This window comes from Myotis daubentonii, chromosome 16, assembly GCF_963259705.1.
Source record: "Myotis daubentonii chromosome 16, mMyoDau2.1, whole genome shotgun sequence".
In the NCBI taxonomy this organism is placed as follows: domain Eukaryota; kingdom Metazoa; phylum Chordata; class Mammalia; order Chiroptera; family Vespertilionidae; genus Myotis; species Myotis daubentonii.
The window spans coordinates 25,419,222-25,536,407 of NC_081855.1; the positions used below are offsets into that span (position 1 = coordinate 25,419,222).

General features: G+C 50.5%; 9 protein-coding genes and 3 pseudogenes across 16 annotated transcripts; 8 read left to right on the top strand and 4 right to left on the bottom strand.

Moving 5' to 3' along the window:
* Window positions 1-5,057: 5,057 nt before the first annotated feature.
* Window positions 5,058-6,168, top strand: LOC132217810 (NADH dehydrogenase [ubiquinone] 1 beta subcomplex subunit 7-like; annotated as a pseudogene).
* A 13,676-nt stretch (window positions 6,169-19,844) lies between these two features.
* On the top strand, window positions 19,845-20,378 carry LOC132217812 (protein FAM241B-like; annotated as a pseudogene).
* Window positions 20,379-27,343: 6,965 nt separating this feature from the next.
* On the top strand, window positions 27,344-31,694 carry LOC132219289 (profilin-1-like; annotated as a pseudogene).
* A 4,388-nt stretch (window positions 31,695-36,082) lies between these two features.
* On the top strand, window positions 36,083-43,932 carry SLC46A1 (solute carrier family 46 member 1). 2 transcript variants are annotated; one of them, XM_059669397.1, is made up of 5 exons: window positions 36,083-36,354; window positions 36,756-37,608; window positions 39,976-40,059; window positions 41,630-41,786; window positions 42,329-43,932. In XM_059669397.1, exons 1-5 carry the CDS (start codon window positions 36,118-36,120, stop codon window positions 42,384-42,386), a joined length of 1,389 nt encoding a protein of 462 aa, XP_059525380.1. In that variant the 5' UTR covers window positions 36,083-36,117; the 3' UTR covers window positions 42,387-43,932. The 2 variants fall into 2 exon arrangements, with proteins under 2 accessions (XP_059525380.1, XP_059525381.1); XM_059669398.1 differs by lacking the exon at window positions 39,976-40,059.
* Window positions 43,933-44,418: 486 nt separating this feature from the next.
* Window positions 44,419-62,531, bottom strand: SARM1 (sterile alpha and TIR motif containing 1). The gene is made up of 9 exons (XM_059669396.1): window positions 61,679-62,531; window positions 54,920-55,538; window positions 52,805-53,017; window positions 52,405-52,496; window positions 52,057-52,292; window positions 49,749-49,851; window positions 49,483-49,672; window positions 46,373-46,494; window positions 44,419-46,286 (listed from the first exon to the last, which is right to left on the bottom strand). Exons 1-9 carry the CDS (start codon window positions 62,146-62,148, stop codon window positions 46,157-46,159), a joined length of 2,175 nt encoding a protein of 724 aa, XP_059525379.1. The 5' UTR covers window positions 62,149-62,531; the 3' UTR covers window positions 44,419-46,156.
* Window positions 62,532-63,852: 1,321 nt separating this feature from the next.
* On the top strand, window positions 63,853-66,816 carry VTN (vitronectin). Its single transcript, XM_059669400.1, has 8 exons — window positions 63,853-64,023; window positions 64,117-64,236; window positions 64,312-64,650; window positions 64,730-64,869; window positions 65,133-65,289; window positions 65,455-65,607; window positions 66,053-66,394; window positions 66,619-66,816. Exons 1-8 carry the CDS (start codon window positions 63,960-63,962, stop codon window positions 66,729-66,731), a joined length of 1,428 nt encoding a protein of 475 aa, XP_059525383.1. The 5' UTR covers window positions 63,853-63,959; the 3' UTR covers window positions 66,732-66,816.
* A 490-nt stretch (window positions 66,817-67,306) lies between these two features.
* Window positions 67,307-69,343, top strand: SEBOX (SEBOX homeobox). The gene is made up of 3 exons (XM_059671661.1): window positions 67,307-68,450; window positions 68,612-68,772; window positions 68,936-69,343. The coding sequence occupies exons 1-3, from the start codon at window positions 68,120-68,122 to the stop codon at window positions 69,341-69,343; spliced, it is 900 nt and encodes a 299-aa protein (XP_059527644.1). The 5' UTR covers window positions 67,307-68,119.
* Window positions 69,344-71,092: 1,749 nt separating this feature from the next.
* TMEM199 (transmembrane protein 199) lies at window positions 71,093-75,986 on the bottom strand. 2 transcript variants are annotated; one of them, XM_059669401.1, is made up of 6 exons: window positions 75,734-75,984; window positions 74,402-74,475; window positions 74,006-74,095; window positions 73,451-73,493; window positions 73,126-73,238; window positions 71,093-72,270 (listed from the first exon to the last, which is right to left on the bottom strand). In XM_059669401.1, the coding sequence occupies exons 1-6, from the start codon at window positions 75,942-75,944 to the stop codon at window positions 72,175-72,177; spliced, it is 627 nt and encodes a 208-aa protein (XP_059525384.1). In that variant the 5' UTR covers window positions 75,945-75,984; the 3' UTR covers window positions 71,093-72,174. The 2 variants fall into 2 exon arrangements, with proteins under 2 accessions (XP_059525384.1, XP_059525385.1); XM_059669402.1 differs by having other exon boundaries at window positions 72,248-72,337; window positions 75,734-75,986.
* Window positions 75,987-76,058: 72 nt separating this feature from the next.
* POLDIP2 (DNA polymerase delta interacting protein 2) lies at window positions 76,059-87,668 on the top strand. Its single transcript, XM_059669403.1, has 11 exons — window positions 76,059-76,305; window positions 77,655-77,736; window positions 79,045-79,142; window positions 80,345-80,441; window positions 80,609-80,684; window positions 80,918-81,025; window positions 83,642-83,778; window positions 84,794-84,820; window positions 85,019-85,144; window positions 86,376-86,455; window positions 87,219-87,668. Exons 1-11 carry the CDS (start codon window positions 76,148-76,150, stop codon window positions 87,331-87,333), a joined length of 1,104 nt encoding a protein of 367 aa, XP_059525386.1. The 5' UTR covers window positions 76,059-76,147; the 3' UTR covers window positions 87,334-87,668.
* A 759-nt stretch (window positions 87,669-88,427) lies between these two features.
* On the bottom strand, window positions 88,428-98,806 carry TNFAIP1 (TNF alpha induced protein 1). Of its 2 annotated transcripts, XM_059669405.1 has the most exons (8): window positions 98,620-98,806; window positions 98,039-98,261; window positions 95,130-95,446; window positions 94,356-94,525; window positions 93,606-93,695; window positions 93,471-93,523; window positions 92,462-92,657; window positions 88,428-91,014 (listed from the first exon to the last, which is right to left on the bottom strand). In XM_059669405.1, exons 3-8 carry the CDS (start codon window positions 95,332-95,334, stop codon window positions 90,778-90,780), a joined length of 951 nt encoding a protein of 316 aa, XP_059525388.1. In that variant the 5' UTR covers window positions 95,335-95,446; window positions 98,039-98,261; window positions 98,620-98,806; the 3' UTR covers window positions 88,428-90,777. The 2 variants fall into 2 exon arrangements, with proteins under 2 accessions (XP_059525388.1, XP_059525387.1); XM_059669404.1 differs by lacking the exon at window positions 98,039-98,261 and having other exon boundaries at window positions 98,620-98,802.
* Window positions 98,807-99,166: 360 nt separating this feature from the next.
* Window positions 99,167-105,729, top strand: IFT20 (intraflagellar transport 20). Of its 5 annotated transcripts, none has more exons than XM_059669407.1 (6): window positions 99,168-99,329; window positions 102,446-102,681; window positions 102,840-102,968; window positions 104,157-104,242; window positions 104,807-104,910; window positions 105,323-105,729. In XM_059669407.1, exons 2-6 carry the CDS (start codon window positions 102,606-102,608, stop codon window positions 105,402-105,404), a joined length of 477 nt encoding a protein of 158 aa, XP_059525390.1. In that variant the 5' UTR covers window positions 99,168-99,329; window positions 102,446-102,605; the 3' UTR covers window positions 105,405-105,729. The 5 variants fall into 5 exon arrangements, with proteins under 5 accessions (XP_059525394.1, XP_059525390.1, XP_059525391.1 ...); XM_059669408.1 differs by having other exon boundaries at window positions 99,177-99,329; window positions 102,502-102,681; XM_059669410.1 differs by having other exon boundaries at window positions 99,180-99,329; window positions 102,646-102,681.
* On the bottom strand, window positions 105,655-114,169 carry TMEM97 (transmembrane protein 97). Its single transcript, XM_059669406.1, has 3 exons — window positions 113,929-114,169; window positions 107,880-108,024; window positions 105,655-107,045 (listed from the first exon to the last, which is right to left on the bottom strand). The coding sequence occupies exons 1-3, from the start codon at window positions 114,055-114,057 to the stop codon at window positions 106,786-106,788; spliced, it is 534 nt and encodes a 177-aa protein (XP_059525389.1). The 5' UTR covers window positions 114,058-114,169; the 3' UTR covers window positions 105,655-106,785.
* Window positions 114,170-117,186: the final 3,017 nt, after the last annotated feature.

The window sequence follows — 117,186 nt, forward strand, 5'->3', positions numbered from 1 at the left end:
CTGTGCGTGCTGGCTGGGAAGGGCTGCTGGGAGGAGCTGGGGAAGGAAGGGTGCCTGGGAGGTTGCTGAGCTGGCCTCCAGAGGGCAAGTCCCCGAGCCGCCTCCCCAGCCCAACCTTTCCTTCCTCCTTCTATTCCTCAAAGCCAGGTTCTCTGAGAACTGTGTGTATCCAGGGCCAAGGGTAGGGCAGCATTCCTCTAGAGCGGCCCTGCCCTCTAGGAGTTTCCAGTCTAAGACTGTGGGACACCCAGGCCCGCAGCAAGCCTTCCTCTTCCTTCCAGGTGTCTAGGAAACCACGGGCCCTGACTGTCGCTTACTCACTTTGTGATGTTGAGCCACTGACTTAACTTCTCAGAATAGCCACTTCCTTGTTCTACTGTAATATCTTCCTATTCTGAGGTTCAAATTAGACAAGTTATGGTGTGTTGAGCCTTGATATGTGGTAGGTATACAACAAAGGTTAGGGTTGTGTTGTTGTTTTTAAGGGTTTTCCCTAAATTGCCATGGAAGACCAGCAAAGATTGTCTCATATTTTGGAAATAATCTCACCATTTATTCATCATCCACCCATCCATCCACCAAACAAGTAGTTGGTGCTGATTATATATTTAGCCCCTGTGGACGAAAGGGGCCACATGCTGACCTGACAAGCTCAGGGGAGGCCTGCATGGTGGTCTTGCAAACTCAGAAACCTAAAGTAACCACAAAGGATGGTCTGAAATTAAACTTTAACTAAAAGTAGTTATGGCGGGCAGTTACGTCCTAGGCCAGTATCTTCACTGACAAGATCAACCTTTACCTTAACTGAGCCTATCTGTCTATCTTTTTGCATCTATGATAACAGACCCTTGAAATGTCCGGGTAACTTGTAACTTCCCTTTTTCTGGAGCCCCTGGGTCACAACCAAATGTGCTGGGCGCCAGGACAGAGACCACAAATTCCTTCATTATCATGTTCATTGATCCTGCACCCACCTAAGTGTGTGTCAATCATTTTACTTTTAGTCCAATCCCAGGGGTTTCCCTGTTTTGCTTTATCCCTCCTCCTTAGTCGGTCACCAATGAATTTCATGTAACCCACCTACGTCCCTCCTTTGATTGCAAATGTATAAATACAGATGTAACCCCGCCATTCTCAGAGCGTTATCTCAATTCGTTGAGGTTCTGCTTCCCGGCATATGTCGACAGTTTGGTTCAAATAAACTCACAAAAGTTCTTTACAGGTTTCAATGGTTTTTACGTTAACACCCCATTCAGTGCTAAAATGCTGCTGATAGAGTTAACATTTGTTCAGCATTTAGTACACAGTGGTTAGTGTGCCGTTGGCATTTACTCGGTAAAACCACACCATGAGTTCAGTGTTACTATTCCATTTTATGGGTTGGGAAACTGAGGCCCCGGGACGCAGAGACAGCCAGAATTCAAGCACAGCGATGCGTCGTTTAACATCGGGGATGCGTTCTGAGAAGCGTGTTGTTAGGCGATTTTGTCGTTGTGTGAACGTCATGGAGGTACTTACACAAACCTGGATGGTCTAGTACAAGCTATAGCTCCTCGGCTACACACCTATACAGCATGTTACCGTACTGAATACCACAGGCAATTGCAATGCCTTGTGCTGTGATGTTACAATGGCTACGGCATCACTAGGAGATAGGAAATTTTCCGCTCCATTATAATCTATAATCTATGGGACCACTGTTATATGTGTGGTCTGTTGTTGATGGAAACATCTTTTTTGCTGGTGTTATTAATCCTCACCTGAGAATATTTTTCCCATTGATTTTTAGAGAGAGTGAAAGGAAGGGAGAGAGGGAAGGGAAGAGAGTGGGGTGGGGGGGGAGAGAAACATCAATCTGAGAGAGACACATTGATTGGTTTACTCCTGCACACACTGGGGCCAGGGCCAGGGATTGAACTTGCAACCCAGGTATATGACCTTGACTGGAATCAAACCCATGACCCTTTGGTATATGGGCCGTTGCTCTAACCACCTAGCAACACCAGCCAGGGCTTGATGGAAACCTCTTTAAGCAGCGCATGACTGTGCTTTATGAGTGCCCTGGGAGGTCCAAACCAGTGCCTGAACTCCAGGCGGAAGGAGAGTACTGGGAATTCAGAGCAAGGGCTCCTGGAGAAGGTGGCATCTAAGCTAAAACTTGAAAGTTGAGCCTAATTTGGCCACAAGGTGATGGAGGAAGGATCCCAAGCAGGCGGAGGAGTGAAACAGGCCTGGAGGATAGGGTGTGTGTGTGTGTGTGTGTGTGTGTGTTGGAAGTGACGGTTGGGGGTTGGAAGGAATTGCCGGTTGTCTTTCAAGCCAGAGCCTCTGCCTCTTGGTACCTTCACCCCTCCCCACCCCCAATACTGCACTCAGTAGAAGCTCAATCCATGTTTCTGTGGATTAGCAGAGTGGGATGATGTGTGTGCCAGGACAAGAAGGCAGAGTGCCAGAGCAAACGCTCCAGGAAGTAAACAAAGCGTGGAAGCCTGGTGACGTTCAGGGAACAGGAGCTTCGGTGTGGCTGAAAGGTGCGTTTGTGGGGGACAGGACTGAGAGCTGATCACCACATCTCCAGGTTACGCAATGACCTGGGCTGTGATGCCAGTGAGATCTGGAGCCACCCAGGTCTGTGTGAGACACGCAATGCCTTCTGCAGGGTGGGCAGAGAGCTATGGGGAGATCCAGGTGGCAGGACTCCTGGCACCAGGCTGTGGCCTCTCCACTCCCATGCCACCTACCAGCCACCCGCTAGGGGCAAAGGTGAGGAGGAGTCAGGAGGCACAGGGATAGACAGTGGGTTTCAGAAACCCAAGACAATACCCAGTTCTGTTTCAACCTGGACAAGGCCTCGCCCATGGCCTGAGGCTTTGGAGAAGCACTAAAGGGAGCATGGCTGGGCCTCCCCAGAGGAACAACATCCACTCTATGTGTAATCTGCATCCCAGTTCTCCCAACTCTACACCAACCTGTGGTGCAGGCTCCCAGCAATGCAGTTACTTGCCCAGGGTCACACAGCTTGTGAGTAACGGGGAAAACCCACATTCACCTCCAAGACTGTCCATGCTCTTTGCCTAGCCTTCCCTGGGCTCCTGTGATGGCAAAACTTGGTGTTTCCACATTAGATGGCTGCTCTTTTTTTTTTTTAATTGATTTCTTTACAGAGAGGAAGGGAGAGAGTTAGAAACATCGACAAGAGAGAAACATCCATCAGCTGCCTCCTGCACACCCCCTACTAGGGAGGTACATGCCCTTGACCAGAATCGAACCTGGGATTCTTCAGTCCGCAGGCCGATGCTCTATCCACTGAGCCAAACCGGTTAGGGCTGGATGGCTACTCTTTTACTGAGACACCATCCCTGCCCCCAGCTTTGCTTCTACAGCCCCCTTCTCGGTCATAGGCCCTTGGGACCCTGGCTGATCCTCTTTTGAGGACCGATGTTGGGGCGCTATCACATCCCCAGCAGCAGGTGCAGTCGATGATGACTTCCTAGCAGAAGCCGTGTCCTGAGGCCGGTGGGAGGTCGCCAGCCGTCACAGAGCTTTCCCCTTGCCAGTCACAGCCAGGGCCCCACTCTGCCAGACCTTGTTCAGTGCTCCTGTCGGCCTCACCCGCTTTTCTTTCAATTAACCCTGCAAATAACCGTTCCTTCTGTCATGGCTCCTAATGGACTGTGAGCAACACGTGGCAGGTGCTGAGATCGTCCTTCTCCAGCCTTGCTTGGGGTCTTTCCTGTGCCAGGTCTCTGCACTATCTCAGGGAGGAGTCATAACCAGGAAACGCCTACTGTGCACTTTGACCATTGACCCTCCTGGAGAGGGCCACCGAGAGCAGCCGAGAAAGTACTAGGGAGAGAGATGTTCCCAGCTTACAAGAACCGGCTTGTCCTCAGAAGCAGGTGGTAGATAAACTAGAGATAGAGCCGGGGCTGAGGCCCAAAGGTAGCTTTTAGGAAGTTCAGACCTGGACACATGAGACAGGCATCAGAGAGAGGCTCCTGAGGCAACCGGTGGAGCAGGCTTGGCCTGGAGCCCACAGGGGCACAGCCCAAGTGGTCCTGGAAAGACGAGAGGATTGGCTATAGCAGGGAGCAGGAATGAATTGTGAGACCGGGGATTGAACAGCCCAGCCTAGAGGAGAGAAGACGGGGTGTAGGGATGGCTGTGAAATCTTGATTGAAGAAGAGGGCAGGAATGTTCTCATGCACAGAGGGCCACAGGTAGCAGGGCGAGGGAGGCACCCTGAGGCTGTTTACCAGGACACCTCCCCCCCTCTCCAGGGTGAACGGTGACGGTGAAAGGTGATGCATTCCCCAGCACCCGAAGCGCCCTTCTTGGGTGGCTAGCTTGCCCTGAGACCGTAGGGAGAGGTGGAAAGGGGTCCCACACGGAGCAGGAGGGCGGGCATCTTGCTCACAGCTCTGAGGATGCTGGACCCAGAATCTGACGGCAGGGTTCCTGACTGCTCCCCGCGTCTGACACTGCCTCTCCAGTTGGGCCCACCCATTTTGTCTCATACCCCCCTCAGCACCTTGGAAGGTGCTCCGTAGGTGCTTAAATGACCCCTTCAAGACCTTCTCCTTGCCTTCCTCTTTTGCCTCAGCTCTCACCATTCCTGCCTCGATTCAACCGTGTTCAGATCCTCACCTGGCCCTGCATTGTCTAAAATCTCTAGGAGGTGGCCATGCTCCTGCTTCCTCTTGACATGCTTTCCCTGCCTCCCTTTCCCCACTTGATTGGTTAAGTCTTGCTTATCTTTCAAGTCAGCTTAAGACTGAACTTCCTTCCTGAACTCTCATCACAGACTAACTCAGGTTGCCTGCTAAGTGTCCTATACAGCCACAGCACATATCACAGTGCATTTCTCTCTCCTGATAACCTGCCCATACCCCCACCAGACTATCAGTTCTATTGGGACACAGTCTGTCTATATGACTGTCTGTATGCACCTCTTCAGCCTCGAGTTGATACCCAACAAAAATGTGTTGAAAGGATGGATGGATGGATGGATGGATGGATGGATGGATGGATGAGTGGATGGGATGCCCATATGAAAATTTATAAAGTCCACATCAGAGAGTCTCCTTCCAGCATGTTCTGGAGCTGGTCCCTGGTTCTTCAGCTAGGACAGATGAGGGCCATCAATCAGGTAACAAGGTAAATAAGTGAATAGGGAGGGGGGAGTGCTTCTGGAGAGGAATGAGGTGACCTGACTGCCACAGGAATCTGTGGCGACAGCAGCCATGGGGGCGCACCTGGCCAGGCGCTACCTGGGTGATTCCTCAGGGGAGCCAGACCCCCTGCGGATGCCCGCCTTCCCACCCATGGCTCCCCTGGGTGCAAGGAGTGCGAGATGGTGGCCACGCAGCAGCAGATGCACGATGCACAGCTGGTGGTTCAGCAGCGAGACTACTGCGCCCACTACCTCATCCTGCTGCTCAAATGCAAGCACGGCAGCTTCTCCAACTTCCTGGCCTGCAGCACGACTGGGGCTTCTGCGAGCACCTCGACTAGGTGATGCTCAAGTGGAAGAAGCAGCGGGAGCAGAGGGAGGTGGATCTGGCCAGAAACCAGGGGTCCAGCCTGGTGGCCATGTTGTGGGGTCCGCCCGCCACCCTTGAACGAGTGGAGAAATAGAAGCCTCCTGCCCTTAGGCCCCTCCCCCAAAGAAGAGAAGTGAATAGGTTTTCCCCACCATCAAGACTGTGAAGAGGAGATAGGGAGTAACCCTTCCCGAGGTGGCCCTGCCCATCTGCCTTGGCTGCTGGGGCTCTGCAGGGATCCAGCCAATGCTCTGATGCTGGCCATGAAGACTTGGAGGAACTGGGGACACACTTGCTGCTGGTAATGCAGGGAGGAGGTTCTCGGGCTGACTGTATCTACATCAAGTGGCTGCTTCCCACGCTGGCCCGACCAGGGCCAGGGATCAAACCTGCAAATCAGGTACATACTCTTGACTGGGAATCAAACCTGAGACCCTTCAGGGGGCGGGCTGACGCTCTAACCACTGAGTCACACGGGCCAGGGTGATAAACCTTCCATTTTGTATAACTGTTTGGAGCACAGATGAGATGCTGCCTAATTCATGAATTACTTAATAAAGCCAATTAGATCTTCAAATTCACTCCATTGAATTTTGTTCTTTAACAGATGTGGTGGCAGCATTGAGACCAAAGTAAACTTCTGATGGTTTTGGGGGACAAGAAACATAAGCATGGCCCCCCACAAGCCCCACTATCTTTCTCTCCGTTTCCTAGGGCTGCCGATAAGCCCCTCTAGGTTTGAGCTCCATCCTGTCTTGTGTTCAAGCTCCCGATTTGAATGACTTGCCTTTCCAGGGCAGGTAGGCTTGAGCTGGCAGGTGGTTCTGCCCAGAGCAACCCCCTAGACAGGCAGGTTAGTAAGAAGCTAGAAAAATTCCTTGGCAAGTGGAACTGGGAAACAGACAGATAGTTAAACAAGGCCAAGCAATTTACAGCCAGCTTATAAATCACAGTCTTATCTTCCCTAACCAAGGACACTTAGAAGCAAATGGTTTACACATTCCAGACCGTGCCAGGGGCAGACCCGCCTTGGTCCCGGGTCTTTTCTGGTGACAAGACCACAATTTCCCAGTGGAAAACCCCAGGCCTGAGCTCTGTCCTTGGATTCCACGATGGGAACTGCTGACGATTCAGTCCGCAATTCCCAAATGTTTGGAATCGGCCCCCAGATTCCACGCTGAGAACTGTTGGTGGCTGCTGCAGTTCTCCATTTATTTTGAAATCAGTCCACAATCCTCATTCCTTGGGATTTTTTGGTTCAATCCTTTTCCCCATTCAAGTTTCCATGGGAATTGGTGGTGGTTCCCAGCCGGAGTAGACTGGGTCCAACTTAAGAACTGAACTGGCTTCAATTTAAGAACCATCCGAAGTCGGTTTGGCTCAGTGGATAGAGCGTCGGCCTGCGGACTGAAGGGTCCCAGGTTCGATTCCGGTCAAGGGCATGTACCTGGGTTGCGGGCACATCCCCAGTGGGAGATGTGCAGGAGTCAGCTGATCGATGTTTCTCTCCCATCGATGTTTCTAACTGTCTATCTCTCTCCCTTCCTCTCTGTGAAAAATGAATAAAATATAAAAATAAAAAAAAAAAAGAACCAGACTGGGTCCAGGATTGGACTAGGTCTGATTTGAGCTGTACTGGGTCCAGCAGGAGGTCTCAGGTGAATATTAAGAAACAGGATCCGCCCAGCCGGTGTAGCTCAGTGGTTGAGCGTTGACCTATGAACCAGGAGGTTGCCAGTCGATTCCCTGTCAGGGCACATTCTTGTGTTGTGGGGCTCGATCCCCAGTGGGAGTCATGCAGGAGGCAGCCAATCAATGATTCTCTCTCATCATTGATGTTTCTCTCTCTTTCCCTCTCCCTTCCTCTCTGAAATCAATAAATCAAAGGAAGGAAGGAAGAGAGAGAGAGAGAGAGAGAGAGAGAGAGAGAGAGAGAGAGAGAGGAAGGAAGGAAGGAAGGAAGGAAGGAAGGAAGGAAGGAAGGAAGGAAGGAAGGAAAGAAGGAAGAAAGAAAAGTCTTTTTTTTTTTTTTTTAAGAAAGGTCTTTTATATCTAAAGAACCAAGTGTACCACCTTCTAGCGTACTTGTTTATTTTATGTTTAAGAACCACAGTCCTAGAAGCTGCGGATATTTGCAAAGGAGGCAAATCTTGCTGGACACAGCATAGAGTTGGCAATGTCCACTGCGAGGAGTATTCCAGTTAATCAAAATCATTTAAAAACTGCACTTAGCCCTAACCAGTTGCTCAGTGGTTAGAGTGTCAGCCCTTCGACTGAAGGGTCTCAGGTTCGATTCTGGTCAAGGGCATGTTGCAGGTTCCATCCCTAGTCCTGGTCAGGGTGCATGCGGGAGGCAACCAGTCAATGTTTCTCTCTCACACATCAATGTTTCTCTCTCTCTCTGTCTCCCCCCTCCCTTCCACTCTCCCTAAAACGAATGGGGGAAAAATATCCTCGGGTGAAGAGTAACAAAAAAAATAAAATAAAAACTGCATTTGAATGTAACAGTTTCCAGACGGAGCAAACAGAATGATATACTTATTTTTTAATTCACATGCAGAAGCTTACAAAAGCCTTTAGTATTCCAAAAGAGCTTTACTAAGAGTCATTACAAAAGGCTAATGAAAAATTAAAGAGGTATCTAAGATAAATAATAGGATAGATGTGATTCCTACTGCTCCCTATCCCTTACTTTCTTTAAAAAAAAAAAAAAAGATTTTTTAAAATTGATTTTTAGAGAGAGAGAAAGAGAGGGATAGAGAGAAACATGGATGTGAGAGTGAAACATCCATCGGCCCCCTCCCAGGGATAGACCCCTGACCGGGAATCAAACCAGGAACCTTTCGGTGCACAGGAGGCCGCCCAACCAACTAAGCCACACGAGCCAGGGCTACCCCTTACTTTTCTCCTGAGGACTCACATTTCACTAATTCTGCTTTTCCACTCTGAAGAGACTACTAGACAGTTACTGTTTAAAATAAAACTCCCTGAAGTTGAGGATGAACCCCTTCAGGTATCTTTTATCCCTGAGTCAAACACTAAGGTCAATAGTTAAAGAATTTCCTAAACCTAGGGAGAAACCCCAAAAGTTTTTTGAAGACTTTATTAAATGTCTAGATCATTTCCAAATAAGGAAGAAAAAAATTGGAATGTTCATTATAAAACTCACGGTTATCTACTTTTGGTTTCTTAGTGCAGAATTGGGTCTACTAGCAAACATGGTTTATGCCACACTGAGAAATTTTCTATGATAAAGCACGTTTCTATGCATGATAGAAAGTATGTATATGTTTGCAAAAGCACAGATTGCTAATATAAAAGACAGTTCATAATTGTTTATTTCTTAGTTTTCATTAAAATCGAGGTTTTTAAGGGTTAAAAATTACACTGTATGGAATTAAAACTACTAGAATAACAAGGAAACAACTTTGAATGTAAGGAAGTGTTTTCAGTAAAAGAAGATATAAGAAATGGAAATACATATTTTTTTTTTTAGGAAAAAGGAAATAAATGTGTCCTAGACAGAGGCAAAATAGAAGAGGAAAAACAGGACAAGATCTAAATGTAAGAGAGATATTAAATTAATTGGGCTCGTTTGGTGTGATAACCACCCTTGCCACTGCCTTCCCTCCATCCTGGCCTAAAAGCAATCCTTCCTTTTCTTTTGTTAATATTCTGTTGACCCATCTTTCTTCCTGTAAAAATCTTCCATTTTGTATGACCTCTTGGAGCACCCTTCTAGGTGCTGCCCAATTCATGAATCGCTTAATAAAGTAGATCTTCAAATATACTCATTTGAATTTTGTTGTTTTTTTAAGTTTCATTTGTTTATTTTATTGGGAAACCAATGTAGCAAACCTAGGCTTATTGAAAATGAAATCAGTAACTAAGGCTGCAGTAAATTTGGTTCTTTAACAGAATCAAACAGATCTGGGTGTGAACGCTAACTTTGTAAGCTTGGTGCCTACATGACCTTGGACAGAGCACCTCTCTGAACTTCAGCTCTGTAAAGTAGAGAAGAAACGGAAAATGGAGCCAAAAGGGAGGACTCGAACGCACCTTACAGAATTGTTGGAAGAACTAGAAACAGCGCAAAGGGCCCACCCTGGGTGGCACTCAATAAAAGGGAGCCATTGTTATTTCTTGTTGGCCAGCGCTGGGTGGGTACAGCCCTCCTTCAGGTTTCCTTGAGTCTCAGAATCAATAAACCAGTGTGCCCTCTGGGGATTCAGCTTCAGTTTATTTGCCCAAGGGATCATTAGTTGTGACAAATGTGGGCAGGACTCTGCCTGACCAAGCAACGTTTCCCTCTTGTCACGTGGACTGACCTTGAAGGCTGGGAGGTGGGGAGTGGGCCCTGCCTGGGAGGGAGCAAGGAGGCACGTGTTTGGAGCGCGCAGAGCCTTTTGCAGAAGAGCTTTCACTGATGACAGCAAGATTTAATCAGACTGTCTTGGGTGTGGGCGTGGTGATAAGGCTAGTAGAGTGGCCCCAGTGCTTGTTTGGATTATGGAACTCTCTGACTAGGAGAGCAGCTGGAAGGCTGCCCAGAAGAGGGACGCCCTCCCAGTCCTTCTCGGGACAAAGGGTCCTCCCCTCCTGCCACTCCTTGAAGCCGAGGAGCAGCTTCCAAGAGGTTTGAGGAGGGAGGAGGGGCTGGGGTTCTGGCCTCAGCTTCCCATCTGAGCTCTGCCCTTCACCAGCTGTGCCACCAGATCTGGGTCTTTCTGCATCTCAGAAATAGAATGAGCGTGAGAAAAACCCATGAGGAAGGATTGGGGTGAGGGTTGTGTCAGAGGATATAGGGTACACAGGAGGTCCTGGGGCAAAGGTTGGTTTCCTCCTTCTCCCTTTCCTCATAAACTGCTGGTTCCTACTCAGCTCTTAACCCTCCACACGTGGCTGCAGGTGTGCACCCCTCCTGGCTAAACCTCCTCAGGGCACCACACGCCCCCACTCCCACAAGGCCGAACGGAGACTTGACTTCTGTAATAGGCTGCCCGCCTCCGTTTCCACTCCACAGACACTCTTCCCCATCGCTCACGACCAGATTATGCCCGCCACCCTTGCCTGACATTATGGCCCGTCTTGACCAGAATACTTTCAGGACATACCGGTTACTCTGTTTTTTTAGTACAAACTGTACTTCTGGTGGTAACATTTGTCCCGGCCGGTTCTCACTGGACTGTGAGAGCCTGAGGAGCAGAGTGGGGATCTGATTGGCCCATCTTGGTTGGTAGCTCAGTGTGTAACCAGTGCTCTTCTCTCTTCTTCGAGCAGAGGTCTGAAAGCGATGGCTGACAGACAATATATGACTGACAGATGGACCCACTGGATTCCCTTATCCAGCACCCAGCACTCCCCCCATATACTCACCCATTTCCTTCAACAAGATGCCAAAGTGTTGTAGGCAGCGGGAAAGGCACTGAGTGGTAGACCCGCGGGGTCAGACTGGACTGGGCTCAGCAACCTCGGTACTTGGGTTCTGGCTAGGGAAGAATTCAGAGCCGATGGAGCTGAGTCCTTCGTCCTAAGGGTTTTAAGAGTGGGAATGTTAGGGGAGGTCCCAAGGGAAGATCTCAATAGAATATTCATCAGTTTTCCAGGTGTGTCCTTGCAAGGTTGTGGTCTCCACGGATTGATTGGCTGGCAACCTCGGCACTTGGCACCAGTTACACACTGAACTACCAACCACCCACACTGATTGACTGGCTGGGTCCCACAGCCTCAACCCAGGTCTGCACGCTTCCTACATTGCCATTTTCATCCACACTCTGTTTATTCAATAGAGCTGGTCCTGAGGGCAAGCACGGGATTGCTGGTCTGGTTTTACTGCTTTTCTGGTTCTGGAGCTGAAATTCAATTAAGGCATAGATATTATCTCTAGGGAGGAAAGGTCAGGGGGTGCATATGCTAGGGGAGGAAAGGTCCCCCTGGGGGGCGAGGTCCCACCCTACAATTGTTCGTTGCTAGGCACCTGGGGCCTTCCACCGTGGTGACCTTCCTACCTGGCCCATAGTCTTTGCTCTTCTCATGCCTGTCTAACTGCCTACCACAAAAGCAGCGCCCCTTACCATTTAACTTGCAAAGCATACAGGTCTCTAGGGTGGGTGGGGACGTCCTCCCTCTGTGTATCCCCAACTTGGACACTCTTCACACTCTAGATCAGCGGTTCTCAGCCTTCCTAATGCCGCGACCCTTTAATACAGTTCCTCATGTTGTGGTGACCCCCAATTTCACTGTTACAAATTGAACATAATTAAAGCATAGTGAGTAATCACAAAAACAATATGTAATGATATATGTGTTTTCCGATGGTCGTAGGCGACCCCTGCGAAAGGGTCGTTCGACCCCCAAAGGGGTCGCGACCCACAGGTTGAGAACCGCTGCTCTAGATGGATGTGTGCCCTTCAGGGATCAGAGGAAGATATCCTGACAGTTCAGATCCCAGGTTTCTGGAATAACAGAGCTGGAAGGGAGGCTGGGGATTATCCAGGTCAATTTTCTCATTTCATGCTGAGGAAACCGAGGCTCCTCAGAGAAATTAAGAGACTTTCCAAAAGTCATACACATTTGGCGCTTCCTGGACTAGACCACAGGCGTTTTTTTTTTTCTCTCCAAGTGTTCAGCAACATTAACCCCTAGAGTGCCAGGGATCGCGATCGCGCTCCTCCTGTCTTTCACCAAAAGTGCTGGGAGCGCTATCAAAGCTTCGAAATGGCGTCCAGTTCTAAGTCTGCTTTTATTAGTGATGATGATATTGCTAAATGTGTCAATGTAGTAAAGGTTTCCTTAAGTTTTTGAATATGTAACTTCATTTACTTGCGATTCATAATTTTTTTCCCTAAACTGCTGGAAAATCAGCAAAAATGCCTTGGCAATTTTAGCATAGTTCCTAGGATATTGGTTGGCACTCAAAGGGTTAACGAGTCCCCACTGTGGGCCAAGCCCTAGCTAAGCATTTTCCCATTCATTCTTACATTTAATCCTTACTACACTGCTTGAGGTGGCCATTATCATAATTGAACGGAGGGGCAAACTTGGGGGTCAGAAAAGGGAAATGACTGGTCCAAGACCTCACAGTTAGTAAGTGGCTGAGATAGAACTTGAACCTAGAACCTAGATCCTTCAACTGTCAACTCAGCTTTTCACCAAGCCTGTAGTCCCTTCTCGGCACAGATGATGGGAAGGGGCCAGAACAATGAACTTCTGGAAGAATATGGCCCTCCTTGGCATACTATGCAAACCAGGCCTCGCAGTCCTCAGGAATGCTGCAGAGCAGCTGGCTATAGTTGAGAGGAGGCCGAGTTCCTGACAGGCAGGGTTTCCTGCTAGCAGCTGGGTCCCACAGCCTCAGCCCAGGTCTGCACACTTCCTCCAATGCAAATATCATCCACACTCAGTCCTGGGTGAATACTTTTACCTCTTGTGGGCCTTGATTTCCTGGTCTCAAATGGGATGCTGATGATAATGATCTACATGAAGGTTATTTTCCTGAAACATCACTTCGTGGAGGCCAAGGCTCCATTTATATACCTTTAGTTCCCACATACCTCATAATAACAACAGTTTTTTGTTGTTTTTTTAAAAAATATATTTTATCGATTTTTTTACAGAGAAGGGAGAGGGATAGAGAGAAACATCGATGAGAGAGAAACATCGATCAGCTGCCTCCTGCACACCCCCTACTGGGGATGTGCCTGCAACCAAGGTACATGCCCTTGACTGGAATCGAACCTGGGGCCCTTCAGTCCACAGGCCGGCGCTCTATCCACGGAGCCAAACCGGTTAGGGCAACAACAACAGTTTTGAGTTGTTATTAAGCACCTAGAACATTCTGGAACTTACTCACATCTTTACAGCATCTCATCTTATAGAAAAGGAAAGGGAAGCACAGAGAAGAGGAGCCGCCTGGTAAAGGGCAGAGCTGTGATTTAATCTCAGGATGATCCAATTTCAAACCCAGGGCTCTCTCCATGACACCATGCCATTCTTGTTGTTTACTATTCAAAGTCCTTCCTCCATTACCTGCCTGAACTTCCCTTTCCAATCCCAGCTTCATCCACATAGGCCTACTCACTAGTCCCATTAATGTTTCCCCATATCTCCAATGGCCTAGATCAGTGGTCGGCAAACTGCGGCTCACAGGCCACATGCGGCTCTTTGGCCCCTTGAGTGTGGCTCTTCCACAAAATACCGACTTCTGCTCATGGGCCACAAAGTTTCAATCGCACTGTACGTGCGCGCCCGTATGTGGTATTTGGTCAGTCGCAGGCAAACTGGGATGGCTGGTCACCCTACTGGCCTGGCCACCAACAGGCTGTGTTCCATGCTGAACATAAACAATTTCACGGAAGATCAGTATTAGATGATGTTGTGCCGCGCCAACACAGCCAGGTTCGCTGAGCCTGAGAGGGGGCGGTGAAGGATTAAGAAAAGACAGACAAGAGAAGAAAGCTGGGGCTGGGTGGGATGCTGCCCTCTCTGATGGAGAGGCAGTGCCACGGCCTGCAAGTCAGGTCTTTATTTTATAGCCAGATTCCACGAGGCAAAGTAAGGGCGTGGTTACAACGTTCTCGTGGGTTTCCAATCTACTCAATTACATGCCCCTGACCAAGCTTTGTTTACTTGCTGCACCTCCCGCAGCCCGTGTCACTCAGCCACGTGGGAACACAGGTTCGGACCATCAGGTCAAGCTTACAACTGTAGCCTTTGGCTATAACTGCGCTGGGACTTGCACGTGGCTTTGCCACGAGAGGATCGTGCCCTCTCACTAGTCCCAGGCTTGAACCTGTCCCAACGCTGTAGCCGCTCTCCACATGACGTCGCTCTGTGACCATGATAGAATAAGTCAAAAATAAGGACAGCCACGCTCCCCTCACCGCATCATTGATCGGCTGCCTCCTGCACGCCCCACACTGGGGATCGAGCCCGTAACCCAGGCAGGTGCTCTGACCGGGAATCGCACCATGACCTCCTGTTTCATAGGTTGACGCTCAGCCACCGAGCCAAGCCAGCCAGGCTTCCCTGGCTTCTTGATGTTCAGCCCCAAACAAAACTGCCCTTAAGCACTCTCCAGAACTGCCCAGCACAGTCTCAAATCCTGCAACAAGCCCAGCCTGTCTCTTACTGAGATGTCCCCCCCTGTTCCCCATGGTGAGCGTGGCCCTGCTGCAGTGAGTAAATAAACCCAGCGTTGATGTCAGGTGTGCCCCTGGTGCTATTTAGGTCCTGAGCTTTTTCACTGAGAGTCTAGCAAAATCTCAAGTGGGGAGAATGTAAAAAATTCAACTTTTCGTTGCCCAACAAATACCTGCTGAGCACTTACAATGTGTCAGGCGCTTACAATGTGCCAGGCACTGTGCTGGGGCGTGGGAGCAAACCCATCCCTTGTCCTCATGGAGTTTACAGTGGGTGAGTGAGATAGACTATTTAACAAAGACAAAAATAACTACACCATTAAAGACCATGCCGAGAGAGAACCAAGATGGCGACATAGGTTAACGCCGGAGTTTGCTGCTTTGAACAACTACTTCAAAAGTGAAACCAAAAAACGGAAGGGACATCACCCAGAACCACAGGAACGCTGGCTGAGTGGAAGTCCTACAACTAGGAGGAAAGAGAAACGCATACGGACACTCAGAGGAGGCGCAGTGCTGAAGTCAAATTCTGAGGTGCGGAGTGCGCGGAGCCGGCTGGCGGCGGAGGGCGCGGTTGTTGTTTTCAATCGGGAGGGAGTCGCAGACTCTGAGCTCCAGATCCGGGCGAGTCTTTAGGGACCCAGACTCAGGCAGGAGAAGCGGGACTGTCTGGCTTCGGTCAGAGCGAGTGCAGCTTTCTCTCCGAGCTTTGCAGCGGGTGCTGGGACTCAGAGAGGCAGAGCCCCTGGGGACAGGACTGAGAGCCGCCATAACTGCTCTCTCCGGCCCACGCTGTTGATCCTGTTCGACCTGCCCTGCCCAAGCCCTGCACAGAGGCCTTTGCCGGATAGCCTCAGGCAAAGGCTAGATTAGCACCTCCCTAGAGGACAGAAGTTCTCTCACCACTGACACAGCTGAATCTCATAGCCACTTGGCCTGGAGGTCAAACCCTCCCTGGAATTAGCTACAGCAATCAAGATTTATCTACAAGACTGCGAACAAAGACCACTAGGGGGTGCACCAAGGAAGCATAACAAAATGAGGAGACAAAGAAACAGGACAAAATTGTCAATGGAAGAAATAGAGTTCAGAACCACACTTTTAAGGTCTCTCAAGAACTGTTTAGAAGCTGCCGATAAACTTAATGAGATCTACACGAAAACTAATAAGACCCTCGATCTTATATTGGGGAACCAACTAGAAATTAAGCACACACGGACTGAAATAACGAATATTATACAGACGCCCGACAGCAGACCAGAGGAGCGCAAGAATCAAGTCAATGATTTGAAATGCGAGGAAGCAAAAAACATCCAACCGGAAAAGCAAAATGAAAAAAGAATCCAAAAATGCGAGGATAGTGTAAGGAGCCTCTGGGACAGCTTCAAGCGTACCAACATCAGAATTATAGGGGTGCCAGAAGATGAGAGAGAGCAAGATATTGAAAACCTATTTGAAGAAATAATGACAGAAAACTTCCCCCACCTGGTGAAAGAAATGGACTTACAGGTCCAAGAAGCGCGGAGAACCCCAAACAAAAGGAATCCAAAGAGGACCACACCAAGACACATCATAATTAAAATGCCAAGAGCAAAAGATAAAGAGAGAATCTTAAAAACAGCAAGAGAAAGAAACTCAGTTACCTACAAGGGAATACCCATACGACTGTCAGCTGATTTCTCAACAGAAACTTTGCAGGCCAGAAGGGAGTGGCAAGAAATATTCAAAGTGATGAATACCAAGAACCTACAACCAAGATTACTTTATCCAGCAAAGCTATCATTCAGAATTGAAGGTCAGATAAAGAGCTTCACAGATAAGGAAAAGCTAAAGGAGTTCATCACCACCAAACCAGGATTATATGAAATGCTGAAAGGTATCCTTTAAGAAGAGGAAGAGGAAGAAAAAGGTAAAGATACAAATTATGAACAACAAATATGCATCTATCAACAAGTGAATCTAAGAATCAAGTGAATAAATAATCTGATGAACAGAATGAACTGTTGATTATAATAGAATCAGGGACATAGAAAGGGAATGGACTGACTATTCTTGGGGGGGAAAGGGGTGTGGGAGATGTGGGAAGAGACTGGACAAAAATCGTGCACCTATGGATGAGGACAGTGGGTGGGGAGTGAGGGCGGAGGGTGGGGCGGGAACTGGGAGGAGGGGAGTTATGGGGGGGAAAAAAAGGAACAAATGTAATAATCTGAACAATAAAGATTTAATTAAAAAAAAAAAAAAAAGACCATGCCAAATGCTAGGATCCACCTTTAGTGGGTCAGGGGATATTTAACAGCACCTAACCAGCCCTGCCAATCAAAGAAGTACCCCATTCAAATCTGGATTCTCCAGGCCTGGCCTTGCAGCCTCCCAAAGGGCCTCAGGTTGTTAAAGTTCTACCTGCAACCCCAGATTTGTTTGGGGTTGGAGGCATAATGAGTTAGAAATTTCCTTTCTCTTCTCAAGTTTCCCCCCTAAAATTAGTTTATCGGAGCCCAGTTGGTAATTCCCATCCGAGGAGGAGTTCCAGGTCCTTGTAGCACCTGGAGATTGGGAAGCGAGTCTCTGGTGAGGTGAACCCTGCTGGGTGTGTGTGTTGCGGGGAGGGGCGGGAGGGGTTACCACAGGGCTGAGGACCCAAGCACTTTTCAACAGTCTATGAAAACGCTTGAGATCTGAAAATAAACTCACAGTGACACCAACATAAAAAATCAAAATTACAAAATAAAATCAACAACTTAAATGTTTTCTCAAAAAGTGAATGGTCACCCTGGCCGGTGTGGCTCAGATGGTTGTAGCGATATCCCATACACAGAAAGGTGGAGGGTTTGATTTCGGTCAGGGCACATAACCAGGTTGTGGGTTTGATCCCTGTCAGGGTGCGAAGGGAAGATAGATGGCTGATTGATGTTTCTCTCTCACATCGATGTTTTTCTATCTCCCTTTCTCTCTCTCTCTCTCTCAAAAAAAAAAATCTATTAAAAAAAAGTGAACTGTATGGCAACTCAATTCAATGTGCAAACTTTATTTATGGGGGCTGGATGTCTGTAAGCTGCCTGAGCTGGGCTGGGCAGGACTCCATGGATCACTTCTTCCAGGTGTTGTGTTCCCCTCCAAGAGGAGACTTGCTTGAGCTCCAGGAGCCGCTGCAGGTTGGAAGGGTGGATCCTGGTATAAGATAAGATCCCTGGGACATGCTGTCACCCCATAAATCTCTGAGTCACTTCGAAGAGGCAGTGGCCTTCATAGGATTTCCGCCTAGGGCCGCTCAGGGTGTGGTGGGGTGTGGTGGGGCATGGTGGAGAGGCCAGGGCAGCCTCCCCACCTGACACGTGAGAGAAGTGCCTGAGGGGAGGAGACTTGCCCGCCCTCCATGCCCGCCCCAACCAGGACTTTCCTGAGCAAAGGCATGAGCTCTCTCCTGATTATGAATGGACTTGTGCTGCCCCGACTATAGGCATCTGTGGCTACGAAGTTGTCTTGGGGTTCCTTCTTTATATCCCACCACTAGTCTGTCTTGTCCTGGTCTTATTCTTCATTTAGCCTATGACATATTCTTATAAGCCCTCTAGGTTCTTTTTAAACAATAAAGAAACTCGGGATTTAATCTGTACTTACTAACAAATATTTAAAATTCTTTAAGGCTAAAGACTATAAACAAAGCTGACATATTGACTGGCTAGGAGAAAAATACATGGGACATCTATAACAAACACAAGTTTTACATAGAAAATACTTAAAACTACAAATCACTAAGAAAAAGGCCAAGCCCTAGCTGGTTTGGCTCAGTGGATAGAGTGTCAGCCTGTGGACTGAAGGGTCCCAGGGTCTATTCCCGGTCAGGGCACATGCCTGGGTTGCGGGCTCGATCCCTAGTGTGGGGCGTGCAGGAGGCAGCCAATCAATGATTCTCTCTCATCATTGATGTTTCTATCTCTCTCTCTCCCTCTCCCTTCCTCTCTGAAGTCAATAAATATATATATATATATTTTAAAAGGCCAAAATGTCCAATAGGAAAAGGATTTGGCCCAGCCGGTATGGCTCAGTGGTTGAGCATGGACCTATGAACCAGGAGGTGTGGGGTTGATTCCTGGTCAGGGCACTTGCCCCTGTTGTGGGCTCGATCCCCAGTAGGGGGCATGCAAGAGGTAGCCAATCAATGATTCTCTCTCATCATGATTTTCTCTCCCTCTCCCTTCCTCTCTGAAATCAATAAAAATATATTTAAAAGGAATAAAAGAAAAAAGGATTTGAATAAGTAATTTGCAGAAGAAAGCAAATGACCAACAAACATGAGAAACTACTGAATTCCAGCATCAGTCAAATAGTCAAGTAAAGCATTCTTTACCCAACAGATTACAAATTTTTTTTTTTTAAAGAATTAGTGTGACACCTTGGCCAGGTAGCTCAGTTGGTTAGAGCATCGTCCCCTTAGGCCAGTGATGGCGAACCTATGACACCCATGTCAGAGGTGACACGCAAACTCATTTTTTTGGTCGATTTTTCTTTGTTAAATGGCATTTAAATATGTAAAATAAATATCAAAAATATAAGCCTTTGTTTTCCTATGGTTGCAAATATCAAAAAATTTCTATATGTGACACGGCACCAGAGTTAAGTTAGGGTTTTTCAAAACGCTGACACGCCGAGCTCAAAAGGTTCGCCATCACTGCCTTAGGCCAAAGTAGTGGGTTTGATCTTCAGTCAGGGCACATCCAAGAAGCAACCAATTAATGCATAAATAAGTGGAACAACAAATCAATGTTCCTCTCTCTCTTTCTCTCCTTCCCTCTCTTTCTCTAAAATCAGTAATAGTAATAAAAATAAAAAAAGAATTAGTGAGTTGCCTGTAGGTAGGTGTTGGGACGTGGGGGTGTGGGGGATGCATCCTTTCCCTATCGCAAGGGCCTGGTTTCAGAGCTGGGCTCCACTGCCCGGGAGCACCCCACTTCCCCCATCGGTAGGGTCAGGTGCACCGAGGGCAGGGGATGGGGATGACCAAGCACAGAGGGACTTTGGGGGCCAGGACCCACTTGGCCTTCTGCGGGGGCCAGCAGGTTCCAGGCCACGGGCAAGAGATGGGGGCTAGTAACCGTTTTGGCCCTTTTGAGGTCTGAGGAAAGGTGCAGCCCAGCAGGGACCCAGCACTGCTGGGAGGATGGTGCGCATCTTGGCCAGTGGGGAAATCATGCAGGATGACGGTCCCCCTGCCCCACCGCGCAGTGGCACCCCTCGGCAGAGCTTGCTCAATAGGGGCCATGGTGCCCCCTCGGGGGTCCTGGTCTCCGGAAGCAGCAGCAGCAGCAGCAGCAGCAGCAGCAGCAGCAGCAGCAGCAGCGGGGAGCCAGGCTAGGTGCTGCTCAGTCCCCCTTCAATGACCTCAACCCGCAGCTGGTGAACATGGGCTTCCCCCAGTGGCATCGCGGACACCAGGCCTGGAGCTGGTGACCTCCATCCTGCTCCTCTTCCTGCTCATGATGCTCGGTGTGCGGCGTGCGTGGGCTCCTGCTGGCGGGCCTCCTCTACCTGGTGTCCCACCTGAGTCAGTGGTGACCTCTGCTGGGGGGCAGGCGCGGGGAGAGGGAGTTGCCAGGCCTTGGTGTGAGAGCAGGCACATGGGGAGGGGAACCTCGTGGTGGTCTGAAGGTGTGCTCAGAGAGCGCTGTTTCCACGCTGTGTTAAGCTTGATGCAGAGGGAGCCTCTAGTCCAGTAGTCCCAGAGTATCGGGTGGATACCCTCACTCCCTTGAGATGTTTTTTGGGCAGTATCGGGCCTGCATTAAGCACAACAAGCAAGAAAAGGATTCCCTCCCATCCTCTGGCAGTCCTTTTATGCCAGAAGACAGGCTCAGCTTGGCGCCCGAGATGTTCTCATGCCTCTGGAACCCGTGCTGATTTCCCCCGTAACCAGGGAACAGGCCGTGGGGTTAGGGCAGGTGGGAAAAGTTTCCAGACTTCTATAGCCCTGTTTTTATTGGCTACCTTTTATTTATGACAGGTGGTATTGGCATTCTATTTATTGTGGTGGTGTTTTCAATGCATAAATTTAGAAAACATGGACAAAATAATGTTTGGGAACATCTTATTTTATCTGTTTCAAATTTAGTGAGAGTGGGGGGAGATGGACTAATTTTAAAGTGTGAATATAAATTTGTACAACTTTTCTGGAAACCGTTTGTTGCCGATGAGTTTGGGTTCTTGACTCCTAATGGAAAATAATTTAGCTCAGATGGTGTGGGCCAGTGGTTGAGCATCGACCCGTGCACCAAGAGGTCTCTAATTCAAGTCCATTCAGGGGTCAGGGCACATGGTCGATTCATAGCAAGGGGATGCAGGAGGCAGCCTAGATGCTGATGTTTCTCTCTCATCGACGTTTCTACCTCTCTCTCCCTCCTTCTTCATCTCTCTCTAAAATCAGTAAAAACATATTTTTAAAAAAGAATTTAGACCAGGGACACTGACAAAAGCAAAGGTAGATTGATTGAGGCCCTGCAGAGGGTGAGAACACTGAGGTAGCTTCCCAGTTCTGCACTCAGAATGAGGACTTAGGGGTTTGTATTCCCAGGGAATACAGCAGTTGCTGGGGTTAAGCAATCGGGGTGTAGGTTGGCTGGCTTTTTCCTTTTTTAGAACACAGTATACGGAAACTGATACCCAACATATGTCAGCAGAACCAAGTGTCCTGGGATTGTACAGCACTTATTATGGGGTGCAGGACTTTCCAAACTAGATTTGAGTTTGTCTTTGGGGTTTGTGGCTTGGCTTTCTTTTTTTTCTTTCTTCTTTTTTTTTAAAAAATTTCTTTATTGATTAAAGTATTATATCTGTGTCCTTATCCCCCCATTACCCTCACCCCCCCCCCACTTTAGATCTGAAAAACAAACTTAAAGGAAGTCAGGGTAGCCCTAGCTGGTTTGGCTCAGTGATAGAGCATTGGCCCGCGGACTGAAGGGTCCCAGGTTCAGTTCCGGTCAAGGGCAAGTATGTTGGTTGCAGGCTCGATTCCTGGCCCTGGTCAGGATGTGGGGAAGGCAACCAATCGATGTGTCTCTCTCACATCGGTGTTTTTTTCTTTCTGTCTCTTCCCCTCCCTTCCACTTTCTCTAAAAATAAATTAATGGAAAAATATCCTCTGGTGAGGATTAACAACAATAAAAAATAAATAAAAAGAAGAAGTCAGGGTAGTTACTGGACCATTGTTTTATAGCTACCTACTAATAACTGCCTTAGTCCCAGCAGGGCATAATTCAATGGAGCAATTTGTTCCGGTAGGACTTGACTCAATTGAGCAATTTTGGGGAACATATTATTTTGTCTGTTTCAAATTTAGCAGCAACCATCCTAATTTTCAATGCAAATCCCTTTGACTCAGCAATCTTCCTTCTACGAAATTTATTCAAATGTCTAAACACTTTTATACAGGACATTCATAGTGATGACATATATAGGTTATGAAATATCCATATAATGAAATATTATGCAGCCATTACAAAGAATTACCTATATGCCCCGGCTGGTGTGGTTCAGTAGTTTGGCATCAACCTATGAACCAGGAGGTCACAGGTTGATTCCTGGTCGTTTTGTCCAATGTTGTCCCATTGTAATGATAAGGAGGAAAAAATATATATATATATACATATACACACACACACACACACACACACACATATATATATATATATATATATACTAGAGGCCTGGTGCACGAAATTCGAGCACTTGGGGGGTGGGTCCCTCAGCCTGGCCTGTGTCCCCTCGCAGTCCAGGACCTCTCAGGGGATGTCTGACTGCCAGCGGTTGGACATCCCTCTCGCAGTCCGCGACCCCTCGCTTCGTGAGCCCGGCTTCTGGCTGAGTGGCACTCTTGCTGTGGGAGCGCACTGACCACCAGGGGGCAGCTCCTGCATTGATCATCTGCCCCCTGGTGGTCAGTGCGTGTCATAGTGACTGGTCGTTCTGGTTGTTCCTCCATAATGGTTGCTGGGCTTATATATATATAGATTTTAAAATCATCTTTAATATTTAAATTACAGTTGACATACATTATTATATCAGTTTCAGGTGTATATCCTGGTGATTTGACACTATATCACTAAGTGATCATCCTGATAGATCTCATACCCATCTGGCACCATGCATAGTTACTAGAATACTAGAGGCCCAGTGTTTGAAATTCGTGCACGGGTAGGGTCCCTAGGCCTGGCTGGTGATCAGGGCCAATCGGGGCCTTCTGGCTGCCAGCTGGGGCCTTCCTTCATTCTGCGCCGCCCCCTTGTGGTCAGCGCACGTCATAGCAAGCGATAGAACTCCTGGTCTCCCAGTCAAACTCCTGTGGGGACACTGTGCATGTTAGCCTTTATATATATAGATTATTGACTATATTCTCTATGCTGTATTTTACATCCCCATGACTACTCTGTAACAAGCAATTTGTACTTCTTAACCCCTTCACTTTTTTCATGCATTCCCCTAAACGCCCCCTCCCATCTGGCAAACATCAAAACGTTCACTGCATCTATGAGTTTGTTCCTGTTCTGCTTATTTGTTGTTTTTTTAGGTTCAATTGTTGATAGATATGTATTTATTGCCATTTTATTCATATTTTTATCTTTTTCTTCTTCTTAAAGAAGACTCTTTAACATTTCATATAATACTTGTTTGGTGGTGATGAACTCCTTTAGCTTTTTCTTGTCTGAGAAGCACTTTATATATGTCCTTTGATTCTAAATGATAGCTTTGCTGGGTAATTTTGGTTGTAGGTCCTTGCTTTTCATCACTTCAAATATTTCTTGCCACTCTCTTCTGGCCCACAAAGTTTCTGTTGAGAAATCAGCTGATGGTCTTTAAAAATAATTTTTAATCCTCATCCAAGATGTTTTTTCCATTTTTCGAGAGAGGGAATGGGAGAGAGAGAAAAAATATTCATGTGAGAGAAACACATTGATTGGTTGTCTCCTGCATGAGCCTGGAGCAGGGCCAGGGATCAAACCTGCAACCCAAGATTGTGCCCTTGACTGGGAATAGAACCCGAGACCCTTCAGTCCAAGCCCTGACACTCTAACCACTGAGCAACTGGCCAGGGCTCAGCTGACAGTCTTTATGTTGAGTCTGGTGTGGGGCCTCTGGGTTCATCTTGTTTGGGACTTTCTGCGCTCCCTGGACTTGTATGGCGATTTCCTTCCCAAAGAGCCAGGCCACTTCCCCACATTGTGGCTCCTTTTGTTTTAGAGATCTCAGGTTGATTTCAATAACTGACCATCTAGGCCACTTGTTTTCTTCTATTTTCTCTACTCTCACTTTAAATTCCTGCGTTTACTTTTAAATTCACCAATAAAGAGTGAGCCTGCAAAAACCCCAGACCCCTTGCCCGAGCTGGTTTGGTTCAGTGGATAGAGCGTTGGCCTGCGAACTGGAAGGTCCTGGGTAAGATTGTGGTCAAGGGCACATGCCCGGCTTGCGAGCTCAATCCCCAGTAGGGGGCGTGCAGGAGGCACCCAATCTATGTTTTTCTCTCATCATTGATGTTTCTTTCGCTCTCTCCCTTTCCCTTCCTCTCTGAAATAAAAAAATATATATTAAAAACAAAACAAACAAAAATCCAGACCTCCACTTTTGACCCTAATAAAAGCAGAAACCCAGGCCTGTGCACTTTCTCTTTACCTGTGACCTTGCTGCATGGCTCCAGGTGTGCTGTGTAATTTCCAGGTCCTGTAAGTAATAAACCTTGATTTTTTTTCAAAGTTTCTTTATGGTTATTGCTGAGGTGCATCTTGCAATCATAATAAGAATCACAAGGGCTGGTCCAGTCAATAACATGGGTTATTAATAGGCTGAGACCAGCACAAAACACTTTGGCATAGTCGCAGGATTGCATGATTGCCCTTGCAATTAACTGAGGGGAATGCCCTTTACCTGCAACTTGCTTACTAACCACCTAACTCGGGTGTATAGCACCGTCCGGGAAAGGAGCCCAGCTTGCTGGCGGGGTCTGTTTCACTTTCATATATCGCCTCTGTCTGTATTGCCTATAGTATCCAGCCCTAAAGCCATGGTTTCACCCTAGCTGGTTTGGCTCAGTGGATAGAGCGTCGGCCTGCAGACTAAAGGGTCCCGGGTTCAATTCCAGTCAAGGGCACATGCCTGGGTTTTGGGCTCGAGCCCAGTAGGGGGTGTGCAGAAGGCAGCTGATCAATGATTCTCTCTCATCATGGATGTGTCTATCTCCCTCTTCCTCTCCCTTCCTTTCTGGAATCAATAGAATATATTTTTTAAAAATTAAAAATAAAGTCATGGTTTCCATAGTAATCCAACGACCTCCCCAGAGCAGCGTAATCAAGGCCATGTGTCCTAATGAGAAGAATAGACCCCTAGTTATATGACTATTCATGAGGGTAAATGTCATTCACACCTCAAGGCTAAGGAGAGCTAAGGACCTGGAATGCATGGCCAGGCTAGTGTCACCGCCCAAGTAGAGGCTCTGGGCTAAAGACACAAGGGAAAGCTTGCAGTAGGCGAGGAGAATGGTGACCGCTGTACTCATCAGGAAGAGTGTCCTAATCAGGAAGAGTGAAATAGCCTTGCAACTAGAAACCAATGGCACCACCCTCTGGCACAAACTGGTTCAGTGGGTGCAGCCATTTTCCCAGGAAGCCTCCCCCAGCCCTGCCCCCCACTCATTGTTCATGGGGTCCCTGCCTCTTGTAGCTGTGGGGTGTCTGGGCCTGCCCCATAGGATGGGGGTGTCCACAGGTCTGAGTTAACGTTGTTAAGTGTTTAATACAGTAACTACCCTCCTCCTCCTCCTCCTCTTCTCTTTGCAAATGACATCTAGCCTGTCTTCTGGGAATGCCTACTCCATGGGGGCTGCAAAAGGCAGGTGGTGGATCAAAGGTTGCTGGTGTCTGGAGAAGAAATGCTGGCAGACATGTCTGAAGGCAGTGAGAGGTCTTGCGTGGTCAAGGAAGCCCAGGAAATGGGGTGCGCGTGCTGATACGGAAGTTGCTGGTAGAAGGGCATGTGATGTGTTGACAGGCTGACATTTCAGCAGTGTATGCCTTTCTCCCAGTGTACGGCCCACGGAGCCAGGAGGGCCAGCCTCGGAGGTCCCTGCCGCTATGGTCTGACATTTGCCGCGTCCCAGGAGCGTCCTTGTGTCCATGCACTTCTCCTCTTTTCAGTGTAACTGACATGGAACGTAGCTCGCAGGATATAATCGTTCATGCTTTCGTAGGACTTGTAGTTACATCACTTCAATCAATCCATTGGGGGGAAAACTTCTGTCGACAATTCTTTGTTTGGAAAAAATGCTTGCTTAATCTACTGGGCCATTTTCAGGATGCAGAGCTAAATCCCTCTCTGCAGGTTGGGGACTTTTTAAAAAAAATATGTTTCTCATTTATTTATTTTTAAAAATTTTTTTTTATTGATTTCAGAGAGGAATGGAGAGAGTGAGAGAGATAGAAACATCAATGATGAGAGAGAATCATTGATCGGCTGCTCCTGCATGCCCCCTACTGGGGATCAAGCCCTCAACCCAGGCATGTGCCCTTGACTGGAATTGAACCCTTCAGTCAGTCCACAGGCTGATGCTCTATCCACTGAGCCAAACTGGCTAGGGCTTTAAAATATATATATATATATATATTATTTCAAAGAGGAAGGGAAAGTGAGAAATATAGAAACATCAATGATGAGAGAGAATCATTGATAGGCTGCTCCTGCACGCCCTCTACTGGGGATCAAACCCGCAACCTGGGCATTTGCCCTTGACCAGAATCAAACCCAGGATCCTTCAGTCCACAGTCCAACGCTCTGTCCACTGAGCCAAGCCAGCTAGGACCGGGACTTTTTCTTTGAGACGAGAGAGCACTGTCACACCAGGCATGGCCACTAGGGAGCAAACAAGAGCAGCAACTAGGGAAGGGCCTCAGAATTTTCATTAGGAGCAGGACCCAAGGAGAGAAGGAAGAAGGAGGCAGCTAAGGCTCCTAGTCACCAGAAAGCCGGAAAACTGTCCCTGGGTGTTAACTGCAGGGTGGTGAGCACTGAGCCCACAAACACTCCTGAAGTCCTAGCCTGCCCCTTGGTGGGGTCGGCTCTGGACCGACTGATGCCATAGTGCCCCAGGCCTGCCCGGTTACCCTCAGGATCACCTGCCACGTGCTCTGCTGGAGCCTGACCCCAGGTTACCCTTTGCATGCCGCACCGACTCTTCCCCGTCCTGGCTTCCTTTATCTCTAGAATCTGTGCAAGTTATAACAAAAGGACAGCAGAATGGAATCCAGTGTTTTCCCCTGACTAGCAACCAACTCAGCATCTGATGACAACATCTAGCTCTGCCTTCCCCACTGGGTGCAGCCTTGGAAGAATCCAGGTGCCTCCCTCCTTGCCAAGGGGTGGGCATGTGGCCCGGCCAGGCCAGCCAGCCTCTGCTTCCTGGGAACCAGAATCTTGAGAGTGACAGAACAGGGTTACAGCTGATTTCTCCCGACAGCAACGTCCTGTAAAGTGTGTCTGATGGTTCCTGCTACCTGGATTTCCGAAGTGTCTTGCTTCTTTGCCCTAATCGTGACCCAGCTGTTCAGCACTATTTTGTTAATTACACTTCCAGGGCCTCCAAACAAATTATTTTTAAAAAGAGGAAGAGGCAGTGTGAGGGCTGCTGCACAGTTAGCAGAGCCACGATCCAGGCGGCAGCGCACATTCCAAGCTCTCTGCCACAGCCCCCCCCCCCCACCCCCGCCTGCCAGCCAGAGGCGGCCTGAGCCCAGCCCATCGCCCCAACAGTAGTGCCATGACCCGGTGGAACGCCTACCTCAACAACCTCACAGCAGATGGGACCTCTCAGGATGCGGCCATGTGGGCCATCAGGACTTGCCCTCTGTCTGGGCTGCCATCTCCTGGAAAACCTTCATCAACATCACGCCAGCTGAGGTTGTGGTTCTAGTTGGCAAAGATCGGGTCAAGTGTTTTTTTCTGAATGGGCTGACAGTTGGGGATCAGAAATGACCTGTGATCTGGGACTCACTGCTGCAGGATGGGGAATGTATCATGTATATTCTTCATACCAAGAGCATCTGTGGACCCCCACCCCCCCCACCTTCACCATCATTATTACCATGACTGCCAAGATGCTAGTCCTGCTGATGGGCAAAAAAGGTGTCCATGGTGGTATGATCAACAAGAAATGTTATGCAATAATCTCCCACCTTCAGTTCCCAGTACTGACCTTGCCTTTCCCTTCCCAACCCCCCCGCCCCTCCACACACACACTGCTTCTGAACTCCTCTCCTTTCCATATACATACATACACCATGTTTATTTGGGGGGGGCGTTACCCCACACCCCTTATTACTTCCCAAAGCACACGGGCTGAGGGCCAGGGCTGGATAGGCAGACACCTTTTCCAACCCCACCTGTGTGTGGTTGGAAAACTTTTTTTTTTTTCTGAATAAAAAAGTTTCCACTAAAAAAAGACAGCCAGAATTTGTTTCTTTTCCTTGCAAACAGAGATTGCTAAGTGACATAGATGGGCTGAATCTAACAAGGTGACATTATATAGAGGGGATAGTTGAATGGGCCTAAAAGTGGGTCCACAACCACCTGTACGTGGGCCAGATGGTGGAAATGGAGCCAGGCAGGAGCAGAATGTGAGGTGAGAACGTGGGGCTCTCAGGAACAAGACAACAGGAGCCAGCAAGGCAGTGAAAGTGCCCTTTCTAGCCCAGTTATGGCTTCATTCATGGGGCCTGTGCCCCATTTGGGCAAGCCAGGTTATACTCACGTGGTGTCCCGTGGAATGCTCAGGAAGGCCACCACGGGGAGAATCTGGAAATCCCACCAATGGGGAGGAAATTGGAGGAGCAGAGTTGTTCAACCTTTAGTGGAGAAGGCTTGCTGCCTTAAAATGTTGCTTTCTCAGTCATCTGACAGTTATTCCTGGCACTTAAGTCACTGCTAGGTAAGGCAAGGCATATTCTCCTTCAGAGAACTAGCAGTCTGATCCCCCAATGGGGGAAGGACAGGGCTCTGTGATAGTGTGTGCTCCAGGTGGGGAATGGGCTGCCTGGAGGAGGGGGTACCTAAGGGGAGTCAAAAGGATGTATAGGCCCTAACTGGTTTGGCTCAGTGGATAGAGTATCGGCCTGTGGTCTGAAGGGTCCCAGGTTTGATTCCGGTCAAGGGCATGTACCCAGTAGGGGTTGTGTAGGAGGCAGCTGATCGATGTTTCTCTCTCATTGATGTTTCTAACTCTCTATCCCTCTCCCTTCCTCTCTGTAAAAAATCAATAAAATATAAATTTTTTAAAAAGGATGTATAGGAAGGAATTACTCTAGCACATTGGTAGGTTAGGTAGGCATGGGATTGGGGCCTTCTAGGCAAGGACAGTAGCAGGTGCCAGGGCTCTATGGGGGAGGGGGGGGCATACTGTCTTGGATGGAATGGGGAATGAGTGTGAGGGAGCTGGCACCAGATCACAAACACAGATGTTATGCCAAGGGAACCTTTGGAGGTTTTTAAGTAGAAAAGTGACAAAATGAGATTTGCATTTTTAAAAGATCACTATGGGTAAAGATTTGGTAGCAGAAGGAGACTAGAACATATAAGACAAGTTAGTTAGTTGGAATAGTCTGAGAAGGAAAGGGGTCTGGGCTGGTGGGTGACAGTGGGGACAGGGAAGGAGTTGAGGGGAGGGTAACTGGGGTGGTAGAATAAGGAGGAGAGGAAAAGAAGAGGTTACAGAGAACGTCATTCACCAGGGAAGACATTTAGTGGTGAAAGTGGCAGCTGGTCTTCCAAAGAGCCATCCTGGCCGTGGCAACAGAACCTTGGGCTGCCAAATGCCACTTCCTCAGGACAGCCAGACTGTGTCTGGTTTTCAGAGACTGGTGCACAGTAACCAAACCCATAAGGGACTGCCTCAAAGTTCCAAATACCACTGTGTTAACTCCCAGTAGAGAATCAAACTTGAAAAAAATCAAAACAGATCTTTCCAGAGGGACCAGACTACATGTGCCAGTCAACAGGCGCCTCTACCCAGGCATCAAGGGCCCTGAGGCTGGAAGGGTCATCAGAAGTTGCCACAGGAGACGGAACGAAGGTGTGTGGGTGGGTGTGTGGGGAGACGTAAGGCCATTCATGACGACCATGAGCTAATTTCGGGCAAGGACTATTGCCCACTGATGTATCCACCTTGCCTGAGTGAATGTTTTCTGTGGCACCTAGAAAACCCAGGTGTCCAGACCAACCATCACTGCAGCCTAGCACTGGAGGGGGGCCCGACTAAAAGACACTGCCTGATGCTACTCTCATTGTCACCCCTGAGCCGTGTCAGCCACAGGGAGCTCCCGCAGGGCCCCCCTCCCTTATTTGATCTAGAGAAATTAAAAATGAATACTTGCCAAGACAGGCTTTTGTAGTATAATTTAAACATTTACATGTAACAAATTAACACATTTTATTTGTGCTATTTCACTGTGCTATTCACAGGATAATTACATGGGCCTGCCTTTCCCATGGTTCAGAAAGACCTTATCCATTTCTCCTCTGTTCTGGTAACTCCTTTCATCATCTCATGCTTCAAAATTCAGTTCCTTGTGCTGGCTGGTGTGACTCAGTTGGTTGAACATTGTCCCATGCACGGAACGATTACTGGTTTGATTCCTGGTCAGGGCACATACCTGGGTTGTTGGTTTGATCTCCAGTCATAGTGTGTACAGTGAGCAACTGATTGATGTTCCTCTCTCAAGTCAATGTTTCTCTCTCTCTCTCTCTCTCTCTCTCTCTCTCTCATTAATAAAAACATATTTAAAAAAAGTTCAGCTCCTCTGCTGTGAATTTTTCTTTGATTTCCTCTCGCGGATACTCTGAACTGATGGAAGCGACTGTATACTTTTATTATTGTAAGTTTGGGTTTGTGGTGCTGTTTCCCACTGGCCTGGGAACTCCTTGAGGAAGGGATTGTGTAAACCGTTGTCTGTAACCCCAGCTCCTGGTAAGCAGTAGATGCTAAATGAATGGATGGAGGGACCGAGAGATGAGAAGGCCCTATCAAAAGCAGTGTTTAAACTGAGAGCAAGGGTAGGAGCCCCAAGACAGACAGTGGTTGGGAGAATCTCCCCTTTGGGGTATGTGGTTGGGGAGCTGCATCTCCTTGTGCTGGCTGGTGTGACTCAGTTGGCTGAACATTGTCCCACGCACGGAAAGGTTACTGGTTTGATTCCTGGTCAGGGCACATATCTGGGTTGCTGGTTTGATCTCCAGTCATAGTGTGTACAGTGAGCAACTGGCTTCTTTGGATTCTGGACAGCATTTTTCTCTAAGGCTCCCCTGGCCCTCTCTAAGGCTCTGTCTGACCCTCACTTTAGACAGCATTGCTTCTTTGTTTTTTATTGATGCCGCGTTTTTTGTGGTTTTGGGGTTTTTTTTGGTTAATCCTCGCCTGAGGATATTTTTTCCATTGATTTTTAGGAAGAGTGGAAGACAGAGGGAAAGACAGGGAGAAACATCCATGTAAGAGAAACACATCGATTGGTTGCCTCCTGCATGAGCCCTGACCAGGGCCCAGGCCAGGGAGGAGCCTGCAAACGAGGTTATCTGCCCTTGACTGGAATCAAACCCGGGATCCTTTGGTCTGCAGCCCAATGCTCTATCCACTGAGCCAAACCAGCTAGGGCCAGCATCCCTTCTTTGTAGTGAAATTTCTCTCCACCTTCAAGCTCAGCTCAACCGCAACCTGGACACGCCACAAAAAGCTCAAAACCACTTACATTTTCTCACTTGATGCTACCAGCACCTTTTGGGTAGATATTATTACTTCATTTTTCACAGACAAGGAAACAGAAGCCAGAAATGATTTCATAGCTGAGAAAACTGAGGCCAGAAAGGGACTTGGCTAAAGTCTCGCAGTGAGATGGATATAATCACAGCTTCTACTTTGGCACTATGAACCCCTTTAGTTGTGACATGAATGCTGCTTTGACTTTCAGAGTTGGCCTGTGAGAAGTGACAACGCAAGACAGAAAGTGGCTTTCCCTCCTGCTCTCTCCTCCCTTCCTCTTCATGTCGCTAAACACCATCAGCAGTTTAGAAGACGTAATTGGCCACTTGTGGGGAGGAAGCACAGGCTTTGGGTGTAAGCTGTTGCCAGATTGCCGTTTCAATGAGGAAGCCACGTGCAATCACGTCTCTCACAGAGGTTGTGCAGAAACTGGGGAGTGAAGAAACCACTACAGCTTCCGGGCACTTCCCAAAGCTTCTCAAGAAAACTTACTGAGCACATATCCCAGGTAGGACAGCACTGTCATTACTGCCAATACTTTTCATTCCTGAGCCCATGGCTGACATAACCAAGGGATCCAGGACTCCTTTCTACCAGGCCAGAGAAATAGCCCATCTCAATGCAGCAATCCAGGCAACTGCAATCAATTAACTGGAGTTGGTGCATGCCATCAAACCTATTTAATATTTCATGTTATTGCATGCCAGCCCTGCTGCTAGGAGATGCAGAGGTGAATAAAATATCATCTCTGCCCTCAAATCCGGAGGTAGAATATGGACATGGGTTGGGAGGAGACAAACCTGTAAACACATATTTATAACCAGGTTAAGTACAAATGTATGGGGTTAAATGTATGAACACAGTATGGTGAAACACATATGATGCAATAACTAATTCTGCCTAGAAGTATGACACAGAGGTGGGTCTTGAAGAATGAATAGGAACTGAATAGGCCAAGCAAGGTGGGAAGGGTATTCCTGGCAAAGGGACTAATATATACTAATCTTGGGATCCAGGAAACTGGGACAGGTATGAGGAGATAGCCTATACTCAGAGTGGGAAGGACCATTTTCCTGCATCTCTCTAAAACCATAGATACATCATCATAAGGTATGGTGAGGATTGAATAAGATAATGTGTGGAATGACCTTATATAGTGCCTGGTAATAAAGTCAGCTCTTACTGATATCTCCAGAATACTAAGGGGCATGAAATTGATCTTCAGTTGAGTCAGAATAGGTGTGAACTAGAGGAACATCATCTGACTTAAAACATTTTTATATGCTCCATGATAAAAAGACAAGTTTATATTAGAAGAGTTGGAAATATATATATACCAGAGGTGCACTCGGGGTGGAGGGGGGGTCCCCTCAGCCCGGCCTGCGCCCTCTCGCAGTCTGGGAGCCCATCAGTCAGATATCCTTAGCACTGCCACGGAGGCAGGAGAAGCTCCTGACACTGCCACTGCACTGGCCAGCCATGAGCCCGGCTTCTGGTTGAGTGGTGCTCCCCCTGTAGGAGCACACTGATCACCAGAGGGCAGCTCCTGCACTGAGCGTCTGCCCCCTGGTGGTCAGTGCATGTCATAGCAACCAGTCGTTCCTCTGTTCAGCCAATTTGCATATTAGCCTTTTATTATATAAGACTAGAGGCCCGGTGCACAAAAATTTGTGCACTCGGGGGGGGGGGTGAGGAGGGGTCCCTCAGCCTGGCCTGTGCCCTCTCGCAGTCTGGGACCCCTCGGGAGATAACGACCTGCTGGCTTAGGCCTGCTCCCGGGTGGCAGAGGGCAGGCCCAATCCCTAGGTGCAGCCCCTGGTCGGGCTCAGAGCAGGGCCGATTGGGGAGTTGGGGCGCCGCCCCCTGTCATGCACAGAGCAGGGTGGATTGGGAGGTTGCGATGCCACCCTCAGTCATGCTCAGGGTAGGGCCAATTGGGGGGTTGGTGCACCGCCCTCTGTCACACTCAAGGCAGGGTTGATAGGGAGGTTGTGGTGCCACCCCCTGTCACGCACAGAGCAGGGCTGATCAGGGGGTTGGGGAGCTCCCCCTTGTCACGCACAGAGCAGGGCCGATGGGGAGGTTATGGCTCTACCCCATCACACACAGAGCAGGGCCTGGGGTGTGGGGGGTGGGGCGCTGCCTTCTATCACCCACAGAGCAGGGCCGATCAGGGGGTTGGGGCGCCTCCACTGTCACACTCAGGGCAGGGCCGATGGGGAGGTTATGGCTCTACCCCATCACACACAGAGCAGGGCCGATCAGGGGGTTGGGGCGCTGCCCCCTGTCACACACAGAGCAGGGCCGATCAGGGGGTTGGGGCACCACACCCTGTCACACACAGAGCCGCAGAACGATCAGGGGGTTGGGGAGCTCCCCCTATCAGGCACAGAGCAGGGCTGATCAGGGGGTTGGGGCGCCTTCCCCTCTCACAAACAGAGCAGGGCGGATAGGGAGGTTGTGGCTCCGCCCCCTGTCACACACAGAGCCGCAGGGCAATCAGGGGGTTTGGGCGCTGCCCCCTGTCACACTGATCTGGGTGCCGGGAGGCCTCTCGGCTCCGCTGATCCCGGTGCTGGGAGGCATATTACCCTTTTACTATATAGGATAGAGGCCTGGTGCATGGGTGGGGGCTGGCTGGTTTGCCCTGAAGGGTGTCCTGGATCAGGGTGGGGGTCCCCACTGGGGTGCCTGGCCAGTCTGGGTGAGGGGCTGAGGGCTGTTTTCAGGCTGGCGAGTGACTGAAGCTCCCAACCGCTCCTTTTTTTCTTTTTTTTTTATTCTGGGCATGCTTTAGCTCTCAGGCTTGGCTCCAGCTCTTAGGCCTCCGCTGCTGAAAGCAGGTTTCAAACAATGTTGTGATCCTGCTGGCTGAAGCCCGACGGACTAAAGCAGGTTTCTGGGGTTTTGTTTAGCTTCTATATTTGTAACATAGTTGCTTAGAGTTGCAGCTCAGAGGCCGGCAGCGGCAGGCGGGGAACGTTGGAGTCCTCCGTCACTGAAGCAAGCAAGCCTCATGTTTGCTTTAAGCTGCCTGGCTGCCTGCGGCCATCTTGGCTGGCAGTTAATTTGCATATCTCCCTGATTAGCCAATGGGAAGGGTAGCAGTCGTATGCTAATTACCACGTTTCTCTTTTATTAGATAGGATAATTCTAAGATTTCAGCTGGGTACTCCTCCCTCACTGTAGCTGACCTAACTGGGCCAAACTTTTGTGTAGGTGGTGGAGAGGGGAGGGAGCCAACCCATGGTTCCTCATGTTTCATGTAGAATTTCCTATCTTTAGGAAGACCACAAGGTGGCAAGGGTCCTATGAGGAGCAGGCCACCATTCAGTGCACAGTAAATAGCGAACATCTACTCATTCTGAGCGTGGGACTCTTCCTGGCTCCCGGGAAGTGGAGGATTGTCAAAAAGCCAGCAACAAGGCCACTGGCAGTTGTGGTGGCCAGAAATGGAGCCCCGCCCCCCCGCCCCCAACAATCAGGGCCTGCCTCCAGAAATCCAATCAGCTGCCACGTTGCCACCATCATTCCTGGCTCTGCTCCCCTCAGACCAGGCCCAGCCTCCTGAATTAGCACCCTTGGAGCCCCACAATTCCTTTCCTTACAGCACTTGCCACAGTTGAAATCATACCTGCACTAGTAGGATTCTTTGACGTCTCTCCCTCGCCATTCTAGAAACTACGGGGCCTGTTTCCTTCACTGCTGTGATTCCAGAGGTTCCCCAGCATGGTCCCTGACCCAGACAGGGTACTCAGTAAATGCACTGAATGAGTGAAGAAGGGAGGAAGGCAGATAATACTGTTCTCTTTTACAGGCCATAAAACAGGCCTTCCGGCCCAATTCCTATCACATACAGAGCCACACCCCATAGCCTCCAAGGCCCTCCACCATCTCCTCCTCTTCCACTGTCTCTCCAACGACACCTCAGAACCAGCTTCCGGCCCCCAAACAAGACTAATTTCCCAGGAAAAGATGCTAGGGCAGGAGTGGAGCAAGTGACAGCCTACTAGTAACAACAATAGCACCTACAATGTACCAGACACCGTTCTCCCACAGCAACACTTTGAGGCAGGCTCTTCACCATTTTAAAGGTGAAGAAACTGGGGCACAGGGAGGTACTGGTTTTGTCCAAGATAGTAGCGGAGCCTATGTAACAGAACGGAGTCAGTAAATAGAGCTCCAGGCTGCACCCTAACCCACTCGGAGTTACAGCGCACATCTGCATAGGCAGCAGAAATCCTGTGTTTCACCACTTGGGCCTCGAGGGCCCCACGTCCTCGTTCCCTCTTCTGCGGATGAGGGTCTTTCATAGTGGCTAGTCTATATGGTTATTGGGAGGCGAAAGCACACAGTTTAGTGCAGTGCCCGGCACCCAGTGAACGATCAATAAATGTTAAATGCTGATGTTTTCCTTATTGTTCACCGGGGACTGGAGAGGAGGGCTGCAGGGCAGTATCCTTGTACAGTTTGCAGGTGAGGTCACCTGGGAGCTGGGCGCCCGCCCTCGTCAGCCCAGACAGGGCGGGGCGTGAGTGAGTGGATCTCAGGTCTTGCACACCCGCCCCCTCACCAGACTTTGAGCTGGAGACGCCCGCGCAGGCGCAGAAAGCCGCGTCATCTGCCTCGCGCCAGCTCGAATTGCACGCGCATGGAGCGCCCCGAGCGGAGCGCGAGCTCCGCGGGCGCACCCCGCAGCCGCCCCGCGGCGAAGGTGCTGTTCCGCGGCCCCGTGGGGCCCATCCTCTTCCTTGCCAACTTCGCCTTGGTCCTGCAGGGCCCGCTCACCACGCAGTACCTGTGGCACCGCTTCAGTGCCGACCTCGGCTACAATGGCACCCACGATAGAGGCGGCTGCAGCAACCACAGCGCGAACCCCATCATGCAGGTAGAAGCGGGGAGGTGGCACCGAGCGGGCCCTGAGCTAGCGAGAGGGGACAGACGAGGGGGCGGGGCGGGCGGGAAGGTGGGGCCTCCCAGGCGGTCATGGATATTGGGTGGTCGGCCTGCCCGATTACTGCAGTATGGAGGATGCGTAAAGTTCCTCTAGCTTTAAGAGTTAACAAAAGAGGGCCCAAAAGAAGGAAGGGGAAAGGACGTAGGCCCGTTTTCTATAACCCTCCTTCTAGGGCCAATTTTTGAGAGCTGCACTGAAATTCTCTGGAGTGTAGGGCTCCAAAGAAAGCCCGCATCCCCGCCTCTCCCAGGATGGTGGTAGTTTCAGGGAAGTGGGGGTGGAGGGAGCTCAGAGTGAGGAAGAACGCCCTGGTGAGACTCATGCCCCCACAGGAAGTGGAGACCCTCACCTCTCACTGGACCCTCTACATGAACCTGGGCGGCTTCCTGGTGGGGCTCTTCTCGTCCACCTTGCTGGGCGCTTGGAGTGACTGTGTGGGCCGCCGTCCCCTGCTGGTGCTGGCGTCGCTGGGCCTGCTGCTCCAGGCGCTGGTATCCATCCTTGTGGTGCAGCTGCAGCTCCACGTCGGCTACTTCGTGCTGGGCCGCATCCTTTGTGCCTTCCTGGGCGACTTCAGTGGCCTCCTGGCTGCTGGCTTCGCCTCCGTGGCAGATGTCAGCTCTCACCGCAATCGAACCATCCGCATGGCCCTGCTGGAAGCATGCATCGGGGTGGCGGGGATGGTGGCGAGCCTCATTGGGGGCCACTGGCTCCAGGCCCAGGGTTACGCCAACCCCTTCTGGCTGGCCTTGGCCTTGCTGATATTCATGACTTTCTATGCCGCTTTCTGCTTTGGCGAGACTGTGATGGAGCCAACACCTGCCCGGCTCTTCACGTTCCGTCACCACCGATCCATTGTCCGGCTCTACACGGCTCCGGCCCCGGACAAGTCCAGGAAGCACTTGGCCCTGTACTCACTGGTCATCTTTGTGGTGATCACTGTGCACTTTGGCGCCCAGGACATCCTGACCATCTATGAGCTGAGCAGACCCCTCTGCTGGGACTCCAAGCTGATTGGCTACGGCTCTGCAGCCAGACACCTCCCGTATTTCACCAGCCTGCTGGGCCTGTGGCTTATGCGATTCTGCCTGACGGACACCTGGGTGGCTGAGATTGGCTTGGCCTTTAACATCCTGGGGATGGTGGTCTTTGCGTTCGCTACCATCACACCCCTGATGTTCGCAGGTAATGTGTGTGGGCTCAGGGACAGTTTATCCCAGAGGTGCTGGGTGAAGATTGGGGGACAGCCACTTGCTGGTTTATGCCTTTGGAAACATCGTTATGTTCCTAGCTTGCACTGGAAGACAGACAACTAAGAAACCTCATAAAAATGGCATCTTTTTAAAAATATATATATTTTTATTGATTTCAGAGAGGAAGGGAGAGAGAGAAAGAGAGAGAGAAACATCAATGATGAGAGAGAATCATTGATCAGCTGTCTCCTACACCCCACGCCCCCTCCCCCCCCGCCCTACTAGGGATCAAGCCCACAACTTGGGCATATGCCCTGACTGGGAATCGAACTGTGACCTCCTGGTTCATTGGTCGTTGCTCAACCACTGAGCCGTGCCATCTGGGCTGGCATTTTTGTTATACGTAAAATCTTGAACTTCATTAGCCAAAGTAATTAATCCACATTATCAATCATAAATATTGTTAGTAAGACAGAGCAACGGACAAAAGTATGGCTCATGCACTAATTGCTTCATTCCTTGGCCTCCCATAGCCAATATTCATGATATTCTTAGACAAAGTCCATGCTATTACTGTCTTAATACTCACTTCTCTGATAATCACGGGACCTACCTCAAATATCCTTAGTCAGCTTCTTTGGGTGTTTTTAAAAGAGCCAGCCTTTCATACCACAGTTATCAAGTTCTTGCTTGCGTTAGTTCTTATGTTGGTGGGAGAGGGGCAGCTGGGAATGAGGAAGTTAACTTTCTTAAAGGGACAGATTTATTTTGATAAAGCTCTAAAGTTTAGAGTCTAAACTATGTAGTGTACAAAGTGAGCCATTCAGTAATCACAGATGTATTAACTTGGCTGCTTGCCTGGACAGTGAGGCTGAAGGGGACCCGGCACCTTTCTCTCCTGCCCACAGCATCTCCCATCGATTCGGTGCTGGGCTCAGTGATGATGAAGACGCTGTCATTGCTCTGGGGAGCCTCAGCAGAGTGGGATTTGGGAGCCTGACACCCAAAGGGGCCCTGTGGTGCCTCATCGTATACCCACTCTGAAGGATCTACTATCCAATCGGGCAGCCATTTTCAACCCTTTTCATCTCATGGCACACATAAGCTAATTACTAAAATTCTGCGGCACACCAAAAAATGTATTCTATTTTTTGCCGATCTGACCAAAAAAAAAAAAAGGTATAATTTTGATTCATTCATACTGGATGGCTGTTGTCATTTTTTAATTTGACAGTCTAAGGGAAAATAGGTCATGCCCCTGACTACATAGTCAGGTATTGCATGTTTTAAAAATTCTTGTGGCATCATACCAGTGTGTCGTGGCACACTGGTTGAAAATTGCTGCTCTAGGGGCTTGCAGTTTTACTGAGGAGGCAATAGTCACACAAGGGAAAGAATGGTTGTAAAGGAAATAGCGTACGCCTGTGAGTAACAGAACGCAAAGTGCAAAGGGACTTCCGCTCACTATGTGCTTCCTATGCCACGCTCTTCATGGATATTTTCTGATGTATCCATTTTCTAGGGCTGCTGTAACGAATTACCACAAATTTGGAGGCTTAAAACACAGAAATCTATTCTCTCACAGTTCTGGAGGCAAGAATCCATATCACTGGACCAAAATCAGAGTGTCAGGAGAGCCACATTCCTTTCATAGGTTCTAGGAGGGAATCCGTCCCTCATCCCTTCTGACTGCTGGGGGCTGCCAGCATTCCTTGGCTCCTGGCTGCATCACGGTGGTCTCTGCCTCTGTGATTACATTGCCTCCTCATTTGTGTGCCTTTTTCATTCTGTCCATGTCAGATTATTTAGGGCCCAACTTATCAGGTTGTCATCATCCAGAATCATCTCCTCATCTCAAGATTATTAACTTTATCTCGTTTTCTAAATAAGGCAACGTTTATAGATTCCAGGGATTAGGACCTCATATCTCGAGCCATTTTTCAGCCTCCTAACACTCCAGAATCATCCTGTGGGGAAGGCCTTGTTATCCTTTTACAGATGGGAGTCAGGCCCGGGCCACACAGTGATAACATCAGGTTTTGAACTCAGGACTGCCTCCAAAGTCTGGGCTTGTTTTATGTGCTCTGCCATCTCCCTACTATGTGGGACCACAAGAGGTGTTCTGACAAAAATGCCATTGGGTGGGAATCAGCGTTTATTCATAAAAGAGGTAGCAGGTAGGCCAAAGCTTGAGAAGGGTAGTCTCCATTCCTCCGTAGTCATTGTGTCCTTCTCTATCAAGGAATTTCTTCCTGTGTCTAACCTGAGTCCCATCTGGGGTGGTCTAGGAGCTCTGCTTACATCTTGCTTGGGCACCCCCCTCCCTAACCCCATCTTCCTGGTGTTTGTTTCTCCACAGGGTACGGGCTCCTCTTCCTGTCTTTAGTCATTACACCCATTGTCCGGGCCAAGCTCTCCAAGCTGGTGAGCAAGTCAGAGCAGGGTAAGTGTCATGGTCAACCAGCATCTGGTTCCTTGTGCCCAATGTTCTCAGAACAAATTGCCCAGAGCTGGCAGAGGACCACAGTGCCTTGGGTTTTCAGACCACAGAGTTGGAGTTTACAGTCAGCAGAGCACCATTTTGGTCTTTGGGTGACCCAAACAGGGGATTTGCCCTCTCCAGACCTCAGCTTTTCCATCTGTAAAATGGATGCGGTGATGCCAGCATGCCTGCTTCACTGGGGTCAGAGCGTACAAGCTCAGAGGGCGTGAGCAACTTTGTGGTGTAGGTTTCATTGTCCCTAAGATAAGGAAGCAGAGGCCCAGAGGGTTAAATTGACTTACTCAGGGCCACTCAGTAAGTGGTGGCGCTAGGATGCAAACCCAGGTCTGTTTTTAAGAGCAGCAGGTCTTGGGATCTGGGTTTTAGTCCTGGCTCTGTTACCCACCGGCTATGTGATTTTAGGCAGGTCCCTTTTCCCTCTCTGGGACTGTTTCCTCATTTATGTAAGAGTGTTGTTGTTTTTTTAATGTTTTTATTGATTTTAGAGAGGAAGGGAGAGGGAGAGGGAGAAACAATGATGAGAGAATCTGATCAGGCTGCCTCCTACACGCGTCCTACTGCGGACCAAGCCTGAAAGCTGGGCATGTGCCCTGACCGGTGCACAGGATGATGCTCAGCCAACTGAGCACACTGGCCTGGGCAAGAGAGGTTTGTTCTTGATGACATCTACGGGCCCTTCCAGCTCCGATGGTCTGACAGTTTAATCTCAACTTCCGTTGGATTATTGCTCATTTCACAAAATTTGGGTTCTGCTGGCATAACTATAAAGAAGAGCTTTTCTCTGGCCTCTGGGTCTTCAGACCCCAATCTAGAAACATCTGGCTCATCCACTTCTCCCCATCTGCCCTGGAAGGAGGACGTGGAGCCGTAGATAGCCCACTATCAGTTCTATTGTCCCAGGACCCAGGTGCTTTCACTCATTCACTCAATAAGCTTTTTATCCAGCACTTTCACTCTGCCCAGAGGTGCCAGGGGAACCAGAAAAAAGAACAGCCCTTACTAACTGGCTCCCTCCAGGGGCCAGGCCCTGTGATAGGAGCTTTACATGGGAATTCAGTGTTGCCACCAATCTATGAAGTAGGTAGTATCCTTATGTAACAAAAAGGGTGCAAGAACCCAGAAGGTTAAGCACTTGTTCAGTGACCACACAGCTAATTAGCGTTGGAACTGGGAATTAACCCCACGAGGAACCTCAAGCAGGATATGACTCTGAAGGGGTTAAACCAACAACCATTTTCCTCAGGCTTTTGCTCGAAGATAATCACATGTACTTTGGCTGCATGGATTTAACAACAGCCATTAGTTTCATAGCCCCTGTGTGCCAGGTGCTTTCCATGAATGGCCTCACTGAAACCTTATCACAACACATGACGTAGGCTTTACAGGTGAGGAGGGTGAGACTCCGAGAGATTCAGTGACGAGCCCCAGTTCGCACAGCTGCGAGGCAGTGGTGCCAGGATTTGAACCTACGTCTTCCAGACTCCACAGTGTGATGTTTCTTTCTTCGCAGGTGCTCTCTTTTCTGCTGTGGCCTGTGTGAATGGCCTGGCCATGCTGATGGCCTCCAGCATCTTCAACTCGCTCTACCCAGCCACCCTGAACTTCATGAAGGGGTTTCCCTTCCTCCTGGGAGCTGGCCTCCTCTTCATCCCTGCCATTCTGATTGGGTAACTTAGGACTCTGTCCCAGGCTCCTGGGCTCTTTATCCCAAAGGTTCCCTCTTCCTCCTCCTGCCGACCAGAAATGGCTGCCTGGACCACTTCCTGTGGGTGTTTCAGGCCCAGCCTGACTCTCCCTCTGCAGATGGCTGCCTAATCCTCTGGAGCCACTTCCCGAGGGCAGGACAGGGGGGCAGTAGGGGAAGGGTCAGGCCAACATTGCTTCTTGGCAAGGTTGGTCTCTCCCCTTCGTCCCCCTCCATCCGCATTTTACGGATGGAACTATGGCGACAAATCTGCCAAAGGGAAGCCGGAGAGCCTCCTTGGCTGGTTGTGGCTGGGCCACAGGCTAGCCTGCCCACTGACTTCTGCCCCCATAGCCTTCCGACTCCCTTACCAGAGCCCTCTTCTCAGGACATTGCCTTTCACCTCTCTGTTGGGAGGGGGGATACCTGTACCGGCCCACCCAACAAAGCCTGTGTCGCTTCTTCAGGAGTTGAAGAGGGTTCCCCCATATGTCAAACCTGAACCCTCTCTCTGGTCTCTCGTAGGATTCTTGGAAAGACTGAGCCTCGCTCTGAATTCCAGCAGTTTCCCCAGAGCCCCTGATCTGCCCAGACGTGAGAACAGAGGGCAAGAGGGGCGAACTGAGCACTAACCAGCTGGAAGTATGCCCCTGGGACCCCACCCACAGCAGCAGCAGCAGCTCCCCTCAAAGGCAGTGTTCACCCTGGATAAGGTGGTCAGGCTAGACCAGGGCCCCCACTTCATCCAAAGCTTGCCAGCCTATGACTCGAGGATCTGGAATTGGAACCCAGGCAGTCTGACTCCAGGGCAGGCAGTGGCGGGAGGGACATTTGGAACAGGGGTCTCTGTTCATCCTTTATGCAATTACATAAAACCCTCCAGGGGAGAGAGGAGGTCCTGATGGAGGTGGTGCCTCAGGGACCAGTTGAAGCACAAGGGGTGGCATCTCTGCTTCCAACCCAGACTACACAGCTCACAGTTCATCGTGAGCAGCCACCAGCCACGCCTTAATGATGAATATTTCGAGGGGAGGAAGGGTTGTGGGGATGGAGAGAGCGTGCTACGGACTCAGTGGAATCAAGCCCCTGGCTTAGCAGTGCCAACCATCATAATAAATCAGCACAAACACACTGACATGAATCGTCTGGTACCCAAGGCATTGGGCTGTGGGCCCTTTATTTTCTGTCCCGTCTGCCCCCATGAGTCACACAGCAGCTGCTGGGCTGGGCAGAAGCCCTTGAGCTGCCATGGGATTGGTCCTGGGCGTGGCCAGCCCAGACCTCATCTGACTGCCCATTCTGTTCTCCTGAGCTGCTGGGAGATGAAGGGCTGCCAGACTTGCATCAAGCCAAGCAGGGAGGCTTGGAGCAGAGCCCTGGCCGCTCATTCTGAGGGTTAGATCCGCTCCCTGAAGGCGCCAGTACTGGTCCCCCTGGCAACAACAGCCCAAGCAGAATTAGTTTTTATCACTCAGCCCTGCCAACACCTCCCATCGCCAGGGATTTCAGCCGGACCTTGTGCTGAGACCGTCCCTCAGCCTGGATCTGAGGTTGCAAAGGCAGAATTGGATTTGATATTAAGGTACCACAAGCCCCCAAGCACCCAGATCAGGTGGTACTTGTCTCTTCAAACCAGACTTGGCCACAGGGTCCAGCCCCCTAATGCCATTTCTACCCCATTCTCTCTTACCAGCCCTGCCAGTCAGTTTTCTGGCTGGAAATCACTCAAGTAAAATGGGTGCGTCCTAGGGCAAACCCAGGTCAATGTGGCCTTTACAGCCCAGGCCTGTCTCTAGATTCCCACCTCACTGTCCCCTCTGTCACTGGAAGACTGGAACAAGAAGAGGACAATCCACTGATTGTCCCAGCATGAGGCAGGAGGGGGACGGGGGAGGAAGGCGCTGGGCTGGGCTCAGGCCTGGGCTCTACTCCAGCCACTGCCTGGTTCACGGGTGACCTTGAGCAAGCCCATCTACGAAAGGCTAGATCTGATCATGGTTGGACAGGTTAGGAAACACTGGGTTAGAGGTAATATTCTGAGATCCTTTCTGCCTCATACGTTCTAGGATGAGATGCCTCTCTCCGTGGACCTGGGGGGAAGGATAAATGAGTTGGAGCTGGACTTTTGATCTTTGAGTGTCCCTGAGCAGTTCTCAGTCCCTGGGGAGGCGTGGGATGAGGTGGGGTAGGGACCTAGTTGACTTAGCTCCAACGTGGGGACAGCAGCTACAGTCCAGCCAAGCAGAAAACCCTGGCGCTGCAGACCTGCTTCAGAGCAGGCTTTGGGTGAAAGGCTAATTCTCAGCTCTCTGCTTCAGGGCCAGCCCTGTGAGGCCAGGCCTAGGTGGAAGGTGGGGGCCAAGGTGCCTGCCCTGTCACGGCAGGGAGGCAGTCCCGAGAACACACAGGCCTGGCTGGGGGGAGGGTCATCACTTCAGCTGCTGGCGGGTTTGGGGGGTGGGGAGGCTTGAGCTCTGATTCCCCAGAGAGACAGGAGGGGCAGCACTGGAGGGTGTGCCAAACAGAAAAAACAGGGCTGGAAACCTCTCTGAGCACTGTCCATGGGGGACCTCAGGAGGGAGTGGGATTGGGGACAAAAAGACAGAAAGCTCCTGGAGGGTCTTCGCCACACTGTATTGTTACTGTCTCTGCTCTGTGAGCGCAATGTCTAGTCTGCCTTAGTCACCATCAGAGCCAGGGCCCGGCAGCGGTGGGCCCCCTGTTGGCATGAACGAGGAAGTGCAGTCAAAGCCAGAGTTGGGGCTAGGGCCAGCTAAACAGTGTCTTTGGCAGGGAGGGGAGTGGGAGAAGTACCGAGGGTGGAGTGAGACCTTTGACTTCCTGACCATGTGGCTCAAGAGCTAAGAGTGACCTGGCCAGCACCTGCAGGAGGCACTCTGGGAGCTGAGCCAGCCTTGAGGTGCGAACACGCTACTCAAGAGGGAAGAGGCAGGCCTGGTTAGCTGGAGCCTTCCTACCCTCCTGGAGGAAGGGGCAGAGGGGTATTCCTGCTCATTTATTTCCGTAGAGCCCCTCGGTCAAAAACCTATCCCCACTTCTAGATTCTTTGGGGCGAGGAAGAAGCCAGCTGTCTGTGGAGCGGCAGCCCAGCCGGGTCTCAGCCTCCAGCATGATTCTCCGGAGGGCAGTGCCACCAGCAGTGGGCTGAGCACCAGGAGGCCAGGTCTGCATCCTGGGCTGCCACTCATGGCTTAGAAAATGGCACATCATCTGACTCCTCTGTAAAACGGAGATAACACCGGGTAACGTAAAATGGCTCTGATGATTGCGGAGACCATGGAGCGGGGTGCCGGGGAGCTGGTAAAGGGGGGTGAGGGGTTTGTATTTCAGAGCCTGGCTACTTAAAGTGTCATTTCTTGACCACCATCATGGGCTCAGCTGGGAATCAAAAAATGCAGAAGTCCAGGCCCCACCCCAGGTCGCCTGAATGGAATTGTAACAAAATTCCCAGGTGGTTTGAATGTACCGCCTGCCCTTCCTCAGGACACTGCCTCCTCCCAAGGAGCTGCAGGCTCTGCCCAGGCTACTGCTGGGAGGGGCTGGGGAGGCCAGCTGAGCCAGGGGGGGCAAGAGCCTGAGGCACAGCACCAAGGCATGGGAGGGTGGCTGGCAGCCCTTTGAGACATGGCCGCCCCTGCCCAGGCCCGAGCAGGGAGTGCCATGACCTGTGAGTGCTTCAAACCCAGCCGTAGCCGCAAAGCAGCCAGAGGAGGGGCTGGCTCAGCCCAATCCCGACCCAGGATGTGGCGAGAGAGGCTGTGCCTCAGGGAGGCTAGGAGGGGACTTGGGACCAGACCAGGTCAGCTAAGGACACTGAGTGATTTCAGGGCAAGGCCACAGGGCGGCAGGAAGTGGTGAGCCTGAGGACCAGCGCAGTGTAGGTGGAGAGCCACCAGTGGACTTTTATCCCTGCTGGTTCCCAGGCCCAGGCCGCTGGGCTGGGAGGGCTGGGCATTGCCTTAATTCCTGTCGGAGGCTGCCTGACGTCCCCTACTCAAGCTGGCTGATGTCAGGGCAGGAGAGGGGGTTGTGTGCAGCGAACCCTCGCTCTTCAGTGTCTCCAGAACTGATCTGTGACCCTCCCACACCTGAGACAGAGAACCTGGTGGCAGGGCTTAAGGGTGGTCTAACCCTTACCCAATGCCTCGCTTCCCCTTCTGGATACTGAGGAAGCTGGGTTAGAGGTGGCCCATGGGGGTCTGGGAGAGGGAGAGCCATTTCCTGAGAAGGGCCCAGGCTGTCTCAGCCCAGGGAGGCCGGTGTGCGGAGCTGCTCCTTCCAGGGAGACCATGGAAATGGGGGTCACAGCAGGACGTGGGGACTAGGGACTGGTTAAGTCGGGCCCATGGGTGTAACACCCTCCAAACTGGTGTCAGAGCCTGCAGACGAGTCCCGGGAGGAGCGGCCCTGCAGGAAGCGGATGATCTTCTCAATGGTGGCCTCCTGGTACTCGTGGGACCACCTGTGGGCACAGAGGCCGGCGGGTCAGAGGGCCAGGAAGAGGGAACTGCTGGCTGGGGGCCTGTGTACCCATCACCCCCTCCTCACTTGATGCCGTTGAAGCTGAGCACGGCCTGCATGTCCTCGGGCAGGGCCTGCGGTTCTGGCCACTCGAAGCCATCGATGACGGGCACAATGTTCTTGCCACAGCTCAAAGCAGTCACGATCTCCTGGAGAAAGGAGGGAGGAGGAAGAGATCCCTGACTTCTCGCTCGCCCTTTGTGGTAGAATAAACAATATTTGGTCTTTGTCCTCGGTTCTCAGCACAGAGCTCTTCTAACCTCCAGATATCTGGGTGAAGGTGCCTAGATAGCTTCAGGATGGGGACTGGTGGGAGGGGGGGAGATCAAGGTCTGATTAGAGGGTTGGAACTTACAGCTCCCTCGCCCCAACACACCCCCAGGGAGGGGAGGGGGGATGGAGATTGAGTTCATTCACCAACAGCCAATGACTTAATCATAGCCACATAATAAAACCTCCATCGGAGCCCCTAAACATGGGTTGAGCACATCTAGGTGCCGGGAGAGCGTCCTGGAGAGGACACGGGAGCTCTGGGCCTCGCCTGCCTGCGTCCTCACCCCCTACCTTGCCCTCATATCCTTTATAAAAATCCAGTAGGTAAAGTGCTTTCCTGAGCTCTTCACATCATTTTAGTAAATTATTGAACCTGGTGTGGAGTCATGGGAACCCCTGAATTTGTAGCCAAGTCAGAAGTGTGGGTAGCCTGGGAACCTGGGCCTTTCGACTGGCATCTGAAGTGAGGGCAGACTTGTGGGACAGAGCCCTCCTACCTGCAGAGTCTGACACTCACTGTGGGTGGTTAGTATCAGAATTGAATTGAATTGTGGGACACCCAATGGGTGGTGAGTTGGAGAACTGGTTATTGGTGTGGGAATAAACCCACACAATTTGGTGTCAGGAGAAAAACATCACAGCCCCCTGCATCCAAATCGATCCATCACAAGCCCTGCAAAGCGTATTCATTTTTCTTTCTTACTTTTCAAATCCACCCGTTTTTCTCTCCCTGTACCCCACCACTCTCCTGCTCCATCCTCCTCGCTTATCTTCATCCTCCTCCAGGTCTGTTCGCATCCATTTCTTGCTCTTTTCTGATTTGTTCTCTATGTTGCCCCGTCACCCAGCTACTCTGCAAAATGCAAATTTGAGCATGTCACTCCTTACTTAAAACTCCCCAGGACTTTACATGGCTCAGAAGAGAAGTTCAAACTTCTTAATGTCTGAAGGTCGTGCGTGGCTGGCCACAGCTCACTTCTCAAACTCCATGTCTGCACTGTCCTCCTGGCTACACAGACCTTGCAGTCCCTTAGATTTGCCCTCCTCCCTCCCTGCACAGGGCCTTTGCACATGCTGTTTCCTCTGTCTGGAATGCTCTTCCCTGCCTCAGCCAATCAACACTTTCCCAGGGAAGTCTTCCCTCACTTTCCTGACCAGGTCAGATTCCCCTATTATAGGCTCTCATAGCTTCTGCAGCACATGCTAGAGTTGCAAATTTAAGTTAATTAATGAGTAATTTACTTAATATCTGTCTTCCCTAGCAGATAAAAGGGCAGGGATGAGGTTATATCTCAGTATCTCCCGCAAAGCCATGCCCATAGTCAACCCTTGCTTAATACTTAATGGATGGCTGGATGAATAAATGAATGATACAACATAGCATAGCAGTTAGGGAGCGTACTCTAGAATTATCAGATGTGGGTTCACACTGAGTCTACCACACAGACTTTGTGACCTGAGGCAAAAACAGCTGGCTCTCAAAGCCTCTGCTTTCTCATATATAAAATAGGGTTGCCCTGACCAGTGTGCTCAGTGGTTAGAGCAGGGGGTGGGCAAACTTTTTGACTCGAGGGCCACAGTGGGTTCTTAAACTGGACCGGAGGGCCGGAACAAAAGCATGGATGGAGTGTTTGTGGGAACTAATATAAATTCAAAGTAAACACCATTACATAAAAGGGTATGGTCTTTTTTTTTTTTTTTTTTAGTTTTATTCATTTCAAGCGGGCCATAGTTTGCCCACAGCTGGGTTAGAGTGTCAGCCCACACACCAAAGGATTGCGGGTTCAATTCCTGGTCAAGGATAGTACCTGGGTTGCAGGATCCCTAGTTCCACACATGGAGCTTGTGCAGAAGGCAACCCATTGGTGTGTTTCTCTCACATCGATGTCTCTCTCTCACTCCCCCTCTCTAAAAATCAATGGAAAAATATCCTCAGGTGAGGATTAACAACAACAAAAGAGGGTTAATGACAGTCCCTATCTTGTAGGATCACTGGAAGGAATAACTACCATATCCCATGGCAAGTGGTTAGAACAGCTCCCAGCATGTAGTGCACTTAATAAATAATAAGTGCTATTATTTCCTCCTCGGTAAAGGGGATAATAAGCCTACTTCACAAGGTTGCTCTGAGAATATTACTATTAATGGGTGCTCTGGTAAGTGTTTATTGGATGGGTTTTTTCCCTTTGAAAAGGGAACCACAGGGATTGGATTTCCCTGAGTGCAGTTCACTTGTGGTTTTCCATATTGATTACCCACCAAATGCGGCTTCGGGGAAAGGAGTTTTAAAACCAAAGGCAATTAAGCTCTAAAAACTACCAAGGAGCGATGATGGAGCCTGTGTTACTGGTCCAAGGCAAAGGCTCCCACCACCGGCCTGCTGCCTCCCGCCTCCCTCCTCCCTCCTCCCTCCTCCCGCCTCCCTCCTTGCAGTCTGCTGGGTGCCAAGACCCTTGAGCACAGCCTTCCTGGGAAAGTCCCTGCATAACTTCAACCCTGACCGACTCCTAGGGAACCTCTCCATTGCACAAATGAGAAGGTTTGTGTTCTTAATTCCTTTGTGCCTCTCACTCTGCTCCCCTGCCCTCTTCCCTCTTGGAGGTTATATTTCAAAGAGTTTTCATCTCTCTCTGACCCTCGCAACAATCCTACCAAGTGAATAGGACAGGTAAGTTAGCCCCATTTTGTAGATGAGAGACATGGGTCCAGAGAGCCTAAGTGACTTGCTGGAGTCCTATTACAGTCAGAGCTGTGACTCCTGACTTCCAGCTGGGCCATGGAGGTTGCTGGGGTGTGCAGATGAGAAGGAACAGGAGACCCTTGTCCCTGGGCCACAGAGAGGGACCAGAGAGGCCAGCACCTACCTTGTGCACCCAGTCCTTGCAGTCATGGTCCTGCATGCACTTGTCCAGGGCCCCGGCTGACAGCACCAGCACAAAGTTGCGGGCACCCATGACACTCTGGATGAGCTTGTCCTCAAACTTGCCGGCTTCCAGTTTCTCCACATCAATGAAGACATTGAAGCCATGCAGCTGCAGGTGCACCTTCAGGAGGCTGCGAAGAGGCCATTGGTCACTGCGCTGGCCTCTCCCAAAGGCCTGAGGCTGCCTGCCTGCCCCCTCCTCCTCACCTGGCCAGCTGGGAGCCTGAGCTCCGGCGGTAGCTGATGAAGACATCCGGAATGTCCCCGCTCGGCTTGCAGGCAGTGCAGGGCAGAGGGGAGTGTAGCATTTCTGAGGGGGACAGGAGACAGCTTGGTGAGGGTGGCCCCTCACCATTACTCATAATGAGGTACATCGTCCCTTGGGGTCTACAGGAAGGAAGGCCGCTAACTCTCGGTGAGTCCCTCTCAGGAGGCAGGCGTGGTGTTTTAGGGACATTGAAATGCACCTCCAGCCCCGCCCTCTCTCTGGAGCTCCAGACCTGCACAGCCAGCTGCCCACAGGCACTCCAAACCTAACACATCCTAAATCCTTCCTCCTAGCTTCCCACCAGTCAGAGACCTGGGTGTCAGCTTCAACTCCTGCCTCTCATCCATTCACTCAACCATGTTTACTAAGCGCTCACTGTGTGCCAGGCCCAGCCTTAGTGCTTGGGGTACAGCAGTGAGCAGAACCAACAAACCCTGCCCTCATGGAGCTGATGTTCAGTGCTCAGCGCCAGGCACCATGCTCTGTGGCTTCTTCCTACTAAACAACTAGACTCCAGCCTCAGGGCCCTCCTTATGTCCCCCAACTCTAGCCCTCTCCGTGGTCTCCCCAAATCCACACTTGCCCAGCCTAATCTGTTGCACAGCTACCAAAGGGATCTTTCTAAAATCCAAGTCTGAGCATGTCATTGCTCCCTACTCCCTGTAGAAGAGAGATTTGTAAGCTATTTTCCCCCTGTAGGATCCTTTTTTTAAAAAAATGATTCTTAAGGGTTTCCTGAGAGCTGCAAAGTAAAAATGACCAAATTTGACCTGCTTTGGTTGAAGCAAAAGCATGGGACAAAGCTCAGTAAGTACTTGCTGAATGAATACATGAATGAAAAGAATCCATCCTATATAATAAAAGGGTAATATGCAAATCGACCAAACGGTGGAACGACTGGTTGGTATGACGTACACTGACCACCAGGGGGCAGACACTCAATGCAGGAGCTATCCCTGGTGGTCAGTGCGCTCCCACAGGGGGACAAGCCCTGCTGATGGCTGGTGCAGTGGTGGTGGTGGGAGCCTCTCCTGCCTCTGCAGCAGTGCTAAGGATGTCCAAGTGGTGACTTAGGCCCGCTCCCTGAGGGCTCCCGGACTGCTAAAGGGTGCACGCAGGCTGGGCTGAGTCCCCCATGCCCCGAGTGCAGGAATGTCATGCTCCTGGCCTCTAGTCTTCTCATAATATTCAGACTTAACATCCACAGATAACTTTTATCTGTTTATGAAGCAGGAAGGAAGGGTTTCAAATCCTAATTCTCTTATTTAATGGCTTTTAAACATTGGAAAATATTTTTAAATTCTTTAAATCTTAGTTTTATCATTTTTAAAATTAACATCCTTGATGGAAATATTCTTTATCTCTGATTATGATGGTATTTACACAGGAGTAGGCATGTTTCCAAACTCTTCAAACTGGACACTTTTAAGTTAAATTATACTTCTTTCATTCTTTAAACAGTTTTAAAAGTTGATTGAAAAAATTAACACCCACTTCATCAAATGGATGTAGAGATTAATGAGACAATGACTTTTCAAAACTTAAGCTCAGTTGGCTTGGCTCAGTGGTTGCGTCAACCTATGAACCAGGAGGTCACGGTTCAATTTCTGGTCAGGGCACATGCTTAGGTTGCAGGCTCGATCCCCAGTACAATCAATGATTGTCTCTCATCAATGATGTATCTATCTTTCTCTCCCTCTCCCTTCCTCTCTGAAATCAATAAAAAAAATTTTTTTAAACTTAATACAGGACCTGGCATATAGTAATCGACAATAAAGATTAGCTAAATAGTAAATTAGTAAATTAAATAGTAAATAAAGAGGGTTGCTAAAGCCCTCATGACCTCCCTAAAGTATCTCTAGAATCCATACTGTGCAAGTTGTTGTCTAATAGAATAAGCCACCTGTCTTCCCACCCATATCTCACATATGGACTCCCCATGCTCTGTCTCACCTGCACATGCGGCTCCCTCTGTCCTGCTGCTGCTACCCCAACCCCCACACACCCAGTATGTCCTTTAAGACCTGGTCAGACAGCCTCTAAATGCCTAGACCTGGGTCGACAGGGCATCCCTCCTGCTGTGGTCACCCCCCTTTTATATGCCTGCCTTCCTCCTACCCACAGCAGACTGGGAACTTCTTGAGGGCAAAGTGCAACACATTCATCCTCGCATCTTCAGAATCCAGTCTGACTCCGGGGGCCCACCACATGTCTCCCCTCGCCTCTCCAGGTCGCGGGCAGGCTGACCTCTGGCGGCCATGAGGATGCGCATGCGGTGCACGCCCAGGCGGATGCCGCAGTCCTCTAGCAGCTGCTGCTCGGACACGCGGTGCAGCAGGGAGCGGTCCAGGCCGCAGCTGACCAGGCCGTACGTGTACTGGCGGAAGCGCGGGTCCAGGCTGCCCAGCCAGTCAGCCAGGTTGCTGCGGTCGCACGTAGCGTAGTTGGCAAAGGTCTTGAGCTCCCTGAGTTCCCTAAAGAATCTGCACCCCAGGGAGGAGAGGTCACTGAAGTCCTGACTCAGACCCGCTAGTGGCCGAGGGGGTGTTTAGAGTGGGAGCGGGGGGGGCGGGAGGCAGGCAGGAGGCTCCATACCTCTTGCGGGTGATGCTGGATATCATGCCCAGGTCCGTCTGGAGCTCCTCTTCCGTGAGCCGCAGAAGCAAGTCGCCATCTACCTGCTGCTCCTGGGGTGGAGTCGGAGGTAAGAAAGAAGGAAGGGCTCCCCATCTCAGCCCTGAACCCCCAAGCACAAGATGCAAGGGGAGGGAACTGGAGACAGGGGTAGGGGAAGAGGATAAGACCCCGATTAGAGCCAAGTGACCCTGAAAATTGCTGAGTACAGGCTCTCCACCCCAAAAAGGCCGCGCTGGCGCCTCGGGCCTGCGGGACGGGAGGGGGCAAGGTCGCCTGTGCGCATGGCGCCCCAGGGGCCACGCGTCCTTGGGGATGCGCAGGCTCTGGCTCCGGGAGGCAGCCCTATGCGCCGCTATACCCGGAAGCGTTCGCAGTACTGGGAGAAGCCGATCTGCTGCAGCCACGTCTGGACCTCGGCCTCCTTCCAGCTGGGCACGCAGGGCAGGATGGGCCTCGGCACCTCCTCGCCCAGCAGGCGCAGCGCGCGCTTGGCCAGCGCTGAGGTGGTGCCATTGGTGGAGTAGGAAACCAGGCGTTTCAGGCTCTGGGTGGCACCAATGTCACTGAATACCTAGGGAGAGGTGAGGAGAGGGTGCCTTGTACCCAACTTTCCAGCCAGCCACCCCCAAATGTGCCCAGCTTCTTCTCACTGTTGAAAGTCCCACCGTCTGCCCTAGCCCTGCCTTCATCCAATAATCATGGAGCCTGAATTCCTCCTCCTGAAGCGCTCTCAAAGCTCTTGACGCTTCATGTCTCCCCTCCACAGCTTCCGTCTGTCCCGCGGATAAAGTCTGAGCTCTCAATATGGCGGCCAGGCCTGGCACAGTGCAGCCTCTGTCCACAACTCCAGCTCACCTCCCCTTTCACCAGCCCACACTTGTCTGACACCCCCCACAAAGGTTCTCCCACCTCTGGCCTTGGCCAAGGTGTTCCCAGGCCCTTGGTTCCTCCAGCCTGTTTGGGGGAGTCCTATTCATCCATTGGAATCCAAATCGATTCCTCCCCCCGTTTGGCCCGCATCTCCAGTTTGACCTTGTACCACACTCTGAATGCCACTGTCATTAGTTGATAATGCAACTGCCACTGGGTGATAAGCTGAGGTCATGTCTTAGTCACCCCAGGAGTCCTGTGCCTGGCACACTGCAGGCCACAGAGTGGGGGCTTACTGTGTCTTTACTGAACTGCACTCACTAGCTTGGCTGGGAAAGGGTGGTCATAGCTGCTGCCCAATACTTCCCTACTCCAACTCCCCTCAAGGCTCTTCTCCCAAAGCAAAATGACCCGCTCTATAAAGCCAGTCCTCCCATGGCCCATCTCTGGAGCAGGCACAGAGAGGAGAATCAGAAACTCCTAGAACACTGGACCTTGGAGGAGGCCTCAGAGACCCCCTAACACCAAGCATCTCCTTGATCTGTGAGGACACACACGATGCATGACAATCATCTGAGAGACACACTCCTCTGAGCAGCCCCAGGTGACAGCTGTGGTACAGACAGGGCGGTTCATGTGGTGTGCTCCGCTCCCTGTGCACCAGCTGTCACCAACCCCCCAAATTCCCAAAGGAACAGAAAGTAGGGAGGGTGACACTATAGGGATAATCTTGATTCTGTAATATTTTAAAAAATAAAATTTCAAACTTTTGATAATTTAACTACTACTAGTCCCATATCCAGGGTAAGAACTACTGCTGTGGTCCGTCCACTCCTTCAATTTTCCAGAGGATAAAAATGAGACACAGAAAGGCCCCGAGAAGGGAAGCCAGATATCCACGGTCACACAGCAAGTTAGAGAAGAGGGCAAAGGTTTCAGATCAGGCCTTGGGCACGGGGGCCTATGGGGACTCTGGTAGGAGTTCTCTGGCGGACACACTGACAACCTGCTCCTCTGTCTCTACACTCCCTTCCTTCCTGGACTCTAGACCCAAATGACAAAATGGCCCACGGGAGCTCTCTACCTGCTCATCTCTCATGCACCTCCAATCCGATCTGTCCCAGTGAACTCACTTTCTGACCCTCCGGAACTCCAGCCTGCCTCTCACACGGTTCACCTTATTTCAGTACCTGGTGCCACCATCCACTGGGTCGCCTATGTCCAAAGTCAGGAGTCACCCTGAGCTCCTCCCTCTCCTTCACCCGGCCACCCACCAAGTCCTAATTCTAGCTCTTCAGCACCTCTGGAATCTGCCTACTTCTCTCTGCCTCTCTCTGGACTAGTCCTGACCCCCACCATCCCAACTGCACCCCTGCCATGGCTTCCTATCTGGCCCCCTTTCCTCCAACCTCACCCTTGCCAATCCCATCTCCAGGCAGCACCTGGGTAATCTTTATAAAACACGTGTCCCACTGCTTTAAAACCTTGGTCTTGCCTTCAAGACCAGAATAACTGGTTCCTCATCCTTCTCCTTGCTTTGGGAAGCCTTCCCAATGCTGTCTAACACCTGATCCTCACCCCGCACCCGCACCCGCACCCGCACCTTGGTCTTGCCCTGCAGACTCTTGATGGCAGCTTCCGCGCACAGATAGAACGCCCCGATGCACTGGGCCTCCAAACGCGAGGAGTCGAGCAGCGGCACGAGGCGCTGCAGGTCGTCGGGCCCGCGGCCCTGGCTGGTGTCGCTGGCGTCCACCAGGCAGCGGGCGAAGCGGCCGGGATCCAGGGAGGCCACGAGCGGCTCCACGAGCTCCAGCGTGCCGGAGCGCTCCACCTCGCGCTCCACCTCCTTGTTGGTAGCCAGCACCGCCACCGCGAGGCAGGCGTGCAGCCGCAGCAGCTCGTCCTCTTTGGAGAAGGCGAGAGGGAAGAGCCACTCGGCGGCGCGCTTCTCCACCATGCGGCGCTGCGCCGCCTGGCCCCCGTGCAGGGCGCAGTTGCCCAGCGCCAGCGCGCAGTGGCGGAGTAGCGCCGTGTCTGTGCGGCGGCACCAGTACAGCACCGCATCCAGGCCTCCGGCCGCCACCAGCCGCTGGCACGTCTCCTCCGAGTGCTTGAACATGTGCTCCAAGATGCCGGCCACACTCCGAGCCAGCTCCACCGGCTCGCGTTCCTTTGCCAGGTTCAGGATGACGCCCAGCCCGATGCGCGCCACGCGGTCCCTGCCGGAAGACAGTGGAGGGGACGGTGGAGTTGCCGTGTCTGGCTTGCCCCCTGGTCACTAGTATATTCTGTGGACCTCATATAAGACATGAGGGAGAGCATTATTCTCCCTGCCTCCCCCCCCCTCCCCCCCCACACACCTCTTGCCTGGGAGGACCAGACTTCTCTGATTATAAGGGTGCTTTCTCCTGGCCTCACCCATTCCCTTTCCTATACCCTCCCTTGGAGAAGCTGTATGGGTCCTGGTTAAGAAACCTAGCTCTGGAGCAGATCCCCTGGGTCCTGCTTTCAAATTCTTTGCCATTTTCTAGTTGCGAGACCCTGGGTACCTCCCTTTATCTTTCTACCTTAGTGTCCTCATCTCATAAATAGGATTATAAATACCTACTCTATAGGTTTATGGTGAGAATGAATGTGATAATCCGTGTAAAGTGCTTGCCACAGTGCCTGGCACATAGGAAAGACTCAATGTTAACTTATCATCATTTGAAGTGTCACTTGAAGCACACCACTTCTGGCCTTGCCTTCAAACTTCTCTTCAGTCCATGCTGCACGACTGAGTGTATTTATTCATTCATTCAACAGACATGTATTGAGAACCTACTGTGTGCCAAGCACTGAGCTAGTGGCTGAAGTTAAACAGTGACTAAGAGTGACTCAGCTAATATGGAGACAAACAGTAAGCAAGTAAACAGGGAATGAACAGGATAACAGTGATATGGCCAGAATGATAGCAAAACCAGGTGACTGACATAAGGGAGAGTGCTTGGGTGCAGGGATATGTCTGAGGAGATGCCATCTGAGGGTTAAATGTCCAGAAAGCCCTACCTGCAAGTATCTGGGAGAACATAATAGGCAGAGAGGACAGCCAAGACAAAAGCCCTGAGGGCTGATGAGCCTGACATATTTGAAGAATAGAAAGCCAGAGATATTTGCAGTGTCTAAAACCAACAAGGAAAAATATAAAACCAACAAGGGATTCATATATATACTATACAAGTAAATATAAGTAAATATTCGAATCCACAAGAAAAAGGCGACAAATCCAATAGAAAACGGGCAAACGACACAAACGAGCAACTTACAAAAGATGAAATCCAAAATGCTGACAAAGAGATGCTCTAACTCATTATTAATCAGAGAAGTGAAAATGAAAACAGCAATGACTTTACACCTATTAGCCAGGCAAAAAGCAGAAGCTGGGCAACACGAAGGATTAGTGAAGTGTGGGGCCATGAACACCCTGAAGCCCTGTGGGTGGAGATACAGGCTGGGACAGTCCATTTGGGGGGCAGGCTGGGATGAGTGGATGAAATTAAGGTGACACACACCGAATGGGCCAGAAATTGGGGCTCTTAGATTTCTATTTCAAAGAGATTGCAACACAGATCCACAAAAGGACATAGCCAAGTTCATGCTCTGCCGTGTTATCTGTGGTGGGGGAACTGGGGACAGTCCAGTATCAAGCCTGGGAGAGTGGAGAGATAATATGGGCAGGTACCCAGTCTGGAGGACCGTGGAGCAGTTACAAGTAACTGAGCAGATGATAACATAGCACCATGAAGGATTTTAACATAACACTGAGTGGGGGAAAGTAAGAAATGGAATATAATTCAGCACAATTTGTGAAAATTAAAAATGTATGCACAAAACAAGAACAAAGATTTTACCAGAATACAGATAGGAAGATATGTATTATATGTTGAATGGTTGCCTATGGGATTAAGTCAGAAAGATGGTGGGGACATTAGTCAAGACAAGGGGAACTTCTGGTCAAGATGGCAGCATAGGATCAACCAAAGGACTTATGTGCATGCATATGAGCAAAACAAATGGACACAGACTGTAGGGGGGTGAGGGCTTGTGCTTGGGGGAGAGGGTGGCAGGGGAGAGGTCCATAGGGGGAAAAAGGAGACTCATGTAATACTTTAAACAATAAAGAATTTTTTAAAAACTAACATAGTAGACTGAAGGAAAATAAAAGATGGCAGCATAGGAAAACATGGTGGTACTCCCCTCATCTCAAAACCACATCAAAATTATGTACAACTAAACTACAGAACAACCATCATTCAGAACCACCTGAAAGCAAGCTGAATTAAAGTCCTACAGCTAGGGAATTAAAGAAGGTGACACATCGAGACTGGTAGGTGGAGTGGAGACAAGTATGAGCTGGTCCCACACCCATGTGTATCAGGTAAAAATAGGGAGGAATATCTTGGCTGTGGAGGTACTCCATGAGGAGTGAGGTGTCCCAGCTCCACACTAGACTCCCCAGCTCAGGGCTCCAGTGCTGGGAAGAGAAGACCCTATAATTTCTGGCTGTAAAAACCAGTGGACATTGAGGTTGAGGGAGACAGAGGCTGTTGGAGTCCCAAGCAGTTCCTCTTTAAGTGCACAGACTAACTTGAACTCACTTCTTGTGAGCTCCAACATGGGGGTTGAGGGGCAGCAGCTTGAAAGGCACCAGAGACAAATGGAACTGAATTGACCAGCATCAGGGCTGGGGGTGCAGCTTTCTCCCAGGCAGACGTCATTGTTCCTTTGATGAGCCCTCCCTCCACAGAGCCATATCTGAGACCCCATTAACCTGATTCCCTGAGGCTCTGGCCCACCCAATTTTCAGGCCCACCCAAGTTGTTTCTGGTGGCTTTTCCATATGATTGGCCTGACCTGGTTCATGCTTCAGACTTTGCTAAAATCTTTGAAACAAGCAGCATCTGGCCTCAGCGAGCCCCATACCTCTCACTAAGTGGCCCTAGGCCCAGCACTAGCAGCAGCCAACCTTGGTTCAGAGCTTGACCTCGCTGGGGCACCTCCAAGCCCATCATAAGGAGAAGCCATATGCAGATTGCTTTGTAGCTCATGCCAGGTGGCCCGGGGCAGAATACAGGTGGCGGCTGACTTTGGCCGGTACTTCCCAGGAGGCCCTAGAGCCATCACACCCAGTGGACAGCTTCATACCATGTTGAAGCACCATCCCCCAACCACCTTCACAAGCAACACACTCACAGGGTAGACTCAGAGGGCACCAGAGCCCTGCTTAAGTAAGCCCTGCTCTGTGGGGTGGGCCCTGTACAGCTGATCCTCCATGGTGGTTGAAGGTTACAGCCAGTCCTTGCAGCTGATCGGCCTGGGGGTAAATCCCTCCCATTGACATGCCAACAGCAATCAAGGCTCAACCACAAGAGGAAGCTATATGCAGCCCACACAGAGGGCACACCTTGAGTGTCCAGCTTGGGTGGTTGGGGAGGCTGTGCCACTGGACCCTACAGGGCACTGCTACATTAGGCTACTCGATCTAGCCTGGGAGACGTAGCAGCTCTACCTAACACATAGAAACAAACACAGAGAGGCTGCCAAAATGAGGAGACAAAGAAACATGTCCCAAATGAAAGAACAGACCAAAACTCCAGAAAAAGAACTAAACAAAATGGAGACAAGCAATCTACTAGACGCAGAGTTCAAAGCACTTGTTGTAAGGATGCTCAATGAACTTAGTGAGCACCTCAACAGCATAAATAAAGAACCAATAAGAAATTAAGGACACACTAACTGAAATGAAGAATAATTTACAGGGAATCAACAGTAGAGTAGATGAAGCCAAGAATCAAATCAGCAATGGGAATATACGGAAACAAAAAACACCCAATCAGAACAGAAAAAAGAAAAAATAATCCAAAAACAAACAAACAAGGATAGTGTAAGGAGCCTGTGGGACAACTTCAAGAACACCAACATTTGCATTGTGGGGGTGCCAGAAGGAGAACAAGAAATGGAAAACCTATTTGAAAAAATAATGACAGAAAACATCTCTAACTTGAAGGAAATAGACATTACAAGTCCAAGATGAATCCAAAGAGGCCCACACCAGGACACATCATAATTAAAATGCAAAAGGTTGGCTTAGCTGGTTTGGATCAATGGATGGAGTGTCGACCTGGGGACTGAAGGGGCCCGGGTTTGATTGCGGTCAAGGGCACATGCCTGGGTTGTGGGCTCGATCCCCAGTAGGGGGCGTGCAGGAGGCAGCCGATCAGTGATTCTCTCTCATCATTGGTGTTTCTATCTCTACCTTCCTCTCTAAAATCAATACAAATATACATTTTTAAAAATTAAATAGAATAAAATTCAAAAGGTTAAAGACAACAAGAAGCCCTGGTCCTGGTCGGGTAGTTCGGTTAGTTAGAGCGTAGTCCCAAAACATCAAGGTTGCACTTATCCTGATATTTGAGGTGAGGGAAGCTGACACCTGGACTCCTGGGAAGTGGGTGTGGCAGCATCTTGGGAAGGAGAGAGCTGCAGAACTGAGAATGGCAAAAGGTGTGGGAAACTGATGGAAGAGCCCTCTTTAAGAGGAAGTTGGTTGGCAGAGGAAGAACAATATTTCATAAACACACATCATCTGTGTGTCACTCCGTTCTTTCCCTTCCAGCCTCCTCCAGGCACAGTCCAGAGGAGTAAGTAGATTCTACCTTTCTTTGGAAGGACTCTGATCCCCAGCAGGCGCGCTGGGATCTGTCCTTGGTCCTGAAGTGATACCTGAACCAATGCCTCAACCAGTACGTGGTTTCTTGGGACCAAGGACACTGGTTAGTGTGATGCCTCTCTCAGTAGTTCTGAACCACGTGATAAATGTTATTTCCAACCTTAAAAATATCAGCGCTTTTTGCATCTTGTAGCCCTCCTCTTTCTAGGGTGCTCGCTGCACCCACTCTCCAGGAGGTCTAGTTATAGCTGCCCCATCCCACATACCAGGCCTACAGGGCACACCCACCAACATGGGCCCACACATCCAGTGAGCACCCACTCTGTTTGCTAGCCCTCTAAATTTATGGTCCATTCCCATAAATTTAGGGCACATGATGTTAGATGAGAGGTCAATGACTTGCTGAACAAGCAGAACCAAAACTTGGTTTCCCAATTTACATGTCTTCATTCATGCATTTTTGAGAGTTGCACAATTTCCATCCCCCACAAAGTTATTTTCACTTTTTGAAGATGGCAAGGAAAGCACCACTACCCTATGATCATCACACTTGTGAGAGCTGCATGAACTGAAAGTGACCCTTCCAAACCCTTCAAAACCTGAGGGGCCTGAGAATTCAGGTTGAGCCTGAAGTGTGACATCCTGATCTGCTCTGGCATCAAAGGAGAGAGAACGAGAGTGCTCAGGGGTTTTCATATTTTAGGGGAGACCTCAAGAGGCAGCCAAGAGAGTGGCAGCCGGGCCTCAATTGGACCCCACCTACTCACCTTGACACAACTTGGGAAAGGGGAGAGAACATATACTCCGTCTGGCCCTTGCCTAGCCCTCCACCTCACTTTCCTCTCCCCCCACCCATGCATCTCAGCAGAAAACCTTTTTTCCCCTCCTTCTTTCAGCCCAGCCTGTGGTGAGACCATTTCCTGTTGCCTTCATTGGGAATCCGTGTCTCTTTGCTTGCTGGTCAGGTAGGGTTAGAGGCTGTTTGAAACAGACAGGAACTCTGCTGAGATACCAGCACCCTCAGTGTCTCAGCAGAAAACCTTCTGATTCCTATCAGCAGCTGCAGGATGAGATCATGCCTGGCCTGTTACATGGACCAAAATGAAGGAGGAAGCAGGAGGGGGATTTGGGATGGCATGAGGAGGGTAAATAACCCTTAGACTGGCACTCATTTCAGCCTGGGGAGAGAGGAATGGGGGGTCCCATTTTCTGAGTATTGCGTTCTCTCCCTCTCTCAGGAGGAGGGAGATGATATAGGAGAGAGAAGGTAGAATAAAAAGGCATTCCGGCTTGTGGGGAGGAGGGCTATTGGTTTAGGGGAGCATTGGCAATAGGATCCTATCTCCATCCTCAGAATCAGGGACAAGTTCCTGTTCTACCATTCCCCCTCTCCCTGTCTCGTTCCTCACCTCACCAGCCCCGGGAGTGAATCCTGGCTGCACCATTATTTCACTGCATGACGCTGGGCGAGTCACTAAACTTTCCCATCAGTTTTCTCATTCATAAAATGGATACGTTGATCCCCACCAGGGATGTAGTAGGGTGAGGCAGGGAAGGAAGGCACAGTGCAAAGCGCACGGGCGACCCAGGCACCCCACAGCCCTTGCTGCCCCACACCACGCGGCGCTCTCCCCAGCCCGGCACCCTCACCGATTCTCAGCCACCAGGATCTGCTCCAGCAGGCGTGCGGCCTGCACGCGCGTCTCCAGCTCCGTCGCCTGCAGCAGCCGCAGCAGCAGGTCGAGGCCGCCGTCCAGGCGGATGGCGTCGCACAGACCCTGGGCTACCTCGCGGCCCACGGCCGGCAGCAGCCAGGCCTCCTCTACCAGATGGAAGACCTCCGCCAAGCCGACGCCGACAGCCCGCGCGCTACCCGCCAGCTTCAGCGCCGTCAGCGCCTGCTGCAGCTCCGGCAGCGCACGCTCCAGGGCGCCCTGCACCTCGGTGCCCACCCCAGGCGACACCTCGCGCGGCCCGCGGCCGCCCGCGACCCACCATGGCCCCGCGCTGCCGCTCCCGTCCGGCCCCGGCACCACCAGCCGGTCGGCGCCCGACTGTGGGCCTGACATGGCGAAGAATCGGCACAGCTTGTAGGCGGAGAGGAGCAGCGTCAGGACCATGGGTGCGGGGCTGCAGAGGGCATCCCTGGCCTGGAGGGGCGGGACCTAGCGGAGCGGAGCGACCCGGACCTTGGGGAAAAGGGGACCCGAGAGGAGGTCAGGGGGAAGAAGATGCAGGAGGGAGGGATGGAGAGCAGGGTACCAGGCAAGGGCGCTGGCCAGTAGTTTGGGAGAGGGAAGGACAGGATCTAGGTAGGACGAAGCGGTTGGGAAAGGGAATGCAGGCCCAGATACAGGGGATGGACGGGAGGAGGGAGCTGGGAAGCGAGGGGCCGACCCAGACGCCGAAGGGTGCAGGCAGCAGCCACCAGAACAAAGCGCGTCTCCAGCTCCGGCTTGGCTAGCAGAGATGCTCTCAGCAGCCACGCCCCTGAGAAGCCAGAACCCAGAGCCGACGCCCCGCCTCTGGGTCTCGCGGGGCTCCGCCCCTGCCTCCTGCGTAGCTCCACCCTCAAGTCCTGCCCCGCCCCGCCCCGCCCCGCCCCGCCCACGCCCTCGCCAGACCTCTCCCCCCTCATGGTATCCCCCAACCCCCGCCTCCCCTCCGCCCCCCCTCCTCCCCCGGGTGCTGCGGCAGCGGGTGGAGAGCGAGAAGACTGCCTCGGGTTTAACCGTGACACTGGTCATGTGAAGGCAAGCAGCATCCTTGTGTGTCCCCTCCCCCCTACTTGTAGTTAAAGCGATCGTAATAACGATCTGTACAACTCTAGAGGCGGTTTATGCCTGTTTCTCAATTCAGCCTTACAACCTGCCTCTGAGGGAGGAATTAGTGTTCCCATTTAATAGGCGAACCGACTTAGGCCTAAGGAAAAGAGATTGCCCCCAAGTCACACTCCCCTCTGATCAGAGAACAGAAAAAAAAATCAGCTGGAAACTCTCAGGGTCACTTCCTGCAGGTGGCGGGAGGACTACAGGAGTTCTGTGGACCCCTGAAAGTAGGCACAGAATCGGGCATTCTGTGCTCGTGGGCATTTTGTGGGTAGAGGGATCCTACTTCTCACGAGAGTCTTAAAGTGGGAGGAAATGGGGGGGGGGGGGACACGGACCAGATCACTCTTGAGGGTGGGGACAGGGAGTGGCCTGCTCAGGAGCAGTAAATTAGTGGAAGACTCAGGAATCAAATCCAGTCCAGAGGGTTAATAGTCACTCAATTTCCTGTGTTGTGAAGACCAGCTTGGGAAAATCAATGCGCCCAAGGGATGAACCCAGAAATGAAACTTTGTTCTTTCCTGATAAAAAGATTTCCCCAGGGTGCGTACCAGCATTCCGCCTCCCCTCCTCACTTCACTGCCCTAAATACACAATGAGTGGGTGTGCCTGGTCAAACAGATCATAGATCAATACCATGTATGGAGATTGAAGTCGGGGCTTCTCTAGGCATTGGGCATTTTGTCTGCTTAACTCATATAATCTCCCAAGTATGATTAGTCTCATTTTACCAAAAAGAGAACTAAGGCAGGTAAAGCAGATTGCCCAGGGTCACACGGCCAGTAAGTGGTGGGGTAGGCCTTCTTTCTGCCTTCCAGACACACTGTACTATTTTCCTCCTGAAATAACCCCAAGCTTGGCAAGGATCCTGTTTGCAGCTCTCCCAGGCCCAGAGTGTCAGGAATGTGACCCTGTGCAACAGCAACCTCTCAGGGTCAAGGCACTGGGGGCTGGGCCAGAGGTTGAACAAATAGAGCAGCAGGAAAGGCAGCTCCTCTTCTCTGGTTCCCTCCCTTTCTCTCCCACTGCTCCCTCCCTTTCTCAGGCATCAGAGCAGAGAGCACAGAACCCAGTAAGCCAGGCTCACGGCTAGAGGCCCTGCCATGGCTCCCCTTAGGCCCCTTCTAATGCTGGCCCTGCTGGCCTGGGCTGTTCTGGCTGACCAAGGTGCAGGAGGGTGTTGGTGGCCAGTTGGGCTAATGTAGGGTGGGCAAGAGTGGGCCTGTCTTGGCTGTGCCAACTGAAACTCCCTCCCCACAGAGTCATGCAAGGATCGCTGCACCGAGGGCTTCAACCCGGAAAAGAAGTGTCAGTGCGATGAGCTCTGCTCTTACTACCAGAGCTGCTGTTACGACTTCGTGGCTGAGTGCAAGCCCCAAGGTGCGTTCAGAATGGCTGGGTGGGTCTGGGGTCCCCTCTGCAGCCGGAGACTCACACCACCCACTCTGCCTGCAGTGACTCGCGGGGATGTGTTCACTATGGCAGAAGATGAGTACGGGGTTGATGGCATCGATTCGGAGACAGAAAATCCCAGTGTCCACACACAGACAGAGAGCACCCTCATTAACAGTGCCCCACAGCCCCCTGAAAGCATTCCTGAGCAGGGACTTGCTCTGAATCCTGAGGAAAAGGTCCCAGGACCAGAACAGGAGACCCCAGGGCCTGACATGGAGACCCTAAGGCCTGAGAGCAACCATCAAGAAATCTTCGAATCCTCAGCAGAGGAGCTGTGCAGTGGGAAGCCCTTTGATGCCTTCACTGACCTCAAGAATGGTTCCCTCTTTGCCTTCCGAGGTGACTCCAGGGGCAGGTCTCTGGGGCGGGGGTCTGCCCCAGGAACATCCCGTCCCTCACACAGCCTCCTCCACTCTAGGGAAGTACTGCTATGAGCTGGATGAATATGCAGTGAGGCCTGGGTACCCCAAGCTCATCCAAGATGTCTGGGGTATCGAGGGCCCCATTGATGCTGCCTTCACCCGCATCAACTGTCAGGGGAAGACCTACCTCTTCAAGGTGCCGGGCCCAGGGGCTGTGGGTGAGGGTCAAGGGTATCCAGGCAGGAGTTGAGAGCTGTTGTGCGGGGGGCCAGGGTGGGCAAGGAGGCTGAATCCCAGCCTTTGGTGTCTGGCTGAAGCTCTGGGAGGTGAAGGAAGCCCAAGGGTCCAGGTCCTGGGTGACAAGTCTAGAACCGAGACTGCTGCCTTGGATGGGGGAGCTCTGCCTCCGTGCCCAGCCAGCCACCTCCTCACCTCCCTCCTCCTTCCCTACCCCCTTAGGGAAGTCAGTACTGGCGCTTCGAGGATGGTGTCCTGGACCCCGATTACCCCCGCAGCATCTCTGAGGGCTTCACGGGCGTCCCAGACAATGTGGATGCAGCCTTCGCCCTCCCCGCTCACAACTACAATGGACGCGAGCGGGTCTACTTCTTCAAGGGTACTCAGGGGGTAGAGGGGAGAATGAGCAGGCAGTGGAGCAGTCTCAGTTTGGGGGGACTGGCCTAGATGATGCCTATGTCCATCCTCCTTCCACCCTGCCCTGGCCTGGAGCTCCTAACAGCCTCTGGGCTTTCCAGCCTTGCTCATGCCCACCCCTCCCCAGGACAACAGTACTGGGAGTACCAGTTCCAGCAGCAGCCCAGTCGGGAGGAGTGTGAAGATAGCTCCCTGTCAACCGTGTTTGAACACTTTGCCATGATGCAGCGGGCTGGCTGGGAGGACATCTTTGAGCTTCTTTTCTGGAACAGACCCTCTGGTATGGAGGGAGGGCAGGTCTTGTTTCCCCTTCAAGAGGGCTGGGATCCCAGAGACAAGAGGGAAGGCTGGGCTGGCCAGAGGAGGAAGTGATTGTAGAGCTATCCATCAAAAGCTGTTTGCTCAGGCCAGACTTTGCATCTGTTTTGACCTTTGGGGGGAAGGCTTGCCTCCACCTGGACCCCACACCTTGGACTTTGCCTAGCATGCCCAAAGGCACAGCCAGCAAAAGGAGGGGCTGTGGCTGAGGTAAATAGGGCGGGACATGGTGGAGGGAGGCCAGGGGAAAGGGCATTAAACAGAGTCAGAAAGCCAGGGTGCTGGCCTCTGCCGCTAGCTTGCTGTGTCCTTGGGCACCTGATGAACTACCCTGTAGGGGGCGGGCGGGCGGGGGCGGGGAGGGTCCAGGCTCTCAAGGTTCCCCATTAACCCCTTCCCTGCTACAGGTGGTACCAGACCGCCCCAGTCCATCAGCGAGGACTGGCCTGGTGTGCCCGGGAAAGTGGATGCAGCCATGGCTGGCCGGATTTACATCTCAGGCTCAGCTCCCCGCTCCTCCTTGACCAAGAGCACTAAGTCTAAGCGTCGCAGCCGTAAACGCTACCGATCACGCCGTGGCCGCGCCGGTGGCCACAGCCCCAACTCCCACCGGAAATCCCGTTCAATCTGGCTGTCCTTGTTCTCCAGTGAGGAGAGTGGCCTGGGAACCTACAACTATGATTACGACATGGACTGGCTTGTGCCTCCCAAATGTGAGCCCATCCAGAGCGTCTACTTCTTCTCAGGAGGTAGGAGCCCTGCCACCCCTGCAGCGGGTTCAGCATGGCCCGCCCTGCTCTCTCTAGTTCCCATGAGCTGAACTCGGCCCTTGAGCAGCGACTCCGGAAAGCCAGGCCAGGAGTCCTGGCCTGCATTGTGATGTTCACTTACCCTTCCAGGGGAGACTGGGTTTTAGGGCAGGCGTGGGCAGGGCCAGGCTGGGTCTCACTCTCTCCCCCAACCTCTCTTCCAGACAAGTACTACCGAGTCAACCTTCGCACACAGCGAGTGGATACTGTAAGCCCTCCCTACCCACGGAACATCACCCAGTACTGGCTGGGCTGCCCAGCCCCTGATCACCAGTAGGAGTCGGAGCCCATATGTCTGGGCCCTCCGCTGCTTCCTCCTCTAACCTCCTCCTCCCAGCTCAATAAAGATCCCTTGGCGCTGAGTTTAAGATTACTGTCCTGACTGGGGTAGACAGGAAGGAGGCAGGGCTCTGCCTGGGTAAGGGAGGCGAAGCTGGGCTGCTAGGGTGGCTTGGAGAGAAGAGCCTTCCTCTGTCCAGCCCATGTTTGGCTCAGGGCCTCCTAATGAACCACAAAGCTGTGGGCTGGAGAAGGCCTCGTGGGTGCTAGCCCTCCTCCTGAGCTAAGCAGCCCCCAACAACCCACCAGTAGCTAAGCAGGAGCTCGGATGATGATAGGAGTCCCCAAGCGCCCCCTCTCAGCTCGGGGCTTGCTTTACCTCTTGGAGTTGACCCCTAGGGTCTTGGAGGACAGAGAAGGGGCGAAGGGGATGGGCTTCTGGTTCAGCTTTCTGGTCATCTTGAGCCTGAAATGTGGTTATCTCAGAAGACCTGAGTCCCTAGGGAACTGGTCACTGGTGACCCCCTAGTGACCCAGCTCCCCTAGTGACCCCCCATCTGTGAGGACTCTGTCTGGGGTCTGGGTGCAGGGCACTGAGGTTAGGAGAGATAGGAAAGGCAGGGACCCAATGGAAATTCAAATGTTCCTACATCTCTTAGTAAGTGGCCCAGAAGATTTCCAAGGACCAGTGCGCTGTATATACAAATATCTTCCTTAAAACCCCTCAGTTGTACCTGTGGAACCTCCTCTGATTTCAGGTTCTTGGACTCCAGGAAGCCCACCTGGGCTTTCGAGGGGCCAGAGAGAAAGGGTTAGATGAAAACAGAGCTCTAAAGCAGACCTGAGGGAGATCTGGTGGTGACAGCTGCTTCCCAGCCCTGCTGCTGTCCCGTCATGCTCTGCACCCTGCCCAGCCTCAGCAGGTACTTCTCCCATATCCTGGAGAAAGGGAACCCTTTCTGCTTTTTGGAGGCTTCAGAACTAAGTTCAGGCCAGCATCCAGGATGTGTGGAACAAGGATGACGGCTGACTTGTACACTTGGGCAAGTTCAGGCAGCATGGCCCACTTCCGGGAAGGCCTGGATTCTATTTACTCTCGATGGAAAACCCCAGCCCAGCAGTGCCTGGACTGGACTGGAGAAGGCAGACAGGCATCAGGATTAGGATCAGGTACCGACAGACCAGTTCTGTTCAGTTGTTAGAGTCTCCTCTGCTGCCCCCTCTGGCAATTGACAGAGGACTCCTATGGAGCCCAGTCCTCAGCTGGGGGACAGGACTGCACCCACTCTCCCCTGAAGGCAGCCAGCACCTTCAGGGCTGAAGTCCCGGGAACACTGCAGAGAGGGATTTCTTTGGCTTCCTGGAAGAAGCCCTGGGAGAATTTTTATGAAGTACCCGGATTTCAGACACAGACGGCCAGACTGTGCAGTTCAAGGAGTGGGGCTGGGACCAGCTTCCTTTGTGGAGCCCTGGAGGAGCAGGGGCCCCAAAACTTGTGCCCTACCTATACCCTGCCAAGCTCCAACACTGCCCCTGGCCACCTGTGTCTCCTCAAGCTGGATGATAAACCTCTATGCTCCTGGAGGTGGAGCCAGCCCTCTGAGCAGGATAAAACCCCAATCAGAGGAGTCTGGTGTGGGCACAGCCTGGGAATGGCCCTCTGGCTCCTCACTCTCTGCCAGCTCCATGGCCAACCCTGTGGATGCATTGCCAGCAGGTGATCTGATGGGAAAAGGGCTGGCAGGGAAGGATGTAAGGGAGGGTATGATGGGGGAAATTTGGGCAGGCAGCAGATGCTTCAGGGTCTCTTGGGGGCTTTGAGGTTGGGGTGGAGGCTCTTGAAGCAAGTCCTGGCTTGATCTCCACCTCGGCCCACAGGCCATGCCAGTGGGTTGGGTCCCCACCGGAGAAAGCGGACCACCTTCAGCAGAGGACAGCTGCTGGAGTTGGAGCGGGTGTTTGCAGCACGGCCCTACCCTGACATTGGCACCCGTGAGCATCTGGCCCAGGTCACCTGCCTTCCTGAGGCCAAGATACAGGTGAGCTGTGACCCCCCTCAGGGTGGGGATACTCTCACACAGCCAGCTTCTGGGCTTGACCCACAGCTCCTTCTGAGTATCCTGCCTCCAAGTTCTGCTTTCCCTGTACTTGGGGGGAGGGGATACTGGAGCCAAAAGAGACCTCTTCTTCTTCCCTTCCCAGGTGTGGTTCCAGAACCGGCGGGCCAAGAGAATCAAGAACAGGAAGCCAGGAGGCCTAAACTCCAGGCCTGAGCCCCCCCAGAGACCCGGTTCTCTTTCAGATGCCCTCCAGCAGTCTCAGGAGCCCCAAACACTAGGCCAGCTTCCACTCTCCAGCAGCACAGCTCAGTGCACCTCAGGGTGTCGACATGCCTCCTGTCCGGCTCCTGGCTTGGGTCCAGGGCAGGGCTGGGTGGGGGCTAAAGCTGTAGCTCCTTGGGGACCAGCTGGGGCTTCAGGGGTCCATCTTTCTTCAGAGCAAACTACTCCCCAGACCTCACTGGGCAGCCTGTCTGAACTCATCTATGCCTCGGCCATTGTCACCAACCTGGACCACTCCTCTAGCTCCTGTAGCCCACCTGCCCCTTGAGCTGAAACACATCACCCTCTTCTTTTACACAAGGGCATTCTCTTATGGGGAGAAAGTTTAGTTCAGGGATCCCTCCCTTCCACTGTCCTCCAGGCCAGCCTACATGCGGGACCTATGGAGTAAATGGGACCTGGCTCCTGCTTCCCAGCACCCTGCACCTCCTGAGGCATATGCCCATTGTCTTGGCAGGAGAGACCTTCAGAGGGATGAGGTATGGGGCCATGTTTTCCCCCCGTCCTGCCAGGCCCGGCCCCCAACTCTTCTCACCCAAGCAGAAGACACCTCCTCCCTCTAAAGGAAAATGGGCAGGAAGCTGCCTCTCACCTTCAGGCCAGCACCTCACTCTAAGTGAGCTAGGGGAGGAGAGTGTGCTGGTCCTAATTCTAGACTGCAAGGGACCAACCCTTTCATAGTCGAGGGTCTCTCCTGACCTCCTACCACCTGGACAAATTAATCAGAACCATGGATCTGAAGAAGCAGCGCTATTAAAGTAATAAAGGAGAAACAGGAGCTTGTAGCTTACACTGATTTAATTTTCATAAAGATCAGATCGGTTGCCCTCTGATCTGGGGGTGTGGAGAGAACCTGACAGATTTGAACAGGGTAGGGTGGTGTGTGCACGGCAGCGTTGGGTTTTGCTATCACTGTCATCTGTAATACCAACTAATCTCCAAATAAAACCCAAACTCTGTACCTTAATCTGGATTGCTGTGTGATACAAATGAACGGGGACGAGAAGGCCCTTTGCTTTTGAAATTTATCTCCATCACCTAATCTCTAAATGGGCCAAGTTCCACAGATTCTGGTGGGGGAGGTATTACCCAGGTTTCTGCTGGGATTAGTTAAGAGGGACAGTTAACTGAAGGGCTTAGGGCTCTCACTGACAGACTCTGGGGAGGTGGGAACCTCTGCTGGCAACTCCTGCCCTGACCCTACTGGTTCCAGGACAATCTGGCTGCCTCCTGTTCTGGAGCTGCTCTGCAATCCTGGCATTGCTAAGTAACATTGCAACTCTCTCAGTCTATGAGCCTGAAGATGGGGATGATAATACTTGCCTCCTCTCTGTTTTGGAAATGAGAGCCAGGAATCTCCACAAAGCTTTTAAAACTTAATTTTACAACAGTTTAGGTTGCCCGGCTGGCATGGCTTAGTGGTTGAGCACCAACCTATGAACCAGGAAGCTGAGGTTCGATTCCTAGTCAGGGCACATGCCTGGGGTTTTGGGTTCAATCCCCAGTGTGGGGCGTGCAGGAGGCAGCTAATCAATGATTCTCTCCCATCATTGATGTTTCTACCTCTCCCCACTAGTCTCCCTTCCTCTCTGTAATCAATACAAATATTAAAAAACAAAAAACAGTTTAGGTTGCTAGAAACACTGTAAAATGCCACCTACATTTTTCTCTTGTTTTCATTCCTGCCAACCAAAAACAGAGATCCTAGGATTTTTCAATGTGATCTATGGTGAACAGAAGGGCCTAAAACCTCCTCCTCTCTCGCGTAGAATACTGCGATGACAGGCTCAGACTTGTTATAACTGGCAAACATTGTTGAGGGAATGTCTACTCAGCCAATGAGTATATAATTTCTAAAAATAGAGAAATGCCTGGGGATGGGGTAGGGGGAGACCGCTGGAGCTTATGCAGTGAACAAATGGAAACATGGACTCTACCATTAGGAGCAGACTCTGCACAATTTTCAGAACTATACAAATCTTTGGGCTTTTGTGTTTTCACAGATTTGAAATACAAGTACACTGAATACAATAAATATTTATTATGCTTTATACAGATTCTATCATCACACCACTAATCTAAGTTCCAGAAGTTTAATATTACACAGAGACTTCAGGACCACCTAGGAGTCTTTGGCTCCATTTATCAGAGGAAGGAACACAGTAGATCATTTGATCTCTCTCGGCCTCAGTTTTGTCATCTGGAAAAGGGGCCTAAGACCATTTCCTTTTATAACCTCCAGGACTATTGTAAAGACCAAAAACAACTATGTAAAACAATCAACTGTGAGCATTTACATATTATTTTTCACACTCACCCAAACATGTTTAAGAACCCCACAGAAAACACCTTGTATTAGGCTCACATATAAAAATATGTATACATATTCACGTGTATGTTTATTCATAGTTAAATCTGAAAATCATCCCTGTCCCTCCCTTTACTAGTTGAGGCAATCTCACAGTAGGCATACTCTCCCCACAAACACAAACAAATACAAGGGATTTTGCAATTAAAAGCAGAAACACTGTTTTGCGACCTGAATTGTTTTCATTTTTGGAGACAGAACAAAAGGTGGTGAGAAGACAGGAAGTTTAAGAAGGTCTGGTGGGTGGTAGAGACAGGCAGAAGCATATAGAAACCCTAAAAAAGACAAGCAGAAGGAAGAAAATGTAGATAGAAACTAAGATTCCAAAAAAAATAGCTGCCTTACATCCAGTTCCGCCATTCTGTACAGACCCATCCTCCTCCTCTTCTTGTTTTATGTCCTCCGATCAGTTCTTCCCCATAACCTGGAGAAAGGGAATCCTTTCTGCTTTTTGGCAGGCTTCAGAACTAAGTTACAGGCCAGCATCCAGGATGTGGATCAGGTACGGACAGACCAGTTCTGTTCAATTGTCGGATTCTCCTCCTACTGTCCCCTCTGGCAACTGACAGAGGATGAGGCTGCCCACAGAAATAGCAGGTAGCAGGGGCGTGGCCCTGACTGACTAGAGCTGAGTACAAAGAACCTGATGGATTGACTGAGAGTCAGTGTTTGGCAGCTGGGGGCCTGGAGCCCCTCCAAACCGTCTCCAGACTTGGATGATGAAGCACCAGTTATATCTCTCCCAACTCGCCTTCCATCACCCGCACCATGACATACAGCTCAGCCAGACCCACCACAGAGGCGACGATCACTGCAGCCAGTATCCGCTGGGGAGGGAAAGGACCAGGCTCAGGGGATGAAGACCAGCCACCAGCCCTGCAGCCTCCAACACCTCTAATAAGGATGAAGAGAACCCCAACCCAGCCCATAAGTTGGGGGGAAAGGAAGAAATGAGGATCTGCATTCTCCAGAGGTCATTAACCACCCCCAAGACTATTAAGCTCAAATGCTCCTCTTTTTTTTTCTTCTATATTGATTAACGCGGCGGTTCTCAACCTGTGGGTCGTGACCCCTTTGGGGGTCGAACGACCCTTTCACAGGGGTCGCCTAAGACCATCCTGCATATCAGATATTTACATTACGATTCATAACAGTAGCAACATTACAGTTATGAAGTAGCAACGAAAATAATTTTATGGTTGGGTCACAACATGAGGAACTGTATTTAAAGGGCCAGAAAGTTGAGAACCACTGGATTAAGGTATTACACATGTGTCCTTATCCCCCCGTTGTCTCCCCACGCCCATCCCGCTCATGCCCTCACCCCCCTGGTGTCCGTGTCCATTAGTTATGCTTATATGCTTGCATACAAGTCCTCTGGTTGATCTCTCCCCCTTACCCCCACCCTCCCCGACCTTCCCTCTGAGGTTTGATGGTCTGATAGATGCTTCTCTGTCTCTGGATCTGTTTTTGTTCATCAGTTTATGTTGTTCATTATATTCCACAAATGAGTGAGATCATGTGATATTTATCTTTCTCTGACTGGCTTAGCAAACGCTCCTCTTGTTTACTGCACAAATATTTATTCATTGCCTAACTTATGCAAGGCACTTTCACATACATCCTCCCTTTCCCACTAACACCCGCACCTGGAGCACCCTACCCTGCCAGTGCTTACTCACCGAGGCCATTTCTGTGAAGATATACTGGCTTCCAAGGTAAGTGCAGACAAAGGCGGCTGCCACCGTGACAATGAAGTTGAAGATGGTGATGACCACAGCCTTCACTGACCTCACTTTGGGAAGGAACCCAGGGAAGAAACCTTTAGCTCAGCATCCTCCAGGAGGTCCTCTTATCTCTACAGCTGCCTCCCCCATCTACTGGGTCTCCCTTAACCAGCAAACCTGAATAGCTCAGGCTTAACCCCAGAGTACTGGGATGGGAAGGAGGATCATGACTGAGCCCTCGCAGGGAGAGACTTTAGCACCTAATATCTTAGTCTCTCACCTTCTTTGCCCAGGTCACTTAGAATCCCACCATGCCTTGAATCCTGGAAAAAAGAAAAAACAAATGATTTCAGAATGGAAGCAGATCAGGGGCAGCCCAGAGAGTAGCCATTTGTTAGTCTGGGCTCAGTCCTTTTTAATTCCCCGAAGCATTGTAACTCTTTCTTACGCATGGATTCTTTTGTCTGTGACCAGTTGGATTCTTTTCTGGACCACAGATCAACCATTTCAAAGAAAGGACACAGGCTCCCAGTACTCATCTACCCCTCAACTGTTCTGGGGCAGGAGCACGCCAGAGAACAGTAGGGAGCCCTGCTGGAAGAAAGGCTCCAATGCTCATTCCCATCTCTACAACCTTGAAGAATCAGTCACCATCTAAGCCCAGAGTCTCAGTGAATAAGTTGGGAATTATATTTGGTTTTTATGTAACACAGAGCTGCTTTGGTCCCTGAAGAGTATACAGACTATGTTGCTTCTTTCCTCTGTGCCTCTTCCCAGTGCAGGGCCCTGCTTTCTGGGGCTACTCAAGTCCATGTATTGAAGAGCAGGCCCTTACCTGACAGGTGACATTGCGGGTGATCCGCTTATATTCGTCATTGGCCAGCTGTATCTTAATTTTCTCCAGACGGGCCACTAGCTCTGGGTTCTAAGGCAGGAAAATCAAATGAGAAGAATGACATTCCCAGCTTGCTAGAAAACATGTCACAGTCACTGGTTTCAGGGGGCAAAGCACTGCTCAGGGTACTAGGAGACCCACGTACCAGTTCCGCCTCCATTGCTTTGGAAACTTTTAGGTCAAACATGGAGGACCACTATCTGGTTCCCCCACCCCAGCTCCCAAGGCTTTAAAAGACAAGTTTTTGAACTCAAAAGTTGACCTATAAACCTGGCTGTATCACAGATAAGCTCAATTCAGCCAATATCCACTGTCACAGATATACCCCTTACATACCCTAGGAGGCTTCACCACCTCTGGGAGATAGATTTCACTGCCTTCTAGGAGCTCATGAAGGTACAGTGTGGAATCTGGGAAGAAAAAGATTTCCACAAACATAATGATCCATAGAGCTGAGGTCGAAGGATTAAGATCAGAGAAGGATCTAGTCTTTCCCCTAAAATAAAGCATGGCCATTCCTATACCAATTCACCTCCAAGACCATTTTCAATTGGGAAGAATATAAGACAATTCCACATAATCATCTCCTACCGCTGCACAGCTGCGTTTAACTGTCAGCTCTCAGTTACCCTGGCCATGTCACTGCTAACCCGTAAGCCATTTACATTTGCCTGTATGTGAAGTCATTTCTGTGGCCACCACAGAACTGCCCTAATGAAGTCTAATCAGAGAACACTGTACTAGAGGATCGTTAAGGTCCTTTTTAGTTCCAACAGTCAAGCAGTCTATCCTTGGTACTTCCGGGGAGGCAATGTTCATTTTAGCAAAAGACCTTACAGGCCAGTGTGTCCTATTTCCTCCCTTTACAGTTAAGGAAACTGAGGTCCAAGGAAGAGAAATGACTCCTCCCATGGGAGTCAGTGGCAGAGCTCGGACTAGGGCTCAGGTGCCACTCCCAGTTCAGACATTCCCACACAGCTGTCTATCATCCTATCTAAAGTCAGATGTGCCTGGCCGGTGTTGCTGAGTGGTTAGAGCACCAGCCTGCAGCCTGGAGGGTCTCGGGTTGGATTTCTGGTCAAGGGCACGTAGGTGGGACCCAGTCGGGGCGCCTGGGAGAAGGTAACCAAACAATTGATGTTTCTCCCTCACATCGGTGGTTCTCTCTCTTTCCCTCCCTTCCACTCTCTCTAAAAATCAATGGGAAAAATATCTTCGGATGAGGATTAACAACAACAACAAAAAAGAGTCCGATTTGACGACTTTTACTTCTGAGATGGAAAGAAATCCAGGCTCGCAAACAGGACAAGCTCACTGTGCTTACTGTGGCTTAAAAGAAACTGAACCTGTGACATGGTACTGGGTCGGGACTTGGGACTTTTTCAAAGGTCAGGTGGTCCTCCTTGGGCCCGGAAGTGAAGTGGAGACTCTGCAGAAAGCAGAAACCGCACAAGTGCATGTTGCCATCCAGTAGGAACTCCGACGGAAGTTGTGAGGGAGTAGGTCGCCCTGGGATTTAATTATAAGGTGAGTCCTGGCTTGGCTCGGTGACCGCTCCGCGGGCGAAGGAGCGTGATGGCTAAAGATGCTTGAGGTGCGATCAAGGCCTCAAGAGGGAACAGGCTCTGGAGGAAAGGAGGCGACTCCGGACTGGAGAGTGGGCCTCACCCCGTTCTCTCAGGTGCTGGTGCAGGTCCCGGACCAGGCGGAAGGGAACCAGGCGTGCGGGACCCCGGGGGCGGTCCCCGCCCTTGTGCTTCTTCTCCACGGCGGCCTCCAGCTCCGCGCGCAGCTTGCGTGGAAGCTGCTCGGGCTCCAGCTCCCCGCCGGGGGCCAAGGCGCGCACCAGCCGCTCGCCGGCAATCAAGCAAGACGCCATTTCTGGCCCGCTCTACGGTCACGTGACCCCGAGGCGGGACTTCCGCCAGCCGTGCGCCGGAAGGAGCTCGGAGCGGGCGGGGCGGGCCGAGGGCCAAAGGGGCGGGGCGCGGCGCGGCGCGGGGCAGTGTGGGGCGGGGGCGGGACGCCGCCCGGCCGCGGGTCGGGACCTGTGTCAGCAGCACAGCAGACGCTCAGGGGGACATGGCGGGCTGTGTGGCCCGGCGGGTCCTGGCCGTGGGCAGCCGCTGGTGGTCCCGGTCGCTGACCGGGGCCCGGGGGCCAAGGCCGCTGTGTGCGGCGGGTGGACCTGGGGCCTTCCTACCAGCGGCGACCACGACGCGGAGGCACCTCTCGTCCCGGTGAGGGACCGGCCGCGGGGCAGGGGCCCGGCGCCGAGGGAGCGTGTTCCCGGCCGGGAAGGAGACCCGGAGGTCCTGCCCCCCGAGGGTGTTTGGAGTTCGACCCGGGAGAGGGTCCCGGCCGGGAGCCGACCTGCGCCGCGTGGGATGTGTGCCAGGAGCAGAGAAGGGGACGCGGTCCAGAGCCTGGGGTTGTGCGGGGCTGGCCCTGGGGGGTGGGGGGACTCGTAACCCAGAGTGGATCCTGCCTCCCCGAGCGGGGATCTTCGCGAGCCGCTGTGAGCAGGCAGCCTTTTCATGAAGCCCTCGGGCTTTTGACTTCGAACTCCCGCGGAAAGATGCTCGAAGTTGAAAACAGGACTCTTGAGTCTGAGCCCCGCACGGGTCCCCGGTTGCAGTGTGACCTTGGGGAGACTGGGTCTCTGTGTGCTTTGGGGAAGGGGGCTTGAGGTCATGGGTGGGGATGGTGTGAACGTTGTCATAAGCAGCTTAAATTCGGGCCAGTGAATCAAGTTGGGAGGAAACATCATGTTCACATGTCAACAATGGTAAGAATAACGGTGCTTTAAAGAGCCCCCTAGAAGAAGCACCTGTCCAGAGAGGTCGCAGGGAGAACTGACCTTTTAATGGCTGAGCTGAGACACTTACATTGGGGAGAGATGATAACTTTGCATTTTCAGACCCCGGTGCAAATTGATGTAAATCGGAACGAAAACTAGATTTCAAGACCACTAGGTGCAGCGTAGGGAGTACAGCAGGAAATCTAGAGAGGATGAGTAAGCCCTCCCAGGGTAGGGCGAAGACTGCAGTTTAGAGGGGGGGAGATGCACATGGACGGAGAACAAATGTTGTTCGGGCTCCTGGTATTCATGAGGCTTTGAGGGGCAACACAAGCTAATCAGGCTCCCAGGGAACGTAGTTTCTAATGGAGATAAGACATGGATACAGATAACTGAAATGCAAGGTGGGAAGGACAGTTAAAGTGCTGAGGGAGGTCATGAGGGTAGCTCAGGGAAGAAAGGGAGGCGGGGAGCACAGCTGAACAGGGTATGAAGGCAAGATGTGAAGAATGCTGAGAATGATGAGGAGGAAGTGACCTGGGAGCTCAGGCCTAACCTGGACACCAAGGCGGGGCCTGTGGCCGGACCTGCGAGGAGGACAGGCAGCTCCGCGGAGTGGTGATTTGGCAGGACCCTTACCTGTTTCAGCTGGCCCCACTGACCTGACCCTTCTCTGCCGTCGTTGCCGTGGCCCCTCCGTGTCCTAGTAGCTTTTTTTTTCTCTTCTGATGGATAAGCCCTATTACCTCCTCAGCTGCTCAGTGGCTTGTTCTGTTCCTTCCTAATCAGAAACCGACCAGAGGGCAAAGTTTTGGAGACAGTTGGTGTGTTTGAGGTGCCAAAACAGAATGGAAAATATGAGACTGGGCAGGTGAGTGCTGGGCTGGGCCATCTTCCATGTTCATGGTGTGCTCTGCTTCTGAAAGGGTCAGAGCTGGCCGTAGGGCCGCATGTTACCGTTTGCTGCCTTGGGGTTTGGTACCAGACCAGAATCACAAGTGTTTAAAGGTGGGTTTCTTGTTTACCTGGATTTGAATGCATTTCATGTATCAGTGGGTTCTCTCTCCGAGTGAGTATGGACAGAGATGGTTTGGACTACAGTGAGGAGAGAGCCGAATTACTGAATAGTCCTCTAACGTAGTGGGTGCTGGGAAACCAGTGGAGGGAGCTTTCAGAAAAGCAAACCTGCCTGGGTGGAGTGGCTCAGGTGGTTGAGCGTCGTCCTGTGCACCATGAGGTTCAATTCCCGGTCAGGGCATGTTTCTGGGTTGCAGGTTCCATCCCCGGTTGGGATGCATATGGAGGGCAACCTTTTGAGGTTTCTCACATCGATGTTTTTTTCTCTCTCTCTCCCTCTCTCCCTCCCCCTCCCTTCCTCTTTCTAAGCATGTCCTCTAGTGAGGATTTAAAAAAACAAAAAAGAAAGCATACCTTTGGCGTTTTGTCATAATTGAGCTCTTCGCAGTGCAATAAGCTCTGGGTGTGGGGTTCTTTTTCTGTATCAGCTTTGTGCTAGATCCACTAAGATGGATTTAGGCTTCTTGTAGGTAAGGATGACTTTTGTTTATTGAACATTTGTTTTCTGTGCCCACAATGGACCGGGCATTGTGCATTGGCATTAAATCAGGAAACAATGCCTTTATGGCATTGACAGTTTAGAAAGGAATTATGATATGCAAATGGTCAATGGCTATGCATTGTGCTAAGTGGAGGGGGGGAAGGGGAAGTTAGGGAACACTTTCTAGAGGCCAACATTGTGGCCTAAAGGATGAGTAGAAGTCCGCCAGGTGAAGATGGGGTAAGAATGTTCCCTAGTTGGGTAGATCACAGAGTTCAATGAAAAGGAGTGGCCAGACCAGCCATGGGCAAACTACGGCCCACGGGCCGGATCCGGCCCGTTTGAAATGAATAAAACTATTGAAAAAAAAGACCGTACCCTGTTATGTAATGATGTTTACTTTGAATTTATATTAGTTCACACAAACACTCCATCCATGCTTTTGTTCCGGCCCTCCGGTCCAGTTTAAGAACCCATTGTGGCCCTCGAGTCAAAAAGTTTGCCCACCCCTGGGCCAGGCCTTGTGCTGGAGTTGGCACACCTGTGTTGCTTTGTGGTCTGGGTCCCACCTGGATGGCCTTGCTGGATTACAGACTCACTGAGGCTTCTCTTTCCTCCCAGCTTTTCCTTCATAGTGTTTTTGGCTACCGTGGTGTTGTCCTATTTCCCTGGCAGGCCAGACTATATGACCGGGATGTGGCTTCTGCAGCTCCAGAAAAGTAAGTTGCCCTGCATTGTGCCTCACAGTGTTCTCAGGAGGGGGCCTGACTCATGGCAGACGTAATTAGGATCCTAGGAGTGAAGATAGCATCCTCCTGGCCCTTAGAAGCAGCCCCACAATACTAATACCCATGGAGACAAAAGTGCTGAGAGCGGGGATATCTGTAATACTTTCAACAATAAAGATTTAAAAAAAGAAGAAAAAGTGCTGAGTGCCAGGGACAGTCTTAAGCCAGAGGGTCCCTTTAGACCTCCCCAGGATACTCATTCTCAGTTTGTATTATAATTACCACAGAAGGCATTGGGAGACTAGACTTCTTGATTTCTTGACGGGCAGTTAGAATCTTTCCGTTAATCTCTTATCACCATTAGAATACATTAATAAAGAAAAGGCCTGCCTGGCCAGTGTTGCTCAGTGGTTGAGCCTTGACCTATGAACCAGGAGATCCCCGGGAGGGTATACAGGCTTGATTCCCAGTAGGGGGCATGCAGGAGGCTGCAGATCAGTGATTCTCTCTCATCATTGATGCTTCTTTCCCTCTCCCTTCCTCTCTAAAATCAATAAAAATATATTTAAAAGAAAAGAAGAAAAGTCCCAATCAAAAAAACAAAAAAGAAAAGGCCCAATTTAATTCAGTGATCATAGCCCTGGGATGTAAGAAGAGTGAGGTACTTTGGGCTCTAGGGTCTGAAGCAGCAATTTGATTTTTTTCATCATCTCTTTCTAAGAGGCAGCCAGAGAGTAGGGCAAATGATACTCCATGCCATGGTCCTCCACATTCCATTGTTTGCCCCTGACTGGGGAGTGGAGGGCTGCGTTTTGCTAAAACCTTCAGACCAGGTACCAGTCAGTTTAATTAATTAATTTATTTATTCGAGGGGATTTTTATTTTATTTATCTTTTATTTTTACAACATAACCAAGTGGGATTTACTCCAGGGATACAAACTTGATACAATATTCACAAATCAATTAATGTGATACATCACATAAACAAAATGAAGGATGAAAATCACATGATCATGTCAATAGATGGAGAAAACAAAATCTAGCACCCAGCCCTGGCCAGTGTGGCTCAATTGGTTGAACATTGTCCCGCAGGCACCAGACAGTTTAGATGAGGAGGGGCTGGGGTAGGGACCTGGGGCAGGCACTGATTCTATTTCTCTCTGGATGCTCTTCGGCTTCTCCTACCCTGTAGAGCAGAGAATCCTGCTGGCCACGGCTCTAAGGAGGTGAAAGGCAAAACTCACACTTACTATCAGGTGCTGATTGATGCCCGAGACTGTCCACATATAGTAAGTACGCAAGAAGGCTGGACCTGGGGTTCTTCTCCATGGGAAAGGCCCGAATCCCATAGGGCACAAAGGGAGGGAGAGGACTCAGACAGCCCAGATCAGCACTGGGTCCCAAGTCCTTAGGACTGGATAGTGACTAAGACAGTCTGACTCGCTTCTTGCCTTAGTCTCAGAGATCTCAGACAGAAGCTGTGACTTTCTTGGCTAACCATGATGACAGCCGGGCCCTCTATGCCATCCCAGGTGAGTAGAGCATTTGAATGGTGCCTGTCAGTGAGGGGTCTAGTGTGTCTCAAGGAGAGGATTCAGATGCCTTTCTGATGCCCTTTAATCTGCTGGGAGGGATTATAGATGCTGAGAACAATGGGACCAGGGTTATGCCACCCTGGGACAAGGCCAGGAATTGTATTTCTTCTCAGCCCTGTTCCTCCCCTCACCTACATGAGTTTCACTGTCTCTTTGCCTCTGTGTGCCAGGCCTGGACTATGTCAGCCATGAAGACATCCTCCCCTATACCTCCACTGATCAGGTTCCCATCCAGCACGAGCTCTTTGAAAGATTTCTTCTCTATGACCAGACAAAAGGTAAGCTGTCTCAAGAAGAGAAGCTGGAAAGGGAGGGCCCTTTCTTCAAAAACAGTATCATAGAAGTAATTTCAGAGCTCTGTTTCCACAACCTTGTTCAGCCTCCCAGTAGACCTGTCAGGTGGATGGCTATCATCTCCTCCAGATATGAAAACTCAGGTGATGAGAAGGGACTCAAGATTGCTAGTTAGGTCCAGCCGGCATGGCTCCGTGGTTGAGTGTCGACCTATTAACCAGGAGGTCACTGTTCGATTCCTGGTCAGGGCACATGCCTGGGTTGTATGCTCAATCCCCAGTGTCGGGTGTGCATCTCATCATTGATGTTTCTCTCCCTCTCCCTGCCTCTTTGAAATAAATAATAATAATATTAATAACATATACACTGAGTGGCCAGATTATTATGACCACCTGACGTTTGTAGGCAAATTAGCTATAATTTCGCGCTGAAGTTGCTAGAGGCCCAGACCATTATAAATAGGGAAGCAGGTTGTTTACCACGACAGAAGTGATTTTTTTTGGAAGATAGGGTTTTAATAGCCCTATTTAACAACACGATTTAATAGCCTTTGAACATGGGATATATGTATGTATGTGTATGTGTGTGTGTACACACACACACACACACACACACACACAGAGTGGCCAGATTATTGTGACCACCTGACGTTTGTAGGCAAATTAGCCGTACACTGCATCGTATGGGATGTGGAAGCTGAAGGCCTGTTCGAACACCTTTGCTGTCTGCAGTTACCAAGATAAAACATCTTCAATTCGCACAGGAACACAAGGATTGGACAGTCGAGCATTGGAAAAAAGTCATGCTGTCTGATGGATCGTTTCCAGTTGCATCATGCAGATGGCAAAGTGAGAATTTGGCGGAAACAGCATGAAAGCATGCACCCCACATGCATGAGTACAACCCTTCAAGCTGGTGGGGGCAGTGTTATGGTTTGGGGCATGTTTTCCTGGCACAATCTGGGCCCTTTAATTCATGTGGAACAACGTCTGAATAGCACAACATACCTAAGTATCGTTGCTGATCAAGTTCATCCTATCATGTTGATGGCGTATCCCAATGGAGATGGCTTCTTCCAACAAGACAGTGCGCCGTGCCACGGTGCTTGTATTGTGCAGGAGTGATTTCAAGAACATGAGGGAGACTTTACCTTGCTTAGGCGGCCCCCACAATCACCAGATCTCAATCCAATTGAGCATTTGTGGGACGAAGTTAAAAGAGCCATCAGGCAGCTGGTTCCACAACCATCAGATCTCACAGAACTGGACAGTGCTATTCATCAGGCATGGTGTCAGATTCCTCGCATCACCTTTCAACATCTCATGGAGTCAATGCCAAGAAGAATCGCCGCAGTATTGAAGGCAACAGGTGGCCCAACGAAGTACTGATGGGGTGGTCATAATAATCTGGGCACTCACATTCAAATATATCCCACATTTAAAGGCTGTTAAATCGCATTGTCTACCCATATCTTCCGGAAAAAATCACTTCTGTTGTGGTAAACAACCTGCTTCCCTATTTATAATGGTCTGGCCCTCTAGCAACTTCAGCACGAAATTATAGCTAAGTTGCCTACAAATGTCAGGGGGTAATAATAATCTGGCCACTCAGAGTGTGTGTGTGTGTGTGTGTGCGTGCGTGTGTGTGTGCGTGTGTGTGTATTTATTTACTAGGGGCCCGGTGCACGAAATTCGTGCACTGGGTGTGTGTGGGGGGGAGTGTCCCTCAGCCCAGCCTGCCCCCTCTCACATACTGGGAGCCCTCAGGCGTTGACCCCCATCACCCTCCAATTGCAGGATCGGCCCCTTGCCCAGGCCGGACGCCTCTGGCCTAGGCGTCCGGCCCGGGCAGCGGGGACCCGCAGCTGCAGCAGCCCCACGATCGTGGGCTTCGCTTTAGGCCCAGGCAAGGGACCCCTAGCTCCTGGGACTGCCAGCTTCGACTGTGCCCAGCTCCCATCGCTGGCTCCACCCCTACTTCCTGCTATCACTGGCCAGGGCGGAAAAGGCACCTGATTCTCTGATCATGGCTGGGGGGCAGGGCAAAGGCGGCCCCAGGGCCGCCTTTGCCCTGCCCCCCCAGCTCTTAGCTCCCCCCTGGGTTTCCGATCACTGTCAGTGGCAGGGGGCTTCTTCCTGCTTTCCCTTTCGCCTCCCTGCATTGTGCCTACATATGCAAATTAACCGCCATCTTGTTGGCAGTTAACTGCCAATCTTAGTTGGCAGTTAACTGCCAATCTTAGTTGGCAGTTAATTTGCATATAGCCCTGATTAGCCAATGAAAAGGGTATCGTCGTACGCCAGTTACCATTTTTCTCTTTTATTAGTGTTGATTTAAAGGATTGCTAGTTAGTGGCAGAGCGAAGTCTGAAAACCAGGGCTCTTAATTCCCAGTCCAGTTCTCTTCCCACGATGCTACATACCTCCTCGGGGCTTCTTGGAAGCAGCTCTGTGCTTTCTTCCAGCCTGTGCTTTGCTTCAGTTTGGGTGTCTTGTTTATCTGAGCCACCACCAGGAAGGGTTTTCTAGGAGGGAGAGTTGGAAAGTGGGTATAAAGCCCTGGATTCTGGCCTGGGCTAACCAGTCATTCTCTTGCCCCAGCACCCCCTTTTGTGGCTCGGGAGACACTAAGGGCCTGGCAAGAGAAGAATCACCCCTGGTTGGAGCTCTCTGATGTCCATCGGGAAACAACTGAGAACATCCGTGTCACTGTCATCCCCTTCTACATGGGCATGAGGGTATGTGCCCGGCGTGGGCCCCTTCCCTCAGAGCTAGGTCCCCAGATTCTGTATGGTCTTCCCAATGTGACTGCTGAAGCAGGTTCCAAATTTCAACCATGTGCTGGTGCTTCTGCTTCCGAGTCCTCCATTGCGTGGGGTTGAGCAGCCTCTTGACAAGGGCCGACACCAAGACCAAGAGCAGGGAAACCTTTGGGTCCCAGGAGAGTCCTCTAGGCTGACTCCTCTCTTCTGACTCAAAGGGAGCTGTGTTTATGGAGAACATACACATACTTGTCTAAATTGTAGGCTGATCTTCATACTTCTTATGCATTAGTCAAACATTTATTGAGCTATTTCTTGCCTGGCTGTAAGCTAGGTCCTGGGGATACAGATAAAAATGAAACATTGTCCCTGCCTTCCAGAGTTTGTGATAGTGAGGGATGTCAATATACACCACACCAAGTATTGTAATAAGGTTGGGCTATGGTAGGGCCGAAGAGGCGGGCAGTGGCCTGGGCCAGCAGTGAGGGGTAGGGAGCAGCAATTGTCAGGGAGGGTGGTCCAGAAAAAGGGACGAGTCCTGTGGCCGATAGGATAAGAAGGAGGAAGGCCAGCGCCAAGCCAGTGCTCAGTGGTTGAGCATCGACCTATGCCCTAGGAGGTCACAGTTTGATTTCTGGTGAGGGCATGTGCTCGCGTTTTGAGCTCGATCCCCAGTAGGAGGTGTGCAGGAGGCAACTGATCAATGATTTTCTCTCATTGATGTTTCTATCTCTCCCTCTCTCTGAAATCAATAAAAACATTTTTTTTTTAAAAAAAGGAGGAAGGCTAGGGATGGACCAAGGGAAGGCTGCCCCCCACAGTGGGCTTGTTGGCCATAGTTAAGTCATCATCATCCACAGATATTCGCAGCATTATCTGTCTCTGCAACCTTCCTGGAATACATCTATCCCATTAGAGAGATGTTGAGTGGAACAGACTTGGTCCTGCCCTCTGTTCTGGGACTTAAATTCTTTCTGTTTTTTCCCCCCAGGAAGCCCAGAATTCCCACGTCTACTGGGTGAGTGTCTCCCTCGAGGAGGAGGAGCTCAGGAGGGGTGCATGGTGGGGCAGGTTGGGAGGTGGGGGAGTTTACCTCTGGGGAGCAGGGGCCTGTGCAATGCAGGTGTCAGCCTTTTTTGCCTTTTGGTCTCAGAATTCTGGGCACACTAGCCCAGAGTTTACTTTCTCAGATGTGAACTCTCTCTCACTCCCACAGTGGCGCTACTGTATTCGCTTGGAGAACCTTGACAGTGACGTGGTACAGCTCCGGGAGCGACACTGGAGGATATTCAGTCTCTCTGGCACCTTGGAGACAGTGCGAGGCCGAGGGGTGGTGGGCAGGGTGAGCATCATCATTCATTGGGCCAGTAATGCCCAATTCCTGGTCCTGCACAGCAGGCTTGGGGGCTTAGTGTGTGGTTAGGGACAGAGGCTCTGGGTGTGAATACATTGGTGAGAAATCTTACAACAACCCTGTGAAATAGGTTTCTTACAACCCATTTCACAGATGAAGAGAATGAGACTGTGAAGTTTAATAACTAGCCCATGGTCCCATAGCTAGCGGTGCAGGGCCTGGATTGGAATCCAAGCGATCTAACATCAAAGCTGATGTAGCCGTGGCTGGTGTGGCTTAGTTGAGCATCATCCTGTGCACCAGAGTCACATGTTCGGTTCCTGGTCAGGGCACATATCTAGTTGTGGGTTTGATCCCCAGTTGGGGCATATACGGGAGGCAACTGATTGATGCTTCTCTCTCACATCAATGTCTTTCTCTCCCTTCCTTTCTAGAATCAATGACAATCATATCCTTGAGTGAGGGTTAAAGAGAAAAGCTGGTGTAGAGTTTTTTGTAGCTAGCACAGTGCCTTTTTAAAAATCTGAATTTGAACACCCTTGGATGGGGCATGCTCCCACTACTCCTGTCCTTCCTTTACCTTTTACATGCTTGCATCTTCTGCTGATCCTTGAGGAGATCTGATTTTGCAATTCCTGTACTACCCCACCATTTTCTGAGAAATAAAGTCACAAGAAGTGGCAGAGGTCACATTGAGCAAGCATTTATCCAAGTTAGCAGGGACTTGGGGAAGCAGGGTGGGATAGAGAGTAAGAATAGGGCTTTGGAGTTAGTCTGGTTTCAAATGCCAGCTGTGTTCTTTACTCACCACATAACTTGGGTAAGTTATTTAACCAAAATCTCAGTTTCTTACTCTGAAATGGGGATTACACCTTTTCCTTATGAGTACTTGGAGACTTGAGTCAGCAAAGGTCTGCAGAGCACTGCCATGGTGCCTTGCACTTAGGCACTCAGCAAAGGGACACTGGAAGGGTATTTACAGAGTAGGCCCTGTGCCTAGCATCTTTGCCCGGTGCCCTCGGACATTTAGTCTACGATGATCTTTCCCAGAGGCAGAATAAGAGGCCCAGGTCCATGGCTGTGCAGTGGAGGAAGCACTGGCAGGCAGTCATTGTGGGAGGCATGAGGAGGCATCCAGTCCTGATGAACTGGCATAGCATCTGGCCCCAGGGTACAGGGAACTTGTCTGGCCTGACCTATTTTGCCTGAACCCTAACAGGAACCGGTGTTATCCAAGGAGCAGCCTGCATTCCAGTACAGCAGCCACGTCTCCCTGCAAGCTTCCAGTGGGCATATGTGGTAAGTGAGGGTGTGCTGGGGCAGGGGTAGGGGCAGGGCAGTTTAATTCCACAGACACAAGCTGCAGGTCAGAAAAGTGGGGGCTCATAGCTTTTCAATTAGTTCTGGGCCAAGTTTAGTCCTGAGATGGAGCCTTGCCTGCTGTCCATTGTTGTGGGACTTGTCTGATGGTTTAGGACCGTTTTCCAGTTCCCTGTGGCTCTGTGGAGTGAGGACTTCAGCCAGAGAGGCCTGGTGCTCTGATGGTGCCATGTTGCCTACGTAGTTGACTTCCCTCCCTCCCCTCTCGGTATTTCACTCCTTAACCTGAAAGTGTAATTGGATTTTTAAAAATACATATTTTTATTGATTTCAGAGAGGAAGGCGAGGGAGAGAGAATCATTCATCGGTTGTCTCCTGCATGCCCCCTACTGGGGATAAGGCCCGCAACCTGGGCATGTGCCCTTGACCAGAATCGAACCTGGGACCCTTCAGTCCACAGGCCGACGCTCTATCCACCGAGCCAAACCAGCTAGGGCTGTAATTGGGGTTTTTATGCAGTGTGCATCTAAGGGCCAGAATCAGGACAGCTGTATTTTTTCTTTTCATGTAGGGGCAGGAAGGACTCTGGTTCTCTGGACCAGTGTTAGGCTGGCATGAGCCAGGCAGAGGAGAGCCCAGCCTGTCCTCTGCCTTGCTTCTGGAGCTGAGGACATAGGGCTATCCAGATCCTCAAGAGGGCTTCAGCCCTCACTCCCTCTAAACCAGCTTCTCTGACCCACAGGGGGACATTCCGCTTTGAGAGGCCGGATGGCTCCCACTTTGATGTCCGGATCCCTCCCTTCTCCCTGGAAAGCAATAAAGATGAGAAGACACCACCCTCAGGCCTTCACTGGTAGGCCAGCTGAGGCCCTGGATGGGCAGGCTCAGTCCTTGAACAGCTCTCATCCCACAATTGCTGCAGAACTCTCTCCATCAGTGGGTCTCTTAATTGGTTGCGCCATTTGAATGTGGGGTTCTTTCTCTGGTGGGTGGGCTGTAACTTTTCTCCCGAAGACCTATGTAGGACTCCTCCAAGGCTGGCCTCCCCTGTAAGCCCCGCCTACACTGTGTTCCAGTAGCCCTTTCCACCAGGAACTCTGTCCAGCTGCCACAGGCTCGGAGGAGTTTCCTAGTCGGTCACACAAGTTGTTTGGAATGTGAGGTTTGGTCAATAAACCAGTGCACGCTTGGCCATCCTCGCCATTTCTGCCCCCAAGGTCTCAGGCTCCCTTTTTGACCCAGTGACAGCCCTTGATTGCTTCCCTTTCTAATAGGGTATGTATGTTTCCCTCTGGAGGCTTGGGGTTGGCTAGTCATCTCCCAGGATCACTATGCCTCTCAGTGGGGTGGGGCTGGGCTGGGCTGGACTAGTTCTCTTCTTTACCTTCTGCCAAGTGCAGAGTAGGAGGCCAATATCAGGGTCAGAGGAGGGCCTGGCTCGTAGTGCTGGCCAACCATTGGCATCTCTGGCCTCATTGGGCCTGGGAGAGAAATGAGGCAGGCCAACCAGGTTTCCTGGAGCAGTGGGCCTGCCAGCCTTGAGCACAGCTCTGTCAAGCCTCCAGACTACAAATGCAGAAATTCAGCCGAGGAGCTTTGGGTACGGGCGGTGACTAAGCCAAGCTACTTTGTGAGCTTTTCACACATCTCCACGAGCCAGAGATGAAACATGCTGCATTTTGCCCTGATTCTTAGGGTTCCTGCTTCCCCCACTACCATAGTGATTGCTAAAGCAGTCGTTTTATTCTTGAATTAATATTAAATCTCAGTTCTGGCCCTTCTTAGTGTTGTCCTTAATCCTCCACCAGGGGGAGTCTGTGTTGCAGGACTACTGAGTGCAGTTGGACTTTAGGGAGAACATGAGGTCAGGTGGTGAACACAAATACAAGAACAACATCCATAGCAGCGAGCTGACCGAGCTGTACTCACTGTAAGCATGGCTCTGTGCCACTGCAGTGTAACAATTTTATTAGAAATTAGTGTTTGTTTCCATCACCTGTGCAGAACAACAAAGAATTGTAGTTGTATGATACAGAAGAAGTTCCCTCATGCCAGGACCTGTGCCATCCATTAGGCAGACCCTGGTCAGATAACAAACTGAATAAAACCCAGTATTCATTCATGTCCTTAACAGCAGGCTTCCAGTTTTTGGAGAAACTGATGAGAAGGTTTGACCTTCATCCACACTTTTTGTTTACATTTCCCCTGGGCTGCTCAGAGTTGAAAAATTCATACAAATAGTGTTTTCTGAATGGGGCTAGGAAATGCAAAATTCTCCAAGTCCTTACACCACACAGTCTGATTTAAAAAGCTAAGATTACTTAATTGAGCTTAGTTTTTCTTAACAAGGAAATATTTTCAATCAGGGAAAAGTGTCTAGAGTTCCAGGAAGAAAGACTAGTCACTGAGCAGAGAATCTGAATGTCAGAGCAGTAAAGAGGTTACAGGAGCTGTGAAGGTCAAAGGACAATCATTAAAATACTTCAGTGGGGACCTGGGACTTTGAGTATTAAAGGGCATCAGGAGGACAGTTGAGGAAGTAGGCCAGTGGCCTCAGAATTACTTTCAGGCCAGTAGGCTCTGAAAAAGCCAAAGCCCGAATCTGGCCAAAGAAGTGGATTTGTCTTCATCTTATTATTTCACTGAGGGCTGGAAGAACTGTTTATAGCTGATCACGAGGGTGCCTCACCTGAAAGTCTTTATACATTGTGACAAGTGTAAAATACCTGATTAGAATCACATTTCCCTGCCCCATCATGTCATTTCAGGTCCTTGTTGAGTGTCTATTAACCCTGGCCTGGCATTTGCCCAGAGACTCTGTGGAATCAGCCTTGAACAGCCACTTAAGGGCTTATTGTAAGAGTATTTGAGAGCTGAACTTGATAACTTATGTCCCTTCCTGAATGAGTGGGTACTGCTAAGTGGCTGTGCTGCTTTGTTATTTGTTAGGCTGGCTGAACATTCCTTCCTGATGGCATTCCTTTGGAAAAGAATTCAGATAAGAGCCTCCCAAGGGCCAAGCCAAACAGAATGAAAACCAAAGCCCTGAAAGGAGCTCGCATCCTTGCCTAAGAGCTGGTGTGTGGCATCTCCATGGCTAAGTTACCCAACAAGAAAGAAAGGAAGAAACCTTTAAGGGGCTTAGGCTGCTCACATTATCCTGTGTTAGAGACTCACGCTGGGAAGAACCCCCATCCCCAACCAGGACACAAAACCAACAGCATTAATTGGGGGGTGCGGGGGGCAGTGTACGGCCAAGCACATGCCATTTCTGCACAGGGCTGCAGAGAATGCAGGACTGTCCAGCGGTCATGGGCTCCACAGCCTTCCTGCTGTGGTCATGCTCCTGGCCCCTAAAATGGTTTTAGCTTTAGAGTAAGGACATCATTCCTTGGGGCTGACAGCAAGAGAATCAAAAAGAGCAATCATGTTAGCCCCGAGGGGTCAGTTATGTGACTCCAAGGTGTTGGGGCAAAGCGTCCTTTCTCACAGGGGCGTTACTAGGACCACAGGTCCCATCTTACACATCCTTTCTCAGCACTGTCTGGGCAGGCTGTTTGGCCAGCTTGGCAAAGCCAAAACTGGTCAGTGTTTTGCTGCTTCTATTTCCTCCCTCAGATTGATACTGCGGGAAGAGGGGACTAGTGTCAGAAAAAGACAACATAGGTCAGGAAAGAATACAAATCTCCTGAACAAAGAACAAAGTGCTTTAAAGAAATAGATCCCAAAGGCATCGAGACAGGTCCAGGGTCTTAGCATCCTGGAGGGGTAGCAGGAATACCCAGTCCCCTCATTAGACCTATAACTATTCATTTCCTAGATTATTTAAAAAAGACACCTCATCAAGCCTGTGCTTAAACATCTTAAGAGAAAAGGAGCCCCACCTTCCAAGAAACTGGGCCTCCACAGCACCAGCAGCACCTTCTCCACAGAATGACCCCACTTCCCATGGGCCTCAGCTAAGCAAAGGGGCGTTCAGCAAAGGGCCAAGGGGATGCTCTTAGCAGGACGTGGGCACATTAATCCACTCAGCCCGGGGGCAGAAGCAGCTCCCTGTCAGACAGGAAGGGAGATGCTGAGCAAAGGGGCCAGGACTCAGTCATCTGGAAGTGCTCAGGGAGCAGGGCAAAGGAATGTGGTTCCTCCCCTACTCAGGCCCTCTGACCTCGCAGGCAGGGCCTATCATGCCTCTGGGTGCTGGAGCAGAAGCCCAGCCAGCAGCAGCGTGGGGTGGCCAACGGGGCAGGGTTCCACAGGAGGGGAGACAGGGTGTCCCATGCCCTGACTCCCTGAGGGTTTTGTCAGTCGCGATGGGCAGACTGGTGGCCGAGCTGGCGGTCATCATAAGTGCTGTAGCGTTTGACGTGGATGCGACGGACACGGTCCCGTAGTTCAAAGGTCTCCTCATCTTCACTGGGGGAAGCCTGGCTATGGCTACGGCTTGTAGCCTCCAACAAGGAGTTGTCAGGGACTCGCGGGGTCTCGTAGAGTAAGACGTTGAGTGTCTCCTCATAGATTCGGGCCTCGGGAAATTCCACCTAGGGTGAGGGTGACAAGAGAACTGACTGAACAAGATTTCATCCCAAAGAGGGAGCAGCATGTCAGGGTCCCTGACCCTGTGCTGGCTCCTAAGGCCTCCTGACCTCTCTCAGGAGACAGCTGGCTTTCTGTTTCATGAGGCCGAGGCAGGTCTCCCACGGAAGGCGGTGTGAGGTGTACCCTATGCACACAAGAATGCAGAAGACTAGCACCATCCATGTCCTCCCGGGTCCCAGACCAATGGACTAGTATGTGCAGAGGTTAGGGCCTTGGCTTTGAGGTTAGCCTAGGTACAAATACAGCTCAAGTACTAAATAGCTGTGGGGCCTTGGGCTTCACCTTGCTACACCTGAATTTCCACCTGTATAAAATCATGGTTAATATCTACCTCGGAGAGCTGTGAACATTAATTGAAAGATGGATAGGCATTCATTCAAGGCTCCTGAATTCTAGACTAACTTGTGTCATCTTGAGCTTCTGTTCCCTCATCTGCCAAATGGGGAGAATGGCTCTAGTCTTGCCTCTCGCAGATGTGGTATGTGAGTCAAAAAGTTCATGGAAGAGAGAGCACTCAGGAAAGTAACAGGTGCTGTTGCCACTCCCACAATGTAACCAACCCTCCCAGAGACTGCCCCCTGAATCCTCACCCCATTGCCATCTGCACTTGGGAGCTCCCAGTCCAAAAAATGACAGGAGGAAGCAGGGCCACCTCCTTGAGCTGTCCTTCTCTGACCCTCTAACCGCCCAGCTGTAGGCATTTTAGTAGCCTGGGGGTCAGAAGGTAATACGTGAGCGTGGCTGCTTTGAGCCCTTCACATGCACATGACTCCCCCAGAGCAGCTGCCCTTCCACACCAGCAAGGCCTGGCCGTCTCCGGAACATACACTCTGGTGGGCAGCTACTCTCTGGGGAGGACACTGACCCTCACAGGGTGGGAGAGCGGGGTTAGCTGAGCTTATGATAACTGTCACCTAACACATCCTTCACGCATGCCTAGCACTCTGTTGTTACTGCAGAGGCTAAGCTGACTGAGCAGGAAACCCAAGTAGCAGGGGCCAGAGAAGAGATCTCAACAGTTATTTCCACTATACTGCACTGCTTCTCTTAAGAATTGTCTGATTTTCATAATAACTCTTAAATTTGCACTATCATTCCCCTGTTTGCAAATGAGGAAACTGAGGCTCAAATGGTTTAGATGGCTTATCTAAAGTCAGAAAATTGGTAAATTGTGGCGCCAGAATTCAAACCTGAACTGGGCCAACTCCAAAGACCCGGTCCTTCCCAGTAGCCCCTTCCCAACTGACCAGAACAAATAGTTCCATGCCATTCCCAAGCCCCCTTATATTGTTTTTTATCCTTGCCTGTCACCATCACAGAGAGCAAAATGGATGCCCTTTCACCCCCTGGTGTGTGTCCTGCCCCACCCATGCAGAGGGAAGCCCCTACCTTGGTCTGCTTCTTCTCCGTAGCATACACAATGGAGGTACAGCACACCTCTGCCTGCTTGCGACCCTGGCCATAGAATGACCAGCAGCAGATCTCATCACCGATGACGTCCTTGATGAAGAGCACACGACCGTTGAAGCGCAGGGAGAGCTTGTCAAACAGCTCAATGTTTTTCAGTAGGTGGTCGTCGGAGTTGCTGAAAAACCCAGGGGGGCCAGCAGGCCTGGAAATGAGGTTCCGCACAGGGAGGACACTAGCTGGGCTCTCCCGCCCCTCCCCCAGCATGCTGAAATGAGGAAAAGTCAAGATGCCAGAGGGCACAGGAAGAGAAGCGTCAGGGCACCATCTGAGTTTGGGGGCCTGCGCAGAAAAGCAGTCGAGTTGGTTTTAAGTTAAAGCAGAGAGAACTGAGGGAGGGAGGTCTCCTCTCATTAGGCCTGGGAAGGAGGAGGCTTGCTGCTATCTTAGCAGGATTCTTCCCTTGCTGTGAGGGTGATGCTGGCAACAAAGAGTCACTGGGAAGATTTGGGACTGACTCTGAGCCTGCAGTCTCCTACAGTCTAACTGACCTGTTGGGGGGGGGGGGGGGGGTGCGGGGAGGGGCAAGGGGGAAACTGGCCTGGGACAAAGGTTGGCTTAGGAGGAGTCCCAGCCCACTGGTTTCCCAGTGTCCCTCCCCCCCCCCCACATAGGATAATGCTGGGAAAACACCTGGCATGCAGCCTGACATGACAGATGTTAAAAGGGTGTTACATGCTCAGTCTCGTCCATTCCAGCCAGGGCTCTGCACCAAGTTCCAAATGCCTCTGCCCTGATCTCCCTTCTACTCTGTCCTTCCCTCCTTAGACCCAGACCTGTGCCAGCCATGCCAGGAGTGCAGGTGGCTTCCCTTGGTCTGCTGCCAAACTCCCACTCTGACTGCTTGTCTCTTTTAGCTGCTTCCGCCGCCCTCCCTCAAGGCCCTCCCCGCAACCCCACCCACGCCACCCGCCACTGATGCCCACCTCACCTGGTGTAGGAGTACTTGTTGTTGCTCCTGTTGTACAGCAGCTTCACCACAGGCTGTGAGGGAGGAGAGTGTGAGGGCTGGGCCGAGCCCCGGAACCCCTGCCTGAGCCCTCAAGTCCCTCCGCGATCCCAGTACCTTGGTGGAAGATTCGATGAGCCTCTCCTCCTCCTTCAGGGAGGTGATGATGGGGATGTTGCACACAGGCTGGTAGGAGTCCTTCTTGTCCTGGGTGACACAGTGAGAAGCCTCTTTGAGGTCTGTTTGCCAGGCTTAGCCGGGCTTTCCCCAGGAACTGTCAAAGCCCCTCTGCCATGGCCAGCCCTGCTTGCTGAGGCATCAGACAGATTAGGAGCCCCTGGTCATAGAAACTGCCAGCTGGCAAGCAGACTCCCATTTCTAGAAAAGCTAAAATGCAGGTATCTAGGCTATAAACTCGCAGCAGGGCCTAGTCATATGGCTTCAGTGCACCACCTTACAAAACTGACTGGCTGCCCACTTGCTTGGCCTGGGCAACACTTGGTATGTATGTGTGTGTGTGTGTATATATATTTTTTAAAATATTTTATTGATTTTTTACAGACAGGAAGGGAGAGGGATAGAGTTAGAAACATCGATGAGAGAGAAACATCGATCAGCCCCCAACTGGGGATGTGCCCGCAACCAAGGTACATGCCCTTGACCGGAATCAAACTCAGGACCTTTCAGTCTGCAGGCCGACGCTCTATCCACTGGGCCAACTGGTCAGGGCAACACCTGGTATATTTAACTAGGTTTGGACTTGTCAACCATACCTGCCACACAGCCTTCCAGGAACTGGACTCTTATGTCCCTGAAGGAGGGGGCCAACTCCCAACCATGTCAAGCAGCCCCAACTCTGCGCCATACCTGCAGGGCACTCTGGCACATGTTCACCAGGCCCTGAATGAGGTAATATTTCGCTTCAGCCATCAATTCCTTGATTTCTTGACGGTTCTGAGGGAGGGTGATGGTGTCATCACGGAGGTAATTCAAAATGGTGCCGAAGTGCTTTCCACATCGGTCTATGAGGATCCAGCCTAGGGATTCAAATGGGCCCCAGAGGTGACTGTTTGCCCCCAGGTACCTCAGAAGCAGGCAGTAGCAAAGGCCACCTGACAGCCTGGTGACCGGTGGCGGAGAGCCCACAGCATAGGGTAACAGAAAACAACCTCAAGCTCTTCAGGCCATTGTTGCTCTCACTCCTCCCCCTGAAACCAAGAACTGGCACATACTGTAGGAGAGACAGGCCCCCAGGCTCTGTGGAGGCCGGCAGAGGTCGAAGCACAGGAACGCTCAGGCCCACCTCCTGACAGCACAGAAACCACCAGCCCTGTTTGCCTCTGCCCACTGCCCTGCCGCTACGGTGATGCTTCTTATGAGAATCTAGTCCTATGTGAAGAGAAAAACAAAGTATGGATAGCCTCTCTGGGAAATGGGTGCGTAGCCATACAATAATCTATGTGCAATGCCAAGTAGAATTCTGAAGCTTGATTAAGGATGCCAGGTGGAGTCCTGTACTAGGTGAACTGGAAAAGTGAACCTAGAGTCTGTATATGCCAGGCTTAAGCCCTGCCCTGAAGTCACACCCCCAGGAACGCCTCCTTCCCTTCCCACCTAGCCCAACAAGCCCTGATAGCTCACCCTCCTTGTCAGTCAGCACCTCCATGCGCCCGCTGAACATGGCCTTGAGCATGGTGTCGTGCCGGGTTAGTGCCCGCACCGTGGTGTAGTACAGCGAACCGCCCACGTTGAGCTGGACGTATTTGTTGCCCAGGCTTCCTCCCTTGAAGCCGCTTAGCTTGGGCTTGGCCCCTGAGGCTGGGCACAAGCAGGTATCCCCCGACATCTCCCGCTTCAGGTAGATCACCACACGGCAACAGGTGGGCTTGGAAGGTTCCGCCGTGGTGAAGGGTCACGAGTGGGTGGCCAATGGAGGTGAGAGCCTCATACTCTCAAGGCTGTGAGCAGGAGATGGGAGAGAAGAGAAGAGTCAGCAGGGGACAAAGGGAAACACTGACCATCCAGTCATTCTCTCCTTGACAAGTCGATTCCCTGGCAGAGATGACGGCCCTGGGCCAGGGTAAGAAAGACGCTCCTGCTGTTCTTTATGTACCAGGAACCACATGCCAGAGCCCAGAGCGGGTCACGTCACCAGCCTCCCCGAGACTCAGCTCTGGGCGGCCAGGAGGACAAGCAAGCCCTTGGAGCCAGTCAGGAACAGACTGGGCAGAAGTCCTTACCCTGGGGATCTGCCAATCAGAGTCCAGTTATTTTCTTCTCAAGATTCCCAGGATTCAAGACTTCCAGTCAAACCCACTGGGAATTCAGCCTGCTTAGGAGTTTCCAGGAGCCTGAGGGACAGGGTGCGCTGCCTTTGAAAGGTTCCAGACCCAGGAGCAGCCTGCACCAGTGCTTGTTTTGAGTAACACCCGGAGTCTGGCTTCAGGAAGGCAAGTAGAAGCAGCTCAGGAGAGCATGAAGCGAGTCGGGCTGGAGGGTCCCAGCACTGTTCCTGGCAGAGGTGGCCCTGGCTCCAGCAGGCGCTTCCTGACCTTCCCGTTTCTTGGCACCAGCCCTATCCTAAGTTCCTGAAGTTGTCACCATTTTTCAGGATTGAACAACTACAGGATGGCTATTTTTGCTGCTTTTCCTGAGGGGCCCAGCCCTATCTCTTCCTCAGTTCCCTTCCAACAAGAATGGGAAGAAAGGCTTAGAAAAGACCAGATGATAAATCTCAAATCAATTAAGTGATTTGGAAATTGAAAGTAAAGCTAGGTCACTTCTTTTGATTTAGATTTTGTTATATGTTTTGGTTTTCTAAAGAATCCATACACTGAAGAAAAAAATAATAGGAAACATTCATTGCATTAAGTGTTGCAGGCATTTAATATTAACTCACTGAATTCATTCAGCAATAAAACAATATTGAGTTCCTATTAGGTTAAGCAGTAGGGATAGAGAGATGAGAAAATATCATCCCTGTTTTCGAGGAGTTCAAAGCATCATAATGTTAACAAGAATAAATATGGTATTTCCCCCTGCTACGTGCCAGGCACCAGAGATACAGAAGAGAACACGGAATGGCCTCATGGAGTTTACATTCTACTTGGTGGTTACAGAAAACAAGAAAACAAACAAGCAGGTAATTCCAGAAGTGAGAAATGCAATAAAGATAAAACAGTATTTTTTAATACATATTTTTTATTGATTTCAGAGAGAAAGGGAGAGGGGAGGAGAGAGAGAAACATCAATGATGAGGAAGAATCATTGATTGGCTGCCTCCTGCAGGCCCCCTAATGGGGATCAAGTCCACAACCCAGCATGTGCCCTTGACTGGAATTGAACCCGGAACCCTTCAGTTCGCAGGCCGATGCTCTATCCACTGAGCTAAACCAGCTAGGGCTAAACAGTATTAAGAAAGTGACTAGGGAGATGCACTAATCTAGATAGGGGACCAGGGAAAGCCTGTTTGGGAAGGTGACATTCCAGCTGAGGTCTGAGAGGATATTCCAGACGAATGGAAACGTAAATGCCAAAATGTCAGGTAGACACACGTTTTAGGAACAGAGTTAAGGCCACAATGGCTGGTGCATAGAAAGAAAGGAAGACCAGACCATATTAAAGAGTTCTGATTCTTTACGAACTGCAATGGGAATCGATTGGAGAGTTTTAAGCAGGGGACTGATATGATCTATTTACATTTGGGAATGTAAAGACTTCCAGACTGTGAGTCCAGCCAGCCTAGGAGTTTCCCAGGAGTCTGAGAGACAGGATACACTTCCTTTATAAAGGATCCAGGCTCTGGCTGCTGTGCAGAGAATATATTGTAAGGATTCAAGAGATCCAGTGGGAAGACCAGAGGAAGCAGTAGTCTGGGCAAGAGAAGGATGGTGAAGGCTTGGACTACAGTGGTGAAAATGGAAACAGGAAAAAGAGTGGAATTACTTCATTTAATCATCACAACATTCAGAAGTTTACAGTTGCACATCATCTCTTGTAAGTGCAACCCAGAAACAGTGCACTGGTTTTCCCAAGTTTACTGCTCCATTCTCCAAACTTAGCACAATGCCATTCACACTTTAAAGCACTGACTATATGTTGGTCTGTTACACTGAAATCGTCCCTGATAATTTAGGTAGGTCCCTGGGAAGGACTGCCCAGGAAGGGCCGGAGCAGGTGCTGTGAGGTATTGGAGTCCTCTGACGGCTTGTCCAGGTGACTCTCATTTGCTTCAAGGACACACACAACCCTCCCCTGAAGACCGCCCGATCAATAAGTAACACTAGTATGGGATCACCTTACCTTCCTCAGCCCACCCCAAAGGAACAAAACCACCCCTTAACAGGTTTCAACCAGTTCTCGTGTGTTTTGTGTCTAGCATCCATCTCCCCAGGATCAAAGAAAACACACACTTATTCTGCCAAAGCAAAGGAACTCAAAGGCTAGGTTGTGGCCAACAGAGAAAGACAAACCCAAAGTTAATCTATTCTTTTCCTGCAAAGCAATTGCTAGGAGCCCCTGGGTGACGTCAGCTCAGATTCTGTCCATACCAATGGGTTCCAGGAATTCTCTGGCAGGTAACGCCCAGAAAGTAATTCCTGTGAGAATGAAGTTTCCACTGGAAGCCTCAGTGCTCTTCCTTCCGGACTTTGTGTGCGGGTATCTGGGGGTGCCTGAGGCTGGGGGCGCATCCGCGTCACACTCAGCGAAGCTAAGGGGAGCCCGAGCAGAATCAAGGGCAAACCACCTCGGCGGTGGGAGGAGAGAGGGGTCCTAAAGGAAGAACACTCAGCAATTAGTTACACACGAGGAAGTGGGACGTGCGGAGAGACGGCGGGTCTAGCAGAAATCCTAAGTGTGAAAATCGTAGGCTTCATCCAAAGGGTCTGGAGAAATTAAACAAGACCCAAACCCTGTGGCCAGTGTGGAGTCTTTCCCAGCTCGTACCCCCGCTTACTACCGAGAAACAGAGACCCGGACACAGAGACACAGACGGACACCCACCCCACCCCACCCATCTCCCCTACGCTGGCCCACGCCTTTTCCCCAGGACCAGGTGGGGCTCTTTGCTCCAGCGCGAGGCCCGTCCATCCCTTCCCCTCGCCTAGGGTATCGGCAGACCGATTCTTACCGTCCCCAGCGGCGCCTCTCCTGTCAGGTGGGTTGCAGGCCGACACCGTAGCCCCTAGGATGTGGCCGCCCTTCAAACAGCAATCCCGGGCTGTGAAATCACATCCTCCGACTGCACACTCCCTCCCGAGCTGCCGCCCAGCGGGGCGGGCCCAGGAGCCTGAGACTGTAAGTCCCGGCATGCCCAGCATCCAATCAGGGGAGAGGGAAGAGCCCCTAGCAGCGGTTCTCAACCTGTGGGTCGCAAACATCAGAAAACACATATGGCATATCAGATATTTACATTACGACTTATAACATTAGCAACATTACAGTTATGAAGTAGCAACAAAAATAATTTTATGGTTGGGGAGTCATCACAACACGAGGAACTGTATTAAAGGGTCCGGGCATTAGGAAGGTTGAGAACCACGTCGAGAATAGTCCCTGGAGAGTCCACAACTACTTCCGGAAGACTTTCCGGTGCAAAGGCCTCTGGATCTTGTAGGCAGCGGTCCTACTTCTCGGGCCTCTGTTTCCCAGCAGGCTCTGCGGGTCAGGCGGGGTAAATGCTTCCGGTGTCAAGTAGTGACGTTATGCGTACACAGGTCCTGTAGCCGTGGCAGCGGCTGAGGCTGGCGGGCCAGGTACGGCTGCGGCGGATCGAGAGAGAAGCTCTCTGCCAACCTCAGCCTGGGCTGCCGCGCGCCGCCGCCGCCGCAGGGTCGGAAGGTAGGCCGTGACTCCGGTCGGGAGACGTGGGCGGACCCGGGGCGAGATAAATCCGACAGGCCCTCGCCTCGAGGAAAGACCGTCCCAGGCGGAAAGAAACGTGGGAATTCCGCCCAAGTCTTTGGGAGCCGTATTACACGCGCGTGGGCCGGCAGCTTTACGCGCGGGTGCTCACAACAGCCTTGTGGGAAAACTGGCTCAGATAAGTCCAAGGAGTTTGCATAGTGAAGACAGCCAGTTCCACCACCCAGACCTTTCTGACTTTCTGCCCAGTGCCCTTTGCCTGTGCCCCATGGATGAGCTTCCTCGCGGTGCCTGGCATGGACCTGGGGGAGCCGGGGGCGGGAAGCGTGTCGCCGCCCTCCCCCCGGGGGGCTCAGCCCGGCTCTTGCGCCCGGTGTTGCTCAGAGGCTCAGCCTCGCGAGCGGTGGGAGTTGGGAGAGACCGGGTAGTCAGCTGTGAACCCTCTCCCTTCACCCCTTCTCCGGTCTTACCCATCGCATTCAGCCCTACAGTTGTCTCAAGCCAGAAACACGGGGATCTTGTCTGACTCTTTCCTTCCCTCATCCCCGAAGCCCCTGCTACATTCAGTCACTCTTACTCAGTCCTAACAACTCGACTTACGAGACAGCTCAAATCGGAACACTTTTCTGCAGCTCCCAGCCTCGGGGACTGTAATCACCTGCTCTGTTCTCACAGTCTTTCATTCCACAGTTGCTGAGTGCCGGTTATGTGCAGGCCCCACGCTGGATGCTGGGGTTACCGTGATGAACTCCCACCCTCGTGTCCTCCAGCCCAGCCTCCGTCCTGGGTCACGGTGGCCTCTCTAAAGGCAGATCTGACCATGCCACTCTGTTGAGAACCCACTGGCTGCTCATGAAGCCTCTGATAAAACCCAGGGCCATTCCTGCAGCTTTCAGAGCCCTTCCCCAGTGGCCTCCTGTCCCGCGCCCCCTCTCGTCCAGTTGTTGGGATGTGTTTAATGTGTCCCAGCTTCGGGATCTTCACACGTGCTTTCCCCTCTGCCGGGAATGCCGCCTCCCCCCTTCACTTGACAAACTTTGGGGCATCTCTTGGGTCTCAGCTTCAATGTCCCTTCTGCAGAAGGCTTTTGTGACACCCCCACCCCCATAAGAAGCATGTGCCGCCGCCGCCGCCACGTCCCCTGGCACCCTGGGCCTCTCATACTGTTACCATCATTTGTGATGATCTGTCTACTCTTCGTCCAGAGCTCGGGAGCTATAGCATGAAAGCAGTTTCTTCACTATTCCGTCTCCTGGGCAGGGGCCAGTAGGTGTCTCTGAATAAATTCGTGCTCTCAGGGAAGGGGGCAAAAGTTGACGCAGATGTTTGCTACCGCAGGTTACTTGGAACTTTCTAGAGTAGTTGATCTGGTTAATCCCCCGGTAGGTGTTAAGTACTCAGACTATATGTGTAAATGTAACAAGTAGGATATTAAAAAATATGAACAAATATTTTTTAAAAGCCTGATCAGCAGAGTTGGTGTGGCTCAGTGGTTGACCGTTGACCCATGAACCAGGAGGTCAGGTTGGATTCGGGTCAGGACACATGCGGGGGTTGCGGGCTCCATCCCCAGTGGGGGGCGTGCAGGAGGCAGCCAATCAGTGATTCTCTCTCGTCGTTCATGTTTCTGTCTGTCTCTCCCTGTCCCTTCCTCTCTGAAATCAATAAAAACATCAAAAAAACAAAAACCTGATCATAAGGAAGCTCTGGATGGTTAAACTGTTTCAAAAGGAAGATGCTCGCCAGCCTACCTGAGTGGACTCCAGGGAGGCCACAGTCTGGGCCCCAGTCATACACGGACAACCTGTGGACATGCATTAGTTGGCCCACACAGCTGTGGATGTGTTCCGTTCCTTACTTTGAATTTTTGAATTAGATACTTTCCTTTAAAAATCAGATTCCATATGTAAATCTGGATTTCTGGTCCTCTTGAAAATCAGTTCTGGCAATGGTGGGACTTAATCCCCCCCCCCCTTTTTTTTCTTAAGATTTTATTGACTTTTTGGAGGGAGAGAGAGAGAAACCTTGTGAGACGAAACATTGATTGACTGCCTCCCACACACCCTCTACTCGGGATGGAGCATGCCACCCGGGCATGTGCCCTGACTGGGAATCCAACTGGCCACCCCCAGGCACATGGGCGATGCCCAACCAACTTGGCCACCCCAGCTTTTTAAACCATTGATCTTCTAATGGTACACGTGGTCTGGGCAGTCAGTCCCAGAATCACCCCATTCAGAACAGAACTTCTCTAAGGAAATTGGGAGGGGGGTGGGTGGGTTGGAGGAGGTGGGAGCAGAGGGAGGGCTGGTGCGGGGCCAGGTGGTGGTAGCCTTTGGAACACCTGGGGTTTTGGAATTGGTATGGCGGCCAATGGCTAGTCCTGAATAGCATCGCCTTCCTTTCTAGACAGGTATGTGTTCTTTGTTTTTTGTGTTATTTTAAAGCCAGAATGAGGGTGAGGTTTCAGTGTTTCTTTCCAAGAACTGAGGCATCCTTTAGACCAGGAATGCAAGGTGGCCTGGGAAGGGACATGTCTGTGCTGGTTCTCTTGCCGACAGAAGAACCCCAAACTCTTCAGCTTGGCACACAGGGTCTCTCTGATCTGGCTCCTTCTGACCTTCCCAGCTCCACCCTCTGTCCTTTCATCTTCTAGGCCTTCCAGTGACGTCAGGCTGTTGTTCATGCTGTTCTCTGCTTGGAATGCCTGCCCTGACTTCCTTACTCTGTGTTTTCTGTTTGAAAGAGACTGACCCAACTCGGGGTCCCGGTTCAGGCAGGCGCACAGTACCCCTGGCATACACTGTGGGCAATATGCTTACTCCTGGCGTATTTTTTTAACCCTGATTTGTAATTCATCCAGACTTTCTCTTCACTTGCTTTTTGTGTTGTTGCAGTTCTGCATTTGAAAAGCTTTTCGTGTCCTTTTGGGTATATAATTGGGGATAAATAAATATGCTTATGGCTAACAACTTAATTCAAATGTGAACTTCCTCAGGCCAAGTTAACTGTTCTCTAGTGCTTTAGTGATATTTCTGTAAAAGCACTTAACACAGTATAATTTTTCAGTTTACGTGTCTGTCTTCCTCCAGCTAAACTGTGCTCCTCCAGGGCGGGTACCATGTTGCACTCATCTTTGTACCCCCAGCATCTAGCGATGTTGGCATGTAGTAGGCACTCAAGAAATATGTGTTGAATGAACGATGCCTGTGACAAGCAACTGGACTTTATTCTTTCCTGACCCTTGATCCTATGACACATCTCCTCCTGGCTGCTACTATCACTCCTTCAGAGCAGATCTTCTCTAGAGAACCTGGAAGGGAAACAGGTGAGGCTTAGAGAGGTGGAGGCAGAGGGACGGGGGAGTCATTGGAACAGCTGGGGTTTTGGCATTGGTATCTGGGGCAGGAGTGGGGCTGGGCTGGAAGCAGGCCTCTCTCTGGATGGCTGGGAAGTGATCATGGATTGGGGTTGGTTTCTTCACAGCGATGGCCAAGGACATCCTGGGTGAAGCTGGGTTGCACTTCGACGAACTGAACAAGCTGCGGGTGTTGGACCCAGAGGTCAGCCAGCAGACCACAGAGCTCAAGGAAGAGTGCAAGGACTTCGTGGACAGTGAGTGTCATTTGGGGAGACATGTTGCTACTCAGCTTTGAATTATTCCAACTGTGCCCCATCCCTGCCTCCCGGCTGTTGCTCTTGGCCCAGCCAGAATGGAGCTGCTGGCTCCCTAAAGGTTGACCCTGACCTTTATGAATTCCCATGTGCCACCCACCTTATCTACCTGCCTCTCCTTATGCTCTCATGTAGTCCCACAGGGAACACCAGTCAAAGCAGACGCTGAAGTGCTGAGAGGAGGGTGTGTTTTGAGATACGCCATCTTTGATTTTTTTGCTCTCAGAAACCTTAAACTTCATGGGAGCAGAACTATGATTTGGGAGTGGGAAATAGAGTTATGTACTGGTGACTTCATTTCTTGGGAAATCAAGAAATCAATAGTGGGCTTGTCTGTATTGGGAGTAAAAGTTGATTAACTGGAGTCCCTAGAAGCAGCTCAACAGACCCCATGAAAACATCTTTTAACAGGAGATACCCAGAACACCTCCTGTCCTGGCAGCCAAGCAAGACCAGTGGTGCGAATAAAGAGCAGGTCTAGCTAGAGCAGGGATTTCCGAGCCTTCGGGGACTGTAGGCTGTGGAGAGCTCACCTGGTGAAGGTAGCATGAGTTCTATTGCCAGCCTTCTGGATGCTGAGAATGTCCCATCTTCTTGGGCCTTAGCTTACTCCTCAGGAGTGGGGGTTCCACCACACCCAAGGATATTGAGAAAAAGGGAATGGGAGATTAGGCACTTAAATGCTTTGAGCTCTTTATTAGCTGTGGTCACAGTGGATAGCCCCACCATCAACTGAAATCTAGCATATCTGTGGCTACAAGAGGCAGCTTCCTGTCCTGAGGCAGTCCTTTCATGAATGTGGCCCTTTGTACCTTCTGGGGGGTGGGGGGGCGACACGGCAGGAGGGGGTCCACCCATAGAATAGGTCCGCCAGGGCCTTCATAGCCTGAGGTAACAGCAGCTAGCTGGTCGTGGGGGCTCAAAGTCCAGATACTCCCCAGTCTAGCTCTGGATGCGGCCAGTCGTCTCTAGGTCCAGACCAAGGGGGGCAGACTTTAGACCAGCAGGCACCAAACTGTTTGGGTGCAAATTAGCAGGGCAGTCAGTCCTTCCCTCCCACTGAAAGGGAGCACTGAGGGAGAGTGATGACACCGAGGAAATAAAAACGTTTTCTTCTTTCCCCCAAAGAAATTGGCCAATTTCAGAAAATAGTTGGTGGTTTACTTGAGCTTGTTGACCAACTTGCAAAAGAAGCAGAAAATGAGAAGATGAAGGTAAGATCAGCATGCACTTTATCTCAATCTTGGCCTGGGATCCTCGTTCACTAGCCTGTCATCTTCTGCCTTCTTGACTTTGTGTGTGTGTGTTGAGGAGGATGTTCTTTTAATAAAACAAGATTTTAAATAACATTTCCTATACAAGTATCAACTCATGTTGTACACCTAAAATATCACATGTCAATTATACCTGTTTTTTAAAAACAATTCCTGGTCCAGTTAACCTACTTTGAATTCTTATATGCCAGTACACTTTGACATTATTTCCTTTGTCACGTCACTGAAATAGATGGTTTTATCATCTTATAAATGAAGATGTGCAGAGTATAGATGACTTGGTAAAGAGCACGAAATGTTCCAGACCCTGGGGATACTCCATGATCTGCCTCAGAGCTCTAGGCCAGTTCTAACTTTGGAATCCTGAGGTTAATCCTTTTTCCCAAAGCTCTGGGGTTCAACCTTCTTTTCCCTTCTGGGCAGTGAGGTAGCCCCCAGGGGTGCTTACCCAGTCGAGGACTTAACGCTGAAGATGGTTTGAATGAAGCCATGACCTTCTTCTAGGCCATTGGTGCTCGCAATTTGCTCAAATCTATAGCCAAGCAGAGAGAAGCCCAACAGCAGCAGCTCCAGGCACTGATAGCGGAGAAGAAAATGCAGCTGGAAAGGTAAGACGTTAAGTAAAGAGGGGCTTTACTCCTCTGCAGTTCTGCTCCTGAACGTCACCTCTTATCCTTATTCATTTTCCTCCCAGAAATAGTGACTCACTTGCCATCCTATTTGAAAGTTTTAAAAATAAAATTTGATGGAAAACATTAATATCAAATCACCTGTAGTAGTTTGAGAGCGTGAACTCAGGTAGATAGTGGGCAAAGGTGGCTGGCGGAAGGCCCTCTAAGGGCAGAAGGTTTCTCATGGTGGCCCTGTGCAGGGCTCTGCACATCTAGTCTTTTCTCTTGCCCTAACTTCATTTAACACTGTTTCTTGGAATCATTTAAGTCACCTATATTCTTCTCTAGAAGAATTAGTCCATAGTTTATTTCATCCATTTTTAGGGCTTCTAACAATTTTGTTTTTCAGGTATCGGGTTGAATATGAAGCTTTGTGTAAAGTAGAAGCAGAACAAAATGAATTTATTGACCAATTTATTTTTCAGAAATGAACTGAAAATTTCTTGTATAGCAGGAGGGTAGAAAAACAAAAAAACCTCTGTACCATTCCAGTGACTAATGACCCAAGTATATCATGTGAGATGGTGTGTGAAGGAGGCATCGTCTCTGAAGGCAATAAAACAAATGTGGGGCGGAGGGCTTGTTTCAGATGCCAGTGCATGTCTGGTAGATACCCCGTGACCGTGGTGGCCCAGGTTCTCACCTCTTGCATTCTTAGTCTGAAATAAGCAGTCTGTAAACTTTGATTGATTTTTTTTTTTGTAAATTCACAAAGCTTTGGAGAAAAAAAGCAATAAATTATTGTTTTTAAATGGCTTATCTACCTCTTTTCCTGGTACACTTAATCACTTGTAAGAGAACCTTGGACTCTCCAGCCCCTTGTCCACAAAACAAACCAGGCAATGGCCAGCAGCTACCTTTATTTGGACTGGACACGAGTCAGAGGATACTCCCAATAATTAGAGTAATATGGCTTGTGAGCAGAACAGGCAAGAGGGAATCGACTGGAACCAATTTCTTCTGTTGTCCATGTGTTCATAAATCTTTCTTTTTTTTAAGTTAGCTTTGAGTATGAACTTAGAGAAAGCTAATGTAACACAGGTATTAACATGAAGAGACCCTAGATGCATACAGTGGACATGTTATGCCCAGCTGTCCCCCCATTTGACTGAGACAAACATGGGGAGGAATGATTAAACTATTAGGAAGAATGTAGTTATCCAGAAGGCAGCACACTTCCAGGTCAGGTTTGAGACACCAGACCTCAGAGTAGTGACTCCTGTCTGGTGGTCTGTAAAAAGACAGGACTAAAGTTTGGAAAGAAGATAAACAAGGAGACTTAAAAAAATCTCTCCTTCTGGGATGAGCTGTTTAAAACAGAAACAGAGCACCTTCTGGTTTAACCCACATCTGCCTGAAAGTCAGCCAGGGCTGAGCCTTACGCCTCTGGCAGACTGTGTTCTCTCCTCTCCCCACCAGGGGTGCAGGCAAGAAGACAACATAGTTTCTAATGAATATTGAAGAGGCATAATTTGAAACTTAAAAATGGCCTGAAACATCATACTACTCATTTTGCTGAATAGGGATTTGCTGTAGAGAATCTTGAGTCAAGGGTTTAGTCACATGCATATTGAGATCAAATAACTCATGAAAATGCCAAGCAGGGTATGTTTCGTAGAGGTTTATCCATTTCTGGTCTGGTCCTGTTTTTGGTAATTCTGCAGTGGAGCGTGGGCACATGGTGAACGCGGCCCGTCCTCAGGTGACGGTCTGTGCCAGTGCCCGTGGAAGGTGAGTTTATGGCTCCTGCTGCTGGTGTGTTTCAAATGCTACTGAAGACATGGGTTCTGAGCACTTTTCCTTGTGTAGTTCTCATTTTTTCTTTCTTTTCTCCTCATATTTGTAGTAGGGGCTCCGCAACATGAAAAGCAGAAGCATAAGAGGGATGAGGAAGTAAGGGGCATAGACAGATACGAGGGTTAAGCGTTCACGTAAAGTCTTAGGCCCTTGTCCTTTGAAACCACTGGCTTTAGAGAAATCCTCCAATAGAAACGTGCAGAGAATTGGAATCAGGGTTGTCATGGTGTGGGCTGCGTAGACGATGGCGGCGGTGCGAATCCACTTGCAGCCTCCTGCAGTCGTCGGGGAGAGAGATCAGCGTTAGGTCTGCCCATGACTCCAGGGATGCCCATGACACGCCCCAGGACACCTCTGACTGCTCCTTTCAGCCGAACCATTCTACCCCCTTTACCAAGTGGAAACAAATGGAAAACCAGATGTGTTATAATGCTGCCTAAATGTGCAAATTTTCCAAAGAGCCAGGGTTGGAATTGGAATTTAATTCAGGAAAACTCTAGGGCAGTAAAAGTTAAACCTGTTTGGTCTGAAGTGTGTGTGTGTGGGGGGGGGGGGGGCTGACAGCAACATGTTTGTTAAGTAATTATAGTACATGTAGGTGAGAAGATCAGTAGATTCTGCCCAGAGATGGAGTGGGAGTTGCAGTGGGAGATAAGCTCTACAAGCTTAGTTACCACATATGTCGGTATGACTACTTTCTTTATAACAGCATCAGACATATGGGGACACTGTAAGAATCATTTTTTAAAAAGAAGTTAACCCTTCAGAATTAGCTTGATGCTACTATTTATAAGCCAGCATGATACTACCTAAAACAGAAAAATGAAACCCAGTGATAAAGAAAAAGCAACAAGTTCAAACTTTAAGGAGCCTCAAGTTTCGCGTGTGTGAGATGTCCAGTTGGCTGAGCAGTTATGCAGCCCAGCCGACCACAGACATTAGCCTGAGCCACATGATGTCCCTTTATAGGAGCCATCCTGGCCGTCCCACCACATCCTCCACCCCTCACACAACCACAGGGGCCCCTCCTCTCCCCTTTGAAGATACTTTCCCAAAGATTTCTGGGACCTGATTTGAGCAGGAATGGGATTTCCCCACCATTCACCAACCTTTGAAGAAGGCATATGTTGCAATGGGAAAGAAAGGCAGCTGAAACACAAGCTCGCAAAACAGGAAGGATTTAAACCACACTGGGGGGTCCTGCAGCAGAGGGTCTTTGAATTCCTTAGCGTACCACTTCAGCAGGTTCCTCAACTGCAAAAGATGAAGATCACAATGAATACAGCCACCTGGCGGGGGAGGCGCAGCAGCTCCAACCCCCTTGGCAGCAGATGGCACAACCACTGACTGATACAGCCTAGGGGTCATTTAATGAAAAGCTCACTAGCTCTAACCCAAATGTTAGCTTCTCCAAGAAGTTTTCCTCAGCTCCTGCAGCCCCTTTGTGCCACCAGCCTCTGTGTGTGACTCCATGGCAACACTTACCCAGGTGTGTGGCCCTCTGTCAAAAGCAGTATCTGGCACTCAGTTTGCCGAATGAACACAAACGTGACATGTCTGCCAACAGTATCATTCCATGTAAAGGACTGCAAAAGCCATCCTGACACCTGCCCTTTCACAACAGCAACTGCATGCCGAGCTCTGAGGGCCAGATATCCTCAACTACAGAAATGAACTGAATCTGACTGGGGAGGGGGCAGTGATGGAAAGGCGGTAAATCGAACCTCTGTGAGGACGCAACTTTAGACAATTTAAAATTGTCGTTCCTCCCCCCACCCCCTAAAATATATTTTTATTGATTTCAGAGAGGAAGGGAGAGGGAGAGATAGAAACATCAATGATGAAAATCACTGATCGGCTGCCTCCTGCACGCCCCCTACTGGGGATCGGGCCCACAACCAGGGCACGTGCCCTGACAGGAATTGAACCCAGACCTCCTGGTTCATAGGTCGACGCTCAACCACTGAGCCACGTAGGTCAAGCCAAATTGTCCTTGACTCTAGTTTTTTCTTTTAGGAAACCAGTAGGATATTTGTAGAAGAACAAACACTGCTCCAAACCACAAACTATATAGCTTCTAGGCTATGTCAAAGCCTGAGTAGCAGTCTTCGTTCTAGCTCGGGCCCCACCCTCATAATTATGCTGTCAAATAAGAAGATACAGATCCATGCTGACTTGGCTACAGGCAGAGAAAAGAGGGCTCAAGGCTGCCCATTCTGTGCTTTTTAAGGAGCCCTGCAAGGCCCCGGGCTCTCCACATAAGTCTGTTGCATTTAACCTCCTGGAAATGGCATGGTTTCAACACACCTGCCATCAAAGCCAAATATGTATTTATATTAATAAATAAAGGCAACTTCCCAAGTAAGAATTTAGCTTACAATGGAAAATCTAAAGATATTCCTGTTAATTTTTAGTCAGAAGATAAAGGCTCACTATTGTTAAATCAGGGTCTCATTGCTGTGAGTGAGCTTTAAGCAAATATCCAAAGACAAATATTCTGTTAGCACATTAACCGGGCTGTGTGGCTCAGCTGGTGGAGCATATACTCCCACGCACCAGGCTGCCGGCTGCAGTCCAGGTCAGGGCACATGCCTGGATTTCGGGCTCGATCCCCAGTAGGAAACATGCAGGAGGCAGCCCATCGATGTTTCTCTCCCTCTCCCTTCCTCTCTCTGAAATCAATTAAAAAATATATTTTAAAAACAAGACAGGCTCTGTCTAGATGACCAATTTATTGACCAAGTGATCTCTTAATGTGTACTTGACTTGAAATTTAAATTCGCAGCAATACCCGTGGCTTCCTCCTGAGCACTTTTCAGGATAGTAATGCAGTAGAAAACGTTCACGAACAGGTTAGGTCACTGCACCTCTCCTGGGTTCTATTTCCTTGCCTGTAAAACAAGCAACTTGGGTCCTAGCTGGTTTGGCTCAGTGGATAGGGCGTCAGCCTGCAACTGAAGGGTCCCAGGTTCGATTCCGGTCAAGGGCACATGCCCAGGTTTTGGGCTAAATCCCCAGTAGGGGCGTGCAGGAGGCAGCAAATCAATGATTCTCTCTCATCATTGATGTTTCTCTCTCTCTCCCTGTCTTTCTCTCTGAAATCAAAAGTGTATTTTTAAAAAACCCTATGCTTTAAAAATAAGTAAAATAAACAAGCAAGTTGGATTGAGTTTTTGAAGATTTTCTTTGCTTTCCAGATTTACTTAGAAAAAAAGCTTTAAAAGATTTACTGCAGAATTTAAAAGACATTCTGGTTCATCTGAACTTCATTTTCCATTCCATTTGTATACAATCTCTCAGATCTACCGATCTCATAAATCCAGGCAGATTTGTACAGTACTGTAATTTCTAAGGGCTGCAGGATGGGATTAGCAAAATTTCAAATAATCACTCAGCTCTCGGAACCAATTAGAACACAACCACCTGCCCGTAGTCACCTAACAGCCACGTGACGCCAGGAGGAGGGCTGGGGGAAGGCAGGGTGAAGAGCATGGACCTGAGTGCTGGCTCTGCAACAAGCACTTAATCCCACTATGTTTGTTTCCCAGTTACAGTACCGACCTCACTGCTGGTAAAATAAAGTGAGTTGAGACATACAGTCTTTAGAACAATGGCTAGCACAGAAAGGTTATTTGATTGTAATTAATACATATCTGGAGATGTTCAAGTTTAATCCTGTTAACATCTCAGCGTGCAAATGGCCATTAATAAGAACTATTCTTATTAGGTAATAAGACGCCCCAAAAGGTAATAATAAAACTGTTTCCATTTATATATCTGTCACACTTCACTCAACATTGTTATCCATTAAAAACATTTACCTGCCGAAACCGGTTTGGCTCAGTGGATAGAGCGTCGGCCTGCGGACTGAGAGGTCCCAGGTTCGATTCCGGTCAAGGGCATGTACCTGGGTTGCGGGCATATCCCCAGTGGGAGATGTGCAGGAGGCAGCTGATCGATGCTTCTCTCTCATCGATGTTTCTGACTCTCTATCTCTCTCCCTTCCTCTCTGTAAAAAATCAATAAAATATATATATATAAAAAAAAAAACATTTACCTGGCCTGCGCACATGGGATTCTCAACCAGGAGCTGCTGAACAATTTGTACTTCTCTAACTTAGAATGAGATCTTAGACTGACTGCTCACCTGTTTTTCCTTATTTTAACAGAAGCAATACCACCCAGCTGCAAATGATACTATAAGATGCTTCCCATCCTCTCCATGTTCTAATCTAGTGATTTTCAATCTTTTTCATCTCATGGCACACATAAACTAATGACTGAAATTCCAAGGCACACCAAAAAAAAGATATCGTTTGTCAATCTGACAAAAAAAAAAAAAGTCTAATTTTGATTCACTCACACTGGAGAGCTATTGTTGTGTTGGCTGTTGTCATTTTTTAAATCTGACAATCCAAGGGAAAAGAGGCCCGTGTCCCTGACTAAAAAGTCAAGAATTGCATATTTTAAAAATTCTTGTGGCACACAGGTTGAAAATTGCTGTTCTAATCCAAAGTAAATTCTTACTGTTTCATAATAGTTTTTCTAAGTGCTGGGCTGGTTCAAACCAAGAAAGATTTTTTAGCCCAAACATTATGTGGGCTTTTAAGTTCTAGGGAAAAAATTCTACTTGAGGAAAAGCAACAAATGTTAAATTTTGGCATATTTTCAAAGAGAATTTGAGAATAACTCAAAGCTTCTATTATTTTCCACAAAGAGAAGCAACAAAACTATCATTCCCCACCCCAGAGTAACAAAATGACTAGAGACACAGGCCTTCCAAGCCAGGACGCCCGTTTCTAATGCCTTTAAAACAGCATCACACACTCAGTCACACACACACACACACACACACACACACACACACACACACACACACACACAGGGTTTCTGGCCAGATCCTGCCTACATTGGCCCTTGACCTTTTATATTAAGTCAACATTAAATAAAGCTGAGAAAACTTTACCCCATCCAATATATAAATTTAAATGGGGCTATGCTAGACATATTTTAATTGTATTTTGTGAGTGGTGAGCAAGGACTTGTGGAATGGCACACTCAGAAAGGATACAGAAACTAACAGCTGTTAAGTCTGGAATAACCTGGAGTAACATATTTGTCCAATATTAAGAGGACTCATAACATTACAGATTTCAAATAGGCAGCCTGCCTGAATTTTGTGGGCCACAGACTTTGACAACCACAGACGTGGCTCTCCTTTCTTCAAGGCAACTAAGGCTAATGCAGAGCATGGACACCCTGTTTGGAAAGAGTATGTGCTGTTTAGGTCTGTGTGGTAGGCTGAATGGCCCCCCAAAATATCCACCTCCTGATCCCTGTGAATGTACCCTTCCTTGGCAAAAGAGAGTTTGTCGACATGATTAAATTAAAGATCTTGAGACAGGAAGATTACCCTGGGTTATCTGGTGGGCCCTAAAGGCAATCCACATGTAGGGCAGAGGGACATTGGACTAGAAGGAAAGGAGGCAGAGTGATGACAGAGCCGAGACTGGAGTGTGTGGCCACAAGCCAAGGAACACTGGCAGCCACCAGAAACTGGAAGAGGCAAGGAACAGATTCCCAGGACCTTCCGAAGGATCCAGCTCTGCAAGATTTGTTTGGAATGCTGACTCCAGATACAAGAGAATAAGTCTGGGTTGTTTTAAGCCACTGATTTTGTTAATCTGTTATGGCAGCAACAAGTGAAACTAATACATTCTGTGCATACTTAAGCTTGTAATTTAACCCAACTCTCCTACTTGACAACTGAGGCTACAGAGCCCGGACTTGCCCAAGACACTCCAGCATTTCTTGGAATAACCCAGTCGCCAGTCTGAGTCCATTGCATGCTCCTGTCACACACTCCCTAAGGCAGTGATGGCGAACCTTTTGAGCTCGTCGTGTCAGCATTTTGAAAAACCCTAACTTAACTCTGGTGCCGTGTCACATATAGAAATTTTTTGATATTTGCAACCATAGTAAAACAAAGATTTATATTTTTGATATTTATTTTATATATTTAAATGCCATTTAACAAAGAAAAATCAACCAAAAGAATGAGTTTGCGTGTCACAGGTTCGCCATCACTGCCCTAAGGTTTTCCCAAGAAAACATAGGTCAGAGGACTTCCCGGTTATGCTTGGATCTAGAAGTAAACAAAGAAATATTACGGAATGGGGGTACACTGCTGAGAAATGGCTCCTGACCTTTTGAGGAGGGTCAGACACCCCCTTCCTCCCCGGAAAAGTTGATGGAAGCTATAGATTCTCCTCTCAGAAAACGCAAGGCACACACATGTTGCATACGCCACCAGGAGTTCACGGACTCAGGTTAAGAAGCTGCTCTGCACAGAACAAGCATTTAAGAAGAAACAGAGGCAAAATCAAACCCAAAGGTTTACAAGTCAGTCCTGCCCACAGTTCTACGGACAGACTGCAGACACACAGAACCGAGGACAGGGATCTCACAGAAGAAAGTTACGCAAGGTCCAGGCGTGAAAAGAAGTGGAAAAATAAAAGTCTGGAGAAATAATAAGCATTGAAGCAAAGTTTGGGGTAAAGAAAACTCTCCGCCAACCAGGAAAATGAGGCTTTGCGCCTGTTTCCACTCAGGTGATCCCAATGGAGAGGGTCGATTGGAAAAGGCGTCACTATGGCTGAGCCTTTGAAGTTGCTGGATTCTGATCTTGAATGACTATCTGCAAATGCCCTTTTGACGAATCTAATTCTACTTGGATTATTTCTTTGGGATAAGACGGTATTTTAAACTCTTCCAAGAAACACAACTTTAAAACAAATCCAACGCACGATTTACACACTGACTCATCCACGCTGCTTCCCTCAAATACTGACAAGTGACCCGCGTGGTGCGAGCCTTTAAACACGTCCGGGGATAGCTGTTTTTGCAAGAACAGTGTTTGCCCCCGCGCCTGTGGAGGGTCGGGGGGAGACAAAGAGGACCCCGAGGGAGACGTCGGTCCGGCTGAAAAGTAAGTTCAGGCCGCAGCGCCGGCAGGAAGGCCGGGGAGACAGAACGGAAACCCCGCCGCGGGGGCCGAGGGCGGGGAGAGGAGTCGCGGGAGCGCCGGGCACCGCCGCCGCGCGCGGAGGGAGGCCCCGCATTCGGCGACCCGCGGCCGGGACCGACCGGCGCCCTCACCTCGACGGGGTAGAGTTCGCGCGGCAGCACCGCCTGCAGGTCGAAGAGCAGGGTGATGGGGATGTGGGAGAGGAAGTAGAGCCCCAGCAGCCACTCCAGACCGCGCCGAGCACTCGGGGTCCCCATCATCCGTTGGTTGGGCCGCGGAGGAGCGAAGACTGCGCAGTGCTCGCCGCCAGGACCGCCGACGTGGGAAGAGCGCCGAGCCCGCGCCCTCCCGGGACCCGCGCCCGGCCGCTCGCCCCGCCCCTCCCGAGGGCTACGCAGGACGCTGCCATTGGCTGCTGAGCAGGAGCGCGCGTCTATTGGCTAGTCTGAATGTAGCGTGTCGGGAAGTCAGGCAGGGGCGGGGCTCCTGGCCGCCAAGCGGAGGGTGGACCGAGGGGCGTGCGGGGTGGGGAGGGCGGGCGCCCACCGCGTGGCCGGCGGGGCTCAGCGGCGGCTGCCCACTGTGGTCCCCGGTCGCTCGTTAGTCCATTTATTCATCCCCTCCGTTCAGCGCTTGCAGAGCGCCTCCAGGGTGCGGGGCCGTGGGCGTTTGTGGAGATGGAGCCCCAGTGCGTGGGGCTGTCCCTGGCAGGGCCGTAAGGACCGTGCGCTGTGATCCACAGGCCGGGCGAGTGAGCACCGGGCAAGATCCCTGTCCTGCCGAAGTTGAGGGGTCCTGGAAGCCTTCCAACGGGCGCTAGGAGGCAGCCAGTCTCAACTAAAAATACGCAGAGATGCCCTGGCTGGTTTGGCTCAGTGGATGGAGGGTTGGCCTGCGGACTGAAGGGTCCCAGGTTTGATTCTGGTCAAGGGCACATGCCCGGGTTGTGGGCTCGATCCCCAGTGGGGGACATGCAGGAGGCAGCCGATCCATGATTCTCTCTCATCATTGATGTTTCTATCTCTCCCTTTCCCTTTCTCTCTGAAATCAATAAAAATATATTTTTAAAAAAATAAGCCGAAACCGGTTTGGCTCAGTGGATAGAGCATCAGCCTGCGGACTGCAGGGCCAGGTTCGATTCCGGTCAAGGGCATGTACCTGGGTTGTGGGCACATCCACAGTAGGAGATGTGCAGGAGGCAGCTGATCGATGTTTCTCTCTCATCGATGTTTCTAACTCTCTATCTCTCTCCCTTCCTCTCTGTAAAAAATCAATAAAATATATTTAAAAAAAAAAAAAAAAAAAAAAACAAAAAAAAAATAAAAAATCAATAAAATATTATATATATATATATATATATATATATATATATATATTTAAATAAAATAAAAATAAGCAGAGGGTTATAGAAAGAGGTGAAGTTGATAAGCCTTGGTGATTGGTGGTGAAGAATGAGGGAGGTTCAAGGATTCATTGATTCATTCAGCAAATATTGATGTTTATATGCTGGGCCCAGGTCTGCTCTGGGACAGAATGGATGGGGCTGCCTTTCGTGGAGAGGAGGGACACAGAGGAGAAGTGAGTTGAAAAGAAGATAATTTGGTTCTGGCCATGTTGACATTACGCAGTCTCTGCAATACCTGAGTGCATCCTGTGAGCCTGTCTGGAGATGTAGATTTATGAGCATTATGGTTTGCTGGGAGTTGAAGTTCTGAGATCAGAGGGCCTGTAAGAGAACTTAGAGGAGCACCAAACTCAGGATTTATGGGAGGAGGGAGCTGAGATACAGGTGGACAACAGGAGTATGATGTTACAGAAACAGGGGGGCGGAGGTAGGATCAAGTGTGTCAGAGCAACACTGAATGGTACCCCCTGGTGGCCCTGTGAGAGCAGGTGTGGCAGGGTGGAGGCAGGAGCTAGATGACAGCAGGGCCAGGGGTAAGGAAGTAGGGAAATGGAGGCAGGGAGTGTTGGTATCTGGTTCTGAAGGGAAGGGAGGTGGGGCAGTAGCTGGAGGGACATGTGCTCAAGAAAGAGGGCTTATTTATCTGCAGATGAGGGGGACTAGAGCACTTTCTCTTGTTTAGTTGTTTTTGGAAGTTTCTGGGGTGGAGGGTGGTGAGTGGGAGGATGTTGCTCCTACAGGAGGAAGAGAGCAGGAAATGTGGCTCTAGGCCCCTGAGGATCGGGAGAAAATGGAAGGGCTAGGGTTCGGCCAGAGGAGCTCTGTGCTCCCAGGGTGGGCCCCATAAGGACTAGGACAGAGAAACTGTTGGCAGAGTAGAGGGCCCAGCTGAGGTGGGTGGCCATTGATCCGGAGGCCTCAATCTCTTAAGCTGTGTGCTTTACTCCACTGTGAGGTCTGCTCAAAAAAAGCCTGTTAGACTCATGCAGGTTGGAGCTCAGAAAGAAATGGTGATTGTGAGGAGTTGAAAGAGTGACTGAAGAGATGGAGCATTGTGGGAACCCTAATCGGGGTATGCTGGGTGATCAAGGCCACTTTGCCATACGCATGCGTGCAGGTGAGGATGTGACCTGCTTATGTTAACGAAGCATGAGCGTCATGCATTGGCATGAGGCCTCTTCTGTGTGAGCGTGTATATATGTTGCCACTGACCAGCCAGGGCCTAGGCTGCCTTGTGCGGCTGCTTTTGTGGGACTACTTTCAAGAACGACTTTGTCTCATGGTTCCTGTAGAGGCAATGGCTACTTAATCTCCAATAAAGCCTCTCCTATATATGCCTTCTCACGTCTCCGTCTAATACCCAGCGTCCGAGGACCTGTGCTCCCACAAGATGCCGTTCAAGCTGGAGAGGGAGTGAGCGGCATGAGGCCAGAAGGGCTGGTGGAGAGAAAGTGGAAGAGTGAATGGATGTGAGGCTGAGGGAGCAGTGGTAGTGTGATGGGAGTAACTGGTGAATGGGCCAGGAGGTTGAGAGATGATGATAAGAAGGTGCACTGTCTCAGTTCCTGGGGTCAGGAAGAGGTTCTGTCCATGGGAAGGTATGACCTAAACAGAGGGGAAGGGAAGGTCTTTGGAGATGAGATCAAGGGATAGAGAGCCTGGAGTATGGGATTGATCGGCTGCAAAGGCCACCGAGGGTGGTGGTAGCAGTTAGGTGGAGGGAAGACTGTGAGCCCCTTGTCAAAGTCTTGGGTCTGTAAGGGGAGTAACCAGGAGGAAGGTGGGCATGGGCTGAGGTATGGCTCAAACCTCAGAGAATGGAAGGGAAATGGGTGGATGTGGTCAGCGGGGAGGCTGGTGACCCCACCTCCCGACCCTGAGTTTGTGGAGTGTGAGAAAATGAACAGCCTGACCAGGAGAGAGCTGGGCGGGAGCTGAGACCTTGGGGAGCGGGGGAGCCAGGCGTCAGTTACAGCAGGTGAGA

Bases quoted from the DNA above. Each gene is read 5' to 3' on its own strand.
- TNFAIP1 (XM_059669405.1), bottom strand. From the start codon at position 95,334: ATGTCGGGGGATACCTGCTTGTGCCCAGCCTCAGGGGCCAAGCCCAAG. The intron at 93,524-93,605 runs GTACTGGGATCG...CCTCCCTCACAG, and splicing joins TCATCGAATCTTCCACCAAG to CCTGTGGTGAAGCTGCTGTA. The intron at 92,658-93,470 runs GTGAGGTGGGCA...TGGGTTTTTCAG, and splicing joins AACAAGTACTCCTACACCAG to CAACTCCGACGACCACCTAC.
- SLC46A1 (XM_059669397.1), top strand. From the start codon at position 36,118: ATGGAGCGCCCCGAGCGGAGCGCGAGCTCCGCGGGCGCACCCCGCAGC. The intron at 37,609-39,975 runs GTAATGTGTGTG...GTTTCTCCACAG, and splicing joins CACACCCCTGATGTTCGCAG to GGTACGGGCTCCTCTTCCTG. The intron at 41,787-42,328 runs GTAACTTAGGAC...GGTCTCTCGTAG, and splicing joins ATCCCTGCCATTCTGATTGG to GATTCTTGGAAAGACTGAGC.
- SEBOX (XM_059671661.1), top strand. From the start codon at position 68,120: ATGAAGTACCCGGATTTCAGACACAGACGGCCAGACTGTGCAGTTCAA. The intron at 68,451-68,611 runs GTGATCTGATGG...CTCGGCCCACAG, and splicing joins TGTGGATGCATTGCCAGCAG to GCCATGCCAGTGGGTTGGGT. The intron at 68,773-68,935 runs GTGAGCTGTGAC...TTCCCTTCCCAG, and splicing joins TTCCTGAGGCCAAGATACAG to GTGTGGTTCCAGAACCGGCG.
- IFT20 (XM_059669407.1), top strand. From the start codon at position 102,606: ATGACACATCTCCTCCTGGCTGCTACTATCACTCCTTCAGAGCAGATC. The intron at 102,682-102,839 runs GTGAGGCTTAGA...GTTTCTTCACAG, and splicing joins AGAACCTGGAAGGGAAACAG to CGATGGCCAAGGACATCCTG. The intron at 104,243-104,806 runs GTAAGATCAGCA...ACCTTCTTCTAG, and splicing joins CAGAAAATGAGAAGATGAAG to GCCATTGGTGCTCGCAATTT.
- SARM1 (XM_059669396.1), bottom strand. From the start codon at position 62,148: ATGGTCCTGACGCTGCTCCTCTCCGCCTACAAGCTGTGCCGATTCTTC. The intron at 55,539-61,678 runs GTGAGGGTGCCG...GTCTTCCGGCAG, and splicing joins ATCCTGGTGGCTGAGAATCG to GGACCGCGTGGCGCGCATCG. The intron at 53,018-54,919 runs GTGCGGGTGCGG...ACCTCTCCCTAG, and splicing joins GTCTGCAGGGCAAGACCAAG to GTATTCAGTGACATTGGTGC.
- TMEM97 (XM_059669406.1), bottom strand. From the start codon at position 114,057: ATGATGGGGACCCCGAGTGCTCGGCGCGGTCTGGAGTGGCTGCTGGGG. The intron at 108,025-113,928 runs GTGAGGGCGCCG...CATCTTTTGCAG, and splicing joins GCGAACTCTACCCCGTCGAG to TTGAGGAACCTGCTGAAGTG. The intron at 107,046-107,879 runs GTTGGTGAATGG...CGACGACTGCAG, and splicing joins AACATATGCCTTCTTCAAAG to GAGGCTGCAAGTGGATTCGC.
- TMEM199 (XM_059669401.1), bottom strand. From the start codon at position 75,944: ATGGCGTCTTGCTTGATTGCCGGCGAGCGGCTGGTGCGCGCCTTGGCC. The intron at 74,096-74,401 runs GTATGTAAGGGG...TTCCTGCCTTAG, and splicing joins AGGTGGTGAAGCCTCCTAGG to AACCCAGAGCTAGTGGCCCG. The intron at 73,239-73,450 runs GTGAGAGACTAA...TCCTTCCCAAAG, and splicing joins AAGTGACCTGGGCAAAGAAG to TGAGGTCAGTGAAGGCTGTG.
- POLDIP2 (XM_059669403.1), top strand. From the start codon at position 76,148: ATGGCGGGCTGTGTGGCCCGGCGGGTCCTGGCCGTGGGCAGCCGCTGG. The intron at 80,442-80,608 runs GTAAGTACGCAA...TTCTTGCCTTAG, and splicing joins CCCGAGACTGTCCACATATA to TCTCAGAGATCTCAGACAGA. The intron at 85,145-86,375 runs GTGAGCATCATC...GAACCCTAACAG, and splicing joins GCCGAGGGGTGGTGGGCAGG to GAACCGGTGTTATCCAAGGA.
- VTN (XM_059669400.1), top strand. From the start codon at position 63,960: ATGGCTCCCCTTAGGCCCCTTCTAATGCTGGCCCTGCTGGCCTGGGCT. The intron at 64,651-64,729 runs GTGACTCCAGGG...CCTCCACTCTAG, and splicing joins TTCCCTCTTTGCCTTCCGAG to GGAAGTACTGCTATGAGCTG. The intron at 65,608-66,052 runs GTATGGAGGGAG...TCCCTGCTACAG, and splicing joins TTTCTGGAACAGACCCTCTG to GTGGTACCAGACCGCCCCAG.